At 52.7% G+C, this 111768-nt stretch overlaps 2 protein-coding genes across 2 annotated transcripts; one reads left to right on the top strand and one right to left on the bottom strand.

Moving 5' to 3' along the window:
- The first annotated feature begins 28182 nt into the window (after positions 1–28182).
- On the top strand, positions 28183–63994 carry LOC119957994 (basic phospholipase A2-like). Its single transcript, XM_038786245.1, has 5 exons — positions 28183–28270; positions 40927–41195; positions 43514–43682; positions 58026–58135; positions 63627–63994. The coding sequence occupies exons 2-5, from the start codon at positions 41114–41116 to the stop codon at positions 63773–63775; spliced, it is 510 nt and encodes a 169-aa protein (XP_038642173.1). The 5' UTR covers positions 28183–28270; positions 40927–41113; the 3' UTR covers positions 63776–63994.
- A 13703-nt stretch (positions 63995–77697) lies between these two features.
- Positions 77698–104333, bottom strand: LOC119957682 (basic phospholipase A2 taipoxin alpha chain-like). Its single transcript, XM_038785758.1, has 4 exons — positions 104251–104333; positions 101957–102124; positions 92590–92696; positions 77698–77849 (listed from the first exon to the last, which is right to left on the bottom strand). The coding sequence occupies exons 1-4, from the start codon at positions 104331–104333 to the stop codon at positions 77698–77700; spliced, it is 510 nt and encodes a 169-aa protein (XP_038641686.1).
- Between the last annotated feature and the right edge of the window lie 7435 nt (positions 104334–111768).

Here is a 111768-nt window from a genome sequence, read left to right as displayed (position 1 = left end):
TGGAGTCCGCCATCGTACCCCAGCACCAACACCCACCCGCCACCGCAAGAGGCTGCAACCCCGGTGCTCCGCAGATCTCAGCGACAGTTCGACCACCGGACAGACTTACTTTGAGACACCACCCCCGCCAGACTTGATTTTTTTGCAGGGGGTGAATGTGGTGAATGTAACTAATAATTCACAATGTATTTACCAATACCATTGTAAGCGCAGTAGCGTTATCCGACCACTAGGGGAGTAGCTCTGGGAATGCTCAGGAGTTTGTACAGGGCTCCACCCTTGGCTCCGCCCACGACTCCTCCCCCTGGACTGCTGTATAAATACTCTTGTCCAGAGCCAGCTCGCAGTTCATCGAGAGTTCAACGGGTAACAGGCTGGCTCTGTAGTAAGTAGATTAAAACCACTGTTCATATCTTAAAGCACGTGTCTTGTGAATTGATGGTTCCATCAGTGATCTTAATTAATAAGAGAGTTTGGTTCCGGGGGGGGAGAGGGTTATAGCTGATCGGGGTGGACGGTACGTGATGGTAGCAGGGGCATTAGAGGAGATGTCAGTGGTTCTAGTGAATGTGAGGGCCCTGAATTGTGACGATGTATCGTTTATGAAACGGCTGCTGGCTACAGTGCCGGATATGGATACCCACCAATTGATTTTAGGGGGGATCTAAACTGTGTGTTGGACCCGAAGGTGCATCGATCCCGGCCGAAATCCTTGGTCCCAGCAGGGACGGTGACGGTATTGTCTGCATTTATGGAGGAGATGGGGGGTGGGGGGAAAGTCGGTGGGAGGGGCAGATCTCCGGCAGTTTACACGCCCTGGGGAGAAGGAGCTCTAATTTTTCCCTTTGGTACAGAAGGGACTGGATTCTCCCGTCGCTGACGCCGAAATCCCGTTTGGCGATCGGCCGGAGAATCAAAGTTCTCGATCGAATTGGGGGCAGCGCAGCTTTCGCGATGCTCCGCCCTAAAGCGGTGAATCGACGGCCTCCGGACATCGCCTGAGGCCCCCCCCCCAATGCTCCGTCCCAACCGGCCAGGTTCCCGGCGGCGTTGGTCACATGTTGTCTCATCCGTTGGGAACTCCGCGTGGCGGCTGCGGACTCAGTCCAGCGGCGCCACAGTCAGGCGAGGGCCGGTACGCAGGCGGGAGGATTTAATCGGGTTTGGGGGGGGGAGTGGTCCGGGGCGCGCAAGTCGGCCAAAGGGGGGGCATTATTTTGTGGGTCAGTTCTGCGAGCGGCCTCCGCCATGTAGTACGGCGGGGTGGTTACAGGCCGCCGCCCTGCGTCAGCGCAGCCACAGACCCGCCAATTCTCTGGGCCGCATCGCCAGATAGAGCCGGGTGCTCTGTGCTGCCGGCATGCTGGCCCCCAGCCAAACGGAGGATCGATGCCTGTTTGACGCCATTTTTTCTGCCGCTGCCACGTTGCCGAGGGGACATAGCCTCAGAATCGGACAAGGTGCCCAAGGTGTATCCGGGGCCTGATTATTTGATGCTGAGTCGGACCCTTCTCGCTGGGGTGAAGAAGGCTGAGTACTCGGCGGTGGTTATTTCACATCAGGCCCCACATTGGGTGGACCTGGTGTTTGATGTCAGTCGGGAGGGGCGTAGGGGGTGGCGGTTAGACGTAGGGTGCTGTCGGACTTGGGGTTCTGTGTGATGATTCCGAGGGCCGTACGGGAGTGTGTGGAACATAATGATAATGAGGAGGTCTCTCCCTCGAGTTTGTGGGAGGGGCTGAAGGTGGTGATCAGGGGAGAGATCAGAGTGTTTGAGGCGCATGTGGATGGGGAGGCGAGGGAGGAGCGACAGAAACAGGTGGATGAGATTCTAGGGATGGGTCGTAGGTGAGTGAGGGTCACGACCCCGGAGTTTTTGGAGCGCAGGAAAATCTGCAAATGCAGTTTGACTTGCTGTCCACGGACAGGGCTTTGCAGCAATTGAGGCGGGTGAATGGGACGGTGTATGAGTTTGGGGAGAAGGCCAGCCCTCTCTTGGCTCACCAATTAACGTAGCAGGATGCAGCCAGGGAGATTGTTCAGGTTAGGGATTTGGAGGGGAGGCTGGACTCAGCCCCGGATAAGGTGAATGGAGAGTTTATTTTATGTGAGCCTGTATAGGTCAGAGCCTCCGCAGGACGAACGAGGGATGGCAGAGTTCCTGGGTGGGTTTGGAGTTTCCCAAGGTGGGGGAGGAATTGTGGGTGGAACTGGAGGCACCACTGGGCCTGGAGCAGATTCAGATAGCGTTGAAACACATGCAGGCAGGGAAGGCACCGGGGCCGGATGGGTTTGCAATGGAATTGTTAAAGAAGATTTTGGATCAGTTGGGCCCGCTGTTGCTGGGCATGTTTAGGGACACCTTGGCACAGGACACCCTCTCAGAGACGTTGGAGCAGGGGTCTATCTCATTGAATCTGAAAAAGGAAAAGGATCCCACAGAGTGTGGCCGCATTGCCCGATCTTCCTGTTAATTGTAGATGCCAAGTTATTTGCCAAGGTATCGGCTTTAAAGGTTGGAGTCTTTCCTTCCCGAGGCGGTAGGGGAAGATCAGACGGGGTTTGTGATGGGGCGGAAGTTGGCTTCGAATGTGGTGCTGCGCTGCTTGAGGTGTTGTCTTTCAGACCAGGTGTTGGACTGAGGTCCTGTCCACTCTCAGGTGAACGTAAAAGATCCCATGGCAATATTTAGAGTTGGGGAGGGGATGGTTGTTAACAGCAGCGACTGGCCAATGGGGACAGTTGCATAGTGACCACTGTTACCAGACAGTAATCCAGACGTCTGGACTAATGCTCCAGAGACTGGAGTTCAGTTTCCACCACAGCAGCTTGGGGGGAGTTTAAATTCAATTAACTAATAAATCTGGAATAAAAAACTACCTCGATGTCCAGCAACACTCAATGTGTTGGATGAGAACAAGGTTGGTCTCAGTTCTGATGCCCTCCAGGTTGCATAACTCTCATTTGTGTGTAAAAATAACTGGTGCTTGGGGAAGGTCTTCTGCTCCAAGTGTGTCTGGACCCCAGCAAAAGAAAATAGATCCAAGTTACAATGTAAACATGTTGAATGATGTCAGTAAAGTGTACGATGGGTGGGTGAAATTTTCCTACTGTTTTGACTGAAAAAGAGCGAGCAGGTTGTTTTGCAGACCGGTGGAGTCCAGCATTTGGGCTAATTGATCATTTTGTGTTTTCTTGCAGAAACAGTGTTAAAATGTTGCCGTGTGTTATCTTCAAGATTGTTTTCCCTGTGGGATTACACCCAAGTGAGTCATGGCCAAGTTTCAGTTTTGGGTGAAGCAGGTTGAGGGGATATTGGGCCAGGGCCTCAGCTGTAATTCCAGCCTTTGTTTAAGGTCAGACATCCTGTTATCTCCCTATTTCTATTATCGATCTCTCTGCCCACTTTTATAACGCAAATTACTTTGTGAATCTGTCGTGCTCCAATCACACCCTCCAACCAGTGTCATTAATAATTACCAATTGACACGAATATCAAAACAATGTTTGAAAGCTGAAATAAAACAAGATGCTGCAAATCCTCAGCAGATCAGGCAGCATCTGAGGGCGGGGGGGGGGGGGGGGGGGAGACAGTCAACATTTCAGGTTGACGACCATTCACCAGAACTGGGAAAGGTTTGGGATGTAATAGGTTTTAAGCAAGTACAGAGGCAGGGAGAGGCAAGGGAGAAAAGAACAAATGGGTATCTCTGAAAGGGTGGAGTGCAGGAGAGATTCAATGGCAGAAGGGAGGCTTGGGCAGGTCAAATGGAGATGGAAACACAATTACAAAGAACAAAGAAAAACAAAGAAAATTACAGCACAGGAACAGGCCCTTCGGCCCTCCCAGCCTGCGCCGATCCAGATCCTTTATCTAAACCCTGACAAGTGTGAGGTTGTCCATTTTGGAAGGACAAATAGGAATGCGGAATACAGGATTAACGGTAGGGTTCTTGGCATTGTGGAGGAGCAGAGAGATCTTGGGGTCTATGTCCATAGATCTTTGAAGGTTGCCACTCAAGTGGATAGAGCTGTGAAGAAGGCCTATTGTGTGCTAGCGTTCATTAGCAGAGGGATTGAATTTAAGAGCCGTGAGGTGATGATGCAGCTGTACAAAACCTTGGTCAGGCCACATTTGGAGTACTGTGTGCAGTTCTGGTCACCTTATTTTAGGAAAGATGTGGAAGCTTTGGAAAAGGTGCAAAGGAGATTTACCAGGGTGTTGCCTGGAATGGAGAGTAGGTCACACGAGGAAAGGTTGAGGGTGCTCGGCCTTTACTCATTAGAACGGAGAAGGATGAGGGGCGACTTGATCGGGGTTTATAAGATGATCAGGGGAATAGATAGAGTAGACAGTCAGAGACTTTTTCCCCGGGTGGAACACACCATTACAAGGGGACATAAATTTAAGATAAATGGTGGAAGATATAGAGGGGATGTCAGAGGTAGGTTCTTTGCCCAGAGAGTAGTAGGGGCATGGAATGCACTGCCTGTGGAAGTAGTTGAGACGGAAACGTTAGGGACCTTCAAGCGGCTATTGGATAGGTACATGGATTAGGGTAGAATAATGGAGTGTAGGTTAACTTCTTAAGGGCAGCACGGTAGCATTGTGGATAGCACAATTGCTTCACAGCTCCAGGGTCCCAAGTTCGATTTCGACTTGGGTCACTGTCTGTGTGGAGTCTGCACATCCTCCCCGTGACTGCGTGGGTTTCCTCCTGGTGCTCCGGTTTCCACCCACAGTCCAAAGATGTGCAGGTTGGGTGGATTGGCCATGAAAAATTGTTCAAAATTCTATGATTAACCTAGGACAAAAGTTCGGCGCAACATCGTGGGCCGAAGGGCCTGTTCTGTGCTGTATTTCTCTATCTCTAAACCTGTCTCCTATTTTCCAAGGTCTGCTTCCCTCTGTTCCCGCCCGTTCATATACCTGTCCAGATGCATCTTAAATGATGCTATCGTGCCTGCCTCTACCACCTCCGCTGGTAAAGCGTTCCAGGCACCCACCACCCTCTGCGTAAAAAACTTTCCACGCACATCTCCCTTTAAACTTTCCCCCTCACACCTTGAAATCGTGACCCCTTGTAACTGACACCCCCACTCTTGGGAAAAGCTTGTTGCTATCCACCCTGTCCATACCTCTCATAATTTTGTAGACCTCAATCAGGTCCTCCCTCAACCTCAGTCTTTCCAATGAAAACAATCCTAATCTACTCAACCTTTCTTCATAGCTAGCACCCTCCATACCAGGCAACATCCTGGTGAACCTCCTCTGCACCCTCTCCAAAGCATCCACATCCTTCTGGTAATGTGGCGACCAGAACTGCACGCAGTATTCCAAATGTGGCCGAACCAAAGTCCTATACAACTGTAACATGACCTGCCAACTCTTGTACTCAATACGCCGTCCGATGAAGGCAAGCATGCTGTATGCCTTCTTGACCACTCTATCCACCTGCGTTGCCACCTTTAGGGTACAATGGACCTGAACTCCCAGATCTCTCTGCACATCAATTTACCCCAAGACCCTTCCATTGACCATATAGTCCACTCTTGAATTTGATCTTCCAAAATGCATCACCTCGCATTTGCCTGGATTGAACTCCATCTGCCATTTCTCTGCCCCTCTCCAATCGATCTATATTTTGTTGTATTCTCTGACAGTCCTCCTCGCTATCTGCATCTCCACCAATCTTAGTATCATCTGCAAACTTGGTAATCAGACCACATATACCTTCCTCCAGGTCATTTATGTAGATCACAAACAACAGTGGTCCGAGCACGGATCCCTGTGGAACACCACTAGTCACCCTTCTCCATTTGAGACACTCCCTTCCACCACTACTCTCTGTCTCCTGTTGCCCAGCCAGTTCTTTATCCATCTAGCTAGTACACCCTGAACCCCATACGACTTCACTTTTTCCATCAACCTGCCATGGGAACCTTATCAAACGCCTTACTAAAGTCCATGTATATGACATCTACAACCCTTCCCTCATCAATTAACTTTGTCACTTCCTCAAACAATTCTATTAGGTTTGTAAGACATGACCTTCCCTGCACATTGAGAGAGGTGGATAATCAGTGAGACCTTGGTGTCCTCGTGCATCCGTCGCTGAAAGTAAGCGCTGCAATTGCTGGACTATTTTGGTGAGGCTCAATCAGCCAAGAATGTTTTTTGGGGAGGGGCAGGGGGTGAGTTGAGGTAGCAGGCAGTCTGCTGGCTTGGGGGGGTTAGGCAGTAGGTATGGAGGGGGGCAGGGGAGGGGTAGGGAGCTAACTGTGATCAGGTGAGTTTCATAGTCTCACCTGTTTGGTGGGGCAGGTGGCCAGCTTCGGTGGGCCTGGGGCCTAGTAACTGGTGAAGACACATCGCGGTGGTAATGGCTGACTTAAGGGTGAAGGAGGAGTGAGAGGCCTCGGACAGGTCAGTCACCTGGAATGTTCGAGTTCTGAGGGGACCACGAAAGACGGCGAGAGTTTTTGCACATTTAAAGAGTCTGGCATTGATGTGGTGTATTTACATGTGGGTACGGGACCCCTCCAGGCTCCGGAATTCCTGGGTGATGGACCATGAATTGAACGCGAGACGGGTGTCAACGAGAGCTGGGGGGGGGGGGGGGGGGGGGGGGGGGGGGGGGGGGGTGGGGGGGGGGGGGGTGTCAACGAGAGCTGGGGTGGGGTAGAACTGGTGGTATGAGTAGTAAGGAGAGAAGGAAAAAAAATGCATCCTTGCCTTCCCACTGGCCCAGACATTTAGCAACAGTACATAGTGTCCATACAAGGTCCATGGTGGTGTTGAAGTCAAATGGACTCGATCAGCCTTTTCGTTGCCCGTGACGTCCTGGCAGACCGCCGCAGTGGAGTTGGTGACGTTGGTTCAGCCGATGGTGGTGCTTCAGCTGATGTCCTGGACTCTGGGAGCAATGGTCCTTGAACTGTCTCCGTACCCCGGGCTGGTGGGGGAGACGCTATGGATGGGGGAGGGGTGGCCTGGGTGGGGCGCTGGGAGATAAAGGAAAGGGGGGGGTCTGTGGTGAAGGGGGGGAGGGCCGCACGCCGGCGGGTGCCAGGTCCCGGAGGGAGACCGTGTCCTGCCGACCGTCGGGGTACTCCACGTACGCATACTGCGGGTTAGCGTGTGGAGTAACTGGACTTGTTCCACCAATGGGTCGGACTTGTGCACCCGCATATGCTTCCGGAGCAAGGTGGGTCTGGGGGCGGCCAGCCACGTCGGGAGAGGGAATCCGGAGGACGACTTCCTGGGGAAAACAAGAAGGCGTCTGATTAGTTGTGGTACAGAGGAGGGAGCGGATAAATGTAGGGCATCGGGGATAACCTCTTGCCATCGGGAAATAGGGAGATCTCTGGACCGGAGGGCCAGTAGGATGGTCTTCCAGATGGTACCATTCACCCGCTCGACCTGTCCGTTACCCCGGGGGTTATAGCTGGTCGTCCTGCTAGAGGCAATGACCCTGCTGAGCAGGAATTGATGCAGCTCGTCGCTCATAAAGGAGGACCCCCGATCGCTATGTATGTACGCGGGGTAGCCGAACAGGGAGAAGATGGAGAGGAGGGCCTTAACGACGGTCAATGTGGTCATGTCGGGGCAGGGAATGGCGAAGGGGAAGCGGGAGTATTCATTGATCACCGTCAGGTAGTAAATGTTGCGGCTGTTAGAGGGAAGGGGCCCCTTGAAGTCAATGCTGAGACGTTCGAAGGGGCGGGATGCTTTGATCAGATGCGGGCACTCAGGGCGGTAGAAGTGTGGTTTGCACTCTGCGCAGATGTGGCAGTCACGGGTTACTGTCCTGACTTCCTCGATGGAGTAGGGCAGGTTGCGGGTCTTTATGAAATGATAGAAACGGGTCACCCCTAGATGGCAGAGGTCCACGTGGAAGGAGCGGAGGCGGACTATCTGCGCGCTGGCGCAGGTACCGCGGGACAGGGCATCAGGAGTCTCATTGAGCTTCCGAGGACGATACAAGATATCGTAGTTGTACGTGGACAACTCGATCGGCCACCGCAAGATCTTGTCGTTCTTAATCTTGCCCCTCTGTGCATTATCGAACATGAGGGCTACTGACCGTTGGTCTGTGAGGAGGGTAAACTTCCTGCCGGCCAAATAGTGCCTCCAATGTCGCACAGCTTCGACTATGGCCTGGGCTTTCATTTCCACTGAGGCGTGGCGGAGTTCGGAAGCCTGGAGGGTTCTGGAGAAGAAGGCCACGGGTCTGCCCACTTGGTTCAGGGTGGCCGCCAGAGCTACTTCTGATGCGTCGCTCTCGACCTGGAATGGGAGGGCCTCGTCAATGGTGCGCATCGTGGCCTTTGCGATGTCCGCTTTGATGCGGCTAAAGGCCTGGCAGGCCTCTGATGACGGCGGGAAGGTCGTGGCCTGAATGAGGGGACGGGTCTTGTCGGCGTAATTGGGAACCCATTGGGCGTAGTTAGCGAAGAAACCCAGGCAGCGTTTGAGGGATTTGAGGGTATTAGGGAGAGGGAGTTCCATCAGGGGGCGCATGCGTTCGGGGTCGGGGCCTATCACTCCGTTACGCACTACGTAGCCGAGGATGGCTAGACGGTCGGTGCGAAACACGCACTTATCCTTATTGTAAGTCAGGTTAAGGAGTTTTGCTGTTTGGAGGTATTTTCGGAGGTTGGTGTCATGGTCTTGCTGGTCGTGGCCGCAGATGGTGACGTTATCGAGATACGGGAAGGTAGCCCGTACTTGTCGACCATTCGGTCCATCTCCCGTTGGAAGACTGAGACCCCATTTGTGACACCGAATGGAACCCTGAGGATGGGCGCCCATCAGCCTCGAACGCGGTGTATTTGCGGTCACTCGCACGGATGAGGAGCTGGTGATAGGCGGACTTGAGGTCCACCGTGGAGAAGACTTTGTATTTTGCAATCTCGTTTACCATGGCGGAAATACGGGGGAAAGGATACGCGTCCAGTTGCGTAAACCGGTTGATGGTCTGGCTGTAGTCGATGACCATCCGGTTTTTCTCCCCAGTCCTCGGACCTGATGAAGGTCCGGTCCTGGGCGCTGTACCGTCTGCTCCGTGTCGCGACGGGATTGCAATCGGGGGTGAGATTAGCAAACAAGGAGGGACGCGAGGCTGCAGACAGTGAGGGGGGTATAGGGCCGCCGAATTGGGAGGTCAAGCTCTGCAGGTTGCACTGGAAGTCCAGTCCTAGGAGTGCCGGTGCGCAAAGGTCGGGAAGGATAAGGAGATTATAATTTTTTTAAATCTTCCCCTGGACCGTGAGGTCCGCGATGCAGCACCCAGTGATGTGGATGGAGTGCGAACCTGAGGCTAACCCTACTTTGTGTTTTACAGGGTGGACAGGGAGTGCGCAGCGTCTTACCGTGTCAGGGTGTACGAAGCTGTCCGTGCTCCCGGAGTCCAGCAGGCAGTCCGTCTCGTACCCGTTGAGGTGTATCTGTGTCGTCGTCTTGGCGAGCGTGTGTGGACGTGACTGGCCGAGCTGAATGGCCGCGAGCCGTGGAGAAGATCTGTAGTCGGCGACGGCGGCGGCAGAGTGGGTGCTGGCAGGACCTTGTGTGCCAGTCCAGGATGGCGGCGCCCAGAACCCGCACGTGGGGTGGGGGCCCCAAGATGGCGGCGCCCGCAGGGCCATCGTGGTTGCTGGGGGCGGGGTTAGCAGTGACGGCAGGCCGATCGGAGCGGCTGAGAGCGGGGGCAGAGAGGCGCGCAGGCCGGGCGCAGGGGCCCGGGGGCAGGGGGGGGGGGGAGATTGGTGCGGTGCGCTGGAAGGGCCCGGAAGGGCCCGGAGGAGAAGATCCCCAGTTGCTGCGCGGCACAGCAGCGACCGATTTGGCCTGACAGACCGACGAGAAATGGCCCTTCTTCCCGCAGCTCTTACAAAGGGCGGAACGGGCCGGGCAGCGCGGGCGAGGGTGTTTGGCAAGCCCACAGAAATAGCAGCGGGGCCCCGCGGACTTGTCGGGGGGGGTCTGAGGGGGGTCGGGAGGGGCGGATAGCGGTGGGGAAGCATGCCAGGAGGCCCAGGGCGCAGCAGAGCGGCTGGGGACATAGGCGCGGGCATTTAAGTCGGCGACCTCCAGGGAGGTGGAGAGAGTCCGTGCCTCAGTTAGGCTGAGGTCGTCTTTTTCCAGCATCTGCTGGCGGATAACGGCGGACTGCATCCCAGCCACGTAAGCATCTCTGATCAAAAGTTCCATGTGCTCCGTGGCTGAAACTTCGAGGCAGGCGCAATTCCTCCCCAGGACAGCGAGGGCCCCGTAAAAATCGTCTAAGGACTCACCGGGGAACTGTTGTCTGGCAGCTTGTCCATGGCCACATCGTATTTTTTTCTTCCTCTATCATCGCGTAGGCCGCCATGCCCACGCTGGAATGGAGAATATGAAGCTTCTGTGCCATGGTGGGGGGGCTGCTTGCGGTCGCCAGATAGCTATCGAAACACGACAGCCAATGCTTGTAGATTTCCGATGCGTTCGGAGTTTGCGGGCTGATGCGGAGCTCCATCTTCAAATTCTTAGTAGATTAAATTGATGTACCATCAATTGAACGCGAGATGAGTTGCTGAACAAAAGTATAGCTTTAATCTACTAGATGTTAGCCCTGCGGTTGATTACAGTAGAAGGACGACGCCCGGGAGTACTGGGTATTTATACCCCACCCTCGAGGCGGGGTTAACTCAGCCTCTCGACCAATCGGGGAACGGTCACATGACTGGTCTCAACTAAGAGAGGCACATGACCAACCAGGGCCAATGGTAAGCCGGTGTTCTGCACCAATGGCAGGCAGCTATGCTAATCATACCACCACACTGGGAGAGCCAGGTGTTTCACTCGGGCTTTGATAGTCGGGCCCGGGAGGTGGTGATCTTAATTAATAAGAGAGTTTGGTTCCGGGGGGAGAGGATTATAGCTGATCGGGGTGGACGGTACGTGATGGTAGCAGGGGCATTAGAGGAGATGTCGGTGGTTCTAGTGAATGTGAGCGCCCTGAATTGGGACGATGTATCGTTTATGAAACGGCTGCTGGCTACAGTGCCGGATATGGATACCCACCAATTGATTTTAGGGGGGATCTAAACTGTGTGTTGGACCCGAAGGTGCATCGATCCCGGCCGAAATCCTTGGTCCCGGCAGGGATGGTGACGGTATTGTCTGCATTTATGGAGATGTTGGGGGGTGGGTTTGGGTACACAAGGTGTATCCGGTGCCTGATTATTTGATGCTGAGTCGGACCCTTCTCGCTGGGGTGAAGAAGGCTGAGTTCTCGGCGGTGGTTATTTCACATCAGGCCCCACATTGGGTGGACCTGGTGTTTGATGTCGGTCGCGAGGGTCGTAGGGGGAGGCGGTTAGACGGAGGGGGTGGCGGTTAGACGTAGGGGGTGGCGGTTAGACGGAGGGGGAGGCGGTTAGACGGAGGGGGTGGCGGTTAGACGGAGGGGGTAGCGGTTAGACGGAGGGGGTGGCGGTTAGACGTAGGGGGTGGCGGTTAGACGGAGGGTGCTGTCGGACTTGGGGTTCTGTGTGAGGATTCCGAGGGCCATACGGGAGTGTGTGGAACATAATGATAATGAGGAGGGGTCTCCCTCGAATTTGTGGGGGGACGCCGAATGTGGTGATCAGGGGAGAGATCAGTGTTTAAGGCACATGTGGACGGGGAGGCGAGGGAGGAGCGACAGAAACAGGTGGATGAGATTCTAGGGGTGGGTCGTAGGTGAGTGAGGGTCACGACCCCGGAGTTTTTGGAGCGCAGCAAAAATCTACAAATATGGTTTCACTTGCTGTCCACGGACCGGCTTTGCAGCAATTGAGGCGGGTGAATGGGACGGTGTATGAGTTTGGGGAGAAGGCCAGCCCTCTCTTGGCTCACCAATTAACATAGCAGGATGCGGCCAGGGAGATTGTTCAGGTTAGGGATTTGGAGGGGAGGCTGGACTCAGCCCCGGATAAGGTGAATGGAGAGTTTATTTTATGTGAGCCTGTATAGGTCAGAGCCTCCGCAGGACGAACGAGGGATGGCAGAGTTCCTGGGTGGGTTTGGAGTTTCCCAAGGTGGGGGAGGAATTGTGGGTGGAACTGGAGGCACCACTGGGCCTGGGGGAGATTCAGATAGCGAAACACATGCAGGCAGGGAAGGCACCGGGACCGGATGGGTTTCCAATGGAATTTTAAAAGTAGTTTTTGGATCAGTTGGGCCCGCTGTTGCTGGGCATGTTTAGGGAATCTTTGGCACGGGACACCCTCTCAGAGACGTTGGACAGGGGTCTATCTCGTTGCTTCTGAAAAAGGATAAGGATCCCACAGCGTGTGGCAGTATTGCCCAATCTTCCTGTTAGATAGAGATGCCAATATATTCGCCAAGGTATCGGCTTTAAGGTTGGAGTCTTTCCTTCCGGAGGTGGTCGGGGAAGATCAGACGGGGTTTGTGATGGGGCGGAAGTTGTCTTCGAATGTGGTGCTGCGCTGCCTGAGATGTTGTCTTTCAGACGAGGTGTTGGTCTGAGGTCCTGTCCACTCTCAACTGAACGTAAAAGATCCCATGGCAATATTTAGAGTTGGGGAGGGGATGGTCGTTAACAGCAGTGACTGGCCAATGGGGACAGTTGCATAGTGACCACTGTTACCAGACAGTAATCCAGACGTCTGGACTAATACTCCAGAGACTGGAGTTCAGTTTCCACCACAGCAACTTGGGGGGAGTTTAAATTCAATGAACTCATTAATCTGGAATAAAAAAATGTGGTCGATGTCCAGCAACACTCAATGTGTTGGATGAGAACAAGGTTGGTCTCAGTTGTGATGCCCTCCAGGTTGAATAACTCTCATTTGTGTGTAAAAATAACTGGTGCCTGGGGAAGGTCTCCTGCTCCAAGTGTGTCTGGACCCCAGCAAAAGTCAGGAAGCCTGAAGCCCGACGTGACGATTTTCTTCCCATTCCGAGTATTTTCTAACAGTGCAAATGCAGACATTGCTGAGTTTGTATTTCCAGAATTGTCTGTATTTTTGGGTTGTGTGAACTCCAGCTGGCATTTGTGACATGATTGCTCAGGGAACCAAAGAACTGGAATCGAGTTAGATTTTTAAAACAACTTCTGGGTATATTCTCAACTAATTGAATTGATTAGTTGGGAAGTAATTCAGTTTTGTAGAAAATAGATCGAAGTTACAATGTGAACATATTGAATGATGTCAGTAAAGTGTACGATGGCTGTGTGAAATTTGCCTACTGATTTGACTGAAAAAGAACGAGCAGGTTGTTTTGCAGACCGGTGAAGTTCAGTGGCTAGCACTGTGGCTTCACTGCGCCAGGGTCCCAGGTTCGATTCCCCGCTGGGTCACTATCTGTTCAGAATCTGCACGTCCTCCCCGTGTGTGCGTGGGTTTCCTACGGGTGCTCCGGTTTCCTCCCACAGTCTAAATACGTGCAGGTTAGGGAGATTGGCCGTGATAAATTGCCCTTACTGTACAAAATGGTTCGGAGGGTTATTGGGTTACGGGGATAGGGTGGAAGTGAGGGCTTAAGTGGGTCAGTGCAGACTCGATGGGCCGAATGGCCTCCTTCTGCACTGTACATTCTGTATGGGGTAATTGATAATTTGGGGTTTATACAGTGTGTTAAAATGTTGCCATATGTTATCTTCAAGCTTCAAACAAGTGGAATGTCTAACTTCTTTGAAAAAGCAGAAGTTTTTCTGTTCATTGTTTGATTGTTTTCCCTGTGGGATTTCCCCCGAGAGAGTCACGGCCAAGTATCAGTTTTGGGTGAAGCAGGTTGAGGGGATATTGGGCCAGGACCTCAGCTGTAATTCTAACCTTTGTTTCAGGTCAGACATCCTGTTATCTCTCTATTTCTATAATAGGGGCGGGATTCTCCCTACCAGGCGGGGCAGGAGGTCCCGGTGCCGAGGAGCGGCGTGAACCACTCCGGCATCGGGCCGGCCGGAAGGTGCCGAATCCTCCGCAGCTTCAGGGGCTGGACTGGCACCGGTGGGGTTGGCACCGCGTTAGCCAGCGTCAAAGGGCCTCCGCCGGCATCGCGAGTTGGCGCATGAGTGGGAATGCCAGCATGTGCTGGCTCCATCCCAGCGCATTCCCAGGGCGGATCGTCTCCGTCCATGGCGGAGGTCCACAGGAGCCGGTGCGGAGGGAAGGATTTCCCCCACGGCACAAGCCCGCCCGTGGATCGGTGGGCCCCGATTACAGGCCAGACCACTGTGGGGGCACCCCCCCAGGGCCAGATCTCCCCCTCCCCAGGGCCAGATCTCCCCCTCCCCGGGGCCAGATCTCCCCCTCCCCGGGGCCAGATCTCCCCCTCCCCGGGGCCAGATCTCCCCCTCCCCGGGGCCAGATCTCCCCCTCCCCGGGGCCAGATCTCCCCCTCCCCGGGGCCAGATCTCCCCCTCCCCGGGGCCAGATCTCCCCCTCCCCGGGGCCAGATCTCCCCCTCCCCGGGGCCAGATCTCCCCCTCCCCGGGGCCAGATCTCCCCCTCCCCGGGCCAGATCTCCCCCTCCCCGGGGCCAGATCTCCCCCTCCCCGGGGCCAGATCTCCCCCCCCCCCGAGGACCCCTGAGCCCGCCTGCAGAGCCAGGTCCTGCCGGTAAGTACCTGGTCTAATTAACGCGGTTGGACCGGCCTAAAACGGGCGGCCGCTCGGCCCATCGTGGGCTGGAGAATCGCTGGGGGGGGGGGGGGGGGGGGGGGTGAGGGGGGGGGGGGCCTCTGCCAGCGGCCACCGACCGGCGCGGCACGATTCTCCCCACGCAAAAACCCCGACACCTGAGAATTCGGCAGCCGGCGGCGCGGGATTCACAGCCCCACCCCCGCGACTCTCCGACCCAGCGGGGTTCGGAGAATCCCACCCAAGATCCCTGTGCTTAGCACTGCTGCCTGACGGTTCCGAGGTCCGATTCTGGCCCTGGGTCACTGTCCGTGCGGAGTTTGCAATGAAGGACAAAATTCCATTGCCTTCTTAATCACCTGTTGCACTTGTAAACCAACCTTCTGTGACTCATGCACTAGCACACCCAAGTCTCTCTGAACAGCGGCATGCTTTAATATTTTATCGTTTAAATAATAATCCCATTTGCTGTTATTCCTACCAAAATGGATAACCTCACTTTTGACAACATTGTATTCCATCTGCCAGACCCGAGCCCATTCACTTAACCTATCCAAATCCCTCTGCGGACTTCCAGTGTCCTCTGCACTTTTCGCTTTACCACTCATCTTAGTGTCATCTGGAAACTTGGACACATTGCCCTTGGTCCCTAACTCCAAATCATCAATGTAAATTGTGAACAATTGTGGGCCCAACAGGTGGCAGATATGGCCGTCAGTTTCCCGGCTCATCCGGAGTCTCCTCCTGCATCCCCAGTCCAGGAGGGCATCGAAGGACATGCGGCGACGGTACACACGAGGCCTCATCGGGCGCCTCCTCCTCCCCCTCCTCCTCCTTCTCCTCCTCCTTCTCCTCTGCCTCCTCCTCCTCCCCTCATCCTCCTCCCCTACTCCTCCTCCTCCTCCTCCCCCTCCCCCTCCTCCTCCTCCTCCACCTCCTCCTCCCCCTCGACCTCCTTCTCCTCCTCCCCCCCCTCCTCCTCCTCCTCCTCCTCCTCTTCCTCCTCCTCCACCTCCTCCTCCCCCTCCTCCTTCTCCTCCACCTCCTCCTCCCCTCGACCTCCTTCTCCTCCTCCTCCCCCCTCCTCCACCTCCTCCTCCTCCTCTTCCTCCTCCTCCTCCTCCTCCTCCCCCTCCTCCTCCTCTTCCTCCCCCCTCCTCCTCCCCCTCCTCCTCCTCCTGTGCCTGTCGGGCAGGCAGCCCTCCAGCCTGAGCAGTGTCGCTACTTTTATTAATAACCACAAGCTGCGAGTCTGTTTCCTGTATTGTCCAAATGACCACACACCCAGTATGTTAGTTCAGTTAGTATGTTAGTATGTTAGTTCAGTTAGTATGTTAGTTCGATTTTGGCATGGGTCACTGTCTGTGCGGAGTGTGCACATCCTCCCCGTGTGTGCGTGGGTTTCCTCCGGGTGCTCCGGTTTCCTCCCACAGTCCAAAGATGTGCGGGTTAGGTGGATTGGCCATGATAAATTGCCCTTAGTGTCCCAAAAATTGCCCTTAGTGTTGGGTGGGGTTACTGGGTTATGGGGATAGGGTGGAGGTGTTGAGCTTGGATAGGGTGCTCTTTCCAAGAGCCGGTGCAGACTCGATGGGCCGAATGGCCTCCTTCTGCACTGTAAATTCTATGAATAACTATGAAAAGACAGTTAATTATTAAACACCAGACTGATCTCTATGTGCAGTGACACACGCGGCTACGCATTAACAACATGTATCAACTAAGATGACCTTTACTTAACATCTGGGTGACCGGCTCTGTGCGGGTAGATAAGGCCTTTATCTGAGTCCCCACGTTTGTCAGCTGGAAATCGTCAGGTTCGTCTCGGCTGCGGCTCGTCTCTCTCAGGGAGCGATCATAGGTCGTGAACCTGGCTGGTCGTTATACTGCAGTCCTCCCCACTCCCCCACCCAAACCTGGAGGGCCCCCCCCCTCGCCCTCTCACCCCCCCCCCCCCCCCCCAGCCATGGCCATGCCTGACCCGCCAGCTCGAGATCCCCCCGCCGTGCAGACTCCTGCTGTCGACTAGCTGACGATATTTATAACCACATTAGGACCGAGCCGGCGTGACCTCGGGTCACACCGTCGGGACTTCGGCCCGTCCGAGCCGCAGTATCGCCAGGAGCCCGGAGAATCGCTGAGCGGACAATTTCAGGCGATTCTCCTCCGGGCCGCGGGGCGCCGTTCACGGCCACGCAGGTTTCGCTTGTTCGGAGATTATCGAAACGGCGTCTGACCGGCTTTGCGCGACTTTCCATCGTGAACGGCGATTCTCTGACCCTGCGCGGGCTCGGAGAATCCTGGCCCGGGTTGCTGAGCCTCGAAACGGCCGCCTTCGTGCCCCGCACTGTGTCACCGTGCGCCTTTACCGTTTCATTGTTCCTCTCCAACGCCAAACAAATGGGAGCCAAGGCCTCTTCCATCGATTTGTGGAGGTTCCCTGACACAAACCGCCAGTGTTTGTCACATTCTGCTGCCAAGGTGCGAGGAAGCATCTCGGCCGTTAGTGGAGTGGCCGGAGTCACAGAGGCTGCCTCCGACATTTTCTCCACCGCCGAGCCCCGAGAGGGTCCGATTCAGTCGATGAACTTCTACTTTCAGCCTTTTCCCCCCTGGGGTTTCTGGGCATTTCACCTGTGTAGGTTCCTTATTCCATTAAACAAGTGGGTTTTTGAACAAAGATACCCCCTGAAACTAAGCGAACAGAACTAAAAGAACAGAACCCGAGCGGGAGCCACCTCGTACCGTCTCAGAACCAGAGAATTCCTGCAGTGCAATGTTGTGTTGGCCCCTTTTATTATTATGAAGAACTCACCAAACACTTTGATCTGTCAAAAGCAAGATCCTTTTATTGTGTCTCATGCAGGATGGCAATCTGATACAGAGCACGGTATCATGGAGTCTTGCTGCTCCTCTGGAACTTACACCTTGTACTGACCAATTACAGGTCCGTTTATTACCCTCTATATCTTGGTCTCAGATGGCCGGATGCTCCTGGCTTTTTATACAGGTCCCAGCTCACATGACCTTGGCCTTGAGACAGCATGGTGTGTCTCTACTGCCACCTGCTGGTTGGAGGTCTCATACCACCCAACTGTGATATGGCCCACAGGCATATCACAACATGCAGAAGGAGGCCATTCAGCCCATCGAGTCTCTACCAACCCTCTGAAAGAGCAATGTACCCCGGTCCACTCCCCATTACTATCTCCATAAATCCATAATCCCACCTAACCTACACATCCCTGGACACTATGGTGCAATTTAGCACGGCCAATCCAACTAACCTGCACATCTTTGGACTGTATGAGGAAACCGGAGCACCCGGAGGAAACCCACACAGACACGGGGAGAACGTGCAGACTTCGCACAGACAGTGACCCAAACCGGGAATCGAACTTGGAACAGCTCGTGAAGCAATTGTGCTAACCACTGTGCTACCGTGCTGCCAGACTGGGTTCTAACCCAGTAGGTTGGTGTGGAGTCCGGAAAGTCGACAGAATGATGTCAAAGCCCCAACGAAAACTCCAGCTGGAACCCCGGCTGGAACCCCGGCTGGAACCCCGGCTGGAACCCCGGCTGGAAGGCCGGGAAAGGAATCTGGGGAGAAAAGATGCCGGAGGCGGCCACACCCATCACGGTAGAGACGCTGGCTGGGGAGATGTCGCAGGAGTTGGAGAAGTTTGGGCAATTTGAGCTACAAGGGAAGGAGATTAAAGACTCGTTCAAAGCCACCATGGAGGAGGCATTGGACCCAATATAGTAGCAGCTGGGCAAGACGGTCAAGGCTGTGAAGGAACAATGTGAGATGCTGAAGGGCGTGGAGGAGGCCTTGTTGAGGCATGGGGCTCAGTTTGCCTCGTAGGAAGCTGAGATGCTGCTCATGGCGGACAGGAATAAGGGCCTGAAGGCCAAAGTTGAAATTCTGGCGAACAGGTTGAGGCGCATGAACCTCAGAGTGGGTGGGCTTATCGGAGGGTGTGGAGGGCCCAAGACCGGCCACGTACTTTTCAGAAATTTACATAGAATTTACATAGAATTTACAGTGCAGAAGGAGGCCATTCGGCCCATCGAGTCTGCACCGGCTCTTGGAAAGAGCACCCTACCCAAGGTCAACACCTCCACCCTATCCCCATAACCCAGTAACCCCACCCAACACTAAGGGCAATTTTGGACACTAAGGGTAATTTATCATGGCCAATCCACCTAACCCGCACATCTTTGGACTGTGGGAGGAAACCGGAGCACCCGGAGGAAACCCACGCTGACACGGGGAGGATGTGCAGACTCCGCACAGACAGTGACCCAAGCCGGAATTGAACCTGGGACCCTGGAGCTGTGAAGCGATTGTGCTATCCACAAGGCTACCGTGCTGCCCACTAATGTCCTCTCGATTGGTGGGAGGGGATGAAGTGTTCCCCGGTCCGGAATTGGACAGGGAGTATCGGGCTTTGTGGCAGAAACCGCAGCCGAACGAGCCGCCGCGGGCGGTGATCGTCCGATTTCACAGTTACCGGGGAAGGAGCGGGTCCTGGACTGGGCCAAGAAGAGTCGGAACATCGATTGGGAGGCACACACGGTGCACATCAGCCAGGATATTGGTACCGGACTGGCGAAGCGGCGGGCGGCCTTCAATCAGGCGCGGGCGGTGCTGTACAATAACGGTGTGTGGATCGGCGTGGTGTATCCAGCGAGGCTGAGAGTCACGCTGCACTCGAAGGATCATTATTTTAACAAGCCGGAGCAGGCTGAGGCCTTCATCAAGGACAAAGGACAGGGACTGGTTTGGGGAGGGCTGATGGGATTTATTGTGTGTGAAAGTTGGTTCAGTGTAGCTGTAAATATTGCAATATAGTCTGATATGTCTTTACTCTTCTTGCTCTTGGGTTTGCTGGGGGCATTTTGTCTGGAGGCCAGGGTCACGGGGGATGGTGGAGCGGGGAATTGATATGGTCATTGGAGGGAAAGAGAAGCATATGTCATAGAATTTACAGTGCAGAAGGAGGCCAGTCGGCCCATCGAGTCTGCACCGGCTCCTGGAAAGAGCACCCTACCCAAGATCAACACCTCCACCCTATCCCCATAACCCAGTAACCCCACCCAACACTAAGGGCAATTTTGGACACTAAGGGCAATTTATCATGGCCAATCCACCTAACCTGCACATCTTTGGACTGTGGGAGGAAACCGGAGCACCCGGAGGAAACCCACGCACACACGGGGAAGATGTGCAGACTCCGCACAGACAGTGACCCAAGCCGGAATCGAACCTGGGACCCTGGAGCTGTGAAGCATTTGTGCTATCCACAATGCTACCGTGCTGCCCTACATATCCTACATCCTCCATCATATTCGATCACATCCTCCGTCATACCCTGTACTCTCCAAGATCTCTGCACTCGACCAATTCTGGCCTCTTGCATATCCCTAATTTTAATTGACCTACCATTGGCGGCTGTCTAGGACTTAATTTCTAAAGTTCTCTTCCCTTAACTTCCCCACCCTTTAAGACACTCCTTAAAGTTGATCTGTCCGACCACATTTTTTTGATCACATGCCAGAATGTCTCCTTATACTGCTCAAATGTTGTCTCCCGTGAAGGGCGGTGCAATGTTTTACTGCATCAAATGCAGTATCTAAATGTAATTTATTGTTGTTGCAATCCAATGTTTGTGAGTTCAACTGCAGCGATCAGAGTCCAATAGCGGTCCAAGCATCAATCCCGGTGGTTCACCATTTCCCACATTTTGCCAGTCTGCGTAGTTCCTTTTGACCATTTGTCCCTCTCTTCTGTTTTGTGGCCAGTTTGGTATCCATTCTGTTACCTGTGCCCTGGCCCCACATGCTCTGAGCTTGACCCGCTAGCTGATGTCTTATCAAAGACCTTTTCAAAATCAAAATATATTACATCTAGAACAGTACCTTTCTCTACTGTCTCTGTTACTTCTCCAAAGAGTTCAAGCATGATAAGGATGCTGGGATTTGGACAAGGGAGTAGGGAGGATGGGCTTGGGGGATGGGGTTGTTGACCTTTGCTCTGGTCAGATTTGGACGGGACCATGAGGGGGTGGGGGGAAACTTTGATGGCATTAAGAGGCAGGCTAGTGACTGGCAGTGGTGTGGGGGGAGGGGCTGGGATTTGCTGGACCAGTCTGCTGAGGCTGGATCAGACTAGAATGTTATTTTTGGGAGGGACAGGGGGTTAGTTGAGGCAGGAGGCAGTCATAGAACATAGAACATAGAACGATACAGCGCAGTACAGGCCCTTCGGCCCTCGATGTTGCACCGACATGGAAAAAAAAACTAAAGGCCATCGAACCTACACTATGCCCTTATCATCCATATGCTTATCCAATAAACTTTTAAATGCCCTCAATGTTGGCGAGTTCACTACTGTTGCAGGTAGGGCATTCCACGGCCTCACCACTCTTTGCGTAAAAAACCCACCTCTGACCTCTGTCCTATACCTATTACCCCTCAATTTAAGGCTATGTCCCCTCGTGCTAGCCACCCCCATCCGCGGGAGAAGGCTCTCGCTGTCCACCCTATCTAACCCTCTGATCATTTTGTATGCCTCTATTAAGTCACCTCTTAACCTTCTTCTCTCTAACGAAAACAACCTCAAGTCCATCAGCCTTTCCTCATAAGATTTTCCCTCCATACCAGGCAACATCCTGGTAAATCTCCTCTGCACCCGTTCCAAAGCTTCCACGTCCTTCCTATAATGAGGCGACCAGAACTGTACGCAATACTCCAAATGCGGCCGTACTAGAGTTTTGTACAACTGCAACATGACCTCATGGCTCCGGAACTCAATCCCTCTACCAATAAAGGCCAACACATCATAGGCCTTCTTCACAACCCTATCAACCTGGGTGGCAACTTTCAGGGATCTATGTACATGGACACCGAGATCCCTCTGCTCATCCACACTACCAAGAATTTTACCATTAGCCAAATATTCCGCATTCCTGTTATTCTTTCCAAAGTGAATCACCTCACACTTCTCCACATTAAATTCCATTTGCCACCTCTCAGCCCAGCTCTGCAGCTTATCTATGTCCCTCTGTAACCTGCAACATCCTTCCGCACTGTCTACAACTCCACCGACTTTAGTGTCGTCTGCAAATTTACTCACCCATCCTTCTGCGCCCTCCTCTAGGTCATTTATAAAAATGACAAACAGCAACGGCCCCAGAACAGATCCTTGTGGTACGCCACTCGTAACTGAACTCCATTCTGAACATTTCCCATCAACCACCACTCTCTGTCTTCTTTCAACTAGCCAATTTCTGATCCACATCTCTAAATCACCCTCAATCCCCAGTCTCCGTATTTTCTGCAATAGCCGACCGCTGGCTTGGGGGGGGGGGGGGGGGGGGGGAAGGCAGTAGGTATGGAGGGGGGCAGGAGAGGGGGAGGGAGATAACTGTGATCAGGTGATTTTCTTTGTCTAACCCATTGGGCAGGGCAGGTGGCCATCTCAGGTGGGCCTGAGGCCTAGGAACTGGTGATGATGGTCTGATGCATCGAGATGGTAATGGTTGACTTGAGGGTGAAGTGGGGATGAGAGGCCTCCAACAGGGTTAGTCACCTGGAATGTGCGAGGCCTGGGGGGTGGGGTACTGTAAATGGGGTGAGGGGTTTTGCACATTTAAAGAGTCTGGGAGCCGATGTGGTGTTTTTACGAGTGACTCGCATGTGGGTACGGGACCCCTCCAGGCTCCGGAAATCCCGGGCGAGCCAGGTGCTTCACTCGGGCTTTGATAGTCGGGCCCGGGAGGTGGTGATCTTAATTAATAAGAGAGTTTGGTTCCGGGCGGAGAGGGTTATAGCTGATCGGGGTGGACGGTACGTGATGGTAGCAGGGGCATTAGAGGAGGTGTTGGTGGTTCTAGTGAATGTGAGGGCCCTGAATTGGGACGATGTATCGTTTATGAAACGGCTGCTGGCTACAGGGCCGGATATGGATACCCACCAATTGATTTTAGGGGGGGATCTAAACTGTGTGTTGGACCCGAAGGTGCATCGATCCCGGCCGAAATCCTTGGTCCCGGCAGGGACGGTGACGGTATTGTCTGCATTTACGGAGGAGATGGAGGGTGAGGGGAAAGTTGGTGGAAGGGGCAGATCTCCGGCAGTTTACACGCCCTGGGGAGAAGGAGTTCTCATTTTTCCCTTTGGTACAGAAGGGACTGGATTCTCCCGTCGCTGACGCTGAAATCCCGTTCGGCGATTGGCCGGAGAATCAAAGTTCCCGACCGAATAGGGGGCAGCACAGCTTTCGCGATGCTCCGCCCTAAAGCGGCGTATTGACGGCCTCAGGACATTGCCTGAGGCCCACCCCCAGATGCTCCCCTCCCCCCGATGCTCCGCCCCCGAGTTCCCGACGGTGTTGGTCGCATGTTGTCTCATCCGTCGGGAACTCCGCGTGGCAGCTGCGGACTTAGTCCAGCGGCACCACAGTCAGGGGAGGGCCGGTCCGCGGGCAGGGGGACATCCGGGGGGCGGGGGGGGGTGGTGGGGGGGAGGAGTGGTCAGGGGCGCGCAAGTCGGCTAAAGTGGGGGGTCTAATTCATGGGCAGGGTCCGCGAGCGGCCTCCGCCATGTAGTACGGCGGGGTGGTTACAGGCCGCCGCCCTGCGTCAGCGCAGCCACAGACCCGCCAATTCTCTGGGCCGCATCGCCAGATAGAGCCGGGTGCTCTGTGCTGCCGGCATGCTGGCCTCCAGCCAAACGGAGGATTGGTGGCCGTTTTACGCCATTTTTTCTGCCGTTGCCACGTTGCCGTGGGGACACAGCCTCAGAATCGCAGAATCCAGCCCAAGGTGTATCCGGGGCCTGATTATTTGATGCTGAGTCGGACTCTTCTCGCTGGGGTGAAGAAGGCTGAGTTCTCGGCGGTGGTTATTTCACATCAGGCCCCACATTGGGTGGATCTGGTGTTTGATGTCGGTCGGGAGGGTCGTAGGGGGTGGCGGTTAGACGTAGGGTGCTGTCGGACTTGGGGTTCTGTGTGAGGATTAAGAGGGGCGTACGGGAGTGTGTGGAACATAATGACAATGAGGAGGTCTCTCCCACGAATTGGTGGGAGGGGCTGAAGGTAGTAAAACAGGGACAGAAGCAAAAGGAAGTAAGGGGAAAAGTGCAAGGCAGAGAAGACATAGTCAGAAATCTAAAAGGGCGACAGTACAAGGTACAGTGACTGAGGGGAGCTCAGTGAATAGGCCCAGTAATACTAAAAGGAATAAAACTGGAGATGTTAAGATTCAAAATAGAGGTAAAAAAACCAACATAAGTGTACTTTACCTGAATGCTCGTAGTATTCGGAATAAAGTAAATGAGTTGATGGCACAAATCATCGTAAATGACTATGATTTAGTGGCCATTACTGAAACATGGTTAAAGGATGGTCACGACTGGGAGTTAAATATCCGAGGGTATCAAACTATTCGGAAGGACAGAGTGGATGGTAAGGGAGGTGGTGTTGCTCTGTTATTTAAGGATGACATCCGGGCAATAGTAAGGGATGACATCGGTGCTATGGAGGATAAGGTTGAACCCATTTGGGTGGAAATCTGGAATAGTAAGGCGAAAAAGTCACTGATAGGAGGAGTCTATCGGCCACCAAATAGTAACGTTATGGTGGGGCAGGCAATAAACAAAGAAATAACTGATGCATGTAGAAATGGTACAGCAGTTATCATGGGGGATTTTAATCTACATGTCGATTGGTTTAACCAGGTCAGTCAAGGCAACCTTGAGGAGGAGTTTATAGAATGTATCCGCGATAGTTTCCTAGAACAGTATGTAATGGAACCTACGAGGGAACAAGCGGTCCTAGATCTTGTCCTGTGTAATGAGACAGGATTGATTCATGATCTCATAGTTAGGGATCCTCTCGGAAGGAGCGATCACAATATGGTGGAATTTAAAATACAGATGGAGGGTGAGAAAGTAAAATCAAATACTAGTGTTTTGTGTTTAAACAAAGGAGATTACAAGGGGATGAGAGAAGAACTAGCTAAGGTAGACTGGGAGCTAAGACTTTATGGTGGAACAGTTGAGGAACAGTGGAGAACCTTCCAAGCGATTTTTCACAGTGCTCAGCAAAGGTTTATACCAACAAAAAGGAAGAACGGAAGAAAGAGGGAAAATCGACCGTGGATATCTAAGGAAATAAGGGAGAGTATCAAATTGAAGGAAAAAGCATATAAAGTGGCAAAGATTGCTGGGAGATTAGAGGACTGGGAAATCTTTAGGGGGCAACAGAAAGCTACTAAAAAAGCTATAAAGAAAAGTAAGATAGAGTATGAGAGTAAACTTGCTCAGAATATAAAAACAGACAGTAAAAGTTTTTACAAATACATAAACCAAAAAAGAGTGGCTAAGGTAAATATTGGTCCTTTAGAGGATGAGAAGGGAGTTTTAATAATGGGAAATGAGGAAATGGCTGAGGAACTGAACAGGTTTTTTGGGTCGGTCTTCACAGTGGAAGACACAAATAACATGCCAGCGACTGATAGAAATGAGGCTATGACAGGTGAGGACCTTGAGAGGATTGTTATCACTAAGGAGGGAGTGATGGGCAAGCTAATGGGGCTAAAGGTAGACAAGTCTCCTGGCCCTGATGGAATGCATCCCAGAGTGCTAAAAGAGATGGCTAGGGAAATTGCAGATGCACTAGTGATAATTTACCGAAATTCACTAGACTCTGGGGTGGTCCCGGTGGATTGGAAATTAGCAAACGTGACGCCATTGTTTAAAAAAGGAGGTAGGCAGAAAGCATAAAATTATTGGCCAGTGAGCTTAACTTCGGTAGTAGGGAAGATGCTGGAATCTATCATCAAGGAAGAAATTGCGAGGCATCTGGATAGAAATTGTCCCATTGGGCAGACGCAGCATGGGTTCGTAAACGGCAGGTCATGCCTAACTAATTTAGTGGAATTTTTTGAGGACATTACCAGTGCAGTAGATAACGGGGAGCCGATGGATGTGGTATATCTGGATTTCCAGAAAGCCTTTGACAAGGTGCCACACAAAAGGTTGCTGCATAAGATAAAGATGCATGGCATTAAGGGTAAAGTAGTAGCATGGATAGAGGATTGGTTAATTAATAGAAAGCAAAGAGTTGGGCTAAATGGGTGTTTCTCTGGTTGGCAATCAGTAGCTAGTGGTGTCCCTCAGGGATCCGTGTTGGGCCCACATTTGTTCACACTTTACAGAGATGATTTGGAGTTGGGGACCAAGGGCAATGTGTCCAAGTTTGCAGATGACACTAAGATGAGTGGTAAAACGAAAAGTGCAGAGGATACTGGAAGTCTGGAGAGGGATTTGGATAGGTTAAGGGAATGGGCTAGGGTCTGGCAGATGGAATACAATGTTGACAAATGTGAGGTTATCCATTTTGGTAGGAATAACAGCAAACGGGATTATTATTTAAACGATAAAATATTAAAGCATGCCGCTGTTCAGAGAGACTTGGGTGTGCTAGTGCATGAGTCACAGAAGGTTGGTTTACAAGTGCAACAGGTGATTAAGAAGGCAAATGGAATTTTGTCCTTCATTGCTAGAGGGATGGAGTTTAAGACTAGGGAGGTTATGTTGCAATTGTATAAGGTGTTAGTGCGGCCACACCTGGAGTATTGTGTTCAGTTTTGGTCTCCTTACTTGAGAAAGGACGTACTGGCGCTGGAGGGTGTGCAGAGGAGATTCACTAGGTTAATCCCAGAGCTGAAGGGATTGGATTATGAGGAGAGGTTGTGTAGACTGGGACTGTACTCGTTGGAATTTAGAAGGATGAGGGGGGATCTTATAAGAAACATTTAAAATTATGAAGGGAATAAATAGGATAGATGCGGGCAGGTTGTTTCCACTGGCGGGTGACAGCAGAACTAGGGGACATAGCCTCAAAATAAGGGGAAGTAGATTTAGGACTGAGTTTAGGAGGAACTTCTTCACCCAAAGGGTTGTGAATCTATGGAATTCCTTGCCCAGTGAAGCAGTTGAGGCTCCTTCATTACATGTTTTAAAGGTAAAGATAGATAGTTTTTTGAAGAATAAAGGGATTAAGGGTTATGGTGTTCAGGCCGGAAAGTGGAGCTGAGTCCACAAAAGATCAGCCACGATCTAATTGAATGGCGGAGCAGGCTCGAGGGGCCAGATGGCCTACTCCTGCTCCTAGTTCTTATGTTCTTATGTTCTTATAAGGTGATGATCAGGGGAGAGATCAGAGTGTTTAAGACACATGTGGACGGGGAGGCGAGGGAGGAGCGACAGAAACAGGTGGGTGAGATTCTAGGGGTGGGTCGTAGGTGAGTGAGGGTCACGGCCCCGGAGTTTTTGGAGCGCAGGAAAAATCTGCAAATGCAGTTTGACTTGCTGTCCACGGACAGGGATTTGCAGCAATTGAGGCGGGTGAATGGGACAGTGTATGAGTATGGGGAGAAGGCCAGCCCTCTCTTGGCTCACCAATTAACGTAGCAGGATGCAGCCAGGGAGATTGTCCAGGTTAGGGATTTGGAGGGGAGGCTGGACTCGGCCCCGGATAAGGTGAATGGAGAGTTTATTTTATGTGAGCCTGTATAGGTCAGAGCCACCGCAGGACGAACGAGGGATGGCAGAGTTCCTGGGTGGGTTTGGAGTTTCCCAAGGAGGGGGAGGAATTGTGGGTGGAACTGGAGGCACCACTGGGCCTGGAGGAGATTCAGATAGCGTTGAAACACAGGCAGGCAGGGAAGGCACCGGGACCGGATGGGTTTCCAATGGAATTTTAAAAGAAGCTTTCGGATCAGTTGGGCCCGCTGTTGCTGGGCATGTTTAGGGACACTTTGGTACGGGGCACCCTCTCAGAGACGTTGGAGCAGGGGTCTATCTCATTGCTTCTGAAAAAGGATAAGGACCCCACAGAGTGTGGCCATATTGGCCGATCTTCATGTTAAATGTAGATGTCAATTAATTTGCCACGGTATTGGCTTTAAGGTTGGAGTCTTTCCTTCCTGAGGCGGTAGGGGAAGATCAGACGGGGTGTGTGATGGGGCAGGAGTTGTCTTCGAATGTGGTGCTGCGCTGCCTGAGGTGTTGTCTTTCAGACGAGGTGTTGGACTGAGGTCCTGTCCACTCTCAGGTGAACGTAAAAGATCCCATGGCAATATTTAGAGTTGGGGAGGGGATGGTCGTTAACAGCAGTGACTGGCCAATGGGGACAGTTGCATAGTGACCACTGTTACCAGACAGTAATCCAGACGTCTGGACTAATGCTCCAGAGACTCGAGTTCAGTTTCCACCACAGCAACTTGGGGGGAGTTTAAATTCAATCAACTAATAAATCATGAATAAAAAAACGAGCTTGATGTCCAGCAACACTCAATGTATTGGATGGGAACAAGGTTGGTCTCAGTTGTGATGCCCTCCAGGTTGAATAACTCTCATTTGTGTGTAAAAATAACTGGTGCTTGGGGAAGGTCTTCTGCTCCAAGTGTGTCTGGACCCCAGCAAAAGAAACTAGATCCAAGTTACAATGTAAACATGTTGAATGATGTCAGTAAAGTCTACGATGGGTGTGTGAAATTTTCCTACTGTTTTGACTGAAAAAGAACGAGCAGGTTGTTTTGCAGACCGGCGGAGTCCAGCATTTGGGGTAATTGATCATTTTGTGTTTTATTGCATACGCAGTTTCTTAAAATGTTGCCGTGTGTTATCTTCAAGGTTGTTTTCCCTGTGGGATTACACCCGAGAGAGTCACGGCCAAGTATCAGTTTTGGGTGAAGCAGGTTGAGGGGATATTGGGCCAGGACCTCAGCTGTAATTCCAGCCTTTGTTTCAGGTCATCCATCCTGTTATCTCTCTATTTCTATTATCGATCTCTCTGCCCACTTTTATAATGCAAATGACTTTTGTGCATTTGTCGTACTCCAATCACACCCTCCAGCCAGTGTCATTACTAATTACCAATTGACACGAATATCAAAACAATGTTTGAAAGCTGAAATAAAACAAGATGCTGCAAATCCTCAGCAGGTCAGGCAGCATCTGAGGGCGGGGGGGGGGGGGGGGGAGGGGGGGGTGGAGGAGGGGGGGGGGGGTGGGGGGGGAGAGACAGTCAACATTTCAGGTTGACGACCATTCACCAGAACTGGGAAAGGTTGGAGATGTCATAGGTTTTAAGCAAGTCCAGAGGCAGGGAGAGGTGAGGGAGAAAAGAACAAATGGGTATTGCAGCACAGGAACAGGCCCTTCGGCCCTCCCAGCCTGCGCCGATCCAGATCCTTTATCTAAACCTGTCTCCTATTTTCCAAGGTCTACTTCCCTCTGTTCCTGCCCGTTCATATACCTGTCCAGATGCATCTTAAATGATGCTATCGTGCCCGCCTCTACCACCTCCGCTGGTAAAGCATTCCAGGCACCCACCACCCTCTGCGTAAAAACCTTTCCACGCACATCTCCCTTAAACTTTCCCCCTCTCACCTTGAAATCGTGACCCCTTGTAAATGACACCCCAACTCTTGGGAAAAGCTTGTTGCTATCCACCCTGTCCATATCTCTCATAATTTGGTAGACCTCAATCAGGTCCGCCCTCAACTTCCGTCTTTCCAACGAAAACAACCCTAATCTACTCAACCTTTCTTCACAGCTAGCACCCTCCATACCAGGCAACATCCTGGTGAACCTCCTCTGCACCCTCTCCAAAGCATCCACATCCTTCTGGTAATGTGGCGACCAGAACTGCATGCAGTATTCCAAATGTGGCCGAACCAAAGTCCTATACAACTGTAACATGACCTGCCAACTCTTGTACTCAATACCCCGTCCAATGAAGGCAAGCATGCTGTATGCCTTCTTGACCACTCTATCCACCTGCGTTGACACCTTCAGGGTACAATGGACCTGAACTCCCAGATCTCTCTGTACATCAATTCTCCCCAAGACCCTTCCATGACCGCTCTTGAATTTGATCTTCCAAAATGCATCACCTCGCATTTGCCTGGATTGAACTCCATCTGCCATTTCTCTGCCCAACTCGCCAATCTATCTATATTTTGTTGTATTCTCGGACAGTCTTCCTCACTATCAGCAACTCCACCAATCTTAGTATCATCTGCAAACTTGGTAATCAGACCACATATACCTTCCTCCAGGTCATTTATGTAGACCACAAACAGCAGTGGTCCAAGCACGGATCCCTGTGGAACACCACTAGTCACCCTTCTCCATTTTGAGACACTCCCTTCCACCACTACTCTCTGTCTCCTGTTGCCTTGCCAGTTCCTTATCCATCTAGCTAGTACACCTTGAACCCCATACGACTTCACTTTTTCCATCAACCTGCCATGGGAAACCTTATCAAACACCTTTCTAAAGTCCATGTATATGACATCTACAGCCCTTCCATCATCAATTAACTTTGTCACTTCCTCAAACAATTCTATTAAGTTTGTAAGACATGACCTTCCCTGCACTTTGAGAGAGGTGGATACTCAGCGAGACCTTGGTGTCCTCGTGCATCAGTCGCTGAAAGTAAGCGCGCAGGTACAGCAGGCAGTAAAGAAGGCGAATGGTATGTTGGCCTTCATGGCGAGAGGATTTGAGAATAGGATTAGGGATATTTTACCACAATTGTATCGGCATTGGTGAGGTCACAGCTGGAGTATTGTGGGCAGTTTTGGTGACCTTATCTGAGGAAGGATGTTGTTGCTATGGAGGGAGGACAGCGAAGGTTTACCAGGCTGATTCCTGGGAGGGTGGGACTGTCATATGGGGAGAGACTAAATCGGTAAAAATTTTATTCATCAGAGTTTAGAAGAGTGAGAGGGGATCTCAGAGAATCATAAAATTCTAACAGGATTATTCAGGGTGGAGTCAGAAAGAATGTTCCCGATGGTGGGGGAGTCCGGAACAAGGGGTCATAGTTTGAGGATAAGGGGAAAATATTTTTGGAACTGAGGTGAGGAGAAATGTCTTCACCCAGGGAGGAGTGAGTCTGTGGAATTCACTGCCACAGAAAGTAGTTGAGGCAAAGACATTGTGTAATTTCAAGAAGGAATTCGATATCACTCTTGGGGCGAAAGGGATCAAGGGGTGTGGGGGTGGGGGTGGGGGGGGGCAGATCAGGGTATTGAACGTCATGATCAGCCATGATCATAATGAATGGCAGAGCAGGCTCGAAGGGCCGAATGGCCTCCCCCTGCTTCTATTTTCTCTGTATGTTTCTAATGTGCGGCGGTTGCTGAATGTGGCGCTGACCCCTGCGGCCAGGCCGGTACCGGAGATAATTGTATCATTGGTCACGGAGAAGGTGTTTGACTGGGTGGAGTGGGGGCACCTTTTCCCGGAGTTGGAGAAGTTTGGGTTTGGACCTGGGTTTGGGCCGTGGGTGCCGCCCCGTTTTCCAGTATTTGCACCAACACCTGGAGCTTGGGGTCTTTTTGGTTGCATCGGGGTCCGAGGCTAACAGGAAGATTGGGCAATACGGCCACACTCTGTGGGGTCCTTATCCTTCTTCAGAAGCAACAAGATAGGCCCCTGCTCCAACGTCTCTGAGGGGGTGTCCCGTGCCAAAGATTCCCAAAACATGCCCAGCAACAGTGGACCCAACTGATCCAAAAACTACTTTTAAAATTCCATTGGAAACCCATCCGGTCCCGGTGCCTTCCCTGCCTGCATGTGTTTCAACGCTATCTGAATCTCCCCCAGGCCCAGTGGTGACTCCAGTTCCACCCACAATTCCTCCCCCACTTGGGAAACTCCAAACCCACCCAGGCTAGTGAACGGCAGTGGGGTGGGGGGAGGGGCTGCGATTGCTGGACTATTTTGGTGAGGCTCAATCAGCCAAGAATGTTTTTTGGGGAGGGGCAGGGGGTGAGTTGAGGTAGCAGGCAGTCTGCTGGCTTGGGGGGGTTAGGCAGTAGGTATGGAGGGGGGCAGGGGAGGGGTAGGGAGCTAACTGTGATCAGGTGAGTTTCATAGTCTCACCTGTTTGGTGGGGCAGGTGGCCAGCTTCGGTGGGCCTGGGGCCTAGTAACTGGTGAAGACACATCGCGGTGGTAATGGCTGGCTTAAGGGTGAAGGAGAAGTGAGAGGCCTCGGACAGGTCAGCCACCTGGAATGTTCGAGTTCTGAGGGGACCACGAAAGACGGCGAGGGTTTTTGCACATTTAAAGAGTCTGGCAATGATGTGGTGTATTTACATGTGGGTACGGGACCGCTCCAGGCTCCGGAATTCCTGGGCGAGCCAGGTGTTTCACTCGGGCTTTGATAATTGGGCCCGGGAGGCGGTGATCTTAATTAATAAGAGAGTTTGGTTCCGGGGGGAGAGGGTTATAGCTGATCGGGGTGGACGGTACGTGATGGTAGCAGGGGCATTAGCGGAGATGTCGGTGGTTCTGGTGAATGTGAGCACCCTGAATTGGGACGATGTATCGTTTACGAAAAGGCTGCTGGCTACAGGGCCGGGTATGGATACCCACCAATTGATTTTAGGGGGGATCTAAACTGTGTGTTGGACCCGAAGGTGCATCGATCCCGGCCGAAATCCTTGGTCCCGGCAGGGATGGTGACGGTATTGTCTGCATTTATGGAGGACATGGTGGGGGGGAGGGGGGGGGGGGGGGGGGGGGGGGGGTGGAGGGCGGGTTTGGGTACACAAGGTGTATCCGGGGCCTGATGATTTGATGCTGAGTCGGACCCTTCTCGCTGGGGTGAAGAAGGCTGAGTTCTCAGGCCCCACATTGGGTGGACCTGGTGTTTGATGTCAGTCGGGAGGGTCGTAGGGGGTGGCGGTTAGAAGTAGGGTGCTGTCGGACTTGGGGTTCTGTGTGATGATTCCGAGGGCCGTACGGGAGTATGTGGAACATAGTGATAATGAGGAGGTCCCTCCCTCAAATTTGTGGGAGGGGCTGAAGGTGGTGATCAGGGGAGAGATCAGAGTGTTTAAGGCACATGTTTAAGGAAATTGCAGATGCACTAGTGATAATTTATCGAAATTCACTAGACTCTGGGGTGGTCCCGGTGGATTGGAAATTAGCAAACGTGACACCGCTGTTTAAAAAAGGAGGTAGGCAGAAAGCATGAAATTATAGGCCAGTGAGCTTAACTTCGGTAGTAGGGAAGATGCTGGAATCTATCATCAAGGAAGAAATAGCAAGGCATCTGGATAGAAATTGTCCCATTGGGCAGACACAGCATGGGTTCATAAAGGGCAGGTGATGCCTAACTAATTTAGTGGAATTTTTTGAGGACATTACAAGTGCAGTAGATAACGGGGAGCCGATGGATGTGGTATATTTGGATTTCCAGAAAGCCTTCGACAAGGTGCCACACAAAAGGCTGCTGCATAAGATAAAGATGCATGGCATTAAGGGTAAAGTAGTAGCATGGATAGAGGATTGGTTAATTAATAGAAAGCAAAGAGTGGGGATTAATGGGTGTTTCTCTGGTTGGCAATCAGTAGCTAGTGGTGTCCCTCAGGGATCCATGTTGGGCCCACAATTGTTCATAATTTACATAGATGATTTGGAGTTGGGGACCAAGGGCAATGTGTCCAAGTTTGCAGATGACACTAAGATGAGTGGTAAAGCAAAAAGTGCAGAGGATACTGGAAGTCTGCAGAGGGATTTGGATAGGTTAAGTGAATGGGCTAGGGTCTGGTAGATGGAATACAATGTTGACAAATGTGAGGTTATCCATTTTGGTAGGAATAACAGCAAACGGGATTATTATTTAAACGATAAAATATTAAAGCATGCCGCTGTGCAGAGAGACTTGGGTGTGCTAGTGCATGAGTCACAGAAAGTTGGTTTACAGGTGCAACAGGTGATTAAGAAGGCAAATGGAATTTTGTCCTTCATTGCTAGAGGGATGGAGTTTAAGACTAGGGAGGTTATGTTGCAATTGTATAAGGTGTTAGTGAGGCCACACCTGGAGTATTGTGTTCAATTTTGGTCTCCTTACTTGAGAAAGGACGTACTGGCACTGGAGGGTGTGCAGTGGAGATTCACTAGGTTAATCCCAGAGCTGAAGGGGTTGGATTATGAGGAGAGGTTGAGTAGACTGGGACTGTACTCGTTGGAATTTAGAAGGATGAGGGGGGATCTTACAGAAACATTTAAAATTATGAAGGGAATAGAAAGGATAGATGCGGGCAGGTTGTTTCCACTGGCGGGTGAAAGCAGAACTAGGGGACATAGCCTCAAAATAAGGGGAAGTAGATTTAGGACTGAGTTTAGGAGGAACTTCTTCACCCAAAGGATTGTGAATCTATGGAATTCCTTGCCCAGTGAAGCAGTTGAGGCTCCTTCATTACATGTTTTTAAGGTAAAGATAGATAGTTTTTTGAAGAATAAAGGGATTAAGGGTTACGGTGTTCGGGCCGGAAAGTGGAGCTGAGTCCACAAAAGATCAGCCATGATCTAATTGAATGGCGGAGCAGGCTCGAGGGGCCAGATGGCCTACTCCTGCTCCTAGTTCTTATGTGGACGGGGAGGTGAGGGAGGAGCGACAGCAACAGGTGGGTGAGATTCTAGGGGTGGGTCGTAGGTGAGTGAGGGTCACGGCCCCGGAGTTTTTGGAGCGCAGGAAAAATCTGCAAATGCAGTTTGACTTGCTGTCCACGGACAGGGCTTTGCAGCAATTGAGGCGGGTGAATGGAATGGTGTATGAGTATGGGGAGAAGGCCAGCCCTCTCTTGGCTTACCAATTAACGTAGCAGGATGCGGCCAGGGAGATTGTTCAGGTTAGGGATTTGGAGGGGAGGCTGGACTCCGCTGTTCATTTGGATCAGTTGGGCCCGCTGTTGCTGGGCATGTTTAGGGACACTTTGGCACGGGGCACCCTCTCAGAGACGTTGGAGCAGGGGTCTATCTCGTTGCTTCTGAAAAAGGATAAGGACCCCACAGCGTGTGGCCGTATTGCCCGATCTTCCTGTTAGATAGAGATGCCAATATATTCGCCAAGGTATCGGCTTTAAGGTTGGAGTCTTTCCTTCTGGAGGTGGTAGGGGAAGATCAGACGGGGTGTGTGATGGGGCGGAAGTTGTCTTCGAATGTGGTGCTGCGCTGCCTGAGATGTTGTCTTTCAGACGAGGTGTTGGACTGAGGTCCTGTCCACTCTCAGGTGAACGTAAAAGATCCCATGGCAATATTTAGAGTTGGGGAGGGGATGGTTGTTAACAGCAGTGACTGGCCAATGGGGACAGTTGCATAGTGACCACTGTTACCAGACAGTAATCCAGACGTCTGGACTAATGCTCCAGAGACTCGAGTTCAGTTTCCACCACAGCAGCTTGGGGGGAGTTTAAATTCAATTAACTAATAAATCTGGAATAAAAAACGAGCTCGATGTCCAGCAACACTCAATGTGTTGGATGGGAACAAGGTTGGTCTCAGTTGTGAAGACCCTCCAGGTTGAATAACTTTCATTTGTGTGTAAAAATAACTGGTGCTTGGGGAAGGTCTCCTGCTCCGAGTGTGTCTGGACCCCAGCAAAAGTCAGGAAGCCTGAAGCCCGACGTGACGATTTTCTTCCCATTCCGAGTATTTTCTAACAGTGCAAATGCAGACATTGCTGAGTTTGTATTTCCAGAATTGTCTGTATTTTTGGGTTGTGTGAACTCCAGCTGGCATTTGTGACATGATTGCTCAGGGAACCAAAGAACTGGAATCGAGTTAGATTTTTAAAACAACTTCTGGGTATATTCTCAACTAATTGAATTGAGTGGTTAGGGAGTAATTCAGCTTTGTCGAAAATAGATCGAAGTTACAATGTGAACATATTGAATGATGTCAGTAAAGTGTACGATGGCTGTGTGAAATTTTCCTACTGATTTGACTGAAAAAGAACGAGCAGGTTGTTTTGCAGAGTGGTGAAGTTCAGTGGCTAGCACTGTGGCTTCACTGTGCCAGGGTCCCAGGTTCGATTCCCCGCTGGGTCACTATCTGTTCAGAATCTGCACGTCCTCCCCGTGTGTGCGTGGGTTTCCTACGGGTGCTCCGGTTTCCTCCCACAGTCTAAATACGTGCAGGTTAGGGAGATTGGCCATGGTAAATTGCCCTTCCTGTACAAAAATGTTCGGAGGGTTATTGGGTTACGGGGATAGGGTGGAAGTGAGGGCTTAAGTGGGTCGGTGCAGACTCGATGGGCCGAATTGCCTCCTTCTGCACTGTACGTTCTGTATGGGGTAATTGATAATTTGGGGTTTATACAGTGTGTTAAAATGATGCCATATGTTATCTTCAAGCTTCAAACAAGTGGAATGTCTAACTTCTTTGAAAAAGGAGAAGTTTTTCTGTTCATTGTTTGATTGATTTCCCTGTGGGATTTCCCCCGAGAGAGTCACGGCCAAGTATCAGTTTTGGGTGAAGCAGGTTGAGGGGATATTGGGCCAGGGCCTCAGCTGTAATTCCAACCTTTGTTTCAGGTCAGACATCCTGTTGTCTCTCTATTTCTATAATGGGGCGGGATTCTCCCTACCAGGCGGGGCAGGAGGTCCCGGTGCCGAGGAGCGGCGTGAACCACTCCGGCATCGGGCCGGCCGGAAGGTGCCGAATCCTCCGCAGCTTCAGGGGCTGGACCGGCACCGGTGGGGTTGGCGCCGCGCCTACCTGCGCCGAAGGGCCTCCGCCGGCATCGCGAGTTGGCGCATGAGTGGGAATGCCAGCATGTGCTGGCTCCATCCCAGCGCATTCCCAGGGCGGATCGTCTCCGGCCATGGCGGAGGTCCACAGGAGCCGGTGCGGAGGGAAGGATTTCCCCCACGGCACAAGCCCGCCCGTGGATCGGTGGGCCCCGATTACAGGCCAGACCACTGTGGGGGCACCCCCCCAGGGCCAGATCTCCCCCTCCCCGGGGCCAGATCTCCCCCTCCCCGGGGCCAGATCTCCCCCTCCCCGGGGCCAGATCTCCCCCTCCCCGGGGCCAGATCTCCCCCTCCCCGGGGCCAGATCTCCCCCTCCCCGGGGCCAGATCTCCCCCTCCCCGGGGCCAGATCTCCCCCTCCCCGGGGCCAGATCTCCCCCCCCCCCCGAGGACCCCTGAGCCTGCCTGCAGAGCCAGGTCCTGCCGGTAAGTACCTGGTCTAATTAACGCGGTTGGACCGGCCTAAAACGGGCGGCCACTCGGCTCATCGCGGGCTGGAGAATCGCTGGGGGTGGGGGGGGGGGGGGGGGGGGGGGGGGCCTCTGCCAGCGGCCACCGACCGGCGCGGCACGATTCTCCCCCCGCAAAAACCCCGGCACCTGAGAATTCGGCAGCCGGCGGCGCGGGATTCACAGCCCCACCCCCGCGACTCTCCGACCCAGCGGGGTTCGGAGAATCCCACCCAAGATCCCTGTGCTTAGCACTGCTGCCTGACGGTTCCGAGGTCCGATTCTGGCCCTGGGTCACTGTCCGTGCGGAGTTTGCAATGAAGGACAAAATTCCATTGCCTTCTTAATCACCTGTTGCACTTGTAAACCAACCTTCTGTGACTCATGCACTAGCACACCCAGGTCTCTCTGAACAGCGGCATGCTTTAATATTTTATCGTTTAAATAATAATCCCGTTTGCTGTTATTCCTACCAAAATGGATAACCTCACATTTGACAACATTGTATTCCATCTGCCAGACCCGAGCCCATTCACTTAACCTATCCAAATCCCTCTGCAGACTTCCAGTATCCTCTGCACTTTTTGCTTTACCACTCATCTTAGTGTCATCTGCAAACTTGGACACATTGCCCTTGGTCCCCAACTCCAAATCATCAATGTAAATTGTGAACAATTGTGGGCCCAACAGGTGGCAGATATGGCCGTCAGTTTCCCGGCTCATCCGGAGTCTCCTCCTGCATCCCCAGTCCAGGAGGGCATCGAAGGACATGCGGCGACGGTACACACGAGGCCTCATCGGGCGCCTCCTCCTCCCCCTCCTCCTCCTTCTCCTCCTCCTTCTCCTCTGCCTCCTCCTCCTCCCCTACTCCTCCTCCTCCTCCTCCCCCTCCCCCTCCTCCTCCTCCTCCACCTCCTCCTCCCCCTCGACCTCCTTCTCCTCCTCCTCCCCCCTCCTCCTCCTCCTCCTCCTCCTCCTGTGCCTGTCGGGCAGGCAGCCCTCCAGCCTGAGCAGTGTCGCTACTTTTATTAATAACCACAAGCTGCGAGTCTGTTTCCTGTATTGTCCAAATGACCACACACCCAGTATGTTAGTTCAGTTAGTATGTTAGTATGTTAGTTCAGTTAGTATGTTAGTTCGATTCTGGCATGGGTCACTGTCTGTGCGGAGTGTGCACATCCTCCCCGTGTGTGCGTGGGTTTCCTCCGGGGGCTCCGGTTTCCTCCCACAGTCCAAAGATGTGCAGGTTAGGTGGATTGGCCATGCTAAATTGCCCTTAGTGTCCCAAAAATTGCCCTTAGTGTTGGGTGGGGTTACTGGGTTATGGGGATAGGGTGGAGGTGTTGAGCTTGGATAGGGTGCTCTTTCCAAGAGCCGGTGCAGACTCGATGGGCCGAATGGCCTCCTTCTGCACTGTAAATTCTATGAATAACTATGAAAAGACAGTTAATTATTAAACACCAGACTGATCTCTATGTGCAGTGACACACGCGGCTACGCATTAACAACACGTATCAACTAAGATGGCCTTTACTTAACTTGTGGATGACCGGCTCTGTGCGGGTAGATAAGGCCTTTATCTGAGTCCCCACGTTTGTCAGCTGGAAATCGTCAGGTTCGTCTCGGCTGCGGCTCGTCTCTCTCAGGGAGCGATCATAGGTCGTGAACCTGGCTGGTCGTTATACTGCAGTTGGAGTGGGCACAGGCCGATCCCAAAAGAGACCGATCCCTCGTGCGCAGGACCTCTTATCCTTCTCCTGTTTCACGCTCTTTTGGGCGGGGTTAGCTCAGGATCCAATGGATCGATAGAGACTCAATCACCTCATCGATTCCGGCCAATTAGGGGCGGGTTCCTCGATGGCTGGGTGGGTCCTAGTTACTAATGTCCCAAGTACGTACGTCTTTCCAAATAAGGGGAAGTGGCGCCGGCGAGTCTGCTACTGTTGCTATTCCTTGATTTGAGTCTATTTTCCTGGGGAAATCGGTGACCGGCCTCTAACAGGAGCAAGTTTCAGTTCGGTCTGGTTTCCCTTTGCCCAATACACAGCGGCTGTGCACTGTCTGTGTCCCGACATGACCACAATTCCCATGATCCTCTCTGAGCCACCTGCTCTGATGCTGCTGCAGTGCTGCATGCAGGGCAGCGGCCCCCGCCACGGTGGGGCTGCGGCGCTGCAGCGCTGCATGCAGGGCAGCGGCCCCCGCCACGGTGGGGCTGCAGCGCTGCATGCAGGGCAGCGGCCCCCGCCACGGTGGGGCTGCGGCGCTGCAGCGCTGCATGCAGGGCAGCGGCCCCCGCCACGGTGGGGCTGCGGTGCTGCAGCGCTGCATGCAGGGCAGCGGCCCCCGCCACAGTGGGGCTGCGGTGCTGCAGCGCTGCATGCAGGGCAGCGGCCCCCGCCATGGCGGCAAACATCGCTGGCTGGTGACCAAACATTATGATGTTCAGAGAGTGGGGGTGGGGGGTGGGTGGGCGGGGGGGGGGGGGGGGGGGGGTGCCGTCTGGGAGGGCCACCCCCTGGGGGGGGGGGGGGGTCCGGCACCCACCCACACGGCTGGGAGGCTTGCACTCAGCCAGCGCCCGGGGTCGGTGCCCATCAGCCTGGCTGCCGTAATGGTGTCTGTGGCATTGGCACCGCCCTGCCATGGCGGGCCGTTCCCGGCCGGCGGGACTGTCCTCCCCACTCCCCCACCCAAACCTGGAGGGCCCCCCCCCTCGCCCTCTCACCCCCCCCCCCCCAGCCATGGCCGTGCCTGTCCCGCCAGCTCGAGATCCCCCCGCCGTGCAGACTCCTGCTGTCGACTAGCTGACGATATTTATAACCACATTAGTACCGAGCCGGCGTGACCTCGGGTCACACCGTCGGGACTTCGGCCCGTCCGAGCCGCAGTATCGCCAGGAGCCCGGAGAATCGCTCAGCGGATAATTTCAGGCGATTCTCCTCCGGGCCGCGGGGCGCCGATCACGGCCACGCAGGTTTCGCTTGTTCGGAGATTATCGAAACGGCGTCTGACCGGCTTTGCGCGACTTTCCATCGTGATCGGCGATTCTCTGACCCGCCGTGGGCTCGGAGAATCCTGGACCGGGTTGCTGAGCCTCGAAACGGCCGCCTCCGTGCCCCGCACTGTGTCACCGTGCGCCTTTACCGTTTCATTGTTCCTCTCCAACACCAAACAAATGGGAGCCAAGGCCTCTTCCATCGATTTGTGGAGGTTCCCTGACACAAACCGCCAGTGTTTGTCACATTCTGCTGCCAAGGTGCGAGGAAGCATCTCGGCCGTTAGTGGAGTGGCCGGAGTCACAGAGGCTGCCTCCGCCATTTTCTCCACCGCCGAGCCCCGAGAGGGTCCGATTCAGTCGATGAACTTCTACTTTCAGCCTTTTTCCCCCTGAGTTTTCTGGGCATTTCACCTGTGTAGGTTCCTTATTCCATTAAACAAGTGGGTTTTTAAACAAAGATACCCCCTGAAACTAAGCGAAAAAAACTAAAAGAAAAGAACCCGAGCGGGAGCCACCTCGTGCACGCCTCAGAACCAGAGAATTCCTCAGTGCAGAAGGAGGCCATTCAGCCCATCGAGTCTGCACCAACCCTCTGAAAGATCACCCTACCAAGGCCCACTCCCCGTTCCTATCCCCATACCTCCATAATCCCATCTAACCCATAAATACCTAGACACTAAGGGGAAATCTAACATGGTCAATCCACTCAACTTGCACATCTTTGGATTGTGCGGGGAAACCAGAGCACCCGGAATAAACCCACGCAGACACGGGGAGAACATGCAAAATCCACACAGACAGTAACCCAAGTCTGGAATTGAACCTGGGTCCCTGGCGATGTGAGGCAGCAGTGCTAATTGCTGTGTCACCATGCTGTCCCCTACATAACCTACATCTTCCCCCAACATAACGCCACCGGAAGTCAACCTGTCACAAAGCTGCCCAAATCCAACAACCCTACACATGTTTTCTCAGTAATCTAACTCCAGTAAAATAGGGACCTTTCCAGGGACACATTTACTGGGATGCAGAGCGATACAACTCAGTCAGTAAATTCACACTCCGATAGATGAGGGACATCATTAATCTGATCATTGTGACTGAATAAATTGGAGTGGGAATTGTGCTGGACTTACAGCTGAGTGACTCGGTCTGAGTGCTGATAGCTGAGTGCAACCTATAAAGTGACACTTTCTCCATGTCCTCACTTCTCAGTATTTTGCTCAGAGAATCCAAGCCTACAAGCCCCGCACCAGAACAACAGGTTCCTCAAACCCCTCACACGTTGGACAACAGCAAAATATTTGAATCAACAGCCGGGGATTCTTCATCCTATTTGCATTTGCTGAGCTAATCTGGGTTGTAACCATCCCGAGAGCTGAATAAAAGAGGCAGAGCTACGATGAGACAAACATCGATCACTCGGAGGAAACGAGAAGTCATGGAGTCGCCAAAACTCACTGCGATCCTCATCGTGCTCGGAGGTAAGTGATCAACTGGAGACCTCAGGGATGTGCTGTAGGAGTGGGGGGAACAGCAAGTGAGGGAGCAGCCAAACCTGGGGGAATTCAGAACAGAGAAGTTGTCAATGAGAAAGAAGTTAAAAGAAATGTGAATACCTGTCCTGGGAGTGTTTGATGGGGACAGTGTAGGGGGAGCTTTACTCTGTATCTAACCCTGTGCTGTACCTGTCCTGGGAGTGTTTGATGAAGACAGTGTAGAGGGAGCTTTACTCTGTATCTAACCCCGTGCTGTACCTGTCCTGGGAGTGTTTGATGGGGTCAGTGAAGAGGGAGCTTTACTCTGTATCTAACCCCGTGCTGTACCTGTCCTGGGAGTGTTTGATGGGGACAGTGTAGAGGGAGCTTTACTCTATATCTAACCCCGTGCTGTACCTGTCCTGGGAGTGTTTGATGGTCAGATTGTGAAACACACTACCACAGGGAATGTTTGATGTGAATATTATTGATGGCTTTGAGGGGAAGCTCAGTCAGTACATGATGGAGAAAGGAATGGAAAGTTACGCTGCTAGTGTTAGAGGAAGAGGGATGGGAGAAGCCTGGTGTGGAACAAATCCAGAGCGTTGGGACTGGATTCTCCATTCAGGAGACCAAGTTCTCCCACTGGAGTGGAATCGCTCCGGGTCAGCACTGGCACTAGGAGCAGTACCCAGGAGCGATTCCCTCTCCCTCTCTGTATCAGCGTCTGCATGGACTGGAGCTCATGAGATAGAACATAGAACATTACAGCGCAGTACGGGCCCTTCGGCCCTCGATGTTGCGCTGACCCGTGAAACCATCTGAAGCCTATCTGACCTACACTATTCCATTTTCATCCATATGTCAATCCAGCGACCACTTAAATGCTCTTAAAGTTGGCGAGTCTACTACTGTTGCAGGCAGGGCGTTCCACACCCCTACTACCCTCTGAGTAAAGAAACTGCCTCTGACATCTGTCCTATATCTATCACCCCTCAATTTAAAGCTATGTCCCCTCGTGTTGGTTATCACCATCCGAGGAAAAAGACTCTCACTGTCCACCTATCTAACCCTCTGACTATCTTATATGTCTCTATTAAGTCACCTCTCAGCCTTCTCCTCTCTAACGAAAACAATCTGAAGTTCCTGAGTCTTTCCTCGTAAGACCTTCCCTCCATACCAGGCAACATCCTAGTAAATCTCCTCTGGACCCTTTCCAAAGCTTCCACATCCTTCCTATAATGTGGTGACCAGAACTGCACGCAGTACTCCAGGAGCGGCCGCACCAGAGTTATGTACAGCTGCAGCATGACCTTGTGGTTCCGAAACTCAATCCCCCTGCTTATAAAGGCTAGCACACCATATGCCTTCTTAACAGCCCTATTAACCTGGGTGGCAACTTTCAGGGATTTATGTACCTGGATGCCGAGATCTCTCTGTTCATCTACACTACCAAGAATCTTGCCATTAGCCCAGTACTCTGCATTCCTGTTACTCCTTCCAAAGTGAACCACCTCACACTTTTCCGCATTAAACTCCATCTGCCACCTCTCAGCCCAGCTCTGCAGCTTATCTATGTCCCTCTGTACCCAATAACATCCTTCTGCACTGTTCACAACTCCACCGACCTTCGTGTCATCTGCAAATTTACTAACCCATCTTTCTACACCATCTTCCAGGTCATTTATAAAAATGACAAACAGCAGTGGCCCCAAAACAGATCCTTGCGGTACACCACTAGTAACTGAACTCCAGGATGAACATTTGCCATCAACCACCTGTCTTCTTTCAGCTTGCCAATTACTGATCCAAACCGCTATGTTGTTGGAACCCTGCTAGTGAATCAGATTCTACTGGATGCTCATGGCCTATTAGCATCTTCCCGCCGGCGCGGGTGTGTAGCTCACCCTAACCCTAACCCTAACCCTAACCCTAACCCTCCCGCCGGCGCGGGTGTGTAGCTCACCCTAACCCTAACCCTAACCCTAACCCTAACCCTCCCGCCGGCGCGGGTGTGTAGCTCACCCTAACCCTAACCCTAACCCTAACCCTAACCCTAACCCTAACCTTAACCCTAACCCTAACCCGCGCACCGATCTCACTTTTAGTCCGGCGCTCGATTCTCCACCGGATCGGGAACTCCGCTACTGGCGACAATGACGCAGAATCCAGCCCATGGGATTGTTGGGCCGAATGGCCTGTTTCTGAGATGCAATTTCCGCTGAATTCGCAAATATTCTTGTGCAGCTTCTTCTGCTTTCTAGATCCACGTGTTGTTAAATTATCTTCCTGACACAATGTTTTATTTTGTTTTCCTATTGTAGTAATTTGGATCCCTGCACCGGGACTCGCTAATCAGGGAAGAATGATGAATAACGTGGTAACCATTATTAACTGCATCAATCCAACTTTCCCTCAAAAGTACAGCAGTAACTACGGCTGTTTCTGCAGATATGGAGTAACTGGAAACCAGCCAGTGGATGACTATGACAGGTAAAATGAGACGATACTTTTTTTTAAACAAACAATTTTATTGAGGTATTTTTTGGCATTGTACAGATAACAAAAATGTGCAAACATCAACGTAAAACCAATACTTCAATCAAACCATACTGCACATGCCCTCTCCTCTTCCATAGACACTACCCGCCTATTTATCCCACCTACTCTACTCTTTTCTCCCCCCCCCCCCTCTTCCTCCTTCCCCGCCCCCTGCTGACGTTCTCTCCCGCGAAGAAGTTGATGAATGGTTGCCACCTTCAGGCGAACCCCAGTACAGATCCCCTCAAGGCGAACTTAATTTTTTCCATACCCAGAAAACTTGACATGTCCGAAAGCCATAGCTCGGTCTTCGGGGCCTTTGAGTCCCTCCATGCCAGCAGTATTCACCTCCGGGCTATTAGGGAAGCAAAGGCCAAACCATCGGCCTCTTTCTCGCCCTGGACTCCCGGGTCTTCCGAAACCCCGGAAATTGCCACCCCTGGACTCATCACCACCCTTGTTTTTAGCACCCGGGACATGATCCCCGCAAATCCCTCCCAGTAGCCCCTGAGCTTAGAGCATGCCCAAAACATGTGTACGTGGTTCGCTGGTCCTCCCCCGCATTTAGCACACTTATCCTCAACCCCAAAGAATTTGCTCATCCGAGCCACCGTCATGTGGGCCCGGTGAACGACCTTAAACTGAATCAGGCCGAGCCTGGCACATGTTGCGGTTGAGTTTACCCTACTCAGGACTTCTGCCCACAGCCCGTCCTCCATCTCCCCGCCAAGCTCCTCCTCCCATTTGAGTTTCCGTTCCTCCATCTGGGACTCTTCCACCTTCATGAGCACCTTGTAAATATCCGAGACTCTACCCTCCCCTACTTCCCATCTAGAGACTATTCTGTCCTGGATCTCCATTGGCGGGAGGCATGGGAAGGATGGGACTTCTCTGCGGACAAAGTCCCGCATCTGTAAGTACCTAAAGTCATTTCCCCTTGCCAGCCCAAATTTCTCCTCCAAGCCCCTCAGACTCGCAAAGCTCCCCTCCAGGAACATATCGCCCACCCTCCTCAACCCCGCCCGCTGCCATGTTCGAAACCCTCCATCCATGTTCCCGGGGGCAAACCAATGGTTCTCACATATTGGAGCCCAGAAAGACACACCCACCTCCCCCACATGCCTCCTCCACTGGCCCCATATCCGCAGGGCAGCCCCCACTACCGGGCTGGTGGAGTACCTGGCCGGCGGCAGCAGTAGGGGAGCCGTGACCAGGGCTGCCAAACTGGTGCCCCTGCACAAAGCCGCCTCCACCCGCTCCCAGATAGACCCCGTACCCACCATCCACTTCCTTATCATGGCTGTGTTAGCCGCCCAGTAGTAGTTCATCAGACTCGGCAATGCCAGCCCTCCCTCGCTGCGGCTCCTCTCAAGCATCGCCTTCTTCACCCGTGGGGATTTTCCCGCCCAGACAAAGCTCATGATGATTTTGCCAGTCCTTTTGAAGAAGGACCGTGGGATAAAGATCGGGAGGCACTGGAAGATGAACAGGAATCTAGGGAGGATTGTCATCTTTACAGCCTGCACCCCCCCCCCCCCCCCCCCCCCCCAGTGACAGCGGGAGTGCATCCCATCTCCGAAACTTTCCACTCATTTGTTCCATCACCCTGGCCAAATTTAACTTGTGCAGCCTGCCCCAGTCTCGTGCCACCTGGATCCCCAAGTACCGGAAACTTTCCCCAACCAGCCTAAATGGTAGCCCTCTCAGTCTATTCTCCTGGCCCCTTGCCTGCACCACAAACATCTCACTCTTGGCCATATTTAATTTGTACCCTGAAAACCGGCCGAACTTCCTCAGTGTTTCCAGTATACTTTCCATCCGGGCCTGTGGATCCGACACGTACAGGAGCAGGTCGTCCGCATAGAGAGAGACCCTATGTTCCACCCCCCCCCCCCCTCCCCCCGTCATTCCCTCCCACCCCTTCGCAACTCTCAACGCAATCGCCAACGGCTCTATGGCCAGCGCAAACAGCAACGGAGAGAGTGGGCATCCCTGTCTGGTCCCGCGATGTAGTCGGAAATAATCTGACATTACCCTGTTCGTCCTAAAGCTAGCTTTTGGGGCCTGGTACAATAGTTCAACCCAATTAACCAGTCCCTCCCTGAAGCCAAACCGTCCGAGCATCTCCCACAAATAGTTCCACTCCACCCGGTCGAAGGCCTTCTCGGCGTCCATCGCCACCACTACCTCCACCTCCTTGCCCGTCGGGGGCATCATGATCACATTGAGTAATCTTCTCAAGTTGGCTGTCAGCTGCCTGCCTTTCACAAACCCTGTCTGATCGTCCCCAATCACCTCCGGTACACAGTCCTCGATTCTAATCGCCAGGACCTTTGCCAGGAGCTTGGCATCCACATTAATCAGGGAGATTGGCCTGTATGACCCGCAGGATTCCGGGTCCTTACCCCGCTTCAATATCAGTGATATGGTGGCTTGCGACATCGTTGGCGGCAGGGTCCCTCTGTCCCTTGCCTCATTAAAAACCCGAGTCAGGACCGGTCCCACTATCTCCGAGAACTTCTTGTAAAACTCTACTGGGTATCCATCCGACCCCAGGGCTTTCCCCGACTGCATGGCCTTTAGGCCCCCCCAGTACCTCCTCCGCGGGACCCCCAGCCCGTCCACTAGTCCCCCGCCTACTTTGGGAAGGTTAGTCCACCCAGGAACCTTTTCATCTCCACCGGCTCTTCCGGGGGTTTTGAAGTGTACAGCTTACTGTAGAAGTCCCGAAATACCTTATTCAGTCCTGCCGGGTCCTCCACTCTGCTCCCCTCCCCATCCATCACTCTACTTATTTCCCTGGCCGCCTCCCTCTTCCTGAGTTGCTGCGCTAGCAATCTGCTGGCCTTCTCCCCATGCTCATACACCACTCCCTTCGCCTTCGTAAGCTGTTCCACGGCCCTACTCGTGGATAACGCCCCCAGTTCCGCCTGTAGTCTCTGCCTCTCCTTGAGTAGGTCCTCCCCCGGGGATCCCGCATGCTCCTCGTCTATCCGACGCATTTCCCTAACCAATCTGTCCATCTCTGCCCTGTCCGCCTTGGCCCTGTGAGCCCCAATTGAGATCAGCTCCCCCCTCACTACTGCCTTCAGCGCCTCCCACAGGGTCGCTGCTGAGACCTCCCCCGTATCGTTCACCTGCAAGTAATTTTGCATACACTTCCGAAGCCTCTCACAGATCCCCTCCTCCGACAACAATCCTACGTCTAGCCTCCATTGTGGGCGTTGGTGATTCGCCCCTCCGACCTGCAGGCCTACCCAGTGCGGGGCATGGTCCGAGATAGTAATTGCCGAATATTCCGTATTCTTTACCTTCCCTACACAGTCCCTGCTCAAGATAAAGAAATCAATCCTAGAATATACTTTATGGACATGCGAGTAAAACGAGTAGCCCCTTCCCGTCGGCTGTCTGGCTCTCCAGGGGTCCACTGCCCCCATTTGCTCCATGAACCCTTTCAGCTCCCTTGTCATTGATGGGAGTCTACCCGTTCTGGGACATGACCATTCCCGCCCCGGGTCAAGGACCGTATTAAAGTCCCCCCCCCCCCTCCATTATCAACTAACCTGAGTCTAGGTCCGGGATCGTCCCCAGCACTCTTTTGATAAAGTCAACGTCGTCTCAGTTCGGAGCATATATATTCACCAGCACCACTCTCCTCCCCTCCAGCTTGCCCCTTACCATAATGAATCTGCCCCCGCCGTCTGCGATTGCCCCTTCCGCCTCAAATTGAACCCGCTTATTGATCATAATTGCAACCCCCCTGGACTTAGAATCCAAGTCCGAGTGGAAGACCTGACTGATCCAGCCCTTCCTTAGCCTGGTCTGGTCAGACACTAGTCAGATGGTGTCTCCTGCAACATAATTACGTCCGCCTTCAGAGCCCGCAAATGTGCGAACACGCGCGCCCTTTTAACTGGCCCATTTAGTCCCCTGACATTGCAGGTGATCAGCCTGGTTGGGGGGCACAATCCCCCCCCCCCACCCCCCCACACCCCCTCCCCCACGCCGGTCAGCCATAACCTTTCTTGGGCCCGCCCCCGGCCCGTGCGTCGCGCCATTCTTGGCTCACCTCTTGGCTGCCTCCACCCCCGACCTCCTTTCTATTCCCTACTTCAGATCCCCCCCACGTCAGCCCCCACTCCCCCCCCCCCCCCCAGCAACATCCCCCGGTAACCCCACCCCTGCCATCCACTGGCTGTTTTCTCCCCCCCCCCCCCCCCCCCCCCCCCGACTCCCTTGACTAGCCAATCAGCTAGCCCGGTGACTCATCCCTCCGGCGCCCACTTGTCTCACTCCCATTGTTTCCCCGACCTCATCCCCCCACTCCCCAGAACCCCATCCCCCCCTCCAACCCACTGGAGCAATCTCACTAAAATGGGAAAGATCAAACAAGATGTAAACATCAACCCGCCCCGCGAGGCTGCTCCAGGTACAATACAGTTCCAGCCGTGTACACAGAAAAGTGTTAACCCTTACTGAGCATTATTAACATAACCCCGCAATAACCCAGTACCCGTACATCACCCGACCAAAACAAACATGAAAACCATTGACATACATGAAAGGAATGCCCCCAACCAACATCTTTAATCCCCATTGCTGACCAGCCACCCCTTTGTTACAATATAGGCTCCAACGCACTCAGAGAGCCCAACAAAAGGTACCCACCACAGCAGAAAGAACAAAAAAAAGACCAATAAAAGCAACAAAAACAGGAAAAGGACCATACGAGACCCCCCCCCCCCCCCCCCCGACAAAAACTGCCCACAAAAAATACACCACATGGCACCTTTAAAACAGTAAACAGTCGACCAGCTGTCCAGGCACACTAGGCATCCCTTCAAACGGTAATTCTTGGACCCTAACTCGCGTCCGTGGGTCCTTTTTTTGAGACCAGCCCCTGATCCCTCGCAAAGTCCATCGCTTCTTCGGGCTCGGAGAAGTAGTGGTGTTGGCCGTGATGCGTAACCCAAAGACGGGCCAGGAAGAGCAGACCAGACTTCACAGGCCTCTTGATCAACACCTCCTTAACTTGTTTAAAGGCTGCTCACCGCTAGCCACCTCCTGGCTTAGGTCCTGGTAAATGCGAAGAACACCGTTATTCCACGTGCTGCTCTTGGCGCTCTTTGCCCACTGCAGCACCCGCTCCTTCTCCACAAACCTGTGGAACCTGATCACCATCGGACGGGGGGGTCCCCCTGGACACACCTGTCCCGCCTGTACTCTGATTGCCCCCTCCAGCTCCGGCGGTCGCAGAAAGGCTTCAGCCCCCATCAGCTGCATCAACAGGTCAGCCACAAACGCTGTGGCATCAGCTCCCTCAGCCCCCTCCGGGAGGCCGACCATCCTCAGATTGTTCCTGCGGGCTCTATTCTCCAGCTCCTCCACTCTGTCCAGCAGTCTTCTCTGCCGCTCCTTCAACCCATCGACTTCTAGCGCAGCAACCGTCTGCGTGTCCGCCTGCTCCTCCACCGCCTCTCCCAGCTCCTTAACTTTCTCGTCCTGGGCATCCAGCCTCTGATTCAGCTGATCCACTGTCTTCTGAAGTGGGTCCAAGTTGTCCCGCTTCAACAACTCAAAACTGTTTTTAATCACCTGCAGCATGTTTTCCAGCGCCTGCTGGATCGCTGGGTCCGAGGTCCGTAGGTCCGCCATCTTTGCTCCCGGGTCAGCTTCCCCTGCACCTTGCCTTTGTCCCTTCCTCTCCCGTTTTCGTTGCTTCCTGCTCTCCCGCAGTTCCATGCTGCTCTGCCCGCTCCTCCGCACCTCCGTGGCCGGCCTTTCACCGCTCCACAGTCCCGCAAAACCGGGGAACCAGGTCCTCAAATCCTGCCAGAGTGAGAGCCCCCGAATGTGCGGCTCACTCACTCATTCCTGCCACCGGAACTCCCAAAATGAGACGATACTTGTGTAAAAAACTCTCTCCGTGAAGCCAAGATGGGGATGTTTGCGCTGGCTGAGAATCAGCAAGGTTTTACTCTGGTACAAAGCAGAGAGAAGACATTCCTCAGAAAGACAGAACTGCCTCCATGTGGAACACAATTTGTGCACAGAGAGATCCCACAATAGCTAGGATATAATGACCCAGTTGATCGAAATACCTGAAATGGGGTTTGGAATAAATGCACCTTGTGTTGTTTGTCACTGATATCCTTTGTTCCAGTTCAGTTAAGCAGAGCTGTAATGTACAGAAGGTACTGGGGGTAATTTATACGTTTTACTGGGGGTAATTTACAGGAGTTATTGGGGTAATTTATAGGAGTTACTGGGGGTAATTTATAGGAGTTACTGGGGGTCATTTATAGGAGTTATTGGGGTAATTTATAGGAGTTACTGGGGGTAATTTATAGGAGTTACTGGGGGTAATTTATAAGGGTTACTGGGGGTAATTTATAGGGGTTACTGGGGGTAATTTATAGGACTTACTGGGGGTAATTTATAGGGGTTACTGGGGGTAATTTATAGGGGTTACTGGGGTAATTTATAGGAGTTACTGGGGTAATTTATAGGAGTTACTGGGGGTAATTTTAAGGAGTTACTGGGTTAATTTATAGGAGTTACTGGGGGTAATTTATAGGAGTTACTGGGGTTAATTTATAGGAGTTACTGGGGGTAATTTATAGGAGTTACTGGGGTAATTTATAGGAGTTACTGGGGTAATTTATAGGAGTTACTGGGGGTAATTTATAGGAGTTACTGGGGGTAATTCATAGGGGTTACTGGGGGAAATTTATAGGAGTTACTGGGAGTAATTTATAGGAGTTACTGGGGTCATTTATAGGAGTTACTGGGGGTAATTTATAGGAGTTACTGGGATAATTATAGGAGTTACTGGGGGTAATTTATAGGAGTTACTGGGATAATTTATAGGAGTTACTGGGGGTAATTTATAGGAGTTACTGGGGTAATCTATAGGGATTATTGGGGTAATTTAAAGGAGTTACTGGGGGTAATTTATAGGGGTTACAGGGGATAATTTGTAGGAGTTTCTGGGGGTAATTTCTAGGATTTACTAGGGGTAATTCATAGGAGTTACTGGGGTAATTTATAGGAGTTACTGGGAGTAATTTATAGGAGTTACTGGGGTAATTATAGGAAATCCGTGGGGTAATTTAGAAGAGTTACTGGGAGTATTGTAGAGGAGTTACTGAGGGTAATTTTTAGGGGTTACTGGGGTTAATTTATGGGAATTACTGGGGGTTATTTATAGGGGATACTGGGGGTAATTGATAGGAGATACTGGGGGTAATGTATAGGAGTTACTGGGGGTAATTTATAGGAGTTATTGGGGTAATTTATAGGAGTTACTGGGGGTAATTTATAGGAGTTACTGGGGGTAATTTATAGGGGTTACTGGGGGTAATTTATAGGAGTTACTGGGGTAATTTATAGGAGTTACTGGGAGTAATTTATAGGAGTTACTGGGGTAATTTATAGGAGTTACTGGGGGTAATTTATAGGAGTTACTGGGGGGTAATTTATAGGAGTTACTGGGGGTAATTTATAGGAGTTACTGGGGGTAATTTATAGGAGTTACTGGGGGTCATTTATAGGAGTTACTGGGGGTAATTTATAGGAGTTACTGGGGGTAATTTATAGGAGTTACTGGGGGTAATTTATAGGAGTTACTGGGGGTAATTTATAGGAGTTACTGGGGGTAATTTATAGGAGTTACTGGGGTAATTTATAGGAGTTACTGGGGTAATTTATAGGAGTTACTGGGGGTAATTTATAGGAGTTACTGGGGGTAATTTATAGGAGTTACTGGGGGTAATTTATAGGAGTTACTGGGGGTAATTTATAGGAGTTACTGGGGGTAATATATAGGAGTTACTGGGGTAATTTATAGGAGTTACTGGGGGTAATTTATAGGAGTTACTGGGAGTAATTTATAGGAGTTACTGGGGTAATCTATAGGGATTATTGGGGTAATTTAAAGGAGTTACTGGGGGTATTTTATAGGGGTTACAGGGGATAATTTGTAGGAGTTTCTGGGGGTAATTTCTAGGATTTACTAGGGGTAATTCATAGGAGTTACTGGGGTAATTTATAGGAGTTACTGGGAGTAATTTATACGAGTTACTGGGGTAATTATAGGCAATCCGTGGGGTAATTTAGAGGAGTTACTGGGAGTATTGTAGAGGAGTTACTGAGGGTAATTTTTAGGGGTTACTGGGGTTAATTTATTGGAGTTACTGGGGTATTGTATAGGAGTTGCTGGGGGTAATTTATAGGAGTTACCGGGGGTAATTTATAGGTGGCTCTGGGGGTAATTTATAGGGGTTACTGGAGGTAATTTATAGGAGTTACTGGGGGTAATTTACAGCGGTTACTGGGGGTAATTTATATGGGTTACTGGGGGTAATTTATAGGAGTTTTATTGTATTAACTGGGGGGTAATTTTTAAGGGTTACTGGGGGTAATTGATCACTACCCCCCCCCCCCCCCCCCCCCCCCCCCCCCCGCCCATGTTCCTGCTCTTTGAGGTTCCGACTCCAGGAGCAGTTGTGCTCAGCGTTTCCCAGGAGGCCCTGTTCAAGGTAATTTATAATCCCATAATCCCAGATGACCATAGGCTGATTCCCCCATTGAGGGAAAGAGTTGACTGTTGATGATTTAACCTGAGGATGACCACACCTCAGGAGAGGGACAAGGGTGAGAAGGTAAAGGAATTGAACCCACGCAGTTGGCATCGCTCCACATCACAGTCCAGCAGCGAGGGAAGTAAGTGTGAGAGGAGTTACAATCCGATGATCAGTGATCATCATTCCTCGGAAGATTCGGTCCATTGAAATAGAAATCTGTCGCTCATAGCCGCTGTCTTCAATAATTGGGAGTCTTTAAGGATTAAGCAACTCGGATTGGACATATTGTGGGAGATATCATTACATTTGGATTTGGATTTGTTTATTGTCACGTGTACCGAGGTACAGTGAAAAGTATTTTTCTGCGAGCAGCTCAACAGATCATTCAGTACGTGGAAGAAAAGGGAATTAAACAAACAAATGATTCACTGGAGGCAGGAATGGTCCCAGAGGACTGGAAAATGGCTAATGTTACACCACTTTAAGAAGGGAGGCAGAAGATGGGAAATTATAGGCTGGTTAGCCTGACTTCGATCATTGGTAAGATTTTAGAGTCTGTAATTAAAGGTGAGATTGCGAAGTACTTGGAAGTGCATGGTAAAATAGGACTGAGTCCGCACGGCTTTGTCAAAGGGAGGTCATGCTGACAGATCTGTCAGAGCTCTTTGAGGAGGTAAGAAGGATGTTAGACAAAGGAGAACCAGTGGACGTGATTTATTTAGGTTTCCAGAAAGCCTTTGACAGAGTGCCGCATAGGAGACTGTTGAATAAGTTAAAAGCCCATGGTGTTCAGGGTAAGATCCTGGCATGGACAGAGGATTGGCTGACTGGCAGAAGGCAGAGAGTGGAGATAAAAGGGGCTTTTTCAGGATGGCAGCCGGTGACTAGTGGTGTGCCTCAGGGGCCTGTGCTGGGACCACAACGTTTCACAATGTACATTAATGATCTGGAAGAAGGGTCTGAAGGCACTGTTGCTAAGTTTGCAGACACAAAGTTCTGTAGAGGGACAGGTAGTATTGAGGAAGCAAAGAGGCTGCAGAAGGATTTGGACAAGCTAGGAGAGTGGGCAGGGTAGCAGCAAATGAAATACTATGTGGAAAAGTGTGAGGTTATGCACTTTGGAAGGAGGACTTTAGGCACAGACTATTTTCTAAATGGGGAAATGCTGAGGAAATCAGAAGCACAAAGGGACGTGGGAGTCCTTGTTCACGATTCTCTTAAGGTTAATGTGCAGGTTCAGTCGGCAGTTAAGAAGGCAAATGCAACGTTAGCATTCATGTCAAGAGGGCTAGAAGACAAGACCAGGGATGTTCTTCTCAGGCTGTATAAGGCTCTGATCAGACCCCATTTGGAGTAGAAGGATGAGGGTGGATCTGATTGAAACTTACAGGATACTACGTGGCCTGGATAGAGTGGACATGGAGAGGATGTTTCCACTTGTAGGAAAAACTAGAACCAGAGGACACCATCTCAGACTGAAGGGACGATCCTTTAAAACAGGGATGAGGAGGAATTTCTTCAGCCAGAGGGTGGTGAATCTGTGGAACTCTTTGCCGCAGAAGGTTGTTGAGGCCAAATCACTGTGTGTCTTTAAGACAGAGATAGATAGGGTCTTGATTAATAAGGGGATCCGGGGTTATGGGGAGAAGGCAGAAGAAAGGGGATGTGAAAATATCAGCCATGATCAAATGGCGTAGCAGACTCGATGGGCCGAGTGTCCTAATTCTGCTCTTATGTCACATGGTTGTCATGATATGCACTCATGCACATAATGAGATACAGACAGGCAGTGAATGACACACAGCGCAGCCAATCAACACACAGGATAGAACACAACCAATCACCAGGCAGAACACTAAAAGGTGGCTTGCCACTATAAAACACACAAGGCATCAAGACTCTGCCTCTTTCCAGTGGTGATAGTTGTTGTGACAGTCAGGGTGTATATAACAGTTAGCACCTTCTGCACGTGGCTCAGAGCTAGACTGGTCTAGATTGTTAAAGTATTATAGCTTAGATTAGGAGAGTGTCTAACCCACAGCGAACTGTGTACATAACTTTACAAGTTCAATGAACCGTGTTGAGCCAACGTCAAAGTTTGGAGTCTACTTTCGAGTACTACTGCATCCAGTTGCAGTCCGTGTTTACCCAGTCTGATTAACACGACGATGATCTTTTGGTCTTGTGACCTCCTACCGTTAGCTACCCCCTCCCCAGACTCCTGCCATTGGTCACTCAACATGAGCATCATCTCGGAGCTCCCCAAGAATTTTCAATGTGTCCAACTTATGACTTTTGAAAAGCTGGTCACCCGAATGAATGACCCTATTTAACTGGACACCTGCTATTACATAGAAATTGTGGAAATCTCACACTTCAGAATACAAAAGCAGCAAGTTGAACAGGCATTCAATTTTGGTTTATAAGTGTAAAAGAGCAAAATCAACAGGCGGCCATGCTGGTTATTGGCAGCCTCTATATTTGTCATGGGCATGTTATTGCTACGTTTCGTGTGGGCAGTTTTCCATCTTTGATGCGGGCCTTTCTCCATTTTTGATGAGGGATGTGCTCCATGTTTGTTGGGGCCAGTGCTCCATGTTTGTTGGGGGCAGGGCTCCATGTTTGTTGTGGGCAGCGCTCCATGTTTGTTGTGGGCAGTGCTCCATGTTTGTTGTGGACTGGGCACCATGTTTCTTGTGGGCAGGGCTCCATGTTTGTTGTGGGCAGGGCTCCATGTTTGTTGTGGGCAGCGCTCCATGTTTGTTGTGGGCAGTGCTCCATGTTTGTTGTGGGCAGGGCTCCATGTTTGTTGTGGGCAGTGCTCCATGTTTGTTGGGGCCAGTGCTCCATGTTTGTTAAGGGCCAGGGCTCCACGTTTGTTGTAGGCAGAGCTCCATGTTTGTTGTGGGCAGGGCTCCATGTTTGTTGGGGACTGGGCTCCATGTTTGTTGGGGGCAGCGCTCCATGTTTGTTGTGGGCAGGGCTCCATGTTTGTTGGGGGCAGCGCTCCATGTTTGTTAAGGGCTAGGGCTCCACGTTTGTTGTAGGCTGGGCTCCATGTTTGTTGGGGGCAGGGCTCCATGTTTGTTGTGGGCTGGGCTCCATGTTTGTTAGGGGCAGCGTTCCATGTTTGTTGGGGGCAGTGCTCCATGTTTGTTGGGGGCAGTGCTCCATGTTTGTTGGGGCCAGTGCTCCATGTTTGTTGGGGGCAGCGCTCCACGTTTGTTGGGGGCAGCGCTCCATGTTTGTTGGGGGCAGCGCTCCATGTTTGTTGGGGGCAGCGCTCCATGTTTGTTGGGGGCAGCGCTCCATGTTTGTTGGGGGCAGCGCTCCATGTTTGTTGGGGGCAGTGCTCCATGTTTGTTGGGGGCTGGGCTCCATGTTTGTTGGGGGCAGCGCTCCATGTTTGTTGGGGGCAGCGCTCCATGTTTGTTGGGGGCAGTGCTCCATGTTTGTTGGGGGCAGTGCTCCATGTTTGTTGGGGGCAGCGCTCCATGTTTGTTGGGGGCAGCGCTCCATGTTTGTTGGGGGCAGGGCTCCATGTTTGTTGGGGGCAGCGCTCCATGTTTGTTGGGGGCAGCGCTCCATGTTTGTTGGGGGCAGTGCTCCATGTTTGTTGGGGGCAGCGCTCCATGTTTGTTGGGGCCAGGGCTCCATGTTTGTTGGGGGCAGCGCTCCATGTTTGTTGGGGGCAGCGCTCCATGTTTGTTGGGGGCAGCGCTCCATGTTTGTTGGGGGCAGCGCTCCATGTTTGTTGGGGGCAGTGCTCCATGTTTGTTGGGGGCTGGGCTCCATGTTTGTTGGGGGCAGCGCTCCATGTTTGTTGGGGGCAGCGCTCCATGTTTGTTGGGGGCAGTGCTCCATGTTTGTTGGGGGCAGGGCTCCATGTTTGTTGGGGGCAGCGCTCCATGTTTGTTGGGGGCAGCGCTCCATGTTTGTTGGGGGCAGTGCTCCATGTTTGTTGGGGGCAGCGCTCCATGTTTGTTGGGGCCAGGGCTCCATGTTTGTTGGGGGCAGCGCTCCATGTTTGTTGGGGGCAGCGCTCCATGTTTGTTGGGGGCAGTGCTCCATGTTTGTTGGGGGCAGGGCTCCATGTTTGTTGGGGGCAGTGCTCCATGTTTGTTGGGGCCAGTGCTCCATGTTTGTTGGGGGCAGCGCTCCATGTTTGTTGGGGGCAGTGCTCCATGTTTGTTGGGGGCAGCGCTCCATGTTTGTTGGGGGCAGCGCTCCACGTTTGTTGGGGGCAACGCTCCATGTTTGTTGGGGGCAGCGCTCCATGTTTGTTGGGGGCAGTGCTCCATGTTTGTTGGGGGCTGGGCTCCATGTTTGTTGGGGGCAGCGCTCCATGTTTGTTGGGGGCAGCGCTCCATGTTTGTTGGGGGCAGTGCTCCATGTTTGTTGGGGGCAGGGCTCCATGTTTGTTGGGGGCAGGGCTCGATGTTTGTTGGGGGCAGCGCTCCATGTTTGTTGGGGGCAGCGCTCCATGTTTGTTGGGGGCAGTGCTCCATGTTTGTTGGGGGCAGCGCTCCATGTTTGTTGGGGCCAGGGCTCCATGTTTGTTGGGGGCAGCGCTCCATGTTTGTTGGGGGCTGGGCTCCATGTTTGTTGGGGGCAGCGCTCCATGTTTGTTGGGGGCAGCGCTCCATGTTTGTTGGGGGCAGTGCTCCATGTTTGTTGGGGGCAGGGCTCCATGTTTGTTGGGGGCAGGGCTCGATGTTTGTTGGGGGCAGCGCTCCATGTTTGTTGGGGGCAGCGCTCCATGTTTGTTGGGGGCAGTGCTCCATGTTTGTTGGGGGCAGCGCTCCATGTTTGTTGGGGCCAGGGCTCCATGTTTGTTGGGGGCAGCGCTCCATGTTTGTTGGGGGCAGCGCTCCATGTTTGTTGGGGGCAGCGCTCCATGTTTGTTAAGGGCTAATCTCCGTATTCTTTCCCAAAATATCGGTTTGATGATAATCTTTATTGTCACAGTAGGCTTACATTAACACTGCAATGAAGTTACTGTGAAAAGCCCGTAGTCGCACATTCCGGCGCCTGTTCGGGTACACAGAGGGAGAATTCAGAATGTCAAAATTACCTAACAGCACGTCTTTCAGGACATGTGGGAGAAAACCGGAGCAGCCGGAAGAAACCCACGCAGACACGGGGAGAAGGTGCAGACTCCTCACTGACAGTGACCCCAGCCATCAATTGAACCCAGATCTTTGGAGTTGTGAAGCCACAGTGCTAACCACTGTGCTTCCCCTGATGTTGATGCCAAGAATAATTCTACATGCTCTCAGTTTGTTCATGATATCACCTCCCACCTCAAACATCCCAGCTCCATGCTGCCATTGGTCTGACATGTCCACTCTCTGGGTGCCCACCTTTCCAAACCAATTGGAAAGGGAACAGACTCTTTGTCATCTGATTGGGTGTTTTTCAGAAACAGCTTTTCCCTCCCACCACCAGTTTCTCTCCAATGAACAAATGCGTTGAAATAAAATAGGAGAACACCATGTTGTTAAAGGGCAGCAATGGCCTTATCCCCTCAGTTATGTGAAATGAGTTCCCTGAGGATTCATCTTTCGTTCCTGAAAACTCCAGGACAATTCTTCAGAGTTGGGAACCCAATCTGAGGCTTGTTTGGAATCATTAATCCCCTGACTGAGTTTCAGTCTCTCCATGAAAAACTTACATCTGAAATGATATCTCCTGTTTGTCACTCACTCAGATGCTGCCAAGTGCACCATGACTGTTATGGAGAAGCTGCAATAACGGGATGTCACCACGCCCTCTGTTTGTCACATGCTACACCTTGTGAAAATGGGTTTCCCAAGTGCGGTAAGTAAACACCAAACTAAATCAATGTTGGCCTCGGGAAGTTGCTCTGACTCCCTGTCCTCTCCCTTCCCTCAATAATTCAACACCAGTAAAGTACAACAACAACTTATATTTATGTGGTGCCTACAGAGTAATGAAACATCCAAAGTGACTGACCAATAGATTTTGTTAAAGATGTTTTAAGGAATGTCTCAACAGAGGCGGAAAGATGGAGGGAGGGAATTTCGGAGCTTGGGGCCCAGACACCTGAAGACACGGCCACCAATGGTGAACCGATTCAAATTGGGAATGTTCAAGAGACCAGGCCCGGAACGTTCCGTTTGGGAGACTAAGGGCCGGATTCTCCGTCGCATCGAGAACTCCGCTACCAGCGGTGGCAGCGGAGAATCCAACGTGGGCAGAAAACGGGATTGCCGACGGGCACCAGCGGGAGAATGTGAATGGGTCATTAAGATTTATTTGCATCCTATTGTTGGGCTGTGTCCCATATTCTCCCATGTTTGTTGGGGGGATCATCGGGATTCTCCAGTCCTCTGGGCCGGGAATCACACGGGCAGGAATTAGTGCCGGTCTTGACCAGCGTGGCCCTGATGTGGTGGGCCTTACGGTGGGCCAAGGGGGTCACTCTTTACGGGAGTTGCCCCCAAAGTCCAATGGAGGGCCACCCTCCCCACCCCCCACAATGCAAGGCCTGCCCACCCCACCCCTCACCAGAGGCCCCCTAATTAAAGAGACCCCCACCAGAGACGTCCCCATAATAAGGACCCCGGCCTGGAAGCCCCCAGAAGGGAGACACCTGCCTGGAAGCCCCTCCATTAGGGATGGGTGGGTCATTCTTGTACTGTGGGGTGGGCGGATGACCCAAGCGATCCCGGGGCCAGGGACTGAGTTGCGTTGCGGGAGGGCCTAACAGCCAGACATCTGTCAGGCCGTCCACTCAAAATGGCGGCCTGGTTGTGGGATTTCTTGGGGAATCCCTCACAATCCTCACCGTGCATTAATTTGCACGGCTGCGGATTGGGAGCCACTTCCTGGTTTGTACTCCCAGTGGAAACACAAATCAGGTGCAATTCAGCTCCAGTGTGTGAACACAGGGCTGGATTCTCCGCCTCCTGATACGGGAATCACGATCGGGCGGAGAATTGCGTGTTGGCAAAAACTGAAGTTGAGGCCCTGCACCGATTCGGGCGCCATGCTCTGGTCCCTCCCCGGTGGCAGAAACAATTTGTGCCCCGCGCCGGCCGGGGAATTTACCTACATTTAAATGTGATTAGCAGGTTGGACGCTTCATTCACTGCCCTTCCCGCGATGCTCCGGCCCCTCAAGCCGAAGTCTCCGGGACACGGATTACTACAAAGATTTACAAATGGGGACTGGACGCCAGGCCTGCGGAGGGGGAGCGAGAGTCTGAAAAACCATTCTAAAATGTGGGGCTTGCTGGGGGCAGCTGCCTGGGCCGGGGGCAGGAGCGGCGAGTGACTTGGTGTTGCGTCCGTGGACTCAGGGTAGAAAATAGAACATAGAACAGTACAGTACAGGGCAGGACCTTCAGCCCTCCGATGTGTTGGGTATGCTGGGTCTGTGAGGACTGCATTTACCCAGAGCAGTAGAAGAGACAGGCTACCAACACTTGTAGAAGTACAACTCTATTTTATTTAACTATGAGCTATTAAACATACTTGCACTGTGGGTCGACACTATGTTAGGTTGACTGGAGACCTGAGGCTAACCTGAGCAGACTATACGCCGAGCACATGGTAGATGTTCGTGTTGCTGATTACGGGCTCTGGCTGTCTCAGAGGCTGCATCCCGAATGAGCGGGAAAACTAGTGTCCTCTGGCTTTATAGTGGCCGAGTCCTGTCTGGTGATTGGCTGCTGTGTTCTGTGTGTTGATTGGCCATTCAGTGTTTCAGTCAGTGTCTGTCTATTCACCATCATATACTTGCGTGTATATTATGACATCTCCCCCTTTTTGAAAAATGTATGTGTACGTGTCAATAAATAGTGTGGTATGTGAATGTGCCTGACTATGACACCAGGGGTGCCTCTATCATCAAATGATGATAGATGATAGTAAGCATATTTACATGACTATATACAAAATGACTATATACAAACACCCACGACTTTGTGCCGACCGTTTTTCCTAATCTAAGATCAATATAACCTACACCCCTTACATTTACTGCTGTCCATGTGCCTAATGACTCTGACTCCACCACCTCTGCTGGCAGTGCATTCCACACACCCACCACTCTGTGTAAAGAACCGACCTCTGACATCTCCCCTCTCCCTTCCTCCAATCACGTTAAAATGATGTCCCCTCATGACAGCCATTTCCACCCTGGGGAACAGTCTCTGGCTATCCACTCTATCCATGCCTCTCATCACCTTGTACACCTCTATCAAGTCACCTCTCGTCCTTCTTTGCTCTAGTGAGAAAAGCCCGAGCTCCCTCAACCTTTCTTCATAAGACATGCCCTCCAGTCCAGGCAGCATCCCGGTAAATCTCCTCTGTACCTTCTCCAAAGCATCCACATCCTTCCTATAATGAGGCGACCAGAACTGGACACAATATTTCAAGTGTAGTCTAACTAGAGTTTTATAAAGCTGCAGCAAAACCTCGCGGCTCTTAAACTCAATCCCCCTGTTAATGGAATCAACACACCATACGCCTTCTTAACAACCTTATCAACTTTGAGGGGTCTATGTACATGGACCCCAAGATCCCTCTGTTCCTCCACAATTTCAAGAATCCTGCCTTTAACCCTGTATTCAGCATTCAAGATGTGGAGATGCCGGTGTTGGACTGGGGTGAGCACAGTAAGAAGTCTTACAACACCAGGTTAAAGTCCAACAGGTTTGTTTCGAATCACTAGCTTTCGGAGACTGCTCCTTCCTCAGTTGAATGAAGAGGTGGGTTCCAGAAACATCTATGTAGACAAAGTCAAAAATGCAAGACAATACTTTGAATGCAAGTCTTTGCAGGTAATTAAGTCTACGGGTCCAGACGGAGCCACTGGAGAGAGATAATTCCAGGTTAAAGATGTATGAATTGTCCCAAGCCAGAACAGTTGGTAGGATCCACAAGCCCAGGCTAGATGGTGGGTGGGGTCAATGTAATGCGACATGAATCCAAGATCCCGGTTGAGGCCGCACTCATGCGTGTGGAACTTGGCTATAAGTTTCTGCTCGGCAATTCTGCGTTGTCGCGTGTCCTGAAGGCCGCCTTGGAGAATGCTTACCCGGAGATCCGAGGCTGAATGCCCTTGACTGCTGAAGTGTTCCCCGACTGGAAGGGAACATTCCTGCCTGGTGATTGTCGCACGTTGCCCGTTCATTCGTTGTCGCAGTGTCTGCATGGTCTCGCCAATGTACCACGCTTCGGGGCATCCTTTCCTGCAGCGTATGGGATAGACAACGTTGGCCGAGTCGCACGAGTATGTGCCGCGTACCTGGTGGGTGGTGTGACTCTCATTATGTCACCCACAGAAATTATCATGTTAAGGACCCCCCCCCCCAACGTTCAGGACCCCCGATACATTAAAGGAATGCAGCCCACATCACTGACAGCATTAGGGAATTTCACAATATTAGGGAACCCCCGACAACATCAAGGACAGAATCCACAGCAGCCGATTAGCAGCGGGGAAGGGGTGGGGGGAGGGGGAAGGGGTGGGGGGGAGGGGGAAGGGGTGGGGGGGGAGGGGGGAAGGGGTGGGGGGAGGAGGGAAGGGGTGGGGGAGGGGGGAAGGGGTGGGGGAGGGGGGAAGGGGTGGGGGTAGCGGCGTTGGAGGGGGGTAGCGGCATTGGAGGGGGTAGGGGTGGGGAGGGGGGTAGCGGCGTTGGAGGGGGGTAGGGATGGGGAGGGGGTAGCGGCGTTGGAGGGGGGTAGGGGTGGGGAGGGGGTAGCGGCGTTGGAGGGGGGTAGGGGTGGGGAGGGGGGTAGCGGCATTGGAGGGGGGTAGAGGTGGGGAGGGGGGTAGCGGCGTTGGAGGGTGTAGGGGTGGGGAGGGGGGTAGCGGCATTGGAGGGGGGTAGGGGTGGGGGGGTAGCGGCGTTGGAGGGGGGGTAGGGGTGGGGAGGGGGGTAGCGGCGTTGGAGGGGGGTAGGGGTGGGGAGGGGGTAGCGGCATTGGAGGGGGGTAGAGGTGGGGAGGGGGGTAGCGGCGTTGGAGGGGGGTAGGGGTGGGGTGGTAGCGGCGTTGGAGTGGGGTAGGGGTGGGGGGGGTGGGGGGGTGGGGGGGGTAGGGGGGGGGGGGGAGAAAGGGGGGAGGGAGGAGAAAGGAGGAGAAAGAGGCCCAGGGGGTGGGGAGGCAGAATTAATCCAAATGCCTGCTTATTCCTCAGACTCTTCAAAACGTTGTTTCTCCCCAGGATTAGAAAAGGTGCCTTGCAGCGTAGAACCCTTTCTGCGCTGTGAATTATAAAGGCAGAACCCAGAAACTTTGTCAAAAGTTTTTCCCTCTCTCTCCGCGCGTTTTTCCTGTTGTTGTGAAACTGACCTGAAATCGCAGAGGCTGAAGCTGAAATAGACAAATCCAGACACATCTCACACCCCGGGATCCAGCATTTCCCTCTGCATTCTAACCAGGCAATATTCCTGGGTTTAGGCAGATTGCAATATACTCACCAAAGCCCTGCTCTCAGCCAGAGGACGGACGGGACTCCCTCTCTCTGTCTCTCTCTCTCTGTCTGTCCCCACAATCTCCCTCTCTCTCCTCTCTCTGTCTGTCCCCACAATCTCCCTCTCTCTGTCTCAAACAAAGACAAGCAGCTGGGAGGAAGGGGAGCCTTGAGGAAGATCTGCTGATGCCCCCGTCCAATGGATGCCCGGGGCCAACGCACCGTCGCCCCCCCCTCTGCACGCCGCTGCCCCCTACCCCTACCCCCTACCCCTACCCCCCTCCAACGCCGCTACCCCCCCACCCCTACCCCTACCCCCTCCAACGCCGCTACCCCCCCCCACCCCTACCCCATTATCCCCACCCCCCTACCCCCCTACCCCCGCCACCCCTATCCCTACCCCCCCACCCCTACCCCCGACCCCTACCCCTACCCCCCTCCAACGCCGCTACCCCCCACACCCCTACCCCCCTATACCCCCACCCCCCTACCCTCCACCCCCCCCTACCCTCCCACCCCCCCCTCGCCCTCGGACACTGAACGGCGTCAACCATCATCAATGGTTGACGCCGTTATAAACCTACTTTGATTTTCGCCGACGTGACCCGTGACCCGTGGCCACGTCGGCGGGACTTCGGCCCATCCGGGCCGGAGAATAATTCAGCCTAAAAATACAATGACATCCCGCCGGCGCCAGCTGTTCTCCGAGGCGGGCGGCGGGATTTGAACAACGCCGTTTTATGGCGGGTGGGAGAATTCTTAACATGGCGGGAGCGGGAATATCGCCGCCGCCGGCCGATTCTCCGACCCTGCGTGGGGTTGGAGAATTTCGCCCTATATTTGGTTGTTCTCTCTTCTTTTTCAGATAATAAGTGCCCGCTGCTTCCCAAAGATTGTCGGAAGAAGAAGTGTAACTGTGACATTAAAGTTGCCCTGTGCATCAAGGAGAATAGCGACAAACAGAACCCAAAGTTTGTGAATTATGACCGAAACCTGTGTAAGACCGTCCCATAGCTCCAGCTCGCAATGAAGCGATGGTGATGTGACCGAGTGTCACACTGACAAGAATCTCTCCAATAGAATATTCCGGGTGTGATTGATGGGATTTCTCTCTCGCCGTCTCACTGATTTCTCATTGCTCACTGAGTGTCTCTCAGCTCTCGCTTTGTTGCTGTTTAACCTTTAATTCATTTAAAATGTACTTTACAATTCTGGTGAAATACAATACACTGATTGAAGCATGCAATGCTGGGAGTGGGAGTGTTTATTCATTATTGATACAGGGGGCATGTCCAATTAGTTTCTGCACAGACATTCTGATCTTTCACAGACAATATGGGATCCTGCTGTTCTCTTTGTACTTTGTGGCGCGACACTGCCACCTGCTGGTGTAACAGCAGCAGCAGCCGTCACGTCTCTGCTCTCAAATGATGCCAAAGGCACCCCTGGTGTCACAGTCTGAAACTGCCAACTTCATTGAGCCAAATGCTGCAACTCGAGGGATAATTTGGACATTGCTGCAATCGGTGTAAATAAAAATTGGGAGAGATATAAAGTGGGCTATCACACCCGGGTCAAAATTACCCCCAGTAAATATTGTTAAATCTCTCATTCATTCAGACTCCTGCCCCAAGTTATTGCAAAGTGGTTAATTCTTCAGCAATGTGAGACCAAACTGTGTTCACTACAGGAATCTTCTTACCAGAGACACTGTCAAATATCATAAAACATGAGAAATGGGAACAGGAGGAGGCCACTCGGCCCCTCGAGCCTGCTCCACCATTCGAAACGATTATGGCCGACCCTTGCCTCAATTCCTCTTTCTCGCCCGATCCCCACATCCCTGATTCCCTGAGTGACCAAAACTCTGCCCATCTCAGCCTCAGGACCAATGGATACAGGAGAGACTCCCAACAATGTCAGGGTGGTGACCTCCTCCCCTGTTGGTCACCCTGCTCCAGGGTAGCTGGTTAGTTTACCTCCTGCTGAGGGTCATTTCCTGGCCCTTTCCAAACTCTTGCAGAGATGAGGCTGTGGGTGGGTCAGGTGACTGAGATTCAATTGGAGGGTAAAGGCATCTTCCACGTGATGCCATCCTCCCAGCTCCGGAATGTCACCATGGCAGCCGGATCAGAGAGAGCTTGCTGTTTCTGGGGCCCGGTTAGAAGTTGAAGCGATGAGAAATTGCCCTTTGCTGTTTGACCATCAGTTCATTGAAAGATGAGGTTGTAGTGAAATAAAGCAGAGTGAGATAGCCTCTCTGCTGCTCTCACTGATTGGATCCTGCAATGCTGGCAGTGGGAATGTTTGTTAATTACTGACACAGAATCGCTCTTGGCTCCGGTTGTCAGGACCCCGGGGAAGACGAACAGCAATGTGGGAACAGGCAGACCCAGGCAAGGCTTGTCATTTAAATTTGTTATCCTTAAAAGTCATTGCCAATTCCAAAGCAGATACCACCCAGACACACACATAGACCCATACCCAGACACACACACACACACATCAGAAGTTCTGGGCCAGCGAGAATCAGCATCTCCTCAAACTCCTGACAAAATCTCAGTTCAGCTCCACACATGACAACATTCCTAATGCCAGTGATCATTCGTCACATGTGCTACAAATCCAGGTTTTCTTTATCAGCTTCTGTTCCTACAGATGGTCACCTTTTCTGAGATCCACTTTCTGCATGGGCTGATTCTCACTGGGGTACAGTTCCCGAAGGTGCTGACTCTCACTGGGGTACAGTTCCTGAAGGTGCTGACTCTCACTGGGGTACAGTTCCTGAAGGTGCTGACTCCCACTGGGGTACAGTTCCTGAAGGTGCTGATTCTCACTGGGACACAGTTCCTGAAGGTGCTGACTCTCACTGGGGTACAGTTCCTGAAGGTGCTGACTCTCACTGGGGTACAGTTCCTGAAGGTGCTGATTCTCACTGGGACACAGTTCCTGAAGGTGCCGACCCTCACTGGGGTACAGTTCCTGAAGGTGTTGATTCTCACTGGGGTACAGTTCCTGAAGGTGCTGACTCTCACTGGGGTACAGTTCCTGAAGGTGCTGACTCTCACTGGGGTACAGTTCCTGAAAGTCTAAACTCTCACTGGGGTACAGTTCCTGAAGGTGCTGACCCTCACTGGGGTACAGTTCCTGAAGGTGCTCACTCTCACTGGGGTACAGTTCCTGAAGGTGCTGATTCTCACTGGGGTAGAACATAGAACACAGAACATAGAATATAGAACATTACAGCGCAGTACAGGCCCTTCGGCCCACGATGTTGCACCGTCCTGTGAAACCCTTCTAAAGTCCCTCGACACTATTCCCTTATCGTCCATATGCCTATCCAATGACCATTTGAATGCGTTTAGTGTTGGCGAGTCCACTACTGTTGCAGGCAGGGCATTCCATCCCTTACTACTCTCTGAGTAAAGAACCTATCTCTGACATCTGTCCTATATTTATCTCCCCTCAATTTAAAGCTATGTCCGCTCGTGCTGGACATCACCATCCAAGGAAAAAGGCTCTCGATGTCCACCCTATCTAATCCTCTGATCATCTTGTATGCCTCAATTAAGTCCCCTCTTAACCTTCTTCTCTCTAACGAAAACAGCCTCAAGTCCTTCAGCCTTTCCTCATATGATCTTCCCTCCATACCAGGCAACATCCTTGTAAATCTCCTCTGTACCCTTTCCAATGCTTCCACATCCTTCCTATAATGTGGCGACCAGAACTGCACACAATACTCCAAATGCGGCCGTACTAGAGTTTTGTACAACTGCAACATGACCTCATGGCTCCGAAACTCAATTCCTCTACCAATAAAAGCTAACACACCGTACGCCTTCTGAACAACCCTCTCAACCTGGGTGGCAACTTTCAGGGATCTAAGGACATGGACACCGAGATCTCTCTGCTCGTCCACATTACCAAGAACCTTACCATTAGCCCAGTACTCTGCCTTCTTGTTATTCCTTCCAAAATGAATCACCTCACACTTTTCTGCATTAAACTCCATTTGCCACCTGTCAGCCCAGCTCTGCAGCTTATCTATGTCCCTCTGTAACTTGTAACATCCTTCTGCACTGTCCAGAACTCCACCGACTTTAGTGTCATCTGCAAATTTACTCGCCCATCCTTCTACGCCCTCCTCCAGGTCATTTATAAAAATGACAAACAGCAACGGCCCCAAAACAGATCCTTGTGGCACACCACTAGTAACTGGACTCCAGTCTGAACATTTCCCATCAACCACCACTCTTTGTCTTCTAGCATTGTGGGCAGCACGGTAGCATTGTGGATAGCACTATCACTTCACAGCTCCAGGGTCCCAGGTTCGATTCCGGCTTGGGTCACTGTCTGTGCGGAGTCTGCACATCCTCCCCGTGTGTGCATGGGTTTCCTCCGGGTGCTCCGGTTTCCTCCCACAGTCCAAAGATGTGCAGGTTAGGTGGGTTGGCCATGTTAAATTGTCCTTAGTGTCCAAAATTGCCCTTAGTGTTGGGTGGGGTTACTGGGTTATGGGGATAGGGTGGAGGTGTTAACCTTGGGTAGGGTGCTCTTTCCAGGAGCCGGTGCAGACTCGATGGGCTGAATGGCCTCCTTCTGCACTATAAATTCTATGATCTATGATCAACTAGCCAATTTCTGATCCAAACTGCTAAATCACCCTGAATCCCATGCCTCTGTATTTTCTGCAATAGCCTACCGTGGGGAACCTTATCAAACGCTTTACTGAAATCCATATACACCACATCAACTGCTTTACCCTCATCCACCTGTTTGGTCATCTTCTCGAAGAACCCAATGAGGTTTGTGAGGCACGACCTACCCTTCACAAAACCATGTTGACTATCTCCAATCAAATTATTCCTTTCCAGATGATTATACACCCTATCTCTTATAAACCTTTCCAAGACTTTTCCCACAACAGAAGTAAGGCTCACTGGTCTATAGTTACTGGGGTTATCTCTACTCCCCTTTTTGTACAAGGGGACAACATTTGCTATCCTCCAGTCCTCTGGCACTATTTCTGTAGACAAAGATGACTTCAAGAACAACCTCTTGGGGCAGCAGGGTAGCATGGTGGTTAGCATAAATGTTTCACAGCTCCAGGGTCCCAGGTTCGATTCCCGGCTGGGTCACTGTCTGTGTGGAGTCTGCACGTCCTCCCCCTTTGTGCGTGGGTTTCATCCGGGTGCTCCGGTTTCCTCCCACAGTCCAAAGATGTGCGGGTTAGGTGGATTGGCCATGCTAAATTGCCCGTAGTGTCCTAATAAAAGTAAGGTTGGGGGGGGGGGGTTGTTGGGTTACGGATATAGGGTGGATACGTGGGTTGAGTAGGGTGATCATGGCTCGGCACGACATTGAGGGCCGAAGGGCCTGTTCTGTGCTGTACTGTTCTATGTTCTAAGATCAAAGCCAAAGGCTCAGCAATCTCCTCCCTAGCTTCCAAGAGAATCCTAGGATAAGTCCCATCCGGCCCAGGGGACTTATCTATTTTCACACTTTCCAGAATCGCTAACACCTCCTCCTTATGAACCTCAAGCCCTTCTAGTCTAGTAGCCTGTATCTCAGTATTCTCCTCGACAACGTTGTCTTTTTCCTGTGTGAATACTGACGAAAAATACTCATTTAGCACCTCTCCTATCTCCTCGGACTCTACGCACAACTTCCCACTACTGTCCTTGATTGGCCCTACTCTTACCTTAGTCATTCTTTTATTCCTGACATACCTATAGAAAGCTTTAGGGTTATCCTTGATCCTACCTGCCAAAGACTTCTCATGTCCACTCCTGGCTGCTCTTAGCTCTCGCTTTAGAGCCTTCCTAGCTAACTTGTAACTCTCAAGCGACCCAACTGAACCATCACGTCTCATCTTCACATAAGCCTCCTTCTTCCTCTTGACAAGTGTTTCAACTGCTTTAGTAACCCATGGTTCCCTCACTCGACCACTTCCTCCCTGCCTAACAGGTACATACTTATCAAGGACACGCAGTAGCTGTTCCTTGAACATGCTCCACATTTCCATTGTGTCCATCCCCTGCAGTTTTCCTCTTCAGGCGGTGCATCCTAAGTCTTGCCTCATCGCATCATAATTGCCTTTCCTGAAGGTGCTGACTCTCACTGGGGTACAGTTCCTGAAGGTGCTGACTCTCACTGGGGTACAGTTCCTGAAGGTGCTGACTCTCACTGGGGTACAGTTCCTGAAGGTGCTGACTCTCACTGGGGTACAGTTCCTGAAGGTGCTGACTCTCACTGGGGTACAGTTCCTGAAGGTGCTGACTCTCACTGGGGTACAGTTCCTGAAGGTGTGGACTCTTCCTAGTTCACTCATAGGAATTCCTCTTGATTATGTGTGAGCCACAGTGCCAATTGTGGCAGGATGTTTAACCATGTGGTGCATCAATAATCTCAAAGCTTTTTAATTAAAATATATTATTGCAAATTTTTCATGATAATCAATGTAATATAAAACAATTCATTTAAGTTACAGTGACAAAGAACATGACCATCAAAATTCAAGTTAACTAACCCCCCCCCCCCCCAACACGAAACAAAACCCCTGAACAACTGACGGTGACGTTAATTTATAAAAGTAAATGGGCAGCACGGTAGCACAGTGGTTAGCACAGTTACTTCACAGTTCCAAAGTCCCAGGTTCGATTCCTGGCTTGGGTCGCTGTCTGTGCGGAGTCTGCACGTTCTCCCCGTGTCTGCGTGGGTTTCCTCCGGGTGCTCCGGTTTCCTCCCACAGTCCAAAGATGTGTAGGTTAGATGGAGTGACCATGAAAAATTGCCCCTTAGTGTCCAAAGAAAAGTTTGGGTGGGGTTACTGTGTTACGGGGATGGGTTGGAGGTGTGGGCTTGGGTGGGGTGCCCTTTCCAAGGGCCGGTGCAGTTTCGATAGTGCTCTTTCTGCACTGTAAATTCTGTGATTCCATGATTGGCTGCCATCTTCGTTAGAACCCTTCACCCCCCCCCCCCCCCCCCCCCCAATGGTGAACTTGACCTTCTCCAAATGTAAGAATGACATCAGGTCACCCAACCAATCCGAGGCACTGGGCGGAGTTAGAGAGCTTCACCCAATCAGAACTCGCCTCTGGTTATTAACGAGGAAAATGCGATGACGTCCGCCTTCACCCCCGACCTCAGCACCGGCGAGTCCGATACCCTGAAAATGCCACCAGCGGACATGGCTCCAGATCGACATTGAGTATCTCTGGCATGGTGTTGATGAAAGAGACCCAAAAACTGACTAACCTGGGACAAGACCAGAACATATGAGTGTGGTTAGCCGGCCCCCCGGGAACAACGCTCATTCCTGTCCCCCACCCCAGAGAAAAATCCACTCATCCTCGCCCTGGTCAGATGAACCCTGTGCACCACCTTGAACTGGATCAGACTAAGCCGAGAGCAAGAGGAGGTGGAGCTGACCCTGTGAAGAGCCTCACTCCACACCCCCTCATCCAGAATAGGACCCAATTCACCCCCATTTCACCTTTACCTCATCCAACGGAGCCGACTCCGCTGATAGGATCTGGCCGTTTCTGCCCAAAATAATCCCCCCACCAGACCCGACCAAAGACAAAATCCTCTTCAACAGGGAGGAGGGCGGTGTCGAGGGGAAAGAGGGAATGTGAGAAAAGTCGGGAATCTGAAAGTATCTAAACAGGGAGTTGGAATTTCTCCGACAGCTCCTTAAAGCTGGCAAACCTTCCCTCCACGAACAAATCCCCAAACCTCTCCAAACCCTTCCCCTTCCAGGGCCTAAACGTCGAGTCCAAACCCGCCGGCAAAAAGAGGTGATTATTGCAGATAGGGGGCAGCAGAGACAAGGAACTAAGTTTAAAATGTTGTCTGAACTGCTTCCGGATTCTCAGGCTGGATTCGAGGAAAATCTTACCGGAGAGAACGGCAGTGATGCGGTGACTAAAACACCAAGGCTAGAACCCTGACAGGAACTCACCTCCATTTACCCCCCTATGGAACCCGGATCACTAAACCACCCCAGGACCTTCTCAATATTGGCTGTCCAATAGTAAAATAATAAATTGGGTAAAGCCAAGCCTCCTGATTGTCTATCCCTCTGGAGGAATGCCTGACAGATCCACTCCCTGGGGGGCGTGGGGGGGGGGGGGGGGGGGGGGGCAGGAAGTATTCACTCTTATCCAGCTTCAACTTCTACCCAGAGAAGGAGCCAATGCTCCCAAGCAGCTTCATTATCTCATCCATAGCGGATACTGGGTGTGTAATATAAAGAAGCAGGTCATCCGTGTACAAGGACACCCTCTGCTCCACCCCTCCCCGATTTATCCCCCCCTCCACTTACCGGAAGATCGAAGCGCGATGGACGGCAGATCTATCGGCAAAGCAAACAGGAGACAATGGGCATCCCTGCCTCGTGCCCCTATTCAGCGGAATGTCAGCGAATTCACAGCATTTGTGTGAACACTGGCAGTGGGGGCCCCGAGACAATAAACAATCCAGGATATAAACCTTTGTCCAAATCCAAACCTGCCAAGAATCTCAAAGAGAGATCCCCACTCCACCCAATCAAAGGCATTTTCAGCCTCTCGGGAACCAATCACCTCCGGCTCGAGCACCGAAGAGGGGGAGAGGACAACATTTAATAGACAATGTATTTGGCCAACAATTGCCGACCTTGATGAAGCCAGTCTGGCCTTTCTAGATCCCTTCTGGGAGGCAGGACTCCAACCGCTGCCAGCACTTTGGCAGTAACTCAGTGTCCGCATTTAACAGTGAAATAGGCCGGTGCGACCCTCATTCTGTCGGCCCTTTTCTTTCTCAAAGATCAGGGAAATAGAAGCCTGCGCAAGTGTAACGAGAAACGGACCCCGGGACAAGGAGTCGCTTAAATATCTAAAAATGACACTTCTTTATGAAAATATTTGATTCTGGCATATATAATTTGAACAATTTTCAAGAGGAAAAAACAGGACCAATAGGGTGTTATATAGTGTGTTACCCACCCAACAACCAAACCCAGCCAACGTGGCTGATAGACACAGTTCCCCAGTGCCCCTTTCCCGTTAACTATTTCCCACCTCAACCAGCTCTCCCCCCCCCCCATGCCTCCCTCTTTCCCTCCCCCCCTTTATATCTGCTGACAGGTTAACTTCCCCCAATGATATCGATAAACGGCTGCCACCTCCGAGCGAACACCAACATCGATCCTTTCAGGGTCAACTTGATCTTCTGAGAAACCCGGCCATGTCACTGACCCATATTCCCGATTCCGGGGGTTCCGAGTCCCTCAACGCCAATAAGATCCGTCTCCGGGCTACCAGGGAGGCGAAGGCCAGAACGTCAGCCTCTCTCGCCCCCGAGACTCCTGGATCTTCCGACACACCAGAAATCGCCACCTCTGGACTCGGAACCACCCGTAGCTTCAATACCATGGACATGACATCGGTAAATCCCTGCCTAAACCCCCAGAGCCACAGACATGCCCAAAACATGTGGACATGATTCGCGGACCCTCCCACACACCACCCACACCCCCTCAAAGAACCTGCTCATACGGGCCACAGTCATGTGCGCCCTGTGATCCACCTTGAATTGTATCAGGCTGAGCCTGGCGCACGGCGAGGACGCGTTGACTCTACTCAGGACATCTTCCCAAAACCCCGCCTCTAACCCCTTGCCCAATTCTTCCTCCCATTCCATGAGCTCTTTATAAATTTCCGAGACCTGCTCCCACACCGACCCCTCCCCCACTACCCACTTCCCAACCATTGCTGTGTTTGTCACCCAGTAGTAGCTCCAACAGCTCCTACTTTACCCGTGGGGTCTTATCCGCCCACACAAACCCAGAGATCACTGCATTCACCCTCTTAAAGAAAGCCATGGGGATAAAAATAGGCAGGCACTGAAATACACACACAAACCTTGGGAGAACCGTCACCTTTACCGTCTGCACCCTCCCCACCAGTGACAGCGGGAGCATCTCCACCCCCCCCCCCCCCCAGTGACAACAGGAGCATCTCCCACCCTCCCCGCCAGTGACAACAGGAACATCTCCCACCCTCCCCCCCAGTGACAATGGGAGCATCTCCCACCCTCCCCGCCAGTGACAACGGGAGCATCTCCCACCCTCCCCGCCAGTGACAATGGGAGCATCTCCCACCCTCCCCGCCAGTGACAATGGGAGCATCTCCCACCCTCCCCGCCAGTGACAACAGGAGCATCTCCCACCCTCCCCGCCAGTGACAGCGGGAGCATCTCCCACCCTCCCCCCCAGTGACAATGGGAGCATCTCCCACCCTCCCCGCCAGTGACAACAGGAACATCTCCCTCCCTCCCCCCCCAGTGACAGCGGGAGCATCTCCCACCCTCCCCCCCCAGTGACAATGGGAGCATCTCCCACCCTCCCCGCCAGTGACAATGGGAGCATCTCCCACCCTCCCCGCCAGTGACAGCGGGAGCATCTCCCACCCCCCCCCCCCCAGTGACAGCGGGAGCATCTCCCACCCTCCTCCCCAGTGACAATGGGAGCATCTCCCACCCTCCCCGCCAGTGACAGCGGGAACACCCTCCCCCCCCCCAGTGACAACGGGAGCATCTCCACCCCCCCCCCCCCCCAGTGACAATGGGAGCATCTCCCACCCTCCCCCCCAGTGACAGCTGTGTACCCGAACAGGGGCCGGAATGTGGCAACTCGGGGCTGTTCACAGTAACTTCATTTCAGTGTTAATGTCAGCCTTCTTGTGACAATAAAGATTATTATTATATAACGAGACCCTGTGGCCCACCACCCCGATACTATCCTCTGCCAGCCCTTTGGTGCTCTCAGCGCCATTGCCAGTGGCTCTATGGCCAAGGCAAACAATAGTGGGGAGAGTGGACATCACGGCCTCATCCTCCGGTGCAGCCTGAAATAATCCGAGCTCACTCGGTTCGTCCGCACGCTCGCCACCGGGGCCTGGTACAACAACCGGACCCAGTCCACAAAGCCCTGACCAAACCCAAACTGCACCAGGACCTCCCATAATTATTCCCACTCCACCCAATCAAAGGCCTTCTCCGCATCCATGGCAACCACCACCTCCACTTCCCTTCTCTCGGAGGGCATCATAATCACATTTAAAAGCCTTTAATGTTCGCCGCTAAATGCCTCCCCTTCACAAACCCCGTCTGGTCCTCCCCCAGCACCCCTGGCCCACAATCCTCTATTCTCGAGGCCAAGATCTTGGCCAGTAGTTTGGCATCGACATTCAGAAGGAAGATGGCCTGTACGATCCGCATTGATCCAGCTCCATATCCTGCTTCAGGGTGAGAGGTCAAGGCCTGTGACATCATCAGAGGGAGTAACCGTCGCTCCCTCACCTCATTAAACACCCTTACCCCAGGGACTCCCGCACTCCTGAAAATGTTTTATAAAACTCCACTGGGTATCCGTCTGGCCCCGGGGCCTTGCCCGACTGCTTCCTCTCCAGCCCCTCCACCACTTCAATTAGTCCAATACGAGCCCTGAGGCTCTCCACCAGCTCTTCCTCCACCCTCAGAATCTCCAGCTGTTTTATTCCACTTTGAATTAAACTACTTCATGTATAGATTTCTGCTGCAAATACATGTCCCTATTCTAAACCGAATTCTGCACAGAGTGTGATCTGCATAACACTTGAGGAAATATACCCCAGTGAGAGTCAGCACCTTCAGGAACTGTACCCCAGTGAGAGTCAGCACCTTCAGGAACTGTACCCCAGTGAGAGTCAGCACCTTCAGGAACTGTACCCCAGTGAGAGTCAGCACCTTCAGGAACTGTACCCCAGTGAGAGTCAGCACCTTCAGGAACTGTACCCCAGTGAGAGTCAGCACCTTCAGGAACTGTACCCCAGTGAGAGTCAGCACCTTCAGGAACTGTACCCCAGTGAGAGTCAGCACCTTCAGGAACTGTACCCCAGTGAGAGTCAGCACCTTCAGGAACTGTACCCCAGTGAGAGTCAGCACCTTCAGGAACTGTACCCCAGTGAGAGTCAGCACCTTCAGGAACTGTACCCCAGTGAGAGTCAGCACCTTCAGGAACTGTATCCCAGGGAGAGTCAGCACCTTCAGGAACTGTACCCCAGTGAGAGTCAGCACCTTCAGGAACTGTACCCCAGTGAGAGTCAGCACCTTCAGGAACTGTACCCTAGTGAGAGTCAGCACCTTCAGGAACTGTACCCCAGTGAGAGTCAGCACCTTCAGGATCTGTACCCCAGTGAGAATCGGCACCTTCAGGAACTGTATCCCAGTGAGAGCACCTTCAGGAACTGTACCCCAGTGAGAGTCAGCACCTTCAGGAACTGTACCCCAGTGAGAGTCAGCACCTTCAGGAACTGTACCCCAGTGAGAGTCAGCACCTTCAGGAACTGTGTCCCAGTGAGAGTCAGCACCTTCAGGAACTGTACCCCAGTGAGAATCAGAACCTTCAGGAACTGTACCCCAGTGAGAGTCGCACCTTCAGGAACTGTACCCCAGTGAGAGTCAGCACCTTCAGGAACTGTACCCCAGTGAGAGTCAGCACCTTCAGGAACTGTACCCCAGTGAGAGTCAGCGCCTTCAGGAACTGTACCCCAGTGAGAGTCAGCACCTTCAGCAACTGTCTCCCTGTGAGAGTCAGCACCTTCAGGAACTGTACCCCAGTGAGAGTCAGCACCTTCAGGAACTGTACCCCAGTGAGGGTCGGCACCTTCAGGAACTGTACCCCAGTGAGAGTCAGCACCTTCAGGAACTGTACCCCAGTGAGAGTCAGCACCTTCAGGAACTGTACCCCAGTGAGAGTCAGCACCTTCAGGAACTGTACCCCAGTGAGAGTCAGCACCTTCAGGGACTCTACCCCAGTGAGAGTCAGCACCTTCAGGAACTGTACCCCAGTGAGAGTCAGCTCCTTCAGGAACTGTACCCCAGTGAGAGTCAGCACCTTCAGGAACTGTATCCCAGTGAGAGTCAGCACCTTCAGGAACTGTACCCCAGTGAGAGTCAGCACCTTCAGGGACTCTACCCCAGTGAGAGTCAGCACCTTCAGGAACTGTACCCCAGTGAGAGTCAGCACCTTCAGGAACTGTACCCCAGTGAGAGTCAGCACCTTCAGGAACTGTATCCCAGTGAGAATCAGCAGCTGCAGAAAATGGATCTCAGAAAAAGTTACCATCTGTAGGAACAGAAGCTGATACAGAAAACCTGGATTTGCAGCTCGTTTGAACAATGATCACTGATATTAGGAATGGTGCCATGTGAGGAGCTGAACTGAGAATTTGTCAGGAGTTTGAGGAGATGCTGATTCTCGCTGGCCCAGATGTGTGTGTATGTGTGTCTGGGTATGTGTCTGAATGTGTGTGTGTGTGGGGGGGGGGGGGGGGGGGGGGGGGGATGTTTGTGTGTCTAGTTGTTCGTGTGTGCATGTGTGTGTCTGGGGGTGTGTGTGCCTGGGGGTGTATGTGTGGGTGTTTGTGTGTCTGGGTGTGTCTGGATGTGCATGGATGCAAGAATTGAAGATATCTGCTTTGGAATTGGCAATGACATTTCAGAATAACAAATTTAAATGACAAGCCTTGCCTGGGTCTGCCTGTTCCCACATTGCTGTTCGTCTTCCCCGGGGTCCTGACAACCGGAGCCAAGAGCGATTTCTGTGTCAGTAATTAACAAACATTCCCACTGCCAGCATTGCAGGATCCAATCAGTGAGAGCAGCAGAGAGGCTACCTCACTCTGCTTTATTTCACTACAACCTCATCTTTCAATGAACTGATGGTCAAACAGCAAAGGGCAATTTCTCATCGCTTCAACTTCTAACCGGGCCCCAGAAACAGCAAGCTCTCTCTGATCCGGCTGCCATGGTGACATTCCGGAGCTGGGAGGATGGCATCACGTGGAAGATGTCTTTACCCTCCAATTGAATCTCAGTCACCTGACCCACCCACAGCCTCATCTCTGCAAGAGTTTGGAAAGGGCCAGGAAATGACCCTCAGCAGGAGGTAAACTAACCAGCTGCCCTGGAGCAGGGTGACCAACAGGGGAGGAGGTCACCACCCTGACATTGTTGGGAGTCTCTCCTGTATCCATTGGTCCTGAGGCTGAGATGGGCAGAGTTTTGGTCACTCAGGGAGTCAAGGATGTGGGGATCGGGCGAGAAAGAGGAATTGAGGCAAGGATCGGCCATATTCGTTTCGAATGGTGGAGCAGGCTCGAGGGGCCGAGTGGCCTCCTCCTGTTCCCATTTCTCATGTTTTTATATTTGACAGTGTCTCTGGTAAGAAGATCCCTGTAGTGAACACAGTTTGGTCTCACATTGCTGAAGAATTAACCACTTTGCAATAACTTGGGGCAGGAGTCTGAATGAATGAGAGCTTTAACAATATTTACTGGGGGTAATTTTGACCCGGGTGTGATAGCCCACTTTATATCTCTCCCAATTTTTATTTACACCGATTGCAGCAATGTCGAAATTACCTCAAGAGTTGCAGCATTTGGCTCAATGAAGTTGGCAGTTTCTGACTGTGACACCAGGGGTGTCTCTATCAGCATTTGGGAGCAGAGACGTGACGGCTGCTGCTGCTGTTACACCAGCAGGTGGCAGTGTCGCACCACAAAGTACAAAGAGAACAGCAGGATCCCATACTGTCTGTGAAAGATCAGAGTGTCTGTGCAGAAACTAATTGGACATGCCCCCTGTATCAATAATGAATAAACACTCCCACTCCCAGCATTGCATGCTTCAATCAGTGTATTTTATTTCACCAGAATTGTAAAGTACATTTTAAATGAATTAAAGGTAAAACAGCAACAAAAGCGAGATCTGAGAGACACTCAGTGAGCAATTAGAAATTAGTGAGACGGCAAAAGAGAAATCCCATCAATCAGACCCGGAATATTCTATTGGAGAGATTCTTGTCAGTGTGACTCTCGGTCACATCACCATCGCTTCATTGCGAGCTGGAGCTATTTGACGGTCTTGCACAGATTTTGGTCATAATCCACAAACTTTGGGTTGTATTTGTCGCTATTCTCCCTGAGGCACAGGGCAGCTGCAATGTTACAGTTGCATGCCTTCTTACGACACTCTGTTTTGAGAGGTATCACCGAGAAATCAACTGAAAAAGAGGAGAGAACAACCAAATATACACAGTGTAAAATATGCACTGTAATGTATACATGGAAACACACACTGGGATATACACACATTAATGTACACACTAATGTGGCGGGTGGGGGTAAGGATGTGAGATTACATAATATTGCAAAAACCTTCATTGTTGTTGGGTCCATAATGTTGTGGGTGATTCACAATGGTTCGGGGCCCAATAATGGTCTTGAAGCTTCCTAAACGATGGGGCAGCTAACATCTTAGAATGTCTCTGATGTTCTGCATTAATTTTTAATCTAATATTTTGGTGCTGAGGGGTGGGGGGGGGTCTGAAGCTGTGGAGAGTCTGTAACGTGGGTGAGGAAGGGGTGGCCTGTAATCGGCTGCTGTGGATTCTGTCCTTGATGTTGTCAGGGGTTCCCTAATATTGTGAAATTCCCCAATGCTGTCGGTGATGTGGGCTGCATTCCGTTAATGTATTGGGGGCCCTAACATTGTGGGGGGGGGGGGGTCCCTAACATGGTGATTTCTATGGGTGAGGGCCCCTAACTTGGTGATTTCTATGGGGGACATAATGAGAGTCCCACCACAGCGAGAAGCAGCAAACTATCTCAAACCTCAATATCACCACAAATGTTCCCCACCTCGAATCTGGGGAATTGTGATATTTCGAAACTTGAAACCAAATTAGTTATAGAAAATTCACTGCAAGGCAGGTGATGTCTGATCCACAGCAACCACATCTTCAGTAAGTGTCCACAGCTCGAGGAACTGCGGCTCAGAGTGAATGAGCTGGACTCGGAGCTTCAGACAGGGCAATGGCATCAGGGAGAGATAATGCTCCCTGGACACTTTGTCACACCCCTTAGCTTAGCTACTTCATTGGGTCCGTGATCAGGGACAGACAGGATGACTACACGTGAGGATCCAGGAGGTAGTAATGGAAGACACTCAGCCCTTACACTTGTCCGAGAGATTGGAGGTTTTTGCAGCCTGTGTGGACGAGAGTGAGGGCTGCTGGGAGGGTGAGCAGACTGACCACCGCACCTGGGGACAGGGACACAGACAAGTGGGAGGAATGTAAAGGAATGGGATTGCAGCAGTGGACAGTGTTGTTAGAGGGATAGACAGTGTTCTCAGCATCGAGAGAGTGTGAGCCCCGAGGGCCGTGTTGCCAGCCCGGTGCCAGGGTTAGTAACTCCTGGGGGAAGAATTCAGTTGTTGTTGTATCGGTGGGGACCAACCACACAGATAGGACTAAGAAAGAGGTTCTGATCAGAGAGGTTGAGCAGCTCGGGACTCAACTAAAAAGCAGAACCACAAAGGTAACAATCTCTGAGCCACAGACAAATTGACATTGGGTCAATAAGATCAGGGAGTTGAGTGCGTGGCTCAGAGATTGGTGTGGGAGCGATGGGTCACCATTCATGGGGCACTGGCATCAGTACTGAGGACAGAGAGAGCTGTACCGTTGGGGTGGGTTTCACTTGCACGGCGCTGGGAGCTGGGTCCTGGCAAATCACATGACCAGGGCTGTGGAGCAGACTTTAAACAAAATGGTGGGAGGTGGATTAGTAATGGAGAGACCCAGACTAAAGCTCTGGGGACGCGGGTTCAAATCCCACCACGGCAGCTGGTGGAATTTAAACATTCAGTGCATAATTTTTAAAACACTGGAAGTGTTGGCTGGTGTGGAATTGAGAAATGAACAGACACTTCCAACACTGAGGAAGGTTCAACTCAATTTTATTTAACTACTTCTAACTAACTAACACACAATGACTGTGGGTCTAAATGATGCTAACTTAAACTAGAGACCTAAGCCTTGCCCGAACCAATTGATTCTCTCAGCACGTGGTGTGAGTCTATGCTGGGCTGGATGAGTTCTTGTTACACTGAGAGGCAGCACCCAGAATGAGCGGGAACCGTGGTGCCCTCTGCCTTTATAGTGTGTGTATTCTAACTGGTGATTGGCTGCGGTGTTTGTGCATGTTGATTGGTCCCTGTGTGTGTCCATCAGTATCTGTCTGCACCATGATACACTGGTGTATATTATGACATCCCCCCTTTTATAAAAAATGTTGATATAGGCATGTGCTAATAAATAGTGTGGGTGTGTGGAGAATGTACCTAGCTACGTGTGAGGTGCGAAGGCAGATGTACAAAGCTATATCCAGGGAACAAGACTATTTACAGAGGAAGGTGCCTGGTGCAGATGACTACCATGAACTGGAACAACCGACGAATCGATTTACAAATCACTGGATAACGAATGCAACAATGAAGGATACAGAAAAAAAAAACATTTCAGAAAGTCCACATGGGTACAGAGTTCAGAAGTTCAGTCTCTGTGGTGGGCGACGAACTCTGTTTGACCGACTCAAGGATGGGACAGTGGCTGGCGGCTCAGGAGCCGGGAGGGCTGCAGCACCGTCAGGGGCAGGCAGAGCGAACGGAAGCCCCACACAGTCCACGGCCGGATCAGGAGCAGAGCTGGTCGGAGGATCCCGTGAAGACCCTGGAACCAGGCGAAGAACACGCCTGTTGCGGTGCCGAATGGATCCATCCGGTAAGCGGACCAGGAAGGGGTGGGGGGGGGGGGGGGGGGGGGGGGGGGCACCTGCCTTAGAACGACAGCAGGCGCAGACCAGCCACCATCCGGGAGGTGGATGCGAACCTTGTCGCGTGGATGGATGTTGGGAAGGTCAGCAGCCCGTGAGTCGTAGGAAGTTTTCTGCTGCAGTTGAGACATGTGGATGCGGTGGGGCACGGGGACATAATCGAGGTTGGGAGTGAGAATCGATGGCACCGTCATCCTGAGGGTGCGGTTCATTAGCAGCTGAGTAGGCGACAGGCCGGTGGAGGGCGGGGCGGAGCGATAGGCCGGTGGAGAGCGGGGCGGAGCGATAGGCCGGTGGAGAACGGGGCGGAGCGATAGGCCGGTGGAGAGCGGGGCGGAGCGACAGGCCGGTGGAGAGCGGGGCGGAGCGATAGGCCGGTGGAGAGCGGGGCGGAGCGATAGGCCGGTGGAGAGCGGGGCGGAGCGACAGGCCGGTGGAGAGCGGGGCGGAGCGATAGGCCGGTGGAGAGCGGGGCGGAGCGATAGGCCGGTGGAGAGCGGGGCGGAGCGATAGGCCGGTGGAGAGCGGGGCGGAGCGATAGGCCGGTGGAGAGCGGGGCGGAGCGATAGGCCGGTGGAGAGCGGGGCGGAGCGATAGGCCGGTGGAGAGCGGGGCGGAGCGATAGGCCGGTGGAGAGCGGGGCGGAGCGATAGGCCGGTGGAGAGCGGGGCGGAGCGATAGGCCGGTGGAGAGCGGGGCGGAGCGATAGGCAGGTGGAGAGCGGGGCCGAGCGATAGGCCGGTGGAGAGCGGGGCGGAAGGATAGGCCGGTGGAGAGCGGGGCGGAGCGATAGGCCGGTGGAGAGCGGGGCGGAGCGATAGGCCGGTGGAGAGCGGGGCGGAGCGATAGGCCGGTGGAGAGCGGGGCGGAGGGACAGGCCGGTGGGCAGCGGGGCGGAGGGATAGGCCGGTGGAGGGCGGGGCGGAGCGATAGGCCGGTGGAGAGCGGGGCGGAGCGATAGGCCGGTGGAGAGCGGGGAGGAGCGATAGGCCAGTGGAGAGCGGGGCGGAGGGATAGGCCGGTGGAGAGCGGGGCGGAGCGATAGGCCGGTGGAGAGCGGGGAGGAGCGATAGGCCGGTGGAGAGCGGGGCGGAGCGATAGGCCGGTGGAGAGCGGGGCGGAGCGATAGGCCGGTGGAGAGCGGGGCGGAGGGACAGGCCGGTGGGCAGCGGGGCGGAGGGATAGGCCGGTGGAGGGCGGGGCGGAGCGATAGGCCGGTGGAGAGCGGGGCGGAGCGATAGGCCAGTTGAGAGCGGGGCGGAGCGATAGGCCGGTGGAGAGCGGGGCGGAGCGATAGGCCGGTGGAGAGCGGGGCGGAGCGATAGGCCAGTTGAGAGCGGGGCGGAGTGATTGCTGCAATCTTGTCCTTGTCCGGACGCACCACCTGGTGGGAGATGTGATCCCCCAGAAACTTGATACTCGACTGTCCGAAGGAGCATTTGGCCCTATTGAGGCGGAGGCCGTGTTCGTGGATGCGCCTGAAAACACGCTGAAGGCGGGCAATGTGTTCCTGTGGGGTGGTTGACCAGATAATAATGTCGTCGACATATACCCGGACACCGTCGATCCCCTCCATCATCTGCTCCATGATCCGGTGGAAAACTTCGGACACAGAGATGATGCCGAATGGCACCCGGTTGTAGCAGAACCTGCCAAAGGGGGTGCTGAACTCACACAGCTTCCTGCGTGACTCATCTAGTTGGATCTGCCAGAAACCCTTCGAGGCATCCAGCTTTGAGAATAGTTTGGCGTGGGCCATCTCGGACGTGAGCTCCTCACGTTTCGGAATCGGGTAGTGCTCCCGCTTGATATTCTGATTCAGATCTTTAGGATCAATACAGATCCACAGCTCGCCGGACGGCTTCTTGACACAGACCATGGAGCTTACCCAGACTGTGGGTTCCGTGACCCTAGAGATGACTCCTTGGTCCTGGAGGTCCTGGAGCTGTTGGTTGAGACGGTCCTTGAGGGGCGCTGGGACTCTGCGAGGTGGGTGAACAACGGGCGTGGCGTTGGGCTTGAGTAAGATTTTATACGTGTACGGGAGCGTGGCCATGCCTTTGAAGACATCATGGTATTGCTGGATGGCGGAGCCGGGCTGCGCCCTGAAGTCTGTGTCAGAGGATGCAGACACATTGCTTGAAGCGAGAGAGAGTACTCTCTGCACTAAGTGGAGCAGCCTGCATGCCTGCGCACCAAGCAAGGAGGCTTTTGAGGCAGCAACAATCTCGAACGGGAGAATGACTGTGTGAGCACGATGTGTCACCTCAAGGCGGCAGGAGCAGCTGGCAGCGATGGCATTGCCACTAAAGGCCAGCAATTTACAGGCAGATGGCAGGACAGCAGGCTGTACACAGAGCTTGCGGGAATCAGACAACGCAATGAGATTGGCAGAAGCGCCAGTGTCCAAGCGGAACCTGACAGGGGACCAATTGACCATAAGGGTGGCACACCACTCATCATCCTGGCTGACGCTGTGGACATGGACGGGTTCAGTGCCACGCTTGGGGGACATCCTGTTCGTGGTAACGACGCCGATTTGGAACGGGACCTGTGGGTCATCGCAGGAACAGTCGGAAGCAAGGTCTGGAGTAGGTTCATTGATGGCAGGCTGGATAGCTCTGACGTCTCTGTGGGGCTGGGTGGACCTCCTAAAAGCAGCCGGCAGGGAAGCTTTGCACATTGCAGCATAGTGGCCGAGTTTGCCACACTGCAGGTAGCGTCGGGTCTTCACGGGACATTGCAGCTTTAAGTGGGCGGAGCTGCAGTTGTCGCACGCCGAAGCGTCGGGACGTTAATCGCGCCACCGCGCATGCGCAGGGCAATCCAGCGTAGCACGCACCTGCGCGAAGCGATCTGTGACGTCAGCGCGCTCGCTGCGTGTAATCGCGGGACTCCGCGTAAAGCGCACAAAATTGCCGCCATCGTTCAGATCCAAACCTGTTCTGCCTCGTAAGAGGTTTGCCGCCTGGATTCAGGAGTAGCGTATCGAGGCATGTTCATGAAGTACACGGGTCTCAATGGCCGTGGACAGGGTGAGCTGCTTTACTTTTAGTAGCTGCTGGCTCAGGGTCTCAGATTGAACACCAAAAACTATCTGGTTACGGAGCATGGAGTCAGAGGTGGACCCGTAGTTGCAGGACTGTGCAAGGATGCGGAGGTGGGTAATAAAGAACTGGAAAGGCTCGTCCTTACCCTGAATTCGCTGCTGATTCATGGACCTGTTGAAGCTCTCATTGACCTCGACTGCGCAGTGGCTGTTGAACTTTAGAATTACGGTTTTGAACTTCGATTTGTCCTCCCACTCATCGAAGGTGAGCGAGTTGTAAATGTGCAGAGCGTGGTCCCCGGCTGTGAAGAGGAAGAGAGCAATCTTCCGTGTGTCCGAGGCAGCTTCCAGGTCCCTGGCTTCGAGGTACAGCTGGAAGCGCTGTTTGAAAGTTTCCAGTTCGAGCCCAGATTCCCGGCAATGCGGAGAGGCGGCGGCGGGCGAACGGAGTCCATTCTGTAGGATGGCGTGAGACTGGTGGAAGGCAGATCACTGAAAGGCAGGTCTCAGAAGTGCGAGCATCCCTCAACTCCTGGTATCATGAAGTGTTGGCTAGTGTAGATTTGGGAGATGAACAGACACTTCCAACACTGATGAAGATTCAACTCAATTTTATTAACTACTTCTAACTAACTAACACACGATGACTGTGGGTCTAAATGATGCTAACTTAAACTAGAGACCTAAGCCTTGTCCGAACCAGTTGATTCTCTCAGCACATGGTGTGAGTCTATGCTGGGCTGGATGAGTTCCTGTTACACTGAGAGGCAGCACCCAGAATGAGCGGGAACCGTGGTGCCCTCTGCCTTTATAGTGTGTGTATTCTAACTGGTGATTGGCTGCGGTGTTTGTGCATGTTGATTGGTCCCAGTGTGTGTCCATCAGTATCTGTCTGCACCGTGATATACTGGGGTATATTATGGCGAAATCTAGGGCGGATTCTCTGACCCCCGCCGGGACGGAGAATCCCTGGGAGCGGAGTGAATCCCTCCCCGTCGCTCCGACGCTGGCTGCCGTATTCTCCGGCTGCCGTATTCTCCGGCTGCCGCATTCTCCGGCTGCCGTATTCTCCGGCTCCCGTATTCTCCGGCTGCCGTATTCTCCGGCTCCCGCATTCTCCGGCTGCCGCATTCTCCGGCTGCCGTATTCTCCGGCGGCCGTATTCTCCGGCTGCCGTATTCTCCGGCTGCCGTATTCTCCGGCTCCCGTATTCTCCGGCTGCCGTATTCTCCGGCTCCCGTATTCTCCGGCTGCCGTATTCTCCGGCTGCCGTATTCTCCGGCTGCCGTATTCTCCGGCTCCCGTATTCTCCGGCTGCCGTATTCTCCGACTCCCGTATTCTCCGGCTCCCGTATTCTCCGGCTGCCGTATTCTCCGGCTCCCGTATTCTCCGGCTCCCGTATTCTCCGGTGCCAGTTTCCGGACGGGAGCTGGGTTTACGCCCTGCCGGTCGGGGGCCATTGGCAGCGACCCCCCCCCCCTCGGCAATTCTCCAGGCCCCGATGAGCAGAACGGCCGTCATTTCCTGGCCTGTCCCGCCGGCGTGAAATGGACATGGTCCATCACGGCGGGACCTGGCTTGGAGGCCGGCTCGGTGAGTCCTCGGGGGGGGGGCGCGGGGTGATGCAGCCCCGGGGGGGGGGGGGGGCTCAAGGTGGCCTGGCCCGCGATCGGCGGAACCAGGAACACGCCGGCCAGCCTGCGCAAGTGCAAAACCGCACAGGCCCTTCTGCACATGTGCCAACTCACGGCGGCCCTTCGGTGCCAAACCTTCCGGCTCCGACCTAGCCCGGAAAGTGCGGAGGATTCGCCACCCACACCGACCGACCTTTGGGACCCACACTGACCGACCTTCGGGACCCACACCAGCCCACCTGCGGGACCCACACCGACTGACCTTCATAACCCACACCGACCGACCTCTGGGACCCACACCGACCGACCTTCGGGACCCACACCAACCGACCTTCGGGACCCACACCGACCGACCTTCGGGACCCACACCGACCCACCTTCGGGACCCACACCGACCGACCTTTGGGACCCACACCGACCGACCTTCGGGACCCACACCGACCGACCTTCGGGACCCACACCGAGCGACCTTCGGGACCCACACCGACCGACCTTCGGGACCCACACCAGCCCACCTTCGGGACCCACACCGACCGACCTTCGGGACTCACACCGACCGACCTTCAGGACCCACACCAGCCCACCATCAGGACCCTCGCTGTGAGGCCTCTGCCCTGAGAGGGGGCAGAGAACCAGGGAGGCCTCCAACGGCCACGGTGCAGGTGTCCTCTGGTTGGGGTGAGCTCGGCTGATCACCTGCCCTCTGCAATGGAGCAGCGCTTCTGAGGATTGTCAACACCTGGTGGGCATTGGATTTATCTTGGCCACGCCCAGCTTGATTAATAAGGGGAATAATAAGGGGTTATGAGGAGAAGGCCGGAGATTGGGGATGGGAAACATCTCAGCCATGATTGAATGGCGGAGCAGACTCGATAGGCCGAATGGCCTAATTCTGCTCCTATGTCTGTATCCCCTTGATGATCCAGCTGAGGTATGAGGGTGTCCAGAGGGGCGGCCTGGGTGGGCTCCCAGGGGACCAGAGGCCTTCTGAGTGTTTAAAGGACACAGGCAGCACTCAGCAGTGTGAGCAGCCAGGAGCCTGTAAGTAGCAGCAAAGGGGGTGGGTTTAAAAGGCAGACGGCAGCAATGGGGGCCTGAGCCAGGCCACCCCCATCCTGAGGGGAACACCCCGAGCCCACGGACCCGACACTGAGTCACTCCCCGCTCCTGCCCCCGGCCCAGGCAGCTACCCCCCCAGCAAGCCCCACAATTCTCAATGGGTTTTCAGTGTTTGTTTAGCCTCTCGCTCCCCCTCCGCAGGCCTGGCGTCCGGAGAATGTGCCCAAATCAGCGCAGGGCGCGAACTTTGTTTTTTGCCGATCGCAATTCCAGCTCCATGTTCTCACACCGGAGCTGAATTGCACCTGATTTGCTTCCCACTGGGAGCACAAATCAGGAAGCGACTCCCAATCCGTAGCCGTGCAAATTAATACACGGTGAGGATTGCGAGGGATTCCCCAGCAAATCCTGCTGCCATGCCGCCATTTTAAGCCGACAGCACAACAGAGAGGTCGAGTGGCTGCCCCCCACCCCGCAACACAATTCAGCCCCTATCCCCGGATCCCTTGGGTCAGCCCCGGCCCAGAGGACCGGGGAATCCCGACGATTCGGAGAATATGGGACACAGCTCCGTCGGTAATCCCATTTTCTGCCCGCGTTGGATTCTCCGCTGCCCACCGCTGGGAGTGGATATCCCGATGCGACGGAGAATCCGGACCTTAGTCTCCCAAACGGAACATTCCGGGCCTGCTCTCTTGAACATTCCCAATTTTAATCGGTTCACCATTGGTGGCCGTGTCTTCAGGTGTCTGGGCCCCAAGCTCCGAAATTCCCTCCCTCCACCTTTCCGCCTCTCGAACATAGAACATAGAATGATACAGCGCAGTACAGGCCCTTCGGCCCACGATGTTGCACTGACATGGGAAGTCAAAAACTAAAGGCCATCTAACCTACACTATGCCATTATCATCCATATGCTTATCCAATAAACTTTTAAATGCCCTCAATGTTGGCGAGTGCACTACTGTTGCAGGTAGGGCATTCCACGGCCTCACCACTCTTTGCGTAAAAAACCCACCTCTGACCTCTGTCCTATATCTATTACCCCTCAATTTAAGGCTATGTCCCCTCGTGCTAGCCACTGTCCACCCTATCTAACCCTCTGATCATTTTGTATGCCTCTATTAAGTCTCCTCTTAACCTTCTTCTCTCTAACGAAAACAACCTCAAGTCCATCAGCCTTTCCTCATAAGATTTTCCCTCCATACCAGGCAACATCCTGGTAAATCTCCTCTGCACCCGTTCGAAAGCTTCCACGTCCTTCCTATAATGAGGCGACCAGAACTGTACGCAATACTCCAAATGCGGCCGTACCAGAGTTTTGTACAGCTGCAACATGACCTCATGGCTCTGGAACTCAATCCCTCTACCAATAAAGGCCAACATACCATAGGCCTTCTTCACAACCCTATCAACCTGGGTGGCAACATTCAGGGATCTATGTACATGGACACCGAGATCCCTCTGCTCATCCACACTACCAAGAATTTTACCATTAGCCAAATATTTCGCATTCCTGTTATTCTTTCCAAAATGAATCACCTCACACTTCTCTACATTAAACTCCATTTGCCACCTCTCAGCCCAGCTCTGCAGCGTATCTATGTCCCTCTGTAACCTGCAACATCCTTCCACACTGTCTACAACTCCACCGACTTTAGTGTCGTCTGCAAATTTACTCACCCAACCTTCTGTGCCCTCCTCGAGGTCATTTATAAAAATGACAAACAGCAACGGCCCCAGAACAGATCCTTGTGGTAAGCCACTCGTAACTGAACTCCATTCTGAACATTTGCCATCAACCACCACCCTCTGCCTTCTTTCAACTAGCCAATTTCTGATCCACATCTCTAAATCACCCTCAATCCCCAGCCTCCGTATTTTCTGCAATAGCCGACCGTGGGGAACCTTATCAAATGTTTTACTGAAATCCATATACACCACATCAACTGCTCTACCCTCGTCTACCTGTTCAGTCACCTTCTCAAAGAACTCGATAAGGTTTGTGAGGCATGACCTACCCTTCACAAAACCATGCTGACTATCCCTAATCATATTATTCCTATCTAGATGATTATAAATCGTATCTTTTATAATCCTCTCCAAGACTTTACCCACAACAGATGTGAGGCTCACCGGCCTATAGTTACCGGGGTTATCTCTACTCCCCTTCTTGAACAAAGGGACCACATTTGCTATCCTCCAGTCCTCTGGCACTATTCCTGTAGCCAATGATGACATAAAAATCAAAGCCAAAGGCTCAGCAATCTCTTCCCTGGCTTCCCAGAGAATCCTAGGATAAATCCCATCAGGCCCCGTGGACTTATCTATTTTCACCTTGTCCAGAATTGCCAACACTTCTTCCCTACGCACCTCAATGCCATCTATTCTAATAGCCTGGGTCTCAACATTCTCCTCCACAATATTATCTTTTTCTTGAGTGAATACCGACGAAAAGTATTCATTTCGTATCTCGCTTATCTCCTCAGCCTCCACACACAACTTTCCACCACTGTCCTTGACTGGCCCTACTCTTACCCTAGTCATTCTTTTATTCCTGACATACCTATAGAAAGCTTTTGGGTTTTCCTTGATCCTACCTGCCAAAGACTTCTCATGTCCCCTCCTTGCTCGTCTTAGCTCTCTCTTTAGATCCTTCCTCGCTTCCTTGTAACTATCAAGCGCCCCAACTGAAACCTCACGCCTCATCTTCACATAGGCCTCCTTCTTCCTCTTAACAAGAGATTCCACTTCTTTAGTAAACCATGGTTCCCTCGCTCTACCCCTTCCTCCCTGCCTGACTGGTACGTACTTATCAAGAACACGCAATAGCTGTTCCTTGAACAAGCTCCACATATCCAGTGTGCCAAACCCTTGCAGCCTCCTTCTCCAACCTACACATCCTAAGTCATGTCTAATGGCATCATAATTGCCCTTCCCCCAGCTATAACTCTTGCCCTGTGGGGTATACTTATCCCTTTGAGACATAGCCTCAAAATAAGGGGAAGTAGATTTAGGACTGAGTTTAGGAGGAACTTCTTCACGCAAAGGGTTGTGAATCTATGGAATTCCTTGCCCAGTGAAGCAGTTGAGGCTCCTTCATTACATGTTTTTAAGGTAAAGATAGATAGTTTTTTGAAGAATAAAGGGATTAAGGGTTATGGTGTTCGGGCCGGAAAGTGGAGCTGAGTCCACAAAAGATCAGCCATGATCTAATTGAATGGCGGAGCAGGCTCGAGGGGCCAGATGGCCTACTCCTGCTCCTAGTTCTTATGTTCTTATGTTTTTATGTTCTTTCCATCACTAATGTAAAGGTCACCGAATTGTGGTCACTGTCTCCAAAGTGCTCACCTACCTCCAGATCTAACACCTGGCCTGGTTCATTACCCAAAACCAAATCCAATGTGGCCTTGCCTCTTGTTGGCCTGTCAACATATTGTGTCAGGAAACCCTCCTGCACACATTGTACAAAGAACGACCCATCTAATGTACTCAAACTATATCTTTTCCAGTCAATATTTGGAAAGTTAAAGTCTCCCATAACAACTACCCTGTTACTTTCGCTCTTTTCCAGAATCATCTTCGCCATCCTTTCCTCTACATCCCTAGAACTATTAGGTGGCCCATAGAAAACTCCCAACAGGGTGACCTCTCCTTTCCTGTTTCTAACCTCAGCCCATACTACCTCGGAAGAAGAGTCCCCATCTAGCATCCTTTCCGCCACCGTAATACTGTCCTTGACTAGCAGCGCCACACCTCCCCCTCTTTTGCCCCCTTCTCTGAGCTTACTAAAACACCTAAACCCCGGAACCTGCAACAACCATTCCTGTCCCTGCTCTATCCATGTCTCTGAAATGGCCACAACATCGAAGTCCCAGGTACCAACCCATGCTGCCAGTTCCCCTACCTTATTTCGTATACTCCTGGCATTGAAGTAGACACACTTCAAACCACCTACCTGAACACTGGCACCCTCCTGCGAAGTCAAATCTGTGCTCTTGACCTCTATACTCTCAATCTCCCGTACCCCAAAACTACAATCCAGGTTCCCATTCCCCTGCTGAATTAGTTTATACCCCCCCAAAGAGCACTAACAAATCTCCCCCCCAGGATATTGGTGCCCCTCAGGTTCAGATGTAGACCATCCTGTCTATAGAGGTCCCACCTTCCCCAGAAAGAGCCCCAGTTATCCAGAAATCTGAATCCCTCCCGCCTGCACCATCCCTGTAGCCACGTGTTTAATTGCTCTCTCTCCCTATTCCTCGTCTCACTATCACGTGGCACGGGCAACAACCCAGAGATAACAACTCTATTTGTTCTCACTCTGAGCTTCCATCCTAGCTCCCTAAAGGCCTGCCTGACATCCTTGTCCCCTTTCCTACCTATGTCGTTAGTGCCAATGTGGACTACGACTTGGGGCTGCTCCCCTTCCCCCTTAAGGACCCGAAAAACACGATCCGAGACATCACTTACCCTTGCACCTGGGAAGCAACATACCAAACGTGAGTCTCTCTCGCTCCCACAAAATCTCCTCTCTGTGCCCCTGACTATTGAGTCCCCAATTACTAATGTTCTACTCCTTTCCCCCCTTCCCTTCTGAGCAACAGGGACAGACTCTGTGCCAGAGGCCCGTACCCCATGGCTTACCCCTGGTAAGTCCCCCCCCCCCCCCCCAAGTATCCAAAACGGTATACTTGTTACTCAGGGGATCGACCGCAGGGGGTCCCTGCACTGACTGCTTCTTCCCAGTCCCTCTTACAATTACCCATCTATCTCCAGTCTTTGGTGTAACTACCTCCCTGGAGCTTCTATCTCTGACCCCCTCTGCCTCCCGAATGATCCGAAGTTCATCCAGCTCAAGCTCCAGGTCCCTAACAATAGCTGTTCCTTGAACAAGCTCCACATATCCAGTGTGCCCAACCCTTGCAGCCTACCTCTCCAACCTACACATCCTAAGTCATGTCTAATGGCATCATAATTGCCCTTCCCCCAGCTATAACTCTTGCCCTGCGGGGTATACTTATCCCTTTCCATCACTAACGTAAAGGTCACCGAATTGTGGTCACTGTCTGCAAAGTGCTCACCTACCTCCAGATCTAACACCTGGCCGGGTTCATTACCCAAAACCAAATCCAATGTGGCCTCGCCTCTTGTTGGCCTGTCAACATATTGTGTCAGGAAACCCTCCTGCACACATTGTACAAAGAACGACCCATCTAATGTACTTGAACAATCTTTTCCAGTCAATATTTGGAAAGTTAAAGTCTCCCATAACAACTACCCTGTTACTTTCGCTCTTTTCCAGAATCATCATTGCCATCCTTTCCTCTACATCTCTAGAACTATTAGGTGGCCTATAGAAATCTCCCAACAGGGTGACCTCTCCTTTCCTGTTTCTAACCTCAGCACATACTACCTCGGAAGAAGAGTCCACATCTAGCATCCTTTCCGCCACCGTAATACTGTCCTTGACTAGCAGCGCCACACCTCCCCCTCTTTTGCCCCTTCTCTGAGCTTACTAAAACACCTAAACCCCGGAATCTGCAACAACCATTCCTGTCCCTGCTCTATCCATGTCTCTAAAATGGCCACAACATCGAAGTCCCAGGTACCAACCCATGCTGCCAGTTCCCCTACCTTATTTCGTATACTCCTGGCATTGAAGTAGACACACTTCAAACCACCTACCTGAACACTGGCACCCTCCTGCGAAGTCAAATCTGTGCTCCTGACCTCTATACTCTCAATCTCCCGTACCCCAAAACTACAATCCAGGTTCCCATGCCCCTGCTGAATTAGTTTAAACCCCACCAAAGAGCACTAACAAATCTCCCCCCCAGGATATTGGTGCCCCTCAGGTTCAGATGTAGACCATCCTGTCTCTATTGAGACATTCCTTAAAACACCTTTAACAAAAGCTTTTGGTCAGTCACTTTGGATGTTTCATGGAACACGGACGAACAGACTCAAAAACAGCTTCTTCCCCACTGTCACCAGACTCCTAAATGACCCTCTTATTGACTGACCTCATTAACACTACACCCTGTCTGCTTCATCCGATGCCAATGCTTATGTAGTTACATTGTATATCTTGTGTTGCCCTATTATGTATTCTCATGTATTTTCTTGAATTCTGTTCAATTCCCTTTTCTTCCCATGTACTGAATGATCTGTTGAGCTGCTTGCAGAAAAATACTTTTCACTGTACCTCGGTACACATGACAATAAACAATCCAATCCAATCCAATCCAATGCTGAAGGCACCACATAAATATAAGTTGTTGTTGTACTTTACTGATGTTGAACTATTGAGGGAAGGGAGAGGACAGGGAGTCAGAGCAACTTCCCGAGGTCAACATCGATTTTGTTTGGTGTTAACTTACCGCACTTGGGAATTCCATTTTCACAATTTGGACTGTACCACATATAATATCTGGGACATCCCGTACTTCGAGCTGCTCCAAAACACTCATCGTTCACTTGGCAGCATCTGAGTGGGTGACAAACAGGAGATATCATTTCAGATGTAAGTTTTTCATGGAGAGACTGAAACTCAGTCAGGGGATTAATGATTCCAAACAAGCCTCAGATTGGGTTCCCAACTCTGAAGAATTGTCCTGGAATTTTCAGGAACTAAAGATGAATCCTCAGGGAACTCATTTCACATAACTGAGGGGATAAGGCCATTGCTGCCCTTTAACAACATGGTGTTCTCCTATTTTAGTTCAACGCATTTGTTCATTGGAGAGAAACTGGTGGTGGGAGGGAAAAGCTGTTTCTGAAAAAACACCCAATCAGATGACAAAGAGTCTGTTCCTTTTCCAATTGGTTTGGAAAGGTGGGCACACCGAGAGTGGACATGTCAGACCAATGGCAGCATGGAGCTGGGATGTTTGAGATGGGAGGTGATATCATAAACACTCCAGAAACATGTCGAATTATTCTTGGCATCAACATTGGGGCAGCACGGTAGCACAGTGGTTAGCACTGTGGCTTCACAGCTCCAGTGTCCCAGGTTCAATTCCCGGCTTGGGTCACTGTCTGTGTGGAGTCGACACGTTCTCCCTGTGTCTGCGTGAGTTTCCACCGGCTGCTCCGGTTTCCTCCCATAAGTCCTGAAAGACGTGCTGTTGGGTAATTTTGACATTCTGAATTCTCCCTCTGTTTCCCTAACAGGCACCGGAATGTGCGACTACAGGCTTTTCACAGTAACTTCATTGTATTGTTGATGTAAGCCTACTTGTGACAATAACTATTATTATTATCAAACCATTATTTTGTGAAAGAACACGGAGCCCAGCCCCTCACAAATATGGAAGCCAGCGAACAACAAACATGGAGCACTGCCCACAGTGAACATGGAGAACTGCCCCCAATGAACATGGAGCGCTGCCCCCAACAAACATGGAGCGCTGCCCCCAACAAACATGGAGCACTGCCCACAATGAACATGGAGCACTGCCCCCTACAAACATGGAGCACTGCCCCCAACAAACATGGAGCACTGCCCCCAACAAACATGGAGCGCTGCCCCCAACAAACATGGAGCACTGCCCACAATGAACATGGAGCACTGCCCCCAACAAACATGGAGCACTGCCCCCAACAAACATGGAGCACTGCCCCCAACAAACATGGAGCACTGCCTCCAACAAACATGGAGCGCTGACCCCAACAAACATGGAGCCCTGCCCCCAACAAACATGGAGCACTGCCCACAATGAACATGGAGCGCTGCCCCCAACAAACATGGAGCGCTGCCCCCAACAAACATGGAGCACTGCCCCCAACAAACATGGAGCACTGCCCACAGTGAACATGGAGCGCTGCCCCCAACAAACATGGAGCGCTGCCCCCAACAAACATGGAGCGCTGCCCTCAACAAACATGGAGCGCTGCCCCCAACAAACATGGAGCACTGCCCACAATGAACATGGAGCGCTGCCCCCAACAAACATGGAGCGCTGCCCCCAACAACATGGAGCGCTGCCCCCAACAACATGGAGCTCTGCCCCCAACAAACATGGAGCCCTGCCCCCAACAAACATGGAGCACTGCCCCCAACAAACATGGAGCGCTGCCCCCAACAAACATGGAGAACTGCCCCCAACAAACATGGAGCGCTGCCCCCAACAAACATGGAGTGCTGCCCCCAACAAACATGGAGCGCTGCCCCCAACAAACATGGAGCACTGCCCCCAACAAACATGGAGCACTGCCCCCAACAAACATGGAGAATGGATGTCCGGTGACGACCATGCTGTGAAAGGTCGCACATTTAGCAGCTCCTGCTCTTGGTGGGTTTTTTAACGGCTTTTAAGTTGGATTTTCACAGAAATCTTTTCTAACATAAGTGGATTAAAGTACAGTAAGAAGTCTTACAACACCAGGTTAAAGTCCAACATGTTTGTTTTAAACACTAGCACATAAGTGGATTAAAGTGAGAGGAAGAGAAGGCGAGAAGGGAGTGATGGGCAAGCTAATGGGGCTAAAGGTAGACAAGTCTCCTGGCCCTGATGGAATGCATCCCAGAGTGCTAAAAGAGATGGCTAGGGAAATTGCAGATGCACTAGTGATAATTTACCGAAATTCACTAGACTCTGGGGTGGTCCCGGTGGATTGGAAATTAGCAAACGTGACGCCACTGTTTAAAAAAGGAGGTAGGCAGAAAGCAGGAAATTATAGGCCAGTGAGTTTAACTTCGGTAATAGGGAAGATGCTGGAATCTATCATCAAGGAAGAAATTGCGAGGCATCTGGATAGAAATTGTCCCATTGGGCAGGCGCAGCATGGGTTCGTTAAAGGCAGGTCATGCCTAACTAATTTAGTGGAATTTTTTGAGGACATTACCAGTGCAGTAGATAACGGGGAGCCAATGGATGTGGTATATCTGGATTTCCAGAAAGCCTTTGACAAGGTGCCACACAAAAGGTTGCTGCATAAGATAAAGATGCATGGCATTAAGGGTAAAGTAGTAGCATGGATAGAGGATTGGTTAATTAATAGAAAGCAAAGAGTTGGGATAAATGGGTGTTTCTCTGGTTGGCAATCAGTAGCTAGTGGTGTCCCTCAGGGATCCGTGTTGGGCCCACAATTGTTCACAATTTACATTGATGATTTGGAGTTGAGGACCAAGGGCAATGTGTCCAAGTTTGCAGATGACACTAAGATGAGTGGTAAAGCGAAAAGTGCAGAGGATACTGGAAGTCTGCAGAGGGTTTTGGATATGTTAAGTGAATGGGCTCGGGTCTGGCAGATGGAATACAATGTTGACAAATGTGAGGTTATCCATTTTGGTAGGAATAACAGCAAACGGGATTATTATTTAAACGATAAAATATTAAAGCATGCCGCTGTTCAGAGAGATTTGGGTGTGCTAGTGCATGAGTCACAGAAGGTTGGTTTACAAGTGCAACAGGTGATTAAGAAGGCAAATGGAATTTTGTCCTTCATTGCTAGAGGGATGGAGTTTAAGACTAGGGAGGTTATGTTGCAATTGTATAAGGTGTTAGTGCGGCCACACCTGGAGTATTGTGTTCAGTTTTGGTCTCCTTACTTGAGAAAGGACGTACTGGCGCTGGAGGGTGTGCAGAGGAGATTCACTAGGTTAATCCCAGAGCTGAAGGGGTTGGATTATGAGGAGAGGTTGAGTAGACTGGGACTGTACTCGTTGGAATTTAGAAGGATGAGGGGGGATCTTATAGAAACATTTAAAATTATGAAGGGAATAGATAGGATAGATGCGGGCAGGTTGTTTCCACTGGCGGGTGACAGCAGAACTAGGGGCATAGCCTCAAAATAAGGGGAAGTAGATTTAGGACTGAGTTTAGGAGGAACTTCTTCACCCAAAGGGTGGTGAATCTATGGAATTCCTTGCCCAGTGAAGCAGTTGAGGCTCCTTCATTACATGTTTTTAAGGTAAAGATAGATAGTTTTTTGAAGAATAAAGGGATTAAGGGTTATGGTGTTCGGGCCGGAAAGTGGAGCTGAGTCCACAAAAGATCAGCCATGATCTAATTGAATGGCGGAGCAGGCTCGAGGGGCCAGATGGCCTACTCCTGCTCCTAGTTCTTATGTTCTTATGTTCTTATGACTCCGATCCGATGGAACTACGCTCAAAAAGTAATCACAAAAGAAGGAATTAAAAGCTGGTTGGAGGTGAGGATCTGAGCTTGGTGGCTGCAATGGCAGAGAAGCGAGGTCCGGCCCTGCCAGCCCAATGGTCGATGGATCAGTTGGTTACAGACCTGGATGAGACGTTCGCCTGGCACCGTAAGGAGTGTGCGAGGACCTGACCAAGGTGGTAGCCTTGATTAAGGAGGCTGTCGACCGGATGGAGGTGACAGTGACGGCCCAGGGACAGTCGATCCAAAAGCTACTGGAGTAGGCGACGGAGCAAGAGGAGCAGTCCACTGGGATGGCCCTGCAAATTGGCATTTTACAGGATTGACAAAAGCGGTTGCTGGAAAAGGTGGAAGACCTGGAGAATCGTTCCCGCAGGCAGAACATTCAGATGGTCGGTCTGCCAGAGGGAAAGGAAGGATCGGATGCTGGTGCGGATGTTGTGAAGATGTTGCAGAAAATGATGGGGGCAGAGGCGTTCGACAGGCCGTTGGAGGTGGACCGGGCTCACAGGGCACTGATACACAAGCCCCAAGGTCATGAGCCCCCGAGGGCATTGATGGTGAGGCTGCATCGATTCCTGGACAAAGAAAGCATCATGAGATGGGCAAAGGAGACAAAACAAGACTTGGGAGCAGAACTTGCTGAGAGGAGGGCGAGCTTTAATAAAGTTAAAGCGGCCATGTATGCAAAGGGAATAAAATCTGGACTGCTCTACCAGGACCGTCTTTGGGTAACTGTGGTAGTCACCACTGTTGTATTTAGTACACATATGAGATGTAATACGGTAAGGCTCCTGTACTACAGGTACGGGGGTAGATTCCTGCCTTCTGGCTCCGCCCAGTAGGCGGAGTATAAATGTGTGTGCTCACCGAGCTGCTGCCATTTCGGCAGCAGCTGTAGGAGGCAACACATCTCTGCATAATAAAGCCTCGATTACTCTGTACTCTCGTCTCTTTGTAATTGATAGTGCATCAATATATTACGCAGAGATTTTACAGCGATGGACCTTCGCATCATAGATCATAGAATTTACAGTGCAGAAGGAGGCCATTCGGCCCATCGAGTCTGCACCGGCTCTTGGAAAGAGCACCCTACCCAAAGTCAACACCTCCCCCTATCCCAATAATCCAGTAACCCCACCCAACACTAAGGGCAATTTTGGACACTAGGGGCAATTTATCGTGGCCAATCCACCTAACCTGCACATCTTTGGACTGTGGGAGGAAACCGGAGCACCCGGAGGAAACTCACGCACACACAGGGAGGATGTGCAGACTCCGCACAGACAGTGACCCAAGCCGGAATTGAACCTGGGACCCTGGAGCTGTGAAGACATTATGCTATCCACAATGCTACCGTGCTGCCCTATCAAGCCAGATCGCCTGCAGCTGCACCCTCAAGTAGACAACGCCACATCGGCCTTCGACCACTGGCTAGCTTGCTTTGAAACCTACACCGGATCAGCGACAGAACCACCCTCAGAGGCACAGAAACTATAAATCCTGCACACACGGTTGTGTGTGTGGGTTTCCTCCAGGTGCTCCAGTTTCCTCCCACAGTCCAAAGGTTAGGTGGGTTGGCCATGATAAATTGCCCTTAGTGTCCAAAACATTGCCCTTAGTGTTGGGTGGGGTTACTGGGATTTGGGGATAGGGTGGAGGTGTTGACCTTGGGTAGGGTGCTCTTTCCAAGAGCCGGTGCTGACTCCATGGGCTGAATGGTCTCCTTCTGCACTGTAAATTCTATGATACGATAGGTCGGAGGTCCAGCAGTTACTGTGGGAAGGAATTATCGAGGCTATCAACAGCCCCTAGAGAGCCCAAGTGGTCGTTGTAAAGACTGGGGAGAAAAACAGGATGGTCATTGACTACAGTCAGACCATCAATCGGTACAGACACTCGACGTGTACCCCCTCCCACGCATATCTGATATGGTCAATCAGATTGCACAGTACCGGGTCTTCACTACAGTGGACCTGAAATCTGCCTTCCACCAGCTCCCCATCCGCAAGGCGGATCGCCAATATACGGTATTCGAAGCAGACAGCGGCCTTTACCACTTCCTTAGGGTTCCCATTGGTGTCACTAATGGGGTCTCGGTCTTCCAATAGGAGATGGACCGAATGGTTGACCGGTACGGGCTGCGGGCCACCTTCCCGTACCTGGGTAACGTTAGCATCTGCGGCCATGATCAGCAGGACCATGACGCTAATCTTTTTAAATTTCTCCACACCGCCAAACTCCTGAACCTAAGATATAACAAGGAGAAGTGCGTTTTCAGCACCAACCGCTCAGTCATCCTCGGCTATGTGGTTCAAAATGGAGTACTAGAGCCCTACCCCGATCGCATGTGCCCTCTCATGGAACTCCCCCTCCCCCACTGCCCCAAGGCCCTCAAACGATGCCTGTGGTTCTTCTCATACTGTATCCAGGGGGATCCCTAACTATGCGGACAAGGCCCGCCCACTCATTCACTCCACAGTTTTCCCCCTGACGGCCGAGGTTCACCAGACCTTCAACCGTATCAAGGCTGAAATCTCAAAGTCCGCGATGGACGCGGTCGACGAGACGAGACGAGATGCATCAGACGTCGCTCTGGCCGCCACCCTCTACCAGGCAGGCAGACCCGTGGCATTCTTTTCCCGCACCCTCCATGCCTCCGAAATTCGGCACTCCTCCGTCGAGAAGGAGGCTCAAGCCATCGTAGAAGCTCTGCGGAATTGGAGGCATTACCTGGCCGGCAGGAGATTCACTCTCCTCACTGACCAACGGTCGGTAGCCTTCATGTTCAATAACACACAGCGGGGCAAGATCAAAAATGATAAAATCTTGAGGTGGAGGATCGAGCTCTCCACCTACAATTACGAGATTTTGTATCGCCCCGGGAAGCTTAACGAGCCCCCCCCCCCGATGCCCTATCCCGAGGTACATGTGCCAGCGCACAAGTGGACCGACTCCGGGTCCGACACGATGGCCTCTGTCACCCAGGGGTCACCTGGTCACTTCATCAAGGCCCGCAGCCTACCCTACTCCATTGCGGAAGTCAGGGTTGTCACCAGGGACTGCCAGGTCTGTGCGGAGTGCAAGCCGCAACATCGAGGGCCGAAGGGCCTGTTCTGTGCTGTACTGTTCTATGTTCTATGTTCTATCGGCCAGACAGGGCGCACCTGGTGAAGGCCTCCCGTCCCTTTGAACGCCTCAGCATGGACTTCAAAGGGCCCCTCCCCTCCACCAACCGCAACACGTACTTTCTTAACGTGGTCGACGAATACTCGCCATTCCGTGCCCCGAGATGATGTCTGCCACAGTCATCAAAGATGTGGAGATGCCGGTGTTGGACTGAGGTGAGCACAGTAAGAAGTCTTACAACACCAGGTTAAAGTCCAACAGGTTTGATTCAAACACGAGCTTTCGGAGCGCAGCTCCTTCCTCGGGTGAATGATTTGCTCCGAAAGCTCGTGTTTGAATCAAACCTGTTGGACTTTAGCCTGGTGTTGTAAGACTTCTTACTACAGTCATCAAAGCCCTCAATACCACCTTTACTCTGTTCGGTTTCCACGCTTACGTCCACAGTGACCGGGGGTCCTCCTTTATGAGTGATGAGCTGCGTCAATTCCTGCTCAGCAAGGGCATTGCCTCGAGCAGGACGACCGGCTACAGCCCCCGGGGAAACGGGCAGGTGGAGAGGGAGAACGGGACAGTCTGGAAGGCCGTCCTGCTGGCCCTACGGTCCAGAAATCTCCCGGCCTCCCGCTGGCAGGAGGTCCTCCCCAACGCCCTCCACTCGATATAATCGCTACTTTGCACTGCAACTAATGCAACCCCCCATTAACGTCTCCTTACCTTCCCCAGGAAGTCCACCTCTGGGGTTTTGCTCCCAACGTGGCTGGCAGATCCAGGACCCGTTCTCCTCTGCAAGCACCTGCGGCTCCACAAGGCGGAATCCATTGGTCGAGAGGATACAGCTACTCCGTGCAAACCCGCAGTACGCCTACGTGGCGTACCCCGACGGCCACCAAGACACGGTCACCCTCAGGGACCTGGCACGACCTGGGTGCCACTGCCCCGGTGCCACCCATCCTCCCCCCAGCGTACCTCACCACAGCCCCCGCTCCAGGACGATCCATTCACCATTGGTCCCACCCAGGGATGAAGATGAGGACTGCACGCTCCCGGAGCACCTTCCTCCCCCACGCCCCGCTCCAGCAGTACCCACCCGGCATTGCCACCAGGACTGCGGTGCTCAAAACAGAGGATCAAGGCACCCGACTGGCTGAATTTGTAAACTTTTCCAGAACTGTGCACTTTAACAATGCTCAATTATCTGTAAATAGTTTTCCACCACCCCCGCTGGACTACTTTTTAACAGGGGGTGAATGTGGTAGTCACCACTGTTGTATATCGTACACATGTGAGATGTAATAGGGTCAGGCCCCTGTACTACAGGTACGGGGGTAGATCCCTGCCTGCTGGCTCCGCCCAGTAGGCGGAGTATAAATGTGTGTGTTACCCCCAGTAACTCCTGTAAATTACCCCCAGTAACCCCTGTAAATTCCTCCCGGTAACTCCTGTAAATTCCCCCCGGTAACTCCTGTAAATTACCCCCGGTAACTCCTGTAAATTACCCCCGGTAACTCCTGTAAATTACCCCCGGTAACTCCTGTAAATTACCCCCAGTAACTCCTGTAAATTACCCCCAGTAACTCCTGTAAATTACCCCCGGTAACTCCTGTAAATTACCCCCAGTAACCCCTGTAAATTACCCCCGGTAACTCCTGTAAATTACCCCCAGTAACACCTGTAAATTACCCCCGGTAACTCCTGTAAATTACCCCCGGTAACTCCTGTAAATTACCCCCAGTAACTCCTGTAAATTACCCCCAGTAACTCCTGTAAATTACCCCCGGTAACTCCTGTAAATTACCCCCGGTAACCCCTGTAAATTACCCCCAGTAACAGCTGTAAATTACCCCCGGTAACTCCTGTAAATTACCCCCGGTAACTCCTGTAAATTACCCCCAGTAACTCCTGTAAATTACCCCCAGTAACTCCTGTAAATTACCCCCGGTAACTCCTGTAAATTACCCCGGTAACCCCTGTAAATTACCCCCAGTAACTCCTGTAAATTACCCCCAGTAACCCCTGTAAATTACCCCCGGTAACTCCTGTAAATTACCCCCGGTAACTCCTGTAAATTACCCCCAGTAACTCCTGTAAATTACCCCCAGTAACTCCTGTAAATTACCCCCAGTAACTCCTGTAAATTACCCCCGGTAACCCCTATACATTTCCCCCAGTTATTATTGAAATGACAGCTCTGTTTGACTAAACTGGAACTCAGGGTGTCAGAAGCAAACAGCACGAGGTATATTTATCCCTCAATGAACATCAGGAAAACAGATCAACCTGGTCATTAATCACAGCCCTTGTGGGATCTTGCTGTGTACAAATTGCATCCTGCCTGGAGGCAGTGATCAGGACTATAGAGAAGCAAGTTCTGTCTTTCTGAGGAATTTCTTCTCTCTGCTTTGTACCAGAGTAAAACCTTGCTGATTCTCAGCCAGCGCAAAGATACACATCTTGGTTCATGGAGAGAGTTTTTTACACAAGTATCGTCTCATTTTACCTGTCAAAGTCATCCACTGGCTGGTTTCCATTTCCTCCAAACCCACAGAAACAGCCATACTTCCTCTGTTGCTGGTACGGGTTAGTTCGATCGACACACTCAACAGTCCTTTGCAGGAAACGATGATTGTTTGAGGATGTTTGTGTCCATGGGCAGGGATACAAACTACTACAAGAGGAAAACAAAATAAATCATTGTGTCAGGAAAGCCCTGGTACAGAGTGAGCAGGGAGACAATTTAACAACACGCCGATTTAGAAAGCAGAAGCTGCAAAAGAATATTCCTGAATGCAGCAGTAATTGCGTCTCAGAAACAGGCCATTCGGCCCAACAATTCCATGGGCTGGATTCTCCGTTACCCGTCGCCAGTAGCGGGGTTCCCGATCCAGCGGAGAATCGGTAGGACGGTAGCATTGTGGATAGCACAATTGCTTCACAGCATCAGGGTCCCAGGTTCGATTCCCGGCTGGGTCACGGTCTGTGTGGAGTCTGCACGTCCTCCCCGTGTGTGCGTGGGTTTCCTCCGGGTGCTCCGGTTTCCTCCCACAGTCCAAAGATGTGCAGGTTAGGTGGGTTGGCCATGATAAATTGTCCCTTAGTGTCCAAAATTGCCCTTAGTGTTGGGTGGGGTTCATAGGTTATGGGGATAGGGTGGAGGTGTTGACCTTGGGTAGGGTGCTCTTTCCAAGAGCCGGTGCAGACCAGATGGGCCGAATGGCCTCCTTCTGCACTGTAAATTCTATGATCTGTGATCTATGATCGAGCGCCGGGCTAAAAGCGAGATCAGTGCCCAATGTTCCGGTCCCCCTCCCACAGCGGCAGGGAGCTACACGCCCCGCCCCGCGGGAGGATGCAAATGGGTCAAGGGCATCCAGTGAAACCTGATTAACGGGCTGGAAACCCGATTTTCCTGCCCTCCTCGGGATGCTCCAGGCCTCTCAGCCGGGATTCAGGCGGGTGTGGATTGGTGAGGGTATTTTCAAGCGTTGCCCTGAAGCTGTGCACCCCGCGGTGGGTCAAGGCGGTAAGTATGTAACGTGCGTGCCCCCCAAAGTCCATGGTTGGCTCCCAGCCCCCCACAACACAAATCCTCTTGGTGTGACTGACATCCCTTCACCACATCAAAGGGAGCTAAGTGCTGCAAAACAGTGGAAGTCAAAGCAGTTAACGGCCCACTAGCCGGGTTCCGACAGCATCTCATGAGCTCCAGTCCATGCAGACGCTGACACAGAGAGGGAGAGGGAATCGCTCCTGGGTACTGCTCCTAGTGCCAGTGCTGACCCGGAGCGATTCCACTCCAGTGGGAGAACTTGGTCACCTGAATGGAGAATCCAGTCCCATGGCTCTGGATCTGTTCCACACCAGGGGCGAAATTCTCCGACCCCACGCAGGGTCGGAGAATCGGCCGGCGGCGGCGTTATTCCTGCTCCCGCAGGGTTTTTAATTCTCCGAACGGCCAAAAACCGGCGTTGTGCAAATCCCGCCGGCAGCCTCCGAAAACAGCTGGCGCCGGCGGGATGTCATTGATTTTTAACAGACAGACATTCTCCGTGCCGGATGGGCCGAAGTCCCGCCGACGTGGCCACGGGTAGCTTTAAAACGGCGTCAACCATTGATAATGGTTGACGTCGTTCAGTGACCTAGGGAGAGTGCGGGGGGAGGGGGGGGCGGGGAGAGAACAGAACAGAACAGAACAGTACAGCACAGAACAGGCCCTTCGGCCCTCGATGTTGTGCCGAGCAATGATCACCCTACTCAAACCCACGTATCCACCCTATACCCGTAACCCAACAACCCCCCCCTTAACCTTACTTTTTAGGACACTCCGGGCAATTTAGCATGGCCAATCCACCTAACCCGCACATCTTTGGACTGTGGGAGGAAACCGGAGCACCCGGAGGAAACCCACGCACACACGGGGAGGACGTGCAGACTCCACACAGACAGCGACCCAGCCGGGAATCGAACCTGGGACCCTGGAGCTGTGCAGCATTTATGCTAACCACCATGCTACCGTGCTGTCTCTCTCCTCCCCCCCCCCCCCCCCCAAACGCCGGGTCTGTCTCTCTCCTCCCCTCCCCCCCCCCCCAAACGCCGGGTCTCGCCACTTCCGCAGCGGGTGAAACTGACGCGCGTGTCAGTCCGCTGCTGGCCCTTTCGGGAACGGAGATTAAGGGCTTAAAAGAAGGCCCTGACGCCGGAGTCATCCGCACCGCTTTTGCCCGCCGGAAATGGGCGTCACGTCAGTCCGCGGAGAATTTCGCCCCAGGCTTCTCCCATTCCTCTTCCTCTAACACTCGCAGCGTTTCCATTCCTTTCTCCCTCATGTACTTACCCAGCTTCCCCTCAAAGGCATCAATAATAATCACATCAAACATTCCCTATGGTAGTGTGTTTCACAATCAGACCATCAAACACTCCCAGGACAGGTATAGCACGGGGTTAGATATAGAGTAAAGATCCCTCTACACTATCCGCATCAAACACTCCCAGGACAGGTACAGCACGGGGTTAGATACAGAGTAAAGCTCCCTCTACACTGTCCCCATCAAACACTCCCAGGACAGGTACAGCACGGGGTTAGATACAGAGTAAAGCTCCCTCTACACTGTCCCCATCAAACACTCCCAGGACAGGTACAGCACAGGGCTAGATACAGAGTAAAGCTCCATCTACACTGTCCCCATCAATCACCCCCAGGATAGGTACAGCACGGGGTTAGATACAGAGTAAAGCTCCCTCCACACTGTCCGCATCACACTCCCAGGACAAGTACAACACGGGGTTAGATACAGAGTAAAGCTCGTTTGACACTGTCCCCATCAAACACTCCCAGGACAGGGACAGCACGGGGTTAGATACAGAGTAAAGCTCCCTCTACACTGTCCCCATCAAACACTCCCAGGACAGGTACAGCACGGGGTTAGATACAGAGTAAAGCTCCCTCTGCACTGTCCCCATCAAACACTCCCAGGACAGGTACAGCACGGGGTTAGATACAGAGTAAAGCTCCCTCTACACTGTCCCCATCAAACACTCCCAGGACAGGGACAGCACGGGGTAAGATACAGAGTAAAGCTCCCTCTCCACTGTCCTCCAAACATTCCCAGGACGGACTTCCGGTGGCAGCCATGGAGTGAGTGGTCCCACATTTGGTGGCTCCCGCTCCCGGTGGTTTTTTTCGGACCTTTTCCCTGGTTAATAGTTGGATGTGAGGGTGCAGAATGGTGCGAAGAGTGAGTGGGAGAGATTGACCCACTGGTGTATGGAGCCGAGGGCCAGAAGCAGTCTAACCAGGGGGAAATCAGTCGGTTAGAGTTGGTGCGGCGCCAGTGAAGCCCGTGGAGATGGCGGAGGGGCAGGGAGCCCCCCTGACGGCTCAGTGGCCGATGGATCAGCTGGTCAGCTTCCTGATTGAGAAGTTCACCCATAAACGTAAGGAAAGGCTGGAGGACCTGGCCTGAGCGGTGGGTACGACCAATGCAGTGGTCGACCACGTGGTCTGGCGACCCAGGTTCAGGCAGTCCAGAAGATGGAGGAGGTGTCGGGGGAGCACGAGGAGCAGTTTGCCTCAATGGCAGCGGAGATGGGGCTGATGCGTGATCAGCAGAGGAGGCTCCAGGCGAAGGTTGAAGACCTGGACAAACGGTCACACAGGCAGAACATCAGCATCGTGGGCCTACCGGAGGAGGGTGAAGGAGCCGATGCTGGTGTATATGTGGGGAGGATGCTGGAGAAGCAGCTGGGAGAGGGTGTATTCGCACGGCCTATGGAGGTGGATCGAGCTGACAGGGCGTTAATGAGGAAGCCCCAGGGGAATGAGCCACCGAGGGCGATGGTGGTGCAGTTGCACCGAGTGTACCAGGATCTGGGTGCAGAGTTGGCCAAGAGGAGAGCGAGTTTTAACAAGGTCAAGGCGGCCCTCTACACAAGGGGGTGAAGTTTGGGCGACGGTAACCGACACGTCTGTGGGTGACCTGTGAAGGCCGGGAGCTTCAGGTTTGCTTTTTGTTCTCTGTGGAAAGATGGGGGTTTGGTCTCTTTGTTTGGGCTTGGGGAGGGGTTGTTTTTGTTTGTTTGTACGAGTGTTCGAGCGGAGGGGAATCAGTGGGGGGGTGGGATGCTCAGTGCCATGGGGCTGCCAGGCTAGCTGGGCGGGCTAGTACACGGACGTACAGTGGGGGGTGAGTGGAAGTTAGTCGGGGGATGGGGCAGGGGTTGCTGCTGAGGGAATTGGGGGGGGGGGGATGGACTGCTGACAGGGGTCAGGCTTTTATAGTGTAAGGGGAGGAGGATCGGTGACGGTGGGATCCTGAGGGTGGACCTGAGGAGGTGCGGGACATGGGGCGGAGGCTGGTCTAAGAGGGACGATGGTTAGTGGGCACGGGGAGGGGGAGGCAGTGTGCCCCCGACCAGGCTGGTCACGTGCAACATGCCAGGATTGAATGGATCAGTCAAGAGGGCCCTGTGTGTTCGCATGTCAGGGGCTGGTTTAGCACAGTGGGCTAAACAGCTGGCTTGAAAAGCAGAACAAGGCCAGCAGCGCGAGTTCAATTCCCCTACCAGCCTCCCCAAACAGCGCCGGAATGTGGCGGCAAGTGTTTCTATCTGTATTTACAAACCACAAACAACAAGTCTGTTTCTTGTATTGACCAAATGACCACACAACCAGTATGTTCGTCCAAAAGACAGTTTATTATTAAACACCAGACTAATCTCTATGTGCAGTGAGACACACGGCTACGCATTAACAACACGTATCAACTAAGATGGCCTTTACTTAACTCCTGGGTGACCGGCTCTGTGTGGGTAGATAAGGCCTTTATCTGAGTCCCCAGGTGGGTCGGCTGGAAATCGTCAGGGTCGTCTCGGCTGCGGCTCGTCTCTCTCAGGGAGCGATCGTGGGTCTTGAACTTGGCTGGTCGTTATACTGCAGTTGGAGCGGGCACAGGCCGATCCCAAAAGAGACCGGGGGGGTTGTTGGGTTACGGGTATAGGGTGGATACATGGGTTTGAGTAGGGTGATCATGGCTCGGCACAACATTGAGGGCCGAAGGGCCTGTTCTGTGCTGTACTGTTCTATGTTCTATGTTCTAGACCGATCCCTCGTGTGCAGGACCTCTTATCCTTCTCCTCTTTCACGCTCTTTTGGGCGGCGTTAGCTCAGGATCCAATGGATCGATAGGGTCGCAATCACCCTGAGCGATTCTGGCCAATTAGGGGCGGGTTCCTCAATGGCTGGGTGGGTCCTAGTTACTAATGTCCCAAGTACGTACGTCTTTCCAAATAAGGGGAAGCTGGGGAGGCTGCTGCTGTTGCTATTCCTTGATTTGAGTCTATTCTCCTGGGGAAATCAGTGATTGAACTTTAACAGGTGCAAGTTTCAGTTCGGTCTGGTTTTCCTTTGCACAAATCATAGGGGACTGTGTACTGTCTGTGTCCCAACTTGACCACAATTCCCATGATCATTTGCGGGCGGCCATTTAGGTGGCCACACGAGGGGCTTTTCACTGAAACTTCATTTGAAGCCTCCTTGTGACAAGAAGCGATTTTCATTTTTCACTCCATTTCATTTGAAAAGATTGAAGGTGGATGTGGCCATGCTACAGGAGACTCAGCTCAAGGTGGGGGACAGGACAAGACTGAGGAAGGGTGAGTTGGGCAAGTATTTAATTCAGGATTGGACTCGAAAACGAAGGGGGTGGCAATTTTGGTCAATAAGTGGGTGGTGTTTGAGGTGGGAAATGGTGTTCTGATGCTTCATGTAGCATAAGCTGCTTCCTTGATGTATGTTCTCACAAAGAAAGCTCCAGACTATGAAATTAGTTCAACTTGTTTGTTGAACTATTAATACACTTCTTAAATGAGTTTGACTCTCTGCTAATTTAGCTGTTATAACTCAGTCTATCTTTACCAGCCTGCTCGAAGCCACATGCTGGGTGTGATAATAGAATTTACAGTGCAGAAGGAGGCCATTCGGCCCATCGAGTCTGTACCGGCTCCTGGAAAGAGCACCCTACCCAAGGTTAACACCTCCACCCCATCCCCATAACCCAGTAACCCCACCCAACACTAAGGGCAATTTTGGACACTAAGGGTAATTTATCATGGCCAATCCACCTAACCTGCACATCTTTGGACTGTGGGAGGAAACCGGAGCACCCGGAGGAAACCCACGCAGACACGGGGAGGATGTGCAGACTCCACACAGACAGTGACCCAAGCCGGGAATCGAACCTGGGACCCTGGAGCTGTGAAGCGATTGTGCAATCCACAATACTGCCGTGCTGCCATGCTGCTGATCAGCCCTGATGTACTCTCTAGATATCTGTCTGTGAAAAGAGGCAGAGCCTGTGTGCCCTGTCCTTTTAAATGGGTTGTGTAATGCCCCCTTGTGGTGATGCCACCTCTGTGTGTCTTGACTGCTGATTGGTTGTGTCCTATTCAAAGTGTTCATTCGCTGCATGTTTGCATATCATGACTGTCAGAGAATACAACAAAATATAGATAGATTGGAGAGTTGGGCAGAGAAATGGCAGATGGAGTTCAATCCAGGCAAATGCGAGGTGATGCATTTTGGAAGATCAAATTCAAGAGCGGACTATATGGTCAATGGAAGGGTCTTAGGGAAAATTGATGTACAGAGAGATCTGGGAGTTCAGGTCCATTGTACCCTGAAGGTGGCAACGCAGGTTGATAGAGTGGTCAAGAAGGCATACAGCATGCTTGCCTTCATCGGACGCGGTATTGAGCACAAGAGTTGGCAGGTCATGTTACAGTTGTATAGGACTTTGGTTAGGCCACATTTGGAATACTGCGTGCAGTTCTGGTCGCCACATTACCAGAAGGATGTGGATGCTTTGGAGAGGGTGCAGAGGAGGTTCACCAGGATGTTGCCTGGTATGGAGGGTGCTAGCTATGAAGAAAGGTTGAGTAGATTCCGATTGTTTTCGTTGGAAAGACGGAGGTTGAGGGAGGACCTGATTGAGGTCTATAAAATTATGAGAGGTATGGACAGGGTGGATAGCAACAAGCTTTTTCCAAGAGTGGGGGTGTCAATTACAAGGGGTCACGATTTCAAGGTGAGAGGGGGAAAGTTTAAGGGAGATGTGCATGGAAAGTTTTTTACGCAGAGGGTGGTAGGTGCCTGGCACGCTTTACCAGCGGAGGTGGTAGAGGCGGGCACGATAGCATAATTTAAGAGGCATCTAGACAGGTATATGAACGGGCAGCAACAGAGGGAAGTAGACCTTGGAAAATAGGAGATATCCTTAGATAAAGGATCTGGATCGGCGCAGGCTGGGAGGGCCGAAGGGCCTGTTCCTGTGCTGGAATTTTCTTTGTTCTTTGTTTTTTTATTGATCCTGACCACGAGGATTGAAGACTGCGTCCCAGGGGTAATATGGGAGGACCAGAAGGGGAGGAATTTGCCAACCAACATCGCGGGGTGAGGAAGGTGCTGCTGGAGTGGGGCGTGGGGGAGGGGGGCGCTGCTGGAGCGGGGCGTGGGGGAGGGGGGCGCTGCTGGAGCGGGGCGTGGGGGAGGGGGGGTGCTGTTGGTGTGGGCATGGGGGAGGGGGGTGCTGCTGGAGCGGGGTGTGAGGGAGGGGGTGCTGCTGGAGTGGAGCGTGGGGGAGGGGATTTCTGCTGGAGCGGGGCATGGGGGAGGGTAGGTGCTGCTGGAGTGGGGCGTGGGGGAGGGGATTTCTGCTGGAGCGGGGCATGGGGGAGGGGGGATGCTGCTGGAGTGGGGCGTGGGGGAGGGGATTTCTGCTGGAGCGGGGCATGGGGGAGGGGGGATGCTGCTGGAGCGGGGTGTGGGGGAGGGGATTTCTGCTGGAGCGGGGCATGGGGGATGCTGCTGGAGCGGGGCGTGGGGGAGGGGATTTCTGCTGGAGCGGGGCATGGGGGAGGGTAGGTGCTGCTAGTGCGGGGTGTGGGGGAGGGGATTTCTGCTGGAGCGGGCGTGGGGGAGGGGATTTCTGCTGGAGCGGGGCGTGGGGGAGGGTAGGTGCTGCTGGAGTGGGGTGTGGGGGAGGGGAGCGGCTGCTGGAGCGGGGTGTGGGGGAGGGGGGTTGCTGCTGGAGTGGGGTGTGGGGGAGGGGAGCGGCTGCTGGAGCGGGGCGGGGTGGAGGGGGGTTGCTGCTGGAGCGGGGTGTGGGGGAGGGGGTGCTGCTGGTGTGGGGGAGGGGGGGTGCTCTGGAGCGGGGTGTGGGAGAGGGGGGTGCTGCTGGAGCGGGGTGTGGGGAGGGGGCTGCTGCTGGAGCGGGGTGTGGGAGAGGGGGGTGCTGCTGGAGTGGGGTGTGGGGGTGGAGGGGTGCTGCTGGTGTGGGGGAGGGGGGGCTGCTCTGGAGCGGGGTGTGGGAGAGGGGGGTGCTGCCGGAGTGGGGTGTGGGGGAGGGGGGTGCTGCTGGGTGTGGGGGAGAGGGGGTGCTGCTGGTGTGGGGGAGGGTGGGTGCTGCTGGAGCAGGGTGTGGGGGAGGGGGCGTTGCTGCTGGAGCAGGGTGTGGGGGAGGGGGCGTTGCTGCTGGAGCGGGGTGTGGGGGAGGGGGCGTTGCTGCTGGAGCAGGGTGTGGGGGAGGGGGCTGCTGCTGGAGCAGGGTGTGGGGGAGGGCGTTGCTGCTGGAGCAGGGTGTGGGGGAGGGGGCTGCTGCTGGAGCAGGGTGTGGGGGAGGGCGTTGCTGCTGGAGCAGGGTGTGGGGGAGGGCGTTGCTGCTGGAGCAGGGTGTAGGGGAGGGGGCTGCTGCTGGAGCAGGGTGTGGGGGAGGGCGTTGCTGCTGGAGCAGGGTGTGGGGGAGGGCGTTGCTGCTGGAGCAGGGTGTGGGGGAGGGGGCGTTGCTGCTGGTTTGGGGGAGGGGGGATGGGGTTCTGCTGGAGCGGGGAGTGGGGAAGGGGGGTGCTGCTGGAGTGGTTTGGGGAAGGGGGGTGCTGCTGGTTTGTGGTGTGGGGAAGGGGGGTGCTGCTGGTGTGTGGTGTGGGGAAGGGGGGTGCTGCTGGTGTGGGGTGTGGGGGAGGGGGGCTGCTGCTGGAGCGGGGTGTGGGGGAGGGCGGGTGCTGCTGGTGTGTGGTGTGGGGAAGGGGGGTGCTGCTGGTGTGGGGTGTGGGGGAGGGGGGTGCTGCTGGTGTGGGGTGTGAGGGAGGGGGGTGCTGCTGGTGTGGGGTGTGGAGGAGGGGGGTGCTGCTGGTGTGGGGTGTGGAGGAGGGGTTTGCTGCTGGAGCGGGGCGTGTGGGAGGGGGGGTTACTGCTGGAGTGGGGCATGTGGGGGGGGTGCTGCTGGTGTGGGGGAGGGGGTGCTGCTGGTGTGGGGGAGGGGGTTGCTGCTGGAGCGGGGCGTGGGGGAGGGGGGGGCGTTGCTGGTGTGGGGAGTGGGGGAGGGGGGTGCTGCTGGTGTGGGGTGTGGGGGAGGGCGGGTGCTGTTGGTGTGGGGCGTGGGGGAGGGGGGTGCTGCTGGAGCGGGGTGTGGGGGAGGGGGTGCTGCTGGAGTGGGGTGTGGGGGAGGGGGGTGCTGCTGGAGCGGGGTGTGGGGGAGGGGGGTGCTGCTGGAGCAGGGTGTGGGGGAGGGGGGGTGCTGCTGGTGCGGGGTGTGGGGGAGGGGGATGCTGCTGGAGCGGGGTGTGGGGGTGGGGGGTGCTGCTGGAGCGGGGTGTGGGGGAGGGGGGTGCTGCTGGAGTGGGGTGTGGGGGAGGGGGGGGTGCTGCTGGAGCGGGGCGTGGGGGAGGGGGCATTGCTGCTGGTGTGGGGTGTGGGGGAGGGGGGTGCTGCTGGAGCGGGGCGTGGGGGGGGTGCTGCTGGAGCGGGGCGTGGGGGAGGGG

This window comes from Scyliorhinus canicula, chromosome 27 (assembly GCF_902713615.1).
Source record: "Scyliorhinus canicula chromosome 27, sScyCan1.1, whole genome shotgun sequence".
In the NCBI taxonomy this organism is placed as follows: domain Eukaryota; kingdom Metazoa; phylum Chordata; class Chondrichthyes; order Carcharhiniformes; family Scyliorhinidae; genus Scyliorhinus; species Scyliorhinus canicula.
The sequence above is the reverse complement of the archived record's forward strand: the minus strand, read 5'-3'. Positions and strand labels throughout refer to the sequence as shown.

Bases quoted from the DNA above. Each gene is read 5' to 3' on its own strand.
- LOC119957994 (XM_038786245.1), top strand. From the start codon at position 41,114: ATGAGACAAACATCGATCACTCGGAGGAAACGAGAAGTCATGGAGTCG. The intron at 43,683-58,025 runs GTAAAATGAGAC...TCACTCACTCAG, and splicing joins CCAGTGGATGACTATGACAG to ATGCTGCCAAGTGCACCATG. The intron at 58,136-63,626 runs GTAAGTAAACAC...CTTCTTTTTCAG, and splicing joins AAATGGGTTTCCCAAGTGCG to ATAATAAGTGCCCGCTGCTT.
- LOC119957682 (XM_038785758.1), bottom strand. From the start codon at position 104,333: ATGTTTGATGTGATTATTATTGATGCCTTTGAGGGGAAGCTGGGTAAG. The intron at 102,125-104,250 runs GTTAGAGGAAGA...TTCCTCTTGTAG, and splicing joins GGAATGGAAACGCTGCGAGT to TAGTTTGTATCCCTGCCCAT. The intron at 77,850-92,589 runs GTAAGTTAACAC...CCTCTTTTTCAG, and splicing joins AAATGGAATTCCCAAGTGCG to TTGATTTCTCGGTGATACCT.